Raw genomic sequence first — 104,436 nt, 5'->3', positions numbered from 1 at the left:
TATGACAAGAACAAACACTTGCTGTATTAATAAAAACTGCTGAGACACAAAGAATGACTAGAGCTATATACCCACATACATTGTAGATTCTCTTTGTCACGTAAAGTCTTCAAATCAAGGCTGAAAGTCTTTTTAAGAGATGATCTACAACTCATCTAGAAGCTATTGGCCTGATGTAGAAATTATTTGGTCAAATTTTGTAGCCTACTTTATGTTGAAGTTCAGGCTAGAAGGTTGTAATGCTCCCTTTAGGCCCTAAAATCTTGGACTCCATGGAGCTCACATTGTTAAATATATTCTTTCTAAAAAAAAAAAAAAAATAAATGTCTTCACATACAAGAAGCTTCTGATGGCTACTCCAGTGTCTCATTGAACATGTCTTTCTCTTTACATATCAGTATATTGATTTCTAAACAATCACTGGAGATACAATGTACACGATGACAAGGAGGTTATGGAACCTGTCATGCCCATTGCTAAATGCTTTCATCTGGCAGCTGCTGGCTGAGTTACTGCAGCCCTGAGCAGACCTCTCTGTTTCTGTCTGCTTTGTATAACACTGGTAGTGTTGAGCTGCACCTCTTAACCCCAGGGTAAAATCCTCACCTTACTGAAGTCAGCAGGCCCTTGATCACTGACACTTAGCAGAGTTGGGATTTCACTTTGTGTAACATTTCTTGTGGTGTTTTGCTTTTTTCCAATTATACATCATCTTCTCTCCTGACGCAGACACATCCATATCTCTCCTGTGGTTGAGCACCTCCATTCACGCCATGTGGAGCATCCAGCTGCTAGGACGCAACCACACCGCATCAGAGGCCGTTCCTCTGTCCTGCAGTTTTTCTGTGATGAGGACAGGGCATCTCATGACATGTCTCCTCTGGTATCTTTCACCTTGAGGCACTGGGCAGCTCTGCCCTGCTCAGGACAAGGGCTTAGACTACATCTTTTCTGCATGGGGCTGCTGAGGGGTAAGGGCTGGCACCAAGGCTTTCTGTTAGCTGAATATGTTGGCTACTCTCAGTTTCCTGTGAATCAGAGGGAAAAAAAATTGACCCTCGGGCAAATCTGGAGTGGCTACTTCATGTCAGTGCTCCATCACGTCTGATCCCACATCCTGTCTCTGAGGGTGGGCAGTGCTGGTTGGAGCAACACCAGAGGTTCCTTGCCACTCTTTTCCATTCCCTAAAACAGAAGAGAAACACAGAAACGTTTCTATCTCCTTCTGGAGGGAGCTTACTAAAAGTGATTTTTCTACCGAGCTAGACCCATAGTGTAGACATGCTTTTAACTGTTCTGGAGCAACCCAGCTTGTTTTTTCTCAACCAGTTTCAAGTGCTCAGGGTATTGATTCATTAGAAAGTAACAAAGTGACCAGACGTGGGCTATACCAGGGTACAAGCAAGGAGACTAAAATTTCAGCAAGGGTAATTGTAAAGCCAGCTAAAATGTGGCATAGGAAATTAATGATGCTTGACCTGGACATCCTAAACAAAGCAGCCATAAATGTATATATTCGCTTGATCCACTGTGACTGTTGGCCACCTCATTAGCCATTTAATTTTAATACTAATTTTTGGGTGAGGATGTCCTGCTCAGTTCTAAATAAAGTTTTGACATATAAGTACTACAGGTAAATCATACACTGTGCCAAAATATTTTCTCTGATGCATTGTCCTTTAATTGTACTAAGTGTTCCCTTTTCTTGGTTTGTGAAGAAGAGGAAATTTGGGAATCAATTTGATGTCCCTTCCATCATAAGGTGACAAAATAGTCTGCCTTGTTTAAAGAAAAATGTGGGGGGAGTTTGGGGAGCAATGTGGGGAGATCTAGATTTGTTCCAGGTCATGGACCCTTTAAGGAAAATAAATATAAAGGAAAGTATTACTAGACCCAACTTCTGCCCATAGGTGAGTGTCCGTACTGGGGACCGTCCCCAAGTATCTAAAGCAACTTTCTAGCCAGTCCATGGCCTGGATTGTATCCTTGTATACTCATTCTGGATACTGAGCTTCAGGACAGATCTGGGCTAATTGGCGAGGGACCACAGAAAAATAATGAGATATCCAGAAAGCATGGGTTTCTTCCATCTGCAGAGAATTTAACTGAGGTGAGATACCACCAAATCTTCAAATACATTTTAAAAATGTAGCAGTGGTGAGCTTCCAAAATTGTCCACTGTATCTACTGAGTATAGTAGATACTGTGGACAATTATGGGAGATGGCTCAGTCTGTAGCAAGACGGTAGGAGAAACTCTCAACAGTAAGGAGAGTGTTAGGACAGGGTGCTTATCCTCTATAAGACAGACATTAGGATAGTACGCCTGTCTTGGAGAAACTTCATCGAGTAGGTTGAAGGACAGGTTACACAAACATCTGGAACGGTTGGTTTGTGGATAGTGGATCCCACTTACAGGTGGGGGAAGGACTGGAGGGCCTGCCGAGGTCCTTGTGAGTTGTAGTTGCTATGTTTCTACCAATAAGAAGTCGAGATGCCAAGAACATCTCTTAGTCCATTGCCATTCAAAAGACAGAAGCCTTCTACCAAGGGTGAAGTCTAACGATCAAATTTGGGAAGATGAGTGACTTTTTTTTTTTTTTCCCAGAGAAAGCAATCTTGTTTTCCAGACTCTGAGCATTAACTAAAGAAAAAAAATATCTTGCCTATAAAATTATATCAATTATTTTAAAACTACAAAGTGAACATAAAATGATGTGGGAAGATCTAAGCAGCCTGAAGCTCCAGCAGAGAGAAGTGCTCTTATTCATGTCACATAGTGCTAATGGGGACAGTTCAAACTTCGCTGTCTCACCTTCTCATCTTGGAAACAAGTTTGTGTTTCATACTGTAAGGAGAAGTCTGAGCAGGGAAAGGCTCGTTCTTATGGATTTACCAGATGTCTTTCATGAAGTCGCTGTGAGGGAGCTCAGCATCTTCCCAGCTTTGGCAAAGGTGCTTGGCTGTAATCCATTGCAAACGACACCTTGCATGGGAGTATGCTGTGGGCTGGGTTTAACTTGTGGCTGTAGTGTTGGGAAGAAGTATCCTGGTGGGATTTTTCTCTCCAGTGCACCACAAAGAGGTTGATGCTTCCAAAGCTGTTGGCACACAAACAATCTCAGAATGATCTAATGAGGTGATGGGACCAGTTGCATCCTTCCTCGCTGCACCTGGTGCCTATGGGGAGCACATTTGAGGAGGCAGGACGCTGCAGCAGCCCCCACCACAGCACCTGCCAGTGGCTGCGGTGCTGCCCTTGCCCACACCCATGCCCCTGCCATGGGGTCTTGCCCTGTCCCAGTTTCAGCTGGGACAGAGTTAGTTCTTTTTAGCAGCTAGAAGAGCTCCGTGTTTTGGTTTTAGTCCGAGACTTGCTCTGAGAAGAATGTGCACTGATGTTTATACTTGGCACTGAGGTCTCAAGGACTTTTCAGCTTGTCATGTTCCTGCCAGTGTGCAGGAGCACAACACGCTGGGGGGAGGATAACCGGGATAGAGAGTCCATGACTCTCCTTATGATTTATACTTAGATTTAGGATTAAGGGCCAAATTAGCCAATGAAGTATTCCATATCATGCAGCGTCGTTCCCACTATAAAAGTGAGGGTCAGCCAAAAAGAAGGGCCTTTGCTCTTCCGGGGCTCTCACTCTCAGAGTGCTCTCTCTCTATATATATATATTTTTGGGCCTCTCGCTCGTCTGGGATTGCGGTGTTGGGACTTACCTGTTTCAGGATTGTTAGCTTGGAACGAGATGGGCCTTGGTCAAGGGGTGGTGAGCAATTACACTGTGCATCATTCATTTGTATATATTTATCCTTGTACATATCCATACATACATATATTGGTAGCAGTAGTAGTAAATTGTTCTTATCTCAACCCACGGGTCTCTTTTCCTTTTCTCCTTTAATTCCCTTCCTCATCCCTGGGGAAGGGGGAGGGTGAGCGAGCGGCTGTGTGGAGTTTAGCTGCTGGAGTGGCCTAAACCATGACATGCCCCCTCCTGCAGGTCCAGAGCACAGGTCATGCCTGGAAGATGCTTTCCTGTGTGCAGGGTGTGAGGCCGTGGGCAGGGGCATGGTGGCTGGAACATTGGTTCCATCCAGGCAGGGGGCTTGGGAAGGCAGCAGGCCTCAGCAGTGGGGATGGGTTTCCTCTCTGCCTTGCCTCACTCCTTTTGAGCTACCCAGGTAGCAGGAAAGGAGAGGATGCTCACAGCTCACAGCCCTCTGCTCAGGGTTTCTGTGCTCGACATAACCACCCTGGGTCCATCTCCTCCTTCCAGCATGCAGCAAGCTGGGTTTCCAGGTCCCAGCAATGACTTTGCCCACAGAGGCAAGCTGTGTGAGCTCCCTGGGGGACCCTTTCCCTTCAACAAGGTGTTCCCATAGACAGAGATGGCCCAGGTCCCAAGCTGGGCACCCTGCCGTGCCCAGAATGAGCACAGGGTTACGCTGGGAGCTGCCATGACATATTACAAGTCCTGGAGCACCAAGGAATCCCACATCCAAACTGAAGACCGTGGGTGGAACAGACATATCCTGGGCCCATGGCATCAGATGGGGCAGAGATGCCAGGGCCAGAGCCAATTATCTGGAAGACGTGGGCTGGTATAATCTCAGATGTGCGTGGGTTGGGAGTTGCAGTGCAGGGACATGGTAAGACATGGGTGAAAACTACCTCTGGGAGGTGGGGGTCAAGAGCAAAACTTCTTCCCCACAGCTACTCCACATCACATCCTGCCTTCCCATGTGTTCACAGAGGCTGCGTAAACCCCTGTGTGCCAAGAAGGACCAAGACCATCCAGTGGCCTCCTTACTCAGAACCCTTTTAGGAGGGATTTTAATTCGTGTAAATGAGTGTTTTTAATTTGTTATACTGGCCTTTATCTCTATTACCATCTCATTTGCTTTTAAACCTAGTTTTTCCATCCTGACTGAATTCCATTTGATGCATTAGGAGTAATTCTCTTCCCAAAGGGTTAGACATTTTCTCTCCACATAAAAGTCGCTTATTTTGGATAAAGAGACGATTAGATTTATCTTTAATATTTTAATGGCAGCCAGGATTATTGGGTGGGCAGCCCCGGTTTCGGTTGTTGTTGGGGGATTAGACTCTAATAAACTCTTCAGATTGGGATTTTTTTTTCTGTTTTGCACAAAGTACTTGTATTTATTTAAAAAAATTCACTTCTTTTTGAGTCATAAATTCCATTTGCTGTTTCCTATTAGTATTAAATCAAGTTGATTAAATTCGTAGTGACTATTTGCACATATATCTTTTTAATTTTAACATCCACAACATAAAATCTTTAATGGTGCAATTTGAAATACCTGCAACATGCATTGCTGTTGCTGTTTAAACAGATGGAAATGAGGATCCAGAGGGAAGTGGGAGGGAGAGAGGAAGGGATGGAGAGACGGACAGACAAACGGATGTTGAAAAAGGGATGAACTGGTTCTCTCCATCGCATGTAACGTGATTTAAAGATTTGGGGTTTTAAATAGAGCTAGAATTTGGAACAAGCTCTCTTCCTCCTCCTAAATCACCAGCATCTCTGGTGAGCAAAAGGAGCCTGCAGCCCTCCCAAGGCCACAAGTCCGGCTCGCCTCAGCCCTTCCAGTGCCAGGAGCCCCTGGAAGGCGGCATTTGCTCAGAGCAGATGCTTGCGGGGCTGGGCGGGTGTAAAGCCAAAGAGCGGGCGCCCCTCGCCCCCCGGGGCTCCGCACCCTGCTTTGGCTGTCACGGATCCTAGTTTAGGCTAATCGGAAACTTGGTAATAGAATAAAATGTCAGCAAAGTAGAAATCAATAAGTGTTAATGCTCCAGGACTTTCACTGCTGGGCTCCCCTCTCGGGCTGCCCCCTCCCGCACCATCCTGTCCCTTTGATTTCAGTCCCTTCTCTAATCCCCACCTCATCAGCTCCGGGAAGGGCTGATCTGCAGCAGAAAATCCCTCATTCGGGGCAAAATCAGCTTAATTTGCAGCAATTTGTAGCAGGTCTTTGCTGGGATTTGAGTCTCAAAATTATCCCGCGGGTGGGGGCGGCAGCCCCTCGCAATATGGGCAGAGATTTCCCCGCTCCTCCGTCCGCAGAGATTTGTCTGGGGAGTAATTACAGCCGGGGCCGCAGCCCGGCCCCCGGCCCCCGGCCCGCCGCTGCCGGCCCCTCCGCCCGCGGGGCCTGGCACCGGGCGAGCGGCCGAACACGCAGCCGCCCGGATTAGCAGCATTAGCAGCCAGCGCCGAGCAACAATTAATCATTTGCTGGTAAATACAAGCGGGAGCCGCCCCGGCTGGCGGGGAGGCGAGGGGAGAAGGGAAGGAAGGGGAGAAGGGAAGGAAGGGGAGAAGAGAAGGAAGGGGAGAAGAGAAGGAAGGGGAGAAGAGAAGGAAGGGGAGAAGAGAAGGAAGGGGAGAAGAGAAGGAAGGGGAGAAGAGAAGGAAGGGGAGAAGAGAAGGAAGGGGAGAAGAGAAGGAAGGGGAGAAGAGAAGGAAGGGGAGAAGAGAAGGAAGGGGAGAAGAGAAGGAAGGGGAGAAGAGAAGGAAGGGGAGAAGAGAAGGAAGGGGAGAAGGGGGTGGCCGCCCGCCCCGGCGTGCGCTAGAACGGTGAGGAGAGGGCAGGGCTGGAGGCACCCGCGGGCCTTGTGTCCTCAGGACGGGAGATCAGAGCAGCCGACTTTCCTTCCGCTAATGCCGCTAATTATAGGCGGCAGCTCGGGCGTGGGCGGAGGAGGGATCCCAGGGCCGGGGACCCCCTGGTTCCCCCGGGGCAAGGTGCTGCCAGCCGGCTGCAGCTCCGCCCGCCTCTGCCCACCCCCCCGAGAGCGCCTTCCCGCGGGGGCTGCCCCCGGCGAGCCCCGGTGGAGCCGCCCCTGCTCCACGCCGCTGCGGTGCCGCTTCGCAGGGCAGGGTGAAGGTGCCCAAATCCACAGTTCCAATAATCCCGGGGGATGGGTGCCCGAAGGGGGAAATTATTTCGAGTGGGACTTGTTTCGCAGGAGAGGGACGCAGCTGTTGTCACGGGGTGTTCGGGTGTGGGGTTAGCACTTCGCTTGGCACCTCGTGGCCGCCTTGTTAAAAAGGGGTGAAATCGGAATTACGTACGTTAAATGAATTAAAAGCCGACTAATTAGCGGTTCTGAAAAATTCAGCAGGGAATCGTCCGCTGGCGGAGAAGTTTTGAAGCTGGGCTGCCTAGTGATCCGTTCTTGGTCCATACTGTGTGGTACCTTTGTGGTGGCTGGGAAGAAAATACGAAATCAATGCTGATAATGATTTCTACTTGACATAAAAATTGGTGGAGTGATAAATAATGATGGGAGCAGGTCAGTTATACCGAGCAATCTGGATCGCTTGGCAGGCTTTGCTCATTTGAACAATATGTGATTTTAATATAGCCAAATGCGAGATCATATATCTCGGAACAGAAAATGAAGGTCACAGGATGGGGGATGCTGTCATGGGAAGCAGTGGCTCTGAGGAGGATGGAGGAGATGTGACAGATAATAAAAACTAAACGTGGATTTTTGTTGTAATCTGCTCTGTCAGAGCTCTGCAATTTTTGATGCATCGGCAAGAAAATATCACCTAGCAGGATGAGGATGGTCTTGGCATCCCAAGACCATAACAGATTCCTATTGTGTCCACTTCTGGTGTCTGCATTTCCAAAAAATAATACCGAAGAACTGGAAACTATTCAGACAGGAGCTTCAGGAACAACCTTTTAGCAGAAAAACCTGCCATACAGTGAGAAATAAGAAGCTCAATCTATTCAGCTTGTTAGGGAGAAAATTAGGAGGTGACTTGTTCACCCTCTGTAAGTAGTTAGGATAGATGCTTTTGGAGGGTGGAAAGTTCTTTAATTTATTAGACAAAGGCATAACAGGATTCAGCACCGGAAGATCAAGCTAACTAATTCATAATTAAATTAATTAATTTAATTAAATATAAGTATTAATATAAGGCCTGGATTTTTCACAGTGAGGATAATTAGTAGAGTAGGCGAGACATTTTTAAAAGAGCTTCTTGTTGGAAAAAAGCTGTTTTGATGGAATGTTTGGGGTTTTGGCAGAAAAGTAGTTGCTTACAGAAATTCCTCCAGCAATATATTTTGAAATAGTTTGTTATACAAGATTGTTCTGAAATGTATTTTCTCATGTTAATTTATGCATTTTCATTTTATATTATTGTACTATTATCACATTATATCATGAAAAATCATTGAAATCTATTTTCATTTTAATTTTCAAACTGTTAAGTACATTTGCTACATAGTACTGAGTGAATACTAAATTGATGGAAAATTCTTTCATTATAACACAACAGAGAATCTTCACACTGCCAAAAGTGCGAAATACTTCATGTGCCATGAAGTTTCTGATGACCTTAATGATTTTAAAACATATAATAGGAATCACTATCTCCATTGTCAGTGTGTTGCCAGCGATAGGTGTGTGTATACTGCAGGCAGCACTTGCTGTCAGCTGTTGCTGATGACCTATAAGACTAGTAGAAAAAAAAGTTACAAAACAGCATTTTAAAATTACAACGTTAATTCTCCATGGAAAGAAAATGCTTTAAAATATTAGAATTTCCCACAGTAAAACCTGATTTACAGCCACCTCTAATATTCCAGCATTAAAACTGTTTACCTGAGGAATGGTCTTTTCCGCTTAGACCTTCTAAAATTTGTGCTCCAGCACAAAGCTTACAGCCTTGGCACCGGTCAAACTTGGAAACTAATGAGCCTGTCTACGTTGAACATAGCTTTGGGATCCAGAGTGCACTCCGGATGCGACAATCCCGATCACCTCCATTGCTGTACTTCGTGTTGCACAGTGGTCACAGGAGATGCAACCTGGTGTCCTTGCAGATGGAACGGGATGGGAAGATTATGTGGTACAAGCCCTCCTCTCCCAGCACCCTTCAGCTGCTAATGGGTCTGCAGTCCATAGCACCAGAAAAGAGCTAATTCAAAGAAATCATGGAATCATAGAATGGTCTGGGTTGGAAGGTACCTTAAAGATCATCTAGTTCCAACATCCCTGCCATGGGCAAGGACATCTTCCACTACATCAGGTTGCTCAAAACCTCACCCAACCTGGCCTTCAACACTTCCAAGGATGAGGCATCCGGAGCTTCTCTGGGCCACCTGTTCGAGTGCTTCACCACCCTCAGAGCGAAGAATTTCTTCCTTAGATCTAACCTAAATCTACCTTCTTTGAGTTTAAATCCATTGCCCCTTGTCCTATCACTACATGCCCTTGTAAAAAATCCCTCTCCAGCTTTCTCGTAGACCCCCTTTAGGTACTGGAAGGCAGCTAGAAGGTCTCCCCAGAGCCCTCTCTTCTCTAGGCTGATCAACTCCAACTCTTTCAGCGTGTCTTCATAGGAGAGGTGCTCCAGCCCTCTGATCATCATCATGGCCCTCCTCTGGACTTGTTCCAACAGGCCAACATCCTTCTTGTGTTGGGAGCCTCAAAGCTGGACGCAGTAGTGCAGGTGGGGTCTCACAAGAGCAGAGTAGAGGGGCAGAATCACCTCCCTCGACCTGTTGACCGATACGGTTGGCTTTCTGGGCTGCAAGCACATGTCACCCCAAACGAGGTGCCAAGCTTCAGCACCAACTGTCATTAGTGCCTCCTGGCCTTCCCTAATGAATTAATAACCTGCAGGGCAGATGGAGCCACAAAATGTCTAACCAAAGCCATGGCCCCAACAGAGAACGCCATCTTGGGGAATCAGAGTGGAGGGATGGAGTCAAAAAATCCCTCATCTGGGAAACCCCAGGAGGGTTTAAATAGGTGGTATTCCTGAATCAGGGCTGTACGAAGGTTCACCATGACCCCACAGTACCCTTGCTCCTGCAGCAGTGAGGAAGGTTGTGGTCCGGCTGCCCAGGCACCTAGTAGCAGGTGTCACTTATATCACTTTGATTTGATGGAGTCCCATCAGCCCTTTGCTTCTCCTGCAGTGACCCAAAGGACTGAGATGGCAAAATGAGCTTTTTTGTTTCCTCGGACTCTGTATTAGCAGCTAGGATATCTCATATCTATCCCAACTTTGGCTTGCCTGGGATAGGTCCATGGTGTATGAACATTCCTTGGCCTTTTTCTTATCTTACATCCTTGCATAATATCTTCGAATATGCATCCCATTTGTTGGAAAACATGTCCCATTCTGTTGGAAAATAGCCTCTCTTTAGCAACACGTCTCTGCCTTCATCCTTGCGTGGAGCTGAGCAGCACCGCTGCATCAGCACTGCATGGCATCCCTCCTTCCCATCAGCAGGGATTTCTGAAAACACCAGTCTCACTCTCCAGGCTCTTTATAACCAAATCTAGAAGAGTTGAAAGAGCATTTTGACATCTAGGGTAAGGGAAGCCTCTACCCATGCTGCTGCTCTGATGTGGTAGAGCACGGGTGTGCTGGGTTTATGTGTTGGGGTTTTGGTAGCAGGGGACAGGCTACAGGGATAGCCCCTGTAAGGAGCTGCCAGAAGCTTCTCTGGATCCAAGTCGGATGGGTCTCTGGCCTGGTCGGACCCACCTCTGGTGAGGACTGAGCCAATCAACACCTCTGTGAATAACATATTTAAGAAGGGACAAAGAAACCTGTGCCATGTGAGACCTACAGCGAAGAGAGAGGGGAAATGAGGAATCTGGCCCCTGGCCTCCCGTGTGGGCAGCTGCCCACCCTAGGCCACCACTACTTGACTGGTGGCAGCCACAGTAGTGTGTAGCTCAAAGAGCTCCAAAGTGCCCCACTCCCAGGGCACCTGCTGGGCAGGCTCATCCTGCCAGGACTGTCGACGTTCGTTGGGCCCAATGCGGCTGCAGTGGAGAGAGGACTGAGATCTGAGAGAAAATGGCTACGCAGACACCAAGGTCAATGAAGATGGAGTGAGAGGAGGTGTGCCAGAGCTGAGATTCCCCTGCAGCCTGTGGTGAGGTGGCAGGCGGCCCCCCTGCAGCCCATGAGAGAAAAGGTGGAGCACAGATCCACCTGCAGCCTGTGGAGAACCCCACGTTGGGTCAGGTGGCTGCACTCTAAGAAGTTGTGACTCTGTGTGAAAAGCCCATGCTGGAGCAATCTGACGGGTGAGGACTGGATTCCGCAGGAAGTACTCACGTCACAGAAGTTCATGGAGAACTGTCTCTCATGGGAAGGGACCTCACATTGGAGCAGGGGAAGAGTGTGAGGAGTCGTCCCCCTGAGGAGGAAGAAACAGTGCGTGATGAACTGACCTTCAGCCCCCACTTGCCATCTCCCTGTGCTGCTGGGGGAAGAGGTAGAGCCAAGAAGAAGGGAGGGGTGGGGGAAGGTGTTTTTAAGATCTGGCTTTGTTTCTGGTTATGCTCTCAAGTAACTGATAACGAATTAAATTGATTTGTTTACCACCAAGGGAGGAGGAGTGAGCAAGCGGTTGCGTGGTGCTTAGTTGCTGGCTGGACTAAACCATGACAATGGGCAAAGCTGGCTCACAGCTACCTGCCAGGGGTTTGGTTTTTGAGGCAGAGGTGGAACCGAGATGAATGAGCCAAGACATAGGTGTGTGCGTGAGATGGGAGTGGGTTAAAGAGAGAAGGAAGTACTTTGAACCAAACTAGAGTGTTTGGAGGTCCTGGAAGGAAAGCAGTGCTTGCTCCTCAGGGCTGAGGCTGGGCGAAGCTGATGGCACAGCATGGTGCCATCGCCTCTCCTGGGTGGCGTGCAGGAACATTGGCTGGAGCAGCCTGGAGAAGTCACCTGGCTTCGATGAGCTCAAAGCCACTATCTTCTGACAAAGTTAGGGTAGGACTGGACTGTAGTGCTGCTGGTCCCTCTGCTCATGCCATGGCACTGCTCTTCGTCGTCAGATTCCTAACAAAACCTATGCTGAAAAATAAAGCGAAACATCACTCAGGGCATTGCAATATGTTCTTAGATTTGTTGTAATTGAACATCCTTTCCCTGAAAATCTCCATAAGAACCATCAACAAAAAGAGTCAAACTGAGGTTCCTCCAGAGGTTAATAACCATTAGAAAAGCAGATACCAAAACCCTGATGGAAACAATGGAAAAGAAAAGAGAATGAGAAGGTAACGTAACGTGTGTTAAGGGTTTGATTATGCTTTCAGTTCGCACATCCTCTAACATAAATCTAAACCTGGGAAAATTAAGGGTAGAGAAACATTTCAGCAATCCCTTTAACTTTGCAGCTCTGCAACAGAAATACCAAGGTGCATAACACTTTCATGTGGGCTGCAGAGACGGATTTATAAAACAGAACAAAACACTTTTTTCAAAACATAAAGCATTAATATACCTTCGGTAACTATGGCTTGTCTGGCATTAAACTAGGGGGCCGATTTGCTACCTTTCCTCATATTATCATATTGAATAATACTCACAGAAGCCAATGGAACTACTTGTGAGTAAAATATTACTTAAAAAGGTAAGACTATCAAAGTGAAATTGTATGTGAATAATATCCTTCAAAGTCTGCTGAACACATCTTCCAGCTACAGAGTGCTAACATTTTAATTATTGAAATATAAAAATGCTCACTGCAAAAGCCCAAGAGTCCAAAGTTTTTGAATTAAGTCCATAAAAAATAAATATATTAGGTTGAAAATTATGGAAGGCTTTAAATAATGTATTAGGCTTCTTTTTTGAGCATTTAGAATGGCTGCAGTTGGTGGTGGAGACACTTTTTAATAAAAGCTGAAATTTTCTTGTCATCTCTTGATTCTTAGAGGTCTTTGTGAAAACCACAAATACAATGAGATGCAATCATCAAATTTGACAACAACATAGAAATTGCATTTAATGAATTATTGTTGTTAAGGAGACATGTTACCATAGCAAGATCTTGATCAGCTTCCTTCGGAACTGACAGCCCACCTTGGAGTTACCGGCTAAACAGGGAATAAATATGGGCCCTCTGCTTCCAGCACTTACACAGGCTAGCTCACCAGAATAAACCTTCATAAATATTTTTGAAGAGCAGGGTGGGCTTTCCACAGGAAAAACAAGATAATTGACCTAGCCTGCATGTTACTGGAATGACACAGTAAATCTTCACATTTACGTTTGTGCTAATGAAAGGGTATGAATGACAGGGTAATCAAAACTCCACACATTTTGTAATTTATTTCCATTACTTTTTAAATAGTTGGGGATTTTTTGTTGGTAACATTCTCAAAACTTATTTTGTGAAATGTTTTCTGGTTGTTGGTGCAGGTGTATCTTTAACTAAACTCTAACAATAAATTCCTTTATGTCTAAAAATAGCTTTCTACTTTAAAGAAATAAAAGGTGCATTAAATAACTTCCAACTGCCATTACAACGTCATCAGTGGCCTCAGCAAAATGGTCTGCAGCCCATTAAATCATACGTTAAGTTTTCTCTCTGGGCTTTAGACTTTTGATCTCTCTGGCATTTGCTCCTCCTCGGTAGAGCCACCCGGAGTTACGGTCTCCAGCCACGCAGAGCTGGGCTGGATACCTCAAAATGCCACAGCTCCTGTGAAGGTGGCAGCAGAGTCTTTACCTAAGCTAAGGAAGTCTGTAGTAATTAAAAAGGAAGAGAACTGATCACCATACCACTAAAAGAAACTCCTCCTGAAAGTTTTCTTTGACTAAGCAGTGTAGAAGATAACAAAAGCGCCGACATACAAAGTGTGATTTATGCTGAACGATTTGTACTGAATTACATTCCTAGATGCTCAGATGTCATGCTAATGAACACAGCATAAAAGCCTAGATTAGACACTTCAAATAGATGTTTGTGAATAATATCATATGCAAATACTTCCACGCACAACACTGCTGCACCTGAAACTTTTGGAGCCTGAGCCATGGCTCAGTCCTTCTCCTCTCCCTGTTAACTCGGACCACTCTGCAGGAGAGCCAAGATTTCCACCTGGAACTCCTGTACCAGTGCTGATCCTGAGCCAACCTCACCCCTGTTACAAGATAGTGTCTCTGCCCATGACAGGGTGGTTGGAACTAGATGATCTTTGAGGTCCTTTCCAACCCAAACCATTCTATGATAGATCTTAGTACAGTCTGGGAGCATGGATTTAAATTGATGCTGGAGGAATGCGGTAACTCATTCAGTTGACTTTCCAAAAGTTGCAGCTGTCCCTGAGAGATGGAGCAGCCATTTATGGACTAGTTTTGGGGGAAGGGGTATGGACTGCAGATGGCTTAGTGATAAGAAGAAGGAAAGGTGGACCTGCTGCTGTGAGCAGTGTTCTTAAAGGTGACGTCTGAAGGAGGAGCACAGCTTTTATCTCAGGGACAGGGTGGCAGGAAGAGAGCATTCACATAGTAAGCCAAGACATTGAAGGTTTTAAATATCTAGTATCTTAGTACAGGTAGATGAGTCTATGGCTGAATATGTTTGGGTTTTCAGCTTAATTTTTCCTGTAAAAAGAGTGTTTCTCTAAGCCATATCCCTAGTCATGTCTGCCCACATCTGACAATCTCCATGTTGAACTAGGGAGTAAATTTGACTTAGGTTGTTCACTGATAGTTTCCAAATCATGTTATGAAATTACCTGAAATAAACTGTCCGTTCCAGTTCAGCAGGGAACATCAACAAATGACTTTTTTTTCCTTGTTCTAATTTACAAAAGGAGCAAAACCACACTAATAATAGTGTTTAGTTATTCAGCTTCATGCCATTGCAAATCACAGCAAGTGATGGAGGTTTGCACAAGGAGCCCCAGCTGATACAAGTAGGAGACAGCTAGGAGGGAGGGAGAGAGGGAGCTCTGTTAGACAAGGTGGAGGACAGCAGAGGAGACCGGAAGACCCCCACGGAGCATTCAGGTAACAATGTTGTATTTTTTCTCTCTGCAATCTTTTCTGCCTCCAATACCTAGGCAAGTGCTGCACTCTCTCTTTCAGCCTGGCTCTGGGGTATTGTGGCGGTATGCTTGGGAAAGAAGAAAATATCACTGAAAAAATAAATCCGTGACAAGTTTCCTGGAAAAGTCTGAGCAGGCTTCTCCAGGGACCCCACACTGACACCATGGCGGCTCGGGGACTTGCTGCTGGTTCTTCCTGGTGCAAGAGGAGGAGCCAGAGCCTCTGCACTGCTTATGATTTTATTACATCCAGCACAATGAAGAAATTGCTCTGCATGACTCTGAAAGACACAGAGGGGGAAACCTGAAAAGAGTCTGGCTTAGGAACCCAGGGAAAAGTCAGCAATTCCAGAATTGTTTAACAGAAAAGTGAGAGTATAAAGACTCATCATTAACATGGCTTGAAAGGCAGGACATTAATGCAGCTGAAAGCTCTTGCTGGTCAGACCTGCCAGAACATCCCCAGCTACACGGGTGTATCAGCAGCCAGAGAGGCTTTGGCTCTCTGGACATAGGTACGTATAATCAGGAGGAGAAAGTGGAGAGAAGGCACAGGAGGGCCAGAGACCAAGAAATGAGAAAGAAAGAAAAAAGAGGGGAGGGGGGGAGGAGGGAGAGGAAAGAAAGGACAGAGAGAAAAGGGAAAAGAAGAAAAAGAGAAAATGAGGGGGAGAAGAAGAGAAATGGGGAAGGCGAGCAAGCGAGACTGTGTTTCTATAATTACTGTGGATTGGCTCGGATTAAGGGCAACTAGCTATCTCTTGGTTTTTCCTTTTTATATAACAACTAATCTCCTTCTAATCAGTTATTATTAAATTATATTCCATTTTTAATTCATTCACAGATCATTGGTGGCACAATTCGGACATCTGGACAGATAATTGAATAGAGATAATTTATGTAAATGAGGAACAGTTGTGTACAGAGGTGGGGGAGGGGAGATTTCGGCTCCTGAGGCCGGTGACCTAATGAGGAGTCTCCAAAAGCTGCCCTTGCTCCCTGCGAGGACTCAGCTGTGAGGGGGGGATGCTGGGGGCATGTGGGTATTGTGTGCTGGATATTAACACACGTACATGAGGCCATCAAGCCCGAGCTGTCTCACTCGACTCAAGGGACCAACCTGTACTGAACGTCATTTCTCCCAAGGCTGAAGACACTGGCCAAACAACATCTGAAGACACTCCTTGCCTCCCAGGAAGAGGTTCTTTCTAACCCTCATCTTCTCACCACCCCGATTTACACCATGATGCACTGACCCATCTGTGGGGCTGAGGCAGCAACACGGGAGATACCTCATCCCAGTTATCCCAGGTGGAGCCAAGCAGCCTGGGGGAAGGCCCTGGGCAATGATGGTTTCTCACCCCCAGCTCAGCCCACTCAGGGGAGCAGGGTGCCCTGACCCAGGGCTGAGGGATGGAGCCAGCTTGGCTCAGTCACAGGCACACCAGACTTCACAAGCGACTGGGTGTAATTTCCCTGTGACTAGGGGCTGCTATCCTGGAAAATTAAAATTTCTGAACAGCCAGCCACCCACCACCAGCACTGCTGGGTGGATGGACGGACACCAGTCAGGTGCCAAGCCTACTACCTTGTGCAGGCTCGATCTTGGCCCTGGGGACTATTTCTCACTCCTCAAAAATGTCTATGCTCTTTGGTAGACATGGTCTAATCCCTCATTGCTTGTCCCAAACCCTGAATTTGTGAATCAGTACAAACTCTTGTAGGTAGCTTCAAAGAGAGCTTTCGTGATCGAAGGCAATAGCCGAGCACCGCAGAGGATCTGGACTAAGGCATTGTGTTAGCAGCAATAGGAAAAAGCTTCTCCAAAATTCCTGCTTATTGTCATCTATATGGGAACTATCAGAATGAGTGAACGGGCATTTGGAGTCAAATAATGTTGAGAGAGAGAACACAATATGGCAATGGGATTCACCAGACCCAGCATGAACACCTACAGCGTAGGGAGTCTACATTGAGCACGTTCCCATTCTAGCCAGAGGGATCTGGTCCGTAGCACAATAGAGCCTTGGGCACAGTTCATCTTATCTTGAAACTGTTGTCTAGAGTGGAGTGGAGGAATTGCATCTCCACTGACTTTATCAACAAGACTGATATTGACTACAAAAGTAGCCCGTGATTAGCTCAGGTGTAGGCATCTAAGGCTAGGCGAGATGAATCCCATTCTAAGGGAGACAAGATATTATTCTGCTTTTGCAGTAATGGAACAGCTCAAATGCATATTCCTCTGCCTCAGAACAAGGGCAAAGATTAAAAAGAAATTCTTGTTCTGGGCTGTGGTTGTATTATTTTTCTGCCACATTTGGATGCCACAGAGCTAGGTGCTGGAGAAAGAAGCAGACAGATAAATTTATCTTCCAAAGGGGGAAAGAATGCTAGACTCAATTGCTATGGCAAAAATCTAATCTCCATCACTCTATCATAACAGGGGGAATTTTGCTGTGCATACTGAATTGTCGTAGCATTATGGAACTGTTAGAGGAAGGGGACACCACAGATGCATTCAACATGTGGGAAAACTCACAAGATTTGTTTGTCAAAATAAATTCAGGTTGAATTGCCAAGGACACAATCCAAATGAAATTAAACTGGTCCAAGTGACCTTCTTGCCCAGTGTCGGAAATACACTGGGTTGTGTTCAGCCCTGTAGTTTATTTTGTTGATTCAAAAATTCCCTTTTCAGGTCTATTCTTGAGGTTCTAACTAGTAAAATGCAAAATTGCCTCTGGGAAAATTATTGTGAATTTTCAGATAGGAGTTACCAATGAGAACAAGAATGCCACCAGATGACTGTAAATAATAGGCTCTGAGTATAACTGTCAGGCTGGGACAGAAGTTCTCCAGCAAGGAGAGTTTAAATCTCCCCTTCTTCAAGTCTTCATAAATGATGGAGAAAGCAGACCAAGCCATTTGCAAATGATAGTGAGTTGGAAGAATTTTTGCCTATTGAGGAAGAACCAAGAGTTGGGGCTGTTCAGTCTGGAGAAGAGGAGGCTCCGGGGTGACCTTATAGCGGTCTTCCAGTACCTCAAGGGGGCCTACAGGAAAGATGGGGAGAGGCTGTTCAGGAGGGCCAGTTATGATAGGACAAGGGGTAATGGTTTTAAAATAGAGGGAGGTAGGTTCAGGTTGGATATTAGGAAAAAATTTTTTACTATGAGAGTGGTAGAACACTGGAACAGGTTGCCCAGAGAGGTGGTGGATGCTCCATCCCTGGAGACGTTCAAGGCCAGGCTGGACAAGGCCCTGAGCAACCTGATCTAGTTGGAGATATCCCTGTTCCTTGCAGGGGGGTTGGACTAGATGACCTTTGAAGGTCCCTTCCAGCCCTAACCATTCTATGATTCTATGATTCTATGATAACCAAAATGCTGCAGCGAAGAGAACATAGGTGGGAGTCAACTCAGCAAACTGTTGTAGGGGGAAAATCCCAGAGCCAGAAATATGCCTGAGAGACAGACAGCTGGATAGTGAGAACAGCTGGAAGTAATAGTTTGATGTGATCACAATGTACATGTGCAATACGACAAAGCTCTAAAAAGGATTGAGACAGCTCCACATTCAGAAGCATGACATTGTGGAGCACCCATTAATGCTATATTGCTCTATCGTTGAGTTAAGATTCAAACATTCTGTGCAGTTTTGTGCATTTGTTTTCTAAGGAAATACTGACAAACTGAACAGAGTCTAGAGAGGAGGAAGGAAAAATGACTGGGAAGTTGTGGTTTCGGTCTGTGAGCCCTGCATAGGTGCACCTGACTTACTTAAGTGATAACTAAAGGGAGGGGGGAGAGTAGGAATCCCTCAGCTACCAGAAAGGTACAAAATCTCATGAGGAAGACTGAAGATTTGGGCTAGCACCAGCAACTGGAGTGGTAGTTACTAAATGAAATGCAGCTCACGGATCACCTACACACAGGGAAAAGGTGAGCACTGAGAGTAGAGGGATGACATTAGGCTGTAGACGTTTCCCCAGAGTAACTGGTAGGACTGTGAGAGTTCTGTCATGGGGAACATTTACTAGATTAAATGTTTTCACTCTCACACACTTGCCCTTGTACTGGTGGTGGCCACCAGTGCCAGGCAGAGGAGCTGTGCAATGCTGCCGAGCCCTTGCATCCTGCACGCTTGGCTTGTACCAGTCCCGGTGAAGGCATCTGCATTGCAGGAAACTCCTACACCATGTACCACATCCTGTCCCAACCCTCCTCACCTCCCTCCCCAACCTCTTTGACATGTTTTCCTGCAATCTCCTGTACAGTAGGTGTCTTTCCCGATACTGCTCTTCCTTAAGCATACTGGGGGGGCTGCTGAATGTCTTAGGGTCTTAAGCCATTTTTCCTTATGACCATTAAACTATTTTGGTAACTGCTCATATAGTCTGTTAAGAAGACACTATTGTGTTTTTTTAAATTTTTTTAAATCATACTTTATGATATTAAGCCCTCTTTTCTGTTATAGTTGAAAAGCTTCTTAAGAAAGGGAGCATCGCTGTGTGTCCTAAAAGTATCCGGTTTGGAGTAGTGTATTTCCTCTGCAAACTTATTCAGTAGCCAAACCTCCTTGACATTTATCTCTATTTCATCTCCAGTTTCTCTCACTTTATCATGGACTTAGTCAACTGCATTTTCCCAACGGAGCAGGGGGCCATGAGGAAAATGCAGACTCAGACATAATTGACTCTCAGAGAGCTTTGAAGACCAGAACTAATATCCTGGCTTGGCAGATAGCGCAACGTGAGAATCGACAAATCAGTGGAACACAGCGGTGAGTTGCTCATAGAGGCCTGAAGAAAGATGGAGCCTGGGAATGTGTCCATCTTTAATCCCAGATATAGCGATTTTAAGTGCAAGGCCCATCTGGCCAAGGGACCATGATTCTCTCATGGTCTGTCTCTGCTCTCAAAAGAAAGCATGAAAGGCTTTGTGCTCCTCAGACAGACAAGGTTGTGTGGCACATCAAGCGTGATACAAGGGTGTGATACAAGCATCCTGGTTTGTAATAGAAGTAGTGTGGCCAGCAGGACTAGGGAAGTGATCATCCCCCTGTACTCGGCACTGGCGAGGCTGCATCTCAAATACTGTGTCCAGTTTTGGGCCCACCATTACAAGAAAGGCATTGAGGTGCTGGAGCGCATCTAGAGAAGGCCAACAAAGCTGGTGAAGGGTCTAGAGCACAAGTGTTATGTGCAGCAGCTGAAGGAACTGGAGTTGTTTAGCCTGGAGAAAAGGAGGCTGAGGAGAAACCTTATTGCTCTCTACAACTACCTGAAAGGAGGTTGTAGTGAGGTGCATGTCAGTCCCTTCTCCCGAGTAACAACTGATGGGACAAGAGGAAATGGCCTCAAGTTGCACCAGGGGAGGTTTAGATTGGATATCAAGAAAAATTTCTTCACTGAAAGGGTTGTCAAGCACTGGATCATGCTGCCCAGGGAAGTGGTTGAGTCACCATCGTTGCAGGTATATAAAAGACATGTAGGTGTGGTGCTTAGGGACATGGTTTAGTGATGGACTTGGAAGTGTTAGGTTTATGGTTGGACTCAATGATTTTCAAGGTCTTTTCCAACATAAAGATTCTATGATTCTATTCTATGAACAGGAATGCATGGGGCCAAGGAAAGAGGGTGACAAAAGACGAACACACAGACTGAAAATAGCTAGGAACAGAGAGAAAGGGGCAAGGAAAACGTTTCCAACCCTTACTTGAAACTCCATTACTTGAAGTGGATACTTATTCCAGCCTGGTACATTTCCAACCTCCCAAGATTTCCCCAAGGAAATGTTGCAAAAATAGATACTTCTATTAAGGTACATAGACAGTTTATAGTAAGTCTTCAAGCCATGGCTTGATTTAGATTTCCTAGCAGAGAGGGGCAGTACCAGCAATCAGATTGGTTATCTGGTGGTGACAGGGAGGCAGATGCTCACACCACTGTTTTAACTCTAGCAGCAGTGCTCACTCGGTCATGGACTGGCATGGCAGTGACCTGGGTGGCATGTCCCTGCCCTTTTCTTTTGGCCAGATCCCAGAAGATGGTCCATCTCAAAGGTTTTGTCGTCGCTCAGGTCTCCATCATCACTCAGGTCTCCATCCCGTCATCATTCCTGGTTAGTAAGCGTACGCTGGGGTGTGAGTGAGCAGTGATGTGCTCAGTGAACCAGTGGCACTTTCTTACGCCTCATCCCTCTCTGTGTACTTCCATCTTCAATATTGCTGAAAGTTAGATGGTGGATGTCAGATATGAGGAGATGGACTCCCAGGAAACTAGAACTGGAAGGGACTCAGAGAGGCTGTTTCTTCCTCCTCTCTGCCTCATGCTTTGACCAGCTATACCTGTCTCATTCTTGACAAATGGACAAGCAACCAAATGATATCTTCCAGAGTCTCCCCTGCAGTCTCTCTCTCTCTCTACACCCCACCCCCTCCCTCATTTTTCTTAATTTGCTCCTAATGTCCAACATGGACCTTTCTTGCTATAATTTCCTGTGGACTTACCTGCCTGCCATGGGCACAGAGGACGGATTTTTCCCTCTCCCTTTACAACTTTTGTGCCTGGGGATTTTCCTTTATCTTCTCTCAGTCTTCCCTCTTTGAGTTATACAACACCACTTCTTTCCATTTTTCCTTGCCGGACATGTCTCAGATCTGTGATCGTTCTCGTTGCCCTCCTTTAGACACCTTCCAAAGGGTCCACATAGAAAGACAATGTGAAAACTGGGCTCAAAACACCAACTAAAGTCTCACCAATGCTGATTAGAAGGAAAGACAATTTCCAGAGGTCTGGACAGTTGTAGCCTTATTTATTCTTTGCGGTAGGAGGTTTGCTTTTTTGCAACAGCATACTATTTTTGACAGGGCTTGTAATCCATTCTAACCTCTAGTGCTTTTTTGGAAGAATTGCTGCCTAACAAGTTGTTTTCCAACTTGTTTATGCATTTCATTTTTTCTGCATCACCGACATTCTTTGCATGGTTTCTTACTGACTTTCATCTATACTTTTTTCAACCACTTTCCCAGTTTGCCAAGATGATTTTGAATGCTAATCCTGTCCTCCAGTGCACTTAAAGCATCTTCCAGGTTTGTGTCTTCCTGATGCGCCCATTCTCTCTTTTGTCATCCATGTTGTTAATTAAATCTGTGAGCAGAACCAGACCCAGAATAGATCTTTGTGGAGCTATTCTCAATACATCCTTTATTTTGATAGTAAACCACTGAGGACTATTCGCTAAGCAGAGTTTTTCAACTAATTTTTTATCTGTCTAACAGTAGGGTCTGCTAATTTATATTTCCCTAGCTTGCTCATAAGGATAGTTTTTGAAATGGAGCCTAAACAGCTTATTGAAGTAAAGATACACAACATCTTCTGTTCCTTCCTTATCTACAAGACCTGCTGCCTTGCAACAGCAAGAAATTAGAGTGACTGGAAGGGACTGATCCTTGACAAATCCTCACTGAATGCAATTGATTGCCTCATTTTGCCTTTGATATTTAGAGACAACTTGGTGATTTATCCCAGAATTTTAATGGAAATGAGAATTAAACTGATTGGTCCATAATTACCCATCACCCTGTGGTTTTCCTGTACTCCATCACATCTCTACAGGTTCTGGAAGATGGCCACTACTGACTCTGAGACTGCTGTAGCCAAATCTCTAAATACCTACAATGACGCTTATTACATCAAACAAATCTGAATGCATCTAACTCAATAACATTACCTCTACCAGATTCTTCCCTTATTCCATGCCAAGATCTTACCTCTTTATCACTGTTATTAGTTTCTCTAATATTATCCTCTGTCAATAATTTTACTCCCTGTTGAGCAGTGATGCAATGTTTTGCTTAGTCTTCCTCTTGCTACTAATGAATTTAAAGAATGATTTTGTGTTCCCTGATTATCCTGCTACTTGCAAACTTATTTTATGCTTGGCCTTTTTGATTATGTTCCTGCATGCCTCTGCAGTTCTTCTACACTTATCTTTTGTGCTCCAACCTACTGCTTATCTTGCACATCCTTCCTTCACAGGTGTGAGGTGAATGGAGAATTTGTGAACTAACCAGGTTGTTTTTAAAATATTTTTTCCTATTTTACCAGGAGACTGGAGCAGAGGAAGACAAGGTGGCTCAGATAAATGAGGCTGGTACTGCACAACCTTACTGTCCTCCCACCTTGTTCCAGTGGAAGAAGAAAGTTAAGGATCAGGTCATAGATTGGCTATTGGATTAGGAGATGCCAGAGGTAGGGAAATGCAGGAGAGCTCTTTTTCCCATAGTTATGTTTGTTGTAAAAGCAACTGTTTTGAACATTATTAAAGACCATAACCACAGCTATAATGACATTTGTTTGAATCATAGAATCATAGAATCATAGAATCATAGAATGGTTTGGGTTGGAAGGGAACTCAAAGATCATCTAGTTCCAACACCCCTGCCATGGGCAGGGAAACCCTCCACTACACCAGGTTGCCCAAAGCCTCATCCAACATGGCCTTGGACACTTCCAGGGATGGGACATCTACAATTTCTCTGGGCAACCTGTTCCAGTGGCTCACCACCCTCAGAGTGAAAAATTTCTTCCTTATATCTAATCTAAATCTGCCCTCTTTCAGCTTAAAGCCATTGCCCCTTGTCCTATCACTACATGTCCTTGTAAAAAGTCCCTCTCCAGCTTTCCTGTAGGCCCCCTTTAAGTACTGGAAGGCTGCGATAAGATCATCCCGGAGCCTTCTCTTCTCCAGGCTGAACAGCCCCAACTCTCTCAGCCTGGCTTCATCGCAGAGGTGCTCCAGCCCTCTGATCATCTTTGTGGCCCTCCTCTGGACTCGCTCCAGTAGCTCCATGTCCTTCTTGTGTTGGGGACTCCAGAGCTGAACACAGTATTCCAGGTGGGGTCTCACGAGTGCAGAGTAGAGGGGCAAAATCACCTCCCTCAACCTGGTGGCCATGCTTGTTTGGATGCAGCCCAGGATACGGTTGGCTTTCTGGGCTGCCAGTGCACATTGCCGGCTCATGTTGAAGGCAGTGTAGGCTGCGTCCTTGGACTCTGCAGCCAGAGGTGCCAGCCTGCTTCTCCAGCCTGGGTGAAGCTGAATGATTGATCTGACCCTCCATCCCTTGACTAACAGTGCCGGGAGTGGGCAGGTTGAGAAGGGGTGGGAGACCAAGGTGCTCTGCTGCAAGGAGGCCCTGCACTGTAAGGCACCCGGAGACAATGCCAGTGCCCCAGCGTGCCCCTGCAGTGTGGCCCTGTCACCTCTCGCTATGCCACCACCAAGCCCTCCTCTACACCCATCAAGCCCTCCTCCAGCACCCTACCATGACAAAGCTGGGGGCTGAGTGGGCGGGCAGAGAGCTTGGGGGATGCCAGGGTGTGGTCCTCCTCAGTGCCCCGTCCCATCACCTTGCCAATGCTGGCCCACACCCGTGTCTTCTCCAGCGTCGCAGTGCCCATGTCCTTGCCCCTGACAACAGGTCCTCTTCTTCCTCCTCCCCCTCCTGGTGCTCTGGGGGTCTGTGCAGACAGCCCCCCTCCCTGCGCTCCTCATTAACACCCCTCCGAACCGAACCCAAACCGACTGGCACAGACACCACCAGCAGCTCCTTTCCCCTCCAATCCCTCCCCTTCCCTTCCATAATCTATCTACATATTAAAATGAGTTTGTCCCTGATTTACATGCGTAAGAAGGGATGTAATAATGAGGACGTAGATTAGAAGATTTAGCACAATCGTTTGTGTAGATTGTGTCCCATCAAAGGGCAGCTCTGACGAGCCGAGATTAAGGAGCAAACAGCTGCCGCTGGAATTCAGTCCATTTGTTTGTTTGCTGTTTTCTCTCTTGACTCCAGCAAACAGTCTCATTAACATGCGAGTGATTTGCCCCTTAAGCCTTTTCCTGTTTATTATTGGGGGAGTTGCTGACGGGGGCTTTGTAGAGTCCCTGGCCCAGTTCTGAGAGATCGACGTGCAAATCAAGATTAAAATGGGAAGTAATTAAAAACAAAGAAAGGGCCGCTGGACACCTTGGTCTCCTCTTCCCTTTGAGGGGTCTTAAAGTTAAGGCACCAGGAGAAGGTGTGGGGTGGGGGAAAGGGAGCGCTGCCCACCACGCTTGTGTGCCCCGGTGGGTCCCTCTCGGATGCGACGCCAGGCTCTCCCTTTCTCCTGCTCTCCTCCACTCCCCCCCTCGGCCTCCCCCCTCCTCAAAATGTCTGGCTGTCTACTAAACTCATTTGCAGCCTTTGCTTCAACGGCCTCATTTGGCGGCACCTTCCATATGGTCCCTGCTCACTCCCCGCCATGGCTTCAGGAGCCGGGCAGCGCACCCTGCACCGGCTTCTGCCTTCATATGCATGGCCTCCAGCCCAGGGCCATCTTCTGCCCCCTTAGCAGTGGTGTCCCCATCCAGCATCATGACCCCACCAACAGACTCTGCAGCCTTCAGCATCCACAGTGGGTGAGGGGTCGAGACATACCCAGATCGTGTAGCGGCCCCACTGACAAACACAGGTGGTGATGCACCAAGGGCTCTTCATGCAAGGGCCTCCCCGATTGTGAAGGGTAGCTCAGGTCACTGGAGCAACACTGGGAACAAACCAGCACAATGTTTGTCTTTCAGTAGTCCTCAGATCCAGCTGGGTAACTGCCGTGGTCCCAGGCGAACACCACTGATGCCCTCAGCACCTCCAAGGTGGCACAGCACCAACCACCGCCACCCCCTGGGCTGTTCTGCCTCTTTGGGTCTGGGCTTTTAGCTGCCTGGGGACAGTCAGAGTCTGCGTGGAGGTGACTTTGTGCCGACCCACTGCTGCAGGGAGTGCAGGGACAGCGATGGTGTGCTCATCTGTTGGCCCCCTAGGTTCAGTGCACCTTATCATCTGCAGCTGGCTAGAGATGCCAACCATGAGGAATGGCACGAAGGATTTCCTGGGCTGAGAGAGAGACTGTCACATAAATCCCCTGCAAAGCAAGCAACCCTTTTTATTTATCAGAGCGCCTGCTGTATTCCCTGCAAGACAAGTAAAATTATAACGAAGCCTAGAAAGTTGCTCTGGGAAGCAGTAATGGTTATTAAGTGTGCGTCTACACAGACATGGAGGGATGGATTCAGGTTTGCTCTGGCTGGCAGCTGGCTCCAGCCTGGCAGTGTGGAGCTGTGCTGGAGCACCTCCACACCCAGCCTCATGTCTTGGTCACCCTCAAGGCTCCTGGCTCTAGTATAGCTGCTCCTGGACCCAAGGTGGCTCCTGCCCAGGAGCGCAGCATGCTTGCACATTGCTCAGCAGATTTGTACACGTGCATGTGTGTACTCTCAGTGCCAGGATGAGGCTGTTCATCATGTGCTACTACACAATGCTGAATGGTCATGAAATTTGCGATCTTCTTGCATGGTTTTCTTAGGTGTCTGATGTTGACAGGCTGCTGTGCATCTTTCCACGGGGCCCAGGGCCAGCAGGAGCTCAGGACAGGCAGCCTGCTCTAGGCTAGCCCAAAATCCCTGGCACGGGGGGCCTGGCCGTTGTTTTTGGTGAGGTTACCCAGTTATCACTGAAGTTAGTTTCATGCATGACTGAGGAGAGACTGCAGCACTGCAGATGTGTGGTTGCAGATTGCATTGTAATGAACAGGTGTAGGGAAATCATGGTGCATGTTGTAAGTACTTTCTAACCTGAGTGCTTTATTTGTATAGTCTTGGAGCAGAGTTGCACAGAGGGTTGGTCAGGAAGAGCTCACTCTCCACCTTGCTGCAGTTAGCTGTCAAGTCCAGAGAAGCTCACAGCTTCCGTAGGATCAGCTGTTTAGAGCAGCAGTGCCTTCCCCTCAAACCACTTCTGCTACTCGCCAAGGCCATGAGCAAGGACCAACCAAACCAAAACGTGGCTGGCCTCAATGTTACGGCATTTCGCAAAGTAAATGAGGTCGTGGCCATGATCCTTCCAAACACCCGGGATTGCATTCAGACAGAATGACAGGCAGGTTGTTGTGAATGCCCTGCTGTTGTTTCTAACTCATTCACCAAAACAATTAATGAAATAGTTATAGCGTTCACTTTTTCAGACTCAGAAAATGGCACAGCTTCATTGTTCACTAGCTTTCTTTTTTGTGTTTGTTATGAGGGTGCCAAGGGGGAGAAGAGCATTTCCCCTGCAGGACAGCAGAGTCTGGTACAGCTGGAGTGGCCAGTAAGGTTCAAACAATAGTGATAGGAATAAATATCTTTCTTTTTCTGTGTCATACCTGAATAGCTGCTGGATTCCTCTGATCCACTCTGGAGCTGCCCCCATACTCTTCCTCCTTCTCTCCAGGAGGTATCTCCCCAGCCAGTGGCTGGGCTCCAGAGGTGCTCCCCTAAGAGGTGGCCATGTGTGGTCCCAGCCAGGCCCTTGGCTTCCCCAGCAAGACAGTGCTCGGCCGTACAGCGCCTTGCATGCACACACCCACCATGCAGCCCCATCGACAGGGAGGTCTCCAAGAAGCAGCAGCAGCAGCAGCCATGCCCCACCAGCCATAATGCCGCCTCTCTCAGCACGATTTTTCGACCTGTAACAACTCAGCCCTGTTGCAATTGATTTTCAGTGGATCATTGAAAGCTGCTCCATCAGTCTAGCCCTAATAGATTTCTACTGCCTGCTTCTCTGTTGTTTTTTTCTTTTTGATTACCACAAAGATAGAGTTTTGGTTTATAATGGGATAAGGGTTCTGTGGCTTGGGCACTTACCCGCATAAACACCTGAGCCCTTTTTGCTCAAACACAGCACAGTCAAAGCAACCGCTGCTTCCTCGGATGGAGATCAGATCTGGAGAACTTCACGTTCCCAGACAGAAAGAGTTATGAGTGATTAAGAAGGCTGCTGATAATAGAAATGCTTAGTCAACCTTGATGTAACTCATTTGAGTGCTCCAGTTCTAAATGGGAATGAGCCAGTGAAATCAATGCACATCTGCAGCACGCCCGTAAATAAACAAGGAGCTGCAGGAGAACACTGCTTGCCCGCAGCTCATGTCACCACCTGCAACACCATCACACAGAGTATCCTCCCAAGCTGGTCCTTGGGAATGTGCTGATGGACCCCAAAGAGCAGGGCCACTGCTTCAGCCAAAGGAAGACACATGGGGAGGGCTGGAAGAAAAACACTTAGAAACTGAGAAACGTGAGGATACTAGGGTGGTTCTTGACTCCCAAAAAAAGAGCTTGTCCCCCCAGGAGGGTCTAGAGATTCATCCTGAAACAGCAGGTGCAGGGGAAGCTCCGGGAAATGGTGGCTTTGCCAAGGGGACAGAGGGGACCCTGAGTCCCCCAGCATCTCATGGGCTCCTCCCGCATTTATGTGCACAGAGGGGTCCCTGCCCAAACCTCTTGCTGCGGGAATAAGCAATCGACTGAGAAGAGGGCAGGCAGAAAAGAAGAGAAGGGCCTCGTGGGCCCGGCAGCAGCGTATGCCACTGCGTGAGCCAGGAAGGTGAGGGCGTCTCTAATCCCCCAGGGCCAGGCCAGCTGCCAGGATCTGGCTGGTTCCCCAGCATGGCAGCGCTGCAGCCCCTCTCTCGTCACCCGATGACACCCTTTGCAGGGCAGGGGCTGCCTGCAGCCACTTCTCGGGGCTTGTGCTCCAAATAGCTGGAGGCACAGAAATGCCACATTTGAGGTACACCTTCTCGTGAGAGGTCCAGGGGGCTTTTGGGACCTGCATAGACACTTAGCAGGGCCAAGGGGGCAGGTTGCATCTCCTCACTTGCCCCTCTAGTTGCTGGTTGTTTCATGCACCAACTTTGCCAGAGCTGTGCTGGGCTGTTGCTTTCCTCTCTGTCAGGAAAAAAAAAAGTATAAAATCATCCCTCTGGACAGAACTGAGGGATTTTTAATCAAAGCCACTCCAATGCAGGCAGCTTCCCTCTTCAGAGCAGAGTGATCTGACTCACCGTCCGCCGCATCCTCCTTCCATTGAATATGATTATTGTTGCATTACTATTGCTATTATGTCATAAATTGACGTCTTGTGTTCCTGTTTGTTATCCGGGGATTCTGCTGTAATCTTGACGATCTCTAATGCAGTGCAAATCCAGCCCGCCGGGTGATAATCTGGCTACATAAAAAAAAAAAAAAAAAAAAAAAAGGACTTTCTAGGTATGATCAAAACCTTTCGCTTTAATATTGCGCACAATACTTTTACCACGAAATTACGTTTCCCTCAGTCCTTCTTCTCCGTGGCTCGGGGAGACACCGTACCCTGCGTTGAAGCAAAGCCGGTGCCTGCTGGGACCGAGCGCGCCGGGCGCAGGATCCGGCCCCCGGCGCCGCAGGGAGCGGGGCGCGTCCTGCGCTCCGCTGACATCCGAAAGTTGGCAGGAGCCCTGCTCCCTCCCTGGCCCTGGCAGAGCTCCGGAGGATAGTGGGGTTTTTTTGGGGTAAGGTTGTTTTGGGAGGTCAATTCCACGAAAAAAAAAAATGCAATACGACTCATTTTTATAGGTAGTAATTAATAGATGTTGAAACTCCGTTTTCCATATATATATGCCCACGCCGTTAAGTAGATGTGCTTATGACTGAGGCGGGCCTGGGTCAGTGAGCACGGGGTGTGTTTCAGTCCCCCTTCCCAGAGAGGCATTAAAGGCGTCGGAGTGCAGAAAGCCCGGCAGAGACAGCGGGGAGGACGCGGTGACACAAATACGAAGCAAGAGAAGCCTCCGCTCCTCACCCACGCCACGGCTTTTTGCAGGCCGGGCCCCCGAAGCAGCGTCCGGGGGCCGTCCGACGCTGTCGGGGGCAGGAAAGCCGCCCCCGCCCCTGCCGCCCCGCCAGCGCGCTGCCCCGCCGCGGCGGGCCCGGGCCCGGGGGCCGGCGGGGGCCCGGGCGCTCGCAAGCGGGGCGGGCGCCCGGGTGTCGGTGGCGCGGCGTCCGGGAATGCGCCGCTGATCCTAACCAAGCTTGCCAGCCATGCTTTTCTCATGGCTCCCGCACAATGGCCCGTTTTCTGCCCACCTGCCGATTATGCTTAATTAGGCGAGGAGTTGATTAATTTGAGGTAATTGACAGCTAATTACAGGCCTGAGGACTCATTAACTTGACGTCCCGTCTGAGGGAAGCGGCTGGAGGGGGTCAGGTGATGTGCAGACCCCCTGTGGCGCCCGCTCACCTGGGCGGCCCGGGGATGGGGACGGAGATGGGCACGGGGACACGTAAGGCCGCCCCGTGGGAGCCGCGGGCACCCCGGGAGGGCCGGCACCCCCGGAGGGGTCGTGGCGGGAGGGATGCGGCGGGGCGGGAGGGCTCCCCGCGGGTTAAAGTCGGCTCCCGGTGGAGAGGGGTGTGGGGGGCTCGGGGAGAAAACGGCGAACACACGGGTAGAGGGGAGGGGGTCGTGGATGGGGTGAGGGCTCCCAAAGGTGCGGCTCCCCGTAGGCTCATCCAACAGTCCCCACCATGCCTGTGGCCCCGGTGGGGGTCCGTGGTGGCAGAGGGGTGCCGCAGGTCCGTCACCCCAACAGGAGCCCACGGCGGCTGCTGGCAGGCTGCAAACAGTCATGCTTGCTGTACGGCAGGTCATTGCAAGGCATCATTAGTCACTTCATATCTACATCAGAAAACGCAACTACTGATTGAAAACGGGATTTTTTTTTTTTCAGTAAGGCTTTTCTCAGTTTCTCCTTACTGCGTGCAAATCATGAGACAGCAAGAGAGCTGTTTACCCAACATTCTGTATGATCTCCCTCACCAGAGAACTTGGCATGTCCTCTGGATTTACAAATTTATCCCTGCCTCACCCTTCTGGAGCAGGTGGGATCCCTGCATAGAGAGAGGCTAAGTGACATAACCAAGGTCACATTGAAAGTCTAACAGCTGAATCCAGCTTTTTGAGCCCTAAACCCAGGGCCCTGACCATAAAACCAGCTTCAACATATTCTTCAAGCACAAGGCTGGTTACCTGAACCTGACTGACACCTGCCAGAGGCCTGGCCTTGCGGCCACTCTTCTCCTGAGGGACAGGCAGCTGCAGTGGAATGCCCAGGTGTGGGATGCTCTTGGCAATGCTGAGGAGAGTGGCAGAGGAAGCCTTTTTAAACTATACACCTTGCTGCTCTCTAATTATGCCAGGCAGGATGTGTCTGAAGATACGTACTTGAAAGGTCACAAAGGGATGGCCAAGGTTTGTGATGGCTTCTTGTTGCTGTGGAAGTGCTCACCGCCCTTCGGCTGCATCTCATCTTTTGGAAGTCTTGCCCCAGACATGGTACATCATGGATGTTAACAACTGATTATTAAGCTTGGTTCAGGATTGAGAGGTAAGCCAGTACAGAAAGTGGCAGAGAGGCTCAATTAAAAGTCAGCCATGCCTGTGAGCAGAGCAACTACAGGACACATAAGCTACAGCTGGACTGTCCCAGCAGCCACAGGCTTCATACCAAGGTACGTTGCACTGCTGCTGGCAATGCAGGCTTGGATAACTGAAGTGGAAGGATTGGGACCTCCTGGCAAAATTGCAGACAGCTCTTCCTGGGTGCCATTTGGAAGTCTGGTGAAGAATCCCGAAAATCATCATAAACCACAGTCTGACCTGAGCACTGAGGCTCTTCAGCCAAAGGAAGCTGCATCGCAACTGCAGCTGTCTCGGATGCTTCCCTTCACCCATTGGTATGATCCCTCTGCCTTGCTTCTGCCTGTGGCTCCTCTGAAAGCACTGCACCTCCTCTGAAAGCTCTGCGCCGTACTCACATTCTTGGTGTGATCAAAAGGGATGAAAAATAGTTAAGAGGTGTCTCATCTGCATATTGCTGACAGTGGATTTTAGAAACCTGACTAAACAAGTTACTTCGGTATCCTGCTATTGCATTCCACAGCTAACTTATACACTGCCCTTTATCCTTTTGAAATGCACTGGGGTTTCATTTTCTAAACTCTCTTGTTTAAATTTCATGCAGTTGGGTAAAGCTGACTGGTCTCTATGGCGATCATTATTTAAAACCCTTCTCCCATTTGTTGTTCCTTCTTTCTACTCTAAAGACACCCAGACTTGGGGATGATTCATGGTACAGAGGCCAAATGGACCCACGTGACGAATAAATTTTGCTCACCTGCCCAGAACCTCTCCCGTGCTTGCCTCTTTCAGGAGAAGGTGTCCATAATTTAAGTTGTATTTGAGAGGAGAACACCCCAACAACTTTTATTGTGCCATTTATCACTTAGAACCGGGGAGAGGAGTTATTTGGAGGAGCCCAGACAGGTAGTTTCCTCTTTTTCTCTCTAGAGCCATTGTTGAAATTGGCTAAACCTTGGTTGTTTCTCATCTTGACTATTACAAGGCTGTTGCCTTCTAGTGTAAATACAAAGACTATACATTGGTGCAACGATATCAAGCATTAGATATAGCACTGAGCTACCTAGTAGTGAATTTCTTCCTGTCTTCTGTGTTGACACAGATTCCATCCATAGTGCATGAGAGTGTCATAAACAGGGAAACGTTTAACCATATAAATTTTCTATGAGATCGCTTAATGTTATCGTCAGTTTACAGATGGAGCACTAGGACCCAGGTAGACTGAGTGGTTGTCCACATTTAACAGGATGTCTGGGGTAGATCCAGATAGGAAAAGTGCGTTCTCTGTGTTTTAACTCACTGAACCTTTAGAGCTCTCTCTTGCTATAGAAAGCCTCACCCACCAAGCACCACACTGTGACTCTGAATGCCTTTCTGAAGAAGAAATGTTTTATGGGGACCGTGACTCTTCCAAGGCCAAAGCTTTAGCAAGACTTCCTTTTCGATACTGAATATTTGCCTGAATTCCCAAGTCATCACTAGAAGCCAGAATTCCCACTCAACTGAGTCAAGAACTCCTTCTGTCTATAAGGAAATTGCTGAGTCTGGGTTTAGGGGGTTATTTCTAGTAGCAGGAAACCTTACAGATTTGTAAAGAAACAGATACAGGGCAGGCAGAAACAGATAAAATCCTTGAGAGAGTGGTAAGTAGCCTCGCTAGGATCATTATATCAGATCTGTGGATCAGGATAGCGTAGAGTCATTCATTTGAGAGGTGGTTCTTCAGAGCAACCCACCCTATAGCTGTGTATTTTGACTTCAACTGATGCCACTTCAGCTGGGGAGACTCATTGTTGGTGTATGTTCATGGCAACTTATTGGTATTTGAATACGGGTCTCTTGGACATCCAGATTTTCATTAAATCTAGGTCATCTATCTCCTTTCTGTACTAAGTGTGTGGATGCTGGAGAAAAAGAGATTGGAGAAGACATCGGTACTCAAAAAGAAGTGTGTAATACCAGTAGTCTGTTTTACAGTCCGTATCTTCATTTAATTTGGGTACCTCTGTGGTGTGAGATGAGAATAGGCCAAGAGGACTGCTCTGAGCCTGAGGAGTATGAATGACTGGAGGGAGGGTTTCTTAGGTCTGAGTCTTCTGAAATACTTCCAGCTCTTTTTCTTACCTAAGATAATTTCTTCTGTAACATATGGAGGGAGCGGTCACCAAAAATAAGCTCTTGCTATTGAGTCTGGCTCCAGAAGTAATTTTTTTCAAGATACACAGGGTCTGTGTGAATTAACACAAGGCTGTGATGCCAAAAACAGCAACTTGATGAAATGTTGCTTTAAAATCCAGGTCATAACTACGGTATATGTGTATATGCCCATGTTTGTACACATGTATGTTGGCATCTACTCTGCAGAGGCTGGAATGACAACTCTCCGACATCGATGAGAAGGCTGGTAGTGGCATTGCTGAATTTCAGGTCAAGATGCTGGTAAATAGCTTCAAAAACTGGCACACATATCCTTAGCCCGTGGTTACACCAATTAGGTCAACTTCCCAGTTCTGAAGTCCAAAGATATTTTTCAGGTGCTGCCTGTGTAAGTGACATAGCTCCCAATCACCAGCAAACCAGCCCATATTTTAAGTTTAAATGAGACCTCAGGATCGAAATTCTACACTTCCAACCCAAATGCAGTACATGGTGCACAAATTACCGATACACGTGCTTAACTTACTGCGCCTGAGAAGCCAGTTAGCAGAAGAGTGTACACAGGTGCACAGGCTTTTTAGATCATTTTGAACATATTTCATCTTGAAGAGCTTTTAAGTAACTATTCTCTATCAATATCCCAGTTTCAGAAAAGAAGCTGCTTGATCGATTGCCTTGCTCAGGAGTAAGAGGGTTACTGTAATTATCTTCTTTGCAAGAAAAATAAGAACATTTATCTCATTTTAGGCTAGTAGAAGAAATAACAATTGTGAAATTTATCACTAGCCCGAATGTATTTTTATTTTGCCAATGACTAAATGTTGAATCATTGTGCCAGTATTTTTCCCGTTATTTCTGTAGAAATTTTATATTAAATTTTCTGTAAAATGTTGGAATTTTTCAAGACATTCGACCCAAATAACAACAAACCACCTTATTCTCACGTGTCCTGCATTTTAACATTTTGAGGTGAGAAGGAAACTGAAAGCCATCAGGTTCCAGGCTGTAAAAAATAAAAGAATGTTTCTGAACACTTAGCTTACATGAGACTTTCCAGTGCTGACCTGTTGCAAACTTGTTTGAATTAAACTGAAGGGTCTCAAGGGGGACCTCATATCTAATTTGTTTGAAAGTGCTGCAAGACAGTGTGAACCACAAGAATCAAAGAGAAGGAAACTTTTCTTTTTAGGTCGGCAAGTCACCAGGAGAACTAGTCTCCTGGAGTCCCCGAGAGTGGTTGGTTACCTTGGAAAGAGTAAGCCACCAAGTGAGTTTCTTCCTCCTAGGATCCACCTCTGTACATCCGAGCGAGGACTGTGAGTCCAGAGTGACGAGGGCACTTTGGTAAATGGGGGACTGGCATGAGGATATCAAATGATCTGCCACCCAACAGCAGAAGTCTGGCACAAGCAGTAAAAGGTTTGCCTGTGCACTGCCTCTGGACTAATGCACTAGCAGTACCTCCTGCAGGTCTGGAGAAGTGATTCTGAGGAAAGGAGTACGGGGACAGCTGATTCAGAGTATCTATCCACACCTTCTCCCAGATAAAGAATTTTGAAGTTGTGGAGGTGCTAGACATTAGAAGTCATCAGGTACTCGCCCCTTCAAAGTACAGATTCTGTTTACTTTGGTATAACTCTGAGCTGGGATTTATAACCAATTTAGCAGGACAGCTTCTCAGAATTTAGAGAGGTTGATTATTTTGGCATTAGTTTGATGACTGATCTCCAATCCAATGCTGAGACTAAATTAATTTACTGATCTGATAAGATAGTTTTCTTTTTGTTAGCTTCCCTCAATAATACTTATAGCTTACATATGTATATAAATATGTATGTAGCTTATTTGGATGCTATTTTTATTTCATTGCCGTTTAAGACTTTTACGAACATTGTAATAAAAACCATATTCAAATACCCTCCTGATACTTCTTCAGAAAGCAATAACAATTGCCCAGAATGGATATTACCAGCCAAAAAGCCTGACTGGATTCACTTAAGAAGGTAATGATTTCCACGCGTTTGTTTTCACTGACAACACGTTTGGCTCGTTGAATGCGTAGCACTGCCTGTACATTCAAGTTTTCAGGACAGGGGCCTGTGACAAAGTGATATCTGTCCACCCGCTACAAGGAAAATGACAAACATTACTTTTTTTACCATGGACAATAATTTTGTTAAGTTACAAAAACTAGGAAGTTGCCTATAGATTACAGAAAAAGAATTGTACCATTGATCATAAAAAAAGAAAAAGGCAAACTTAGAGTTCTCAGGAATATCTATTGCCAGTAAAATAACAGAATAAAAAAATGGAGGGGGGGGGGAATCACTAACCACCTAGGGATAAGAAAACAAATACCAGCACTAGGGATTTATAAAGAACAAATTGTGCTGGAGAAACCTGATTGCTTTTTTTAATAGAATTATAAAATTAGTGGCTGAAGGGAATGTGATGGATTTGATACATTTGGATTTTCGTAAAGATTTGATACATAAATCCTACTGAAAATTAATTCAAATTGACTTGGCTACACCACCACATGGAATGAAAAATTGGCCGGAGACCCGCAAATAAAGGATAATGATGCATAAAAAGGTATTGTGTTGGAGGGAGAGGTCTGTCTCCCTCCCAGAGATCAGCAGTTAGTTCTGTCCTATTTAACACCTCTTGACATGACACCTTCTGCCTGGAAATCAGGAAATTTTTGTTAAGTGAGTGAAGTGGGATAGACCAGCTGAAAATAAAATGGGATCCCAGTAAAAATTCAAGTATTATCCAAATCACAGTATCCAGTTCTGAGGAGGTCTCTAGAAAACACCAAATGAGAATCACCGCAGCAGAAATCGATGAGATGGGAATTTGCAGTGAAGGACAGCAGAAAAAGAGCTGGAGTGTCTGAGTAACAGAGCTGCAATTCATCCCAGTATGGAAAGCTCAGAAGGCTTTTGCAGTGTGGGCCCCCCACATATGCTCTCAGGCAGGTTTTGGTGGTGTAGCTGGCAGGGGATTTTTCTCCCCAGAAACAACCAGTGCAGACACTCATGGTGAAGTTAGCTTGATTTGAGAGGAGGGCTTTAAATAGATCCTCATTACTCTTATTTTTTAAATTTAAAACCAGGAAAGAAAATGGTAGTAAAGCAAATGAAATGCATTGATAGCAGACATAAATCCTCGTTGTCCTAATGTTTTCCCCTTCTCTATCACTCACTCAGTCCATTTGCAGTTTCAGCTATTCATCTTATCTTACCATCCATCCACAGGTGTATGTGGGTCTTGCAATGACTTTGGAACCTGTAGGCCAATTTCAGACAACTTTGTGGAGGGTAAGCAATACATTTCTGTACGTTTTGTCTAACGAAAGAAATTCAATGACTGCCCTCACTGAAGTGTGAGCACACCCTCTGTTACACATCAGAGAATCCACACATGATGCAATCTTGAAAGACACATCCACAAGGAAAACCATGTTTCCCTGCCTAGTTCCACTGTTCGTGAAACTTCTGCTTTTCTCTGACCTCCTTCTTGCTGAAAACCACTATCTGTTCCTATTTGCTCCCCTTCTGTTTTGCTTTTTTCGCTGTTTTTCTTCTTAAACTGCAACTGTAACAGTCTGCCTTCTTTGCTCTTTTGCAATCTCCTCAACCTCCTGCCCATGCCTTGCTGTCTTCCAAACTGAGCTTGCTTACCTTTATTGGTCTCCTCTCCTCAGTTTTTAAGTCCCTATTTTTAAATTCTTCTCGCTTCCCTGTATTTTTCTTTCAGCCTTCTGTATCACTCCATTTCCACAGTCCTCTCCCACCAAAATAGCTTGCTAATGGTATTTTGGTACTTGCTAGTGAAAGTCCTGTAAACCTTATCCAGATGCATGACACTAATGGGGTACACTAACATTTATTGTAGCAAGTTCCTCCTTTTCCAAACTATTGAAGTGAATGAGAGAAGCGATTTCTCTTTTGCTAGAGCAAATAGTTTTAAGCTCCCTAGAGAGCTGCAGTGATCGTTTTAATAATGTTCTCATTTAAGGCAGGATCAGACCCACAGAGCATCAGAGCAAGAGCAAGGATTTCAACATGGTAGAAATAGGAAAATTACATTTTTCCTGCCTTGGTGTGTCGGCAAACATTTGGACTGAGCTAATGCAGAATTACGTGAAACCTGGAAAGTCGCACTTACAGCCTCTCTGCATGAGTGTGAAAGGCTCGGGAAGGTAGAATGTGTTCTACATCAGTGAAGATGTTGTAATTACTATTAGGATCTGTGTAATGCTCATAGCTCTCCTAAATGCATGCGAACACCGTGCACACTGTGGCAGTTAATAGCACTGTGAGAAACCTTCATTTTTAGTGTTCTGTTTTTAAATTCTCTGTCTTTAACACTACATTAAAGTGACTTTCAAAAAAATTTAATTCTCTGAATAGTTCTTAGAGGTCTTTAAAAAAAGATTAAAATGTCTGGTATTGCACTGTAATTTATTATTATTTAAATCACTAATGCCTGTCAGTTGCTTAGGCGTTGGCATTTTTATTCATTTATTTTTTTAAAAGCCACATCTATTTAATGAAACAACAAGGCAGATGGCAAGCAGTGGAAGGGCCACTGGACTGTGGTTAAGAAGTTACAGGGTTTGAACCATGTTTGCTGGATAACTTCTAACAATTCTCTTTACATTTTGGTGTCTCCTTTTCTGCTACCACTCTTTTACTGCTTCATCTGCTCATAAGCTCTTAAGGATGGAGACCTTCACCTAATTACGTGTTTCAATGATTCACAGCTCAATAAAGTTTTGCTACTTGCTGAGGTCATTGTGACTTGAATGACTACTGTAACAAAATTGGTAAGTCAAACTGCTAAAGAGATGTTCTCCAAACACCACTCCAGCCCACAGGCCAGTTACCGTACAATTAGTAAGTGGTACATGAATGCCAGAAGGTCTTAGTGAAGGACACAAGAAGCCATTACCCTCTTTCCCTCTATCTGCATATCTTTCACCTGCCTTCACAATATTCTCGAGCGCTGCTAAACTGTATGAAGGATGTTCTTCACCAGAATGTCCTCCTCACAAGGACATAAACCCAACACTTTTTTATACTCAGTCAATCCTTATCTGCATTTGGAAGTCAAAAATTTGGCATGGTATTATTAATACAGCAAGATGACAGGCCAGTAAAATAGAGGTGTAACAAGCAAGGACCCTAATACTTCCTTGGGCAGAGAAACTGAGATAAAGTGGGAAACCCACCAATGTGTCTTCTTGGAGACTTTTCTCCTGGTGTCTGCCAGTGAGGTCCAGTTTCTCGAGGGGGGCTTGACATGGGAAGTGTTGCCAGCCCTTACTCAAGGAGGTCACTTGACTCCTGAGCTTCCAGAGCATGAAAATGGAGTTGGGTATGATGGTCTTTAGTTTTCTGCCATTGATCTGGGACTCCTCCTTAGACCAAGACTGAAGTATCTGGAAGTCAAGGTAAACAGCCACTCGGTGTAACAGGCAGTAACAGTAGTTTTTCCTCTTCAGAAACTGGTGTTAAGGATCAGTTCTGCTGGGACTCTTGAAAGCAGTGGTGATGTGGGTTTCAGTGAGCATCCACCAGAGAGCCTCAGGTGAGGTGCAGCAATTGCATTCAGATGTTCCTCTCTTCGCCTCTTTCTATTCATGAGGCAGCATAAAAACTGCCAGCTCATTGGGGTAAAGCAGGAGCAATAAAGCTTTTTGCCTTTCCTCTCTGGGTTTTAGTAAGAGGATTACGTATCTCCTCCTTTTAGAATAAACCTCTTTGCAGGGAAGATACTTCTCAAGTCCTCTTTGGAGATCAGTCCCTGCATCAAGACTCCTAAGATTCAAGCCATCACAGCAGCCAGTGGGAAATTAAGCCCTGTTAAAAGCGAAAGGCTTTTACAGTTCTGCAGGGCTAGGACATAGTACACATGCTGCCATGGGGAAAGGGTCCTTGCTGGGTTCACAGCTATTGAAGACAGAAAAATAAGGAGGCACAAGCACTGAGCAGAGTTCAAGCTCCATCCAAGATGACAAAAGACTGTTGCTGAAGCCTTGGAAAGACACAGCTAAACCTCTTGCTGGAACAGCTTCACCATCAGGGACAAATAAGAAAGAAAAGAGGAATCTCTTGTAACTTTAACACTTGACCAAGTATGTCTGAAAACAGTACCTGAGCATGCATGAGTGCATGCAAGGAGTACATTGTTAAAACAGAGAAAGCAAATTGAAAGCTTATGTTTTACTACATCTAGCCCAAAGACACTGATTAATTAAGGACCTTTAGAAGGAACATAACATCCAAATCAGACTTAATCACTAATACATTCCCATAACTTTGGAAACATCAACCAGCAATTACTTCTGCAAGTTACTACGTTCCTTTACAAAAACATCTATGCGTTAAAATGAAAGTCTGTGTGACAAGTAAATAAAACTACTCATTTCCACTGACTGTCCTCAGCACCCACTTTTCTTCCCTTCTGCTGAGGCTGTCTCAGCCGCTGTGACACTACGGACCTGCTCTGGCTGCTGTTTTGTCTTCCATCTCTCCCGTCACTCTACTCTCACTGTAGCCCCTTTACACTAATAGTATGAAAGTGCACGTATTCTTTTTTTAGCATTTCTCATGGCTCCTTTGATTATTGTCTTCACCTTCCTTAACCTATGTGAATCACTTCAGTTTCACCTAGCTGCCTTTCTGGGGCAAAAGAAACATCCTGATGCATACGTATATCTTGCTTCTCACCTCAGACCACAGGTGTCCCACCATCAGCGTAGAGAGGGATAGTCTGATTCACCTCTATGTCACCTCTCATCTTTCCAGCTTTCCCCTTCCTGGTCACACTGGGACTTGTGGTGATCACAACAACTCACAGGAGATAGATTTCCTGACGGTACCTGGAGGCCCTGACGATTCCTCAGGTCTCTCTCCACTGCCCACTTCCCACCTCTGTAGGGCAGAAGACAACACTTTGCGCTCTATGTGAAGGACCACTGGGAAGAAGGGATTGCTGGAGCTCGACCTGCTGCTGCTGCAGTGATACGCCCTTTCCCTCTCTCTGTCAACCATTTTAAAAGTTCTTCTGCACTTTTGGATGGCTGGTAGATGAGTCATATGTAAACCCCCTTCCTCTCACACACACAGCGTTTGCCTGGCTTACTCAGCGAGATGGTTGGGTTTTGGAAGCACCAGGTGCAGCTGCTGGGACCGCTGGTTGGAGAAACATTTGCCTCCTGAGCCCGTTAATTAGCACAGTAACGGTAACTGTGCTCCATTAGCCAACCCATGTGGTCGAGTCCCCTCCCCGTCCACCAACCTTGCCCTTAATGAGAGCTGGAAGAGGGACACACACAAAACACTGCCTCAGAATAATATTCGGCTTTGTCCGCGCCGGTAACGAGAGCTGACAGGATCACTACGTCCATTTCTCTTCTAATTAGCACACTTCCAGCTCGGCCTGAGCCAGCAGCCAGAGAAAAGCGATCGGACAACCGTACCGAATCACAAACACAAAGAGGCCCATTCCCCGTAATTAGGTGAGACAATCCCTCAGTCTTTTCTCGGCTGGAGCTTGCCGGTAAGACTCTCGCTGTTTTGGTAAGTCCCAGCAACACAAGTTACACGTCTCCCCAGGACACTAATAAGCCCCTAATTGTCTTCCGCTTCACACGGCTTGTACCATAGGTCTGACTTGGGGGAATTCTTCTAACGAGCGGCAGCCAGCGCTCCCTGCGCCGCAGACGGATGGGGAACCGCCTCTCAGGCACCGGGAGGAGAAGGGGGACGGAGAGAAGCAGCCAGAAAAGCAGCCCAAGCGCAGGGGCCCAGCTACGTGGCATGGGGCTGGTGGCTGGGCAGCAGCCACACGCTGCTGGGGACACGGACCTTCTCTACCCTCTCTCCATTGCCACCGTCCACCTGTGTGATGGAAACCCGAGTTCAACTCTCTGGCCTGCCTTCTCCTTTCTTGTCTCCAGCTGTACACGGGTACCCCTGCTTCCACGCAGAAACACACTATCAAAACCAAACATTTGATTGCAAAGATTTGCCTTAAATCTCTGCTAAGGCTTGCTGAGGTCTGCCCTTAGAGAAACGCAGTGCCTGGCGTGTGCTTTTCTCCAGTGAGGCCATGCCACAGGTCTGCCTCAGAGTTCAGGCTGGGAAGGAGCATGGGTGTAAAAGAGACCCTGTCAGTTCCCGTGGAAGGGAACACATGCTGGGTCTCACAGGACAAGTTTCTAAAGATGGCCACAAAATGAATAAAAACATGAGAACCTCCAGAAGAAGTTGTGAGGTTGGTAGGAGACCCCAGCTCAAACTCCCTGACCAAAACAAGGCAAAGGAAGGACACACAATCTCTCTGATTTTCAACCCAACACTTTCTTGAGAAACCATCATCAACCAAATATTTTTCAGCAAAACATTTTGCCCAGAACCCCATGGCAATTTTTGACAACAAGCCCATTTTGAGCAAAGTATCTCAGCTGATCCCATTAAGAATATTCAGGGCCTATGGATCCCTTTGCCTCCCGTGCAGCTGATTACAAACCGATCACTCCAGCAAACAAGACCAACTGGCCTCACCAGAAGTGCTTTGTCCCCCAGTTTTACATGTGCGGTTTGGCTTTGGTGTGCTAAGCAGGGGAGGAGAAACCTAAGACAGGGTGACCAGGGCGATAAAACAGATCCATGCAGACTACACGGGAAAGACAGGTGCTGGTGATTACCTTGAAAGGCAGTTTAGGATAATCAATATACATATACATATATATAAAAATAAATAAATTAAAACTAACTGTAACTTTTAAGTTATTTTAATACAGGGCGAAGAAAACAAAATAAAGGCCACAGAACCAGGCAGCCTGAGCATCCATGCCCACTTGAGTCACTCTGCTGGTTTCTCGTCCCTCGTTCTCACGTGCCTGATGAGCCCTCTTCCTCCCTTTTGCTACATAACCTGCTGTGTTTTGGGCTATTGTAGTAAGCGGAAGATGGCAAATTTCTGCTACTTCAGAATTAGCTTTAAAATTCTGTGATTATGAGGAAAGTTGTAAGATGTGCCTGGTATTCTGAGGAGGCGAATCCTCCCTGGCATCCCAGGGCCTGCAAGTACAAAATTTAATTACCCGATATTATTACATCTGCTCATCAGCTGTTGGCCACAGAGCCAGCCTTTCAAGTGATACAGAACCAAGTCAAGTACTTTGTCCCTCCAGAGATCTGGTCAATAAATAAGGTGCAAGGTCATTCTTATTACCCATTTTTTCTACTAGCAATTAAGTAAGGGCTTTCAAGCTCACCCCTCTTCCTCTTTTCTGTTCCTTACTGAGGTGTCTATAACGGAGACAGGCAGGGAGCGTTCTGGCTTCACTGGTCACTGATCTGTATTATAGGAATCAGCAGGCAGGCCAGAGGTCAACCACACAAACCCAACAAGAAAACGCCTGTTCTGTACACGCATCAGCTGCCTGGAGTCAGTCATTCTGCTCAAAGGGACATGACAGAAAAGGTCAAGTCTAAAAATCGGCAGTTTCAGTGGATGATGAAGTCAAAATGTGAAAAGATCCTGCCATGCTGAAAATCTAGCACGATCTAAATAAAAAGGGCATTATTGCACATATTCTATGCAGAATATGAATTAGGCTCTTTAGAAACTGAATCAGTCCATACTTCTCTGTCCACTTTAGCTTTTAAATATCTTCAGGTGGACTTCAAATGATGGGTATTTCACATCCTCCTGAAAGAAACTCAAAGCACTGATGTAAGGACTGGTTTGCAGAGATAACACATCTCTAGAATAGCTTTGATTCCAAGAATCTCAGTATCGCATGAAAACAAAAGGATCCAGTCTTTTTCTTTTCCTTTTCCACTTCCTTGCTTTACTTTTTCTGTCCTTTTTTTCCCCCTTTTCTTAACTTCCAAAAAAATATTCAATTCCTCCTCTTACCAGGGCAATGCGTATTTGACATCACACATACAGTATCTTTAGAAGTATCTGGCACACTGGCAGCTGTATATGCTGGGATGTTCATGTAGGAACGACAGTTTTTGATATTTCTGTGGTGGGGCATTTTTACTATCATGATTACAGAAATGCTTTTACAACATGTAACATTTGTTGTTCTCATCACATTGATTCAGTTCAGAGTTTGCTGGTCCATTGGAAGTTTCTGTCCAACCGTGATTTTGCTGGGCTGAAGATACAGAGAAGATCTTCTGGAAAATTTTCTTTCAATGAATTATCTTTTTCTTCTATAGACTGATAATATCATGGCTTTTTAAAAAGTGTCAGTAAGTGTCAGTACTGAATGGTAGCTGAAAATGGGGGTACAACATTAAAGAGTAAGGATCATTTTCATGTTTCAAGATTGCGTGCCATATTCAGATAGCTCACTCAAAGACGTGACGCGTTTCCCTGTTAAGAGTTGTCTTTTTCTTTTGATTGCGTATGTCCAAAAGTTGATATTAGTTGAGAAGTATTACAGAAATGTTTATGCAATGTTACTGAACTTGTGGTAGGATATAAGTCCCGTGTTTCAGACCACATGTCAAAGATGTAATTTATCTTTTTTACACACTGCACAGGTTGATGACGGAATTACCCAATATCACTTCTCAACATGAAGTGGCTGGCATAACTGTCACTGTGATTTGGAAAAAGTGTTGCCTAAGTCACTGCCGATGAAGATGAAGTGGATGAAATCAGCTGCATGCACAGACTGCAAATCTAAGTGATGATCCTGTTCTTATAGGTACTCAAAACAGGATTTAGCCCATGATGATGAGGGAGAAAACAGCAGCAGAACAAAATATAAGCTGCAATTAGGACTTACACGCCTCCACAGTATGCTCGCACTCTGAATACTCTGCAATTTTGATTATGCCATCTCAGGCTGTAATAGAAGACAGACAATTGAACACTGTGAGCATAAAGAAGGTGAACACAACCATGGAACCAAAAACAACAGGAGCTGAAAAATCATGAGCCATGCACAGATAGCAAAGAAGAAAAAAAACCAAACAATTGTTTCTGACAATGAAAGAAATGAAAGGTTCAAAATGGAATTATCAGGTAAGCAGGTTTAAAATAACGACTTTCCCCCTTCCCGCCCCCAGCTTTTTTTTAAAAAAACACCCTTTTCTTTGTATAACTGAATTATGGAACTCTCTGTCCAGAAGCATTTTAGAGGACAGACGCACAGATAAATTAGGACTAAGACAAATTTATGGAGGGTAGGGTCTACTGTGGACGAGATACAACTAAAACAGATTGCTGGATGCTGGGTAAGCTACCCTAAAGCAAAACCACTCTGTGGAAGCCTTTTGTTTACACCCTTCCCTGTGAGTTTACAACTGTTTATAATCAAAGAGAAGATTACAGATAAAATGAGCTTATGATTTGACTTGTAACAGCACCTTACATTTTTATGTAACATAAAACCCAATAAGATAAACCAGAGTAAGGTTCAAACACTACCTCTGAGTTGGGTTAGTCGGTTTTCACTAATGTGTTATTTCTAGGTGACTTGTTGAGGGAAACATAAAGCAAAGTTGAGAACTGTTGTTATAGTAATGTTCCAAAATTGTTATTTTTGTAATGGCAAAACACTGAGTTAAATTGAATATTACGCTCTTCAATTGCCAGTGCAACTAGGCTTTTATTTTGATAATAATTAATACAACAAACAAGAATTTATTCTCAATTAGATTAAACAGCAAAGCATTTGATACTCTAAGACTGAAGTGAATAGCCTTTACACCTTTACAACTGAATATATGTAATGCTGGCATTCAAAAGGAACTAAATACATACTGGGTTTATTTCCAAGAACCTCACAGTAACATTTAACATACCAACACATGAAAACACTTTATAAAGCAATGCATTAGCTTGATTAATATTACCAAATCTTTATCTACTTACTCTCTTAATTCCCAACAATTAATTTATCACAACTTTTTTTTTTTTTGGTTGCTTCAATATACAGGTGGTTATGAGCAACAAAGTCACTCAGATTTTCTTGTATAGATAGATACTGCAGAGATGTCAGGAAGGACATCATTGATGGGAAAAAATAGGGTTCAAAAGGGTATGAAAATCCCTAGTACCATTTGGATATTGCCAAATATTTATTTACTGATGGGTATGGAGCACCACAGGCCAAACCCTGAGGTGGTAGCATGCAGAAGTGTGAAGAAAAGCCTGAGGAAGAGTATTGCCTACGTGGCTAGGCAAAAGCTTTTGCATCTCAGAGGGCTATTTTGGAAACCTAGATGAATCTTTGAGCTTTGAATTTTTTTATTATCAAACCACAAAGCAATAACAGACATTTAACAGACATTACAATTCTCCGGCTAACAAACAAAAATACATATAAATAGTAGCAATAAAAAAATACATCACTGACTCATCTCTACAGATGACAAGTAGAAAGCCAATAAATATCACAGTTCTAAAGCATACATTACTGGCTGCCCTACAGAAGATAAGTACTGCATATGGTAAAAGGCTTTTTTTTTTTTAAACACATGTATGCTACTAAAAACTACCTACGGTTTGAAATCCCTTACTGAACATAACAGAAAAAAAAAATATATACATACATATACACTTCCATGCCAGGCTTTCATATCTTCTCCTATATTCCTCCTTTCAGCTCTCAATTTCTTCATGTATTGGATCAACGAACCTCCATAAAATGCACAAATCCATATTGGTCATACAGATAAAGTATCCCATTATGTCATATATTGTACATATCTTACGTATATAGCATACAAACTTAAAAATGCATTCAAAATGTAAAATTTAATACTTAAAGCTACATCAGCATGGGTTTGCACCAACAGGTTTTTTCTCTGTTTCTGAATTACCACTTTTAGCTTCTCTTCCCATTCATCTGCCTTAACTCTTGTGTTCTCAAGGGACGGAGATCCTATTAAGCTCAGCCCTGCATAAACTCTGAAGTACAGATATAAATCTGTTAAGTTTAAAATCAGACTCCTGACATTCCTAAATATTCAGCATTTGTGCCAGGTCTTTCTGGGATGTGGGTTTTAACTGCTTAAATTTGGTTAACAGGAATTGTCCAAAACGGTTAAATGTTTACTACTGGTCAGAACTAGGCTCAAGACCACAGTCTGCAAACCGAAAGGCCACTAGCAGTTCAGTAAAAATTCAGAGAAGTCTATTTGATTAAAAAAAAATAATCTCCTCTTTATTGCACATGCACCTGAAAAGAGTCTCCTCTCTCTGCAAAGACAGAAAAGGGCAATGCTCTAAGAACAGCCTATTTCCAAGTCATTTCCCCTCTCACATGTGACTGCAGCCTGGGAAACGACTAAAAATAACATTTCTAAATGTTCACTATTATGTTGTAACCTAGAAAGAACATATTTACTAATGCTTAAATGTTGTTTTCTAGGAAAAGGAAAGAGGATGAAACGAAAAAAAATCTTCTCTTAAATAAAATAAGTCTGAACATGCTCCTTACCTCTTCTCAGGGGCGAACATGCACAAGTGCATTAACAGAAGGAAACGACATTAAACTGTAAGATGAATAAAGCCCAAAACTGTGTGCTGAAACAGACCAGGTCACAGAAAATTGTCTTAAAAATTGTGGGTTTGTAGGGGAGGAAAATGTTGAGATTGCTGTTTTATAAGTAATTAAAAATCACAAAATGTTATTTTCAGAAGTGTTAAGATTCTGTAGAAGCAGACCATCCTTGCAGTGTGGCTAACAATCCTGTTGCCCCTTCTTGGAGTGCTAACTGAAAATATTACTGCCTTTCAGCTTTACAACTTTCTTCAGTTTCTAGCTCTATAAGGAGCAGAGAATTGCAGTGGACTGCACTGGCCGAGGCTTCTCTAGGGGTATTTTCCTTCGTGATACAGTAACACCTCTGACTCCCTGTGGTCTGTCAGTCTCGATTTCACTAGAGAACCGTTCAGCGGTGAGATGAAGCTCCTGGTACACCAGTGGTCTGGAGGTCCTCCTTGGAGTACCAGACATGCTTGTCTGAAGGCAGTGAGTAACTGGAATCTAACGCGCAGACTGCGCTCAACTTCTGCACTAAAAGCATACGCTCCTGCGGAACCAGTGCTGTTGGTCAATCCACACCCCAAACTCTGCTCAAATCATTCGGCGTGGAAGTTGCACAGAGGACATCAGTGCATCTAAGGCAAAAGACACACAAAAGGGTCAACGCCTCATGATGTGCACTGGCCAGTGTTAGATCTGCTGCGTGCTTCAAACAGGTGCTGCCACCGAGAGCAACTGAATAAGGACACTATGGCTGTTCACTCTGAATAGCTGATTAAAACAGGTAACTTCCACAGCACATCAAGGCCAAGTCCTCCTGTTGGACATCTTATGGTCAGATGAAGTCCGAATTCCAAGGCAACCAACTGCAGTCCTTGTGAGCTGTGCATGCAATACGTGTCCCCTGTAAAGAGATGAGCTGTGGAAGCAAAAAGAGACGTTTGCTTCTGAAAGTCTAGGGCAAGAGTTCTCTACTTCTTAAAAGTTCTGGGGTTCATCTGGATCTGCAGTACGTAAAATGATCTAGTTGGGGTATTTTTGTCCAAACTCCAGATGCGGCAGCTACTTTTTGGGTTTCTCTAGGATGTTCAGGAATTTCCCTCGAGTCATTTCTCTAGCTGAAATCACAAAGGAGGAAAAAGAGATTAATATTTTTTAAAAAGCCAAGAAACCCAAACAATTGTGTAATTTATGTATTTTAACCATAGGATAAGAAATTCATTATATTTGTGCTTATACCAAGAGTGAGTAAGGATTATTTTATTTATTGCTTTTTTTTTTAAGCGGAAAATAAATAAAACTGCATTCCAGCTTGAATTCCTGACCTCCGAGAAATGCAAACTGGGCCTGGAATCTTCTAAACTCAGCAATAATTTCCACAGGCTGTCTCATCACGTACAATCTATGCTTTCTATTCCTACCACATTATGCTCTCGCAGCATCTCCTTTTCTCTGTACTATCCATCTCTGAGTGGCATAATCCAGATCTCCATCACTCTATCTCAGAGCAATTGTTCCGGGATGTTATAATCCGTCAGAGATTATGGAACTCTCTCTTTCTCCATTTCAGGATTATTGGTCCCTGGATGCTATGATCTTCAACAGAAATTAGACAGCATTTTCTCTCCCTCAGCACTGTCAGTCCCTGGATGCTGTAACATAATGGGGTTTATATTCCTTCAATGCAGTTCATCTATGGATGGTGTAATAAAGTAAACTTTATAGAGCTTTGGTCTTCTCTCTCTCTCTGCATTGTCAGTCCTTCGATGTTTAATACAGCAAGGCAAGGTTTATATGTCTCTCTCTCACTCTTGGCACCATCAATCTCTGGTAGCTGTATTACAGCAGGGTTTACACAGCCACTTTCCTCCACGAGACATTTCTGACTTGTGAGCCCATAAGCTCACAAGCTGGCAGAGCAGCCCTAATACTATCTTCGTCTTGCAATAACAATACAATGCATCAAAGACAACGCAATTAGCAATTGAGTCCTGGAGAAAGACAATCTTCCCACCAGTGCTTCCCTTCATTTCTTTTAAATAAAGGTGTAAGCTTTGTGCCGGACTGACAGGCATCAAAATATGGAAGTTTTTATTCACAGGACTGATGAAAGCATGCATGTTTCCCACACCTAGACTACAGAGACTCTGGAAGGAGATGGGAATTCATTTTCTGTTTTATCCATTTGATTCCTGACCTCTCTACTGAGAGGAACAACAGAAATTACAATTAGCATAAAAACTGGAGGTGGGTTTGGTGCTGATGTTGGGTTTTCTTTTGATATTACTGATTATCTGTTAGAACAGAACTAAAATGGAATAAAAATGTTCATCTTAAAATACTCAATATGCACCCTCAAGTAAAGACATTTTGTTATTCTTTACCTAAAAGTTAGAATATGTGCCTTAAAGCCTCTTCTTTAAATTATTACATTCTAATTTGTCTACTCAAAATGGTACCACAAGGTATCTTCATCCACAAGATCCCTGTAAAACAATTAGTGGCATTACGAACTATCTGGTACGTATTGATATTCATAGGCTGCAGAGTCCACTACTGTGAGTGGAACATGCTTCAGACTGGCTGCAGATTCAAGCAGATCACTGCATTATTCACTTAGTTCATGCCTCCAGCTGTGAGTTATATCATCTGGGATCCATTCCCAACTCTGTTTCTGATTCACAGCGTGAACTACCACAAAAGTACTCATTTGTACCTCTACTTCCCCATCCGCAAGATAGCTTGTGTCTTTTAAGCGCTGCTGAAGTGACACATGGATAGAAGGTGCTGCAGAAGGGCAGAGTGGATTGTTATTTTGTCAGGAACTAAGTTGTTATGCAGAAAGAACATGATTCAAGAAAAACACAAGTTTTTAAAAATCTCAGCTAGGAATAGATTTTCAGCACTAGTTCTTTGACACCTCCCAGCCTTGCACCATCAACAGTGCATGGTTTTGAAACACTCTTAATGGAGAAAGCAAAAAGCCAAACTGTAGTTGATAGAGTGGAAAGTTTTCCGGAGTGCAAGTCCCATATAGGAGATATACGAATGCATGACAATTCTGTTCCCCCGAAGAGGGCTGCACCCTATAAATCAGGCAGAGAGCATAGACTCCTTCTGTGCACCGAGTGAAATTACTGTGGGTTGGGGGTTGCTCCAGAGCACGTGCCCTCCTGTTCACTTGTCATCGGAGATGTTAACATTTCTGATTAATTCACAGACCTCTCATTTTATTCTTCATTCCTTTATCCTTGCTATCCTGTTCTGCTGCAGCTTAAAGATTCTTACCGAACTGCTACAATAATCACCGCCCGCTTCCCCCCCCAACCTGGTGAAATTGTTTAGTGATGCCAACCGCGCTTTTAATTTGCAAGACATCAGACACAGAGGTAATTTATACCAACATCTGTTCATTTCTGACTTCTGAAACAAACTCGCACATGCTGCTACAAAATCCCATTAGGAGCAGGAGACAGCCTTCTGCTATTCTGTATTCCTCTTCTCCTCACATACTCAGGCTTGCATCGGGGCTTCGTTTTTACAGATATGATGCCAAACTGAAAGAAAGGACCTTACATCTTTGTATATGTATGAAAATGGCCAGGAAAAAACATCCTCATTATCACAAAGAAAAAAAAATCACAGCCAAACTAAGGGCAAGTTTCCACAAACATTAACAATCTTGTTTTCCCTGCTTCAGCTGCTTCTCTTATCTGCCCAAGAACCACAGTTCAGTATTCTTGGTAAATACAGGCCAAATACATTTTACATGGTACTCTGTTCAAACGTCTTGGCTATTCCTTCCCCTTTGTTCCTCTTTAATCTGCGCTAGAGTATGATTTGAACTTGGGTTTTGCACAGAAAAGCCTCCAATATTAAACTGACTCCTCTGCTCAGTATTGCTTCTGATAAATGAATTCTTAATAATGGGAATATCATTTCCAATGGGGCCTTTTGGAGCTTGCTGAAGTGAGGGAAGAGCTTGTGAATGAAGAAACCATCACCCACATTCTAAATATGACTGCAGTCTGAGAGAGACGGTAAAACCTGCCTTAAGCAACTACCCAAGGGACCAGCAGAAGCCAGTTGCATAGTAGATAGAGGTGGATTTTTTAATTAAAAGGTTGGACAAAACCCTAGTGAAAACCTTAGGGATTTTTTCTTTAAAACAGTTGCTTAAACCACGGACTTCAAGTGAAGAGAGGGCTTGAGTGCAGGTTTCATTGTACGAGCAAACAGACACTACAGAGGCTGTGCAGCAGGAAACAGAAACATGAATCTCCATGTCAAGTCACGATTTACAACCTTGCCTACGCTGTGCATCTACTACAATAGAAAAATCTACAAAGGATACGATCGCAATAGCTTGGATAAAAATTAATCTCACCTACTAGGGAGGAGGAAGAGGATACAGAAGACCATAGAAAAAACACTGTAAGATGTTATCAGCACTGGTTACAATGGAAGTTGAGTGCTTGAATAGACTCTTTCAGAGAAATGTATTGAAAAATGGTATCAAGCTATTATAATTAACAGAGAATGCTGAACTGTATGAATTAAGTTTGCTGTCTGGCAAGATCTGCCAAGCAGATCTCAAGAACAGGTATTAGGTAGGAAAGTCTGGGGCTGAAAGGAGAAGGAGAGATTTCTACTTGATAGGGAAACAGAATAAGGTTTAATATAATCTCCTCTTTAGAACTTCAATCCCTCAATCCCGCATTTAGCCTTGTTGCCTGGGGCTCTTTTTCTACTACAATTGTCCCCAAGCTGCCTCTCTGCAGTAAATTTTGTGGTTGCTAGTTGAAAAGATTCAGTAGTACAGATTGATTTCCTACAAGTGAAGAGATGAGGGATTACCAAAAGCAGTCCTGGTTAACAAGATTGGGTGCAGAATCTCCTGCTAGAGCAGCCCACTCTGCCAGTGCTTTGCATCCTTTCACTATGACATATGGGTTTCATTACACAAAGATTTTCCTGATTTTAACTTGGAGGCGATTACATTGGAAACTCAGAGCTATCCTTACGTCTGTAGCAATTTAAAGGTTAAGTAACTTTTAATCAAATGACAAAGACTCATAATGTTTTTTCCTCGATTGAAAATGAAAACTGCTGTTCCGGATATTCCTTCGGTGACAATTTAACTAGAAAAAAAACACTACACTGGAGATTGGGGTCCAGCCTGATTGCTCCCCGTAAAAAGCCTTCTCACACACATGACAGCACAGGACGTACTGTGTCATAAGGTCTGGAGAGCCAGGAAATAATGGAAGGATTTACTGCTATAAAATCAGCAATGAAAACAGTGATTTACACTTACATAAGCAACTTTCATCCAGGAGAATCCCTAAGCAACACACATATGTACACACTTTTTAAACATAATATACACTTAAATGCAAAAGCGCAACACATTTGGTGATAAAGTCTATGTACAAGATATATGTGACAAACTGTATTTATCACACATGCGTGACCATTATTACACCTTCCACTGCTTACTACTTCTGGGCTTATCTAAAAATCTCAAAACAAAGCCTGTGAGCATCTTCAAATCACAGATATTTTAAAATAAAGTCACCCACTAAAGAAGCGCTTCCCTGCTTCTTCCCCAGATGTATGATTTAAGGGACAAATTTGACTGTGCTCCTCCTCTGACCTGAAAACATAGCTGTGTTGAAATCTTGCTACTGAAAAGAACTGGAAATACAATTAATGCCCTGTGAACAGAACATGTTTTTAGCCCTGAAATGTCTTGTAGTATCACACTTTGAATGCTAGATTCTTGGCTACAAAAGGATTATTTTAGGCACTGTCATACTCTGTTAGCTTATCAGTTATTTTTCCCATTCAGTTGTATTTACGGTAACCAAAGGACTTGTTTTTCAACATGGAAGGCTTCCTTTAAAGTACTAATCATGCACTCTCAAAATACTGCTGTGTCTTAGGACGACACAGAAAAGGGTTTCAGAAACTAAAGAAAGTATACAGAAAACTAAAAGGGTTTCTTTCTGACTAACTATCAGTGGAAATGACCAGTTCAGCGCAAAGAATATGAACTGCCAGGAGACAGTAGAACACTCCTCTGGTTTTTAACCCTTCTATGACAAGGGCCTGTTACATCAGAAATGATTTCTTTTGTCCTGAGACACAGTGTTAGGATAAGACAACACAATCTTTTTTTTTTTCCTAGTTGGCAGGACATAAAAAAGGCCTAGAGGAATCTGACTGTAACTGCAGGAGTCTTGCTTGACTTGTGAAAGCCAATGGCAAAGCCACATCTTTTGGCTGGGCTCAACTAGTATTGCATTTGGAAGAAAAATTAAAAAATCAGTCATGGGGGTGGGAAGGAGCGAAGGCAAAAAGGCAATCTAAAACCAGCAAAAATTTTTAAGAGTGATATTATTACTAAACATCCCTCAAAGAAAAAAGAGGCTTATTTCAGACAAGACCAACAGAACATTATTACCCAGCCGACATAATCTGAACTTCTATCAGAGAGCGAGATCTGTATAGATCACTGTCTATCTTGAGACTAGATCCTCAAAATCGTACCACCACCTGGATGCCTGGTGGCACCAGCTCACTCCTCTTCCTTCATAAAAAGAGCTCCAATCACTCTGCTAACTGCGTACTTCCTTCACGTAATTGTCAAATGAGCTGCTACTTGATGACTGTGGACCTTTGACAAATACTTATCAGTGAATGCTACACCAAACCCAACCCCATAAAGAGCTGGAACTGCCATCTCAGGAGCGCAGCAGTTAGTGAAAGCAATGTCAGCTGCCCGTACTGAAGGTAGAACTGGCACATGCAGATACTCAGACCTGTGCTTCAGGAACTGTTACATTTACATTGAAGACCAGCGTAATCATTTAGCACTCCTGAAACACATTTTTCAGGTAAGACGACGGAATCAGCATAAACCTCCAGGTGGAATAAGCTTGCATTACCATGGCATCTTTCAATAATCAATATGAAAGCACTTGCAAAGTTTATCAAGCTTCACAATATTCTTGAGACATACAGTGATTTAATTCCCATCTTACAGATGGGGTCACAGCCTCAGTAAGGAGTGATGTACAGATGTATAGTAAAGGAGTCAGCAACTGTGCTAGAATTCAGGCTCTGAAAGATGAGCTCTGTCAAATCTTGCAGCAGCATTTTAAAATATGAACACCACCCTTGGTACAAAACATCACCATCCTTCCCTTGGTCAATGAGGCAGCAGATTCTGCCCTTACTTCAGCTGTAGTTCATAGTCCGGCATGGCTGGTTTTGAAATGCCAAAGAAGGTAGGGGCTTAGACAAAGCCAGGCAGTGAACCGGAGCAGGTGAGGCACATGGATCACTCCTCCCAGTGTGCTATGAAAACAGTCATCTCTGACACTGAAGTGGTAAAGAGCTGAGACTGTTACAGTGGTTTAAAACTTTACCAGTCTAGTAGTGAGTGCTAGCTAGAGCCCTAAGAATTGGAATCAAATACCTAATGCTTTCCTGAATCATGAAATCCTCATGTGACCTCTTTCCACCTCGTTTTTCTCCACCCACAGCAGTAGTGTTTTATCATATACCTGATAAGAGATCTCAGAGATCATTCAGGATTATCCAGAATGGTGATAACAGATCTGCTGCAGAGTAAGACATCCTAAAAAATGTTATTGTTGCTATCAATAAATACTAAAATTATATCAGCTCTAAAAGAAATTAGATTCCTTCTCTTGCAGAATAATTTATCTTGTTTTCCTAATCAGATCTCCCTACCTTGCAAGGCAGCACCATTCTGTTTGCATTCAGTTGCAAACAGTTATGTTCACAGAGCTTCGAATGCAAAAAACTACAACAGTATTTGTTCACACACAGATGGGCAAAGCCAGTCAATGAAAACACTCAAAGCAAGGGGCAATGACATCCCTGCCAGTGCCCAGGGAGCTACTAAACTTACATTCCAGGTCATAGATATTAGGATGTACAGATATTTTGCCCTGAGTGACCCCCATATTAAAGGAAAACTCTTACAGTACCTCCCAGTTCTATGAACTGCCTGTGGTCAACATTCTGTGGGGCCAAAGACCTGATCCCTTTGACCCTCAAAGCAGGGAAAGAGTTACATCTCTCTGTGAAGCCAATAAAAACCTCTCTTGATTATAATTTAGATAAGAGCCACTGGATTGAATAATAATGTCTGAAACTCCCCTGGCTGTTTCACCTTGAGACGTCCATCACTGGGTTAAACATGATGCTAATTGCATTTGGATTGATTAATTTCTCTCACTCCTGTCTATTCGAATAATGCTTAACAAAATAATCACAGCACCCAGAGCCAAATCTTCTCCGTCAAAGGAATGAAGCCATCAGAACTAGCAGAGATGAAAGAAATGAAGATGACCCGTAATTACTGCTACGGTGATATCATTACCATATTATAGAAAATGAGTGTACGTGGGGGGAGCGGGGGCTGCGATTATTATTTATTTTTTAATGGAACCTCACATCCCAAGAATACAGATCTGACACAGCGGAGCACACAGCAATACAGAACTAAAAAATTATTGTGCATTAAATTGCAAAATACAGTGAACGCTGGGACTCTAGATGCATTGAATGTCTTGTACTGTGAGCTGCTGTTTATTCACTTCACTATTTTTTCATTGCAATAATACTTTATATATGACTAGCATCGAAATTTAAGATGCCTACCTTCCCCAAAAGATCCTCAAGTATCTGCAACAGAACTCACCCATAACCCTGATGCTAAAGCCATTCTCCTTTAATATCATTACAAGACATCTTACTTTGAACATTGGCATTCAGATTTTTAAACCACAAAACCTAACTTGATGCTCAAAGAAAAGCTCACATGCAAGAAATTTTTATTCTTAAATGCTGATTCCTATCTGAAGGCCATTACAAATTCCATCACCAGCCACAGTAGAACACTTTCAGCCATTCATTATGGTGGTTCTGTAAAGATACCAAATGTATCAAGTCTGGAATAATTTAAACTAGGATTTAAAAAAAAAAAAAAACAAACAACAACCAACCAACCAAAACCACAACCCTAACATTCAAAAGGAAGGCCTTCTGCTCTCTTTATTCTCCAAAATACACTCCCAAAGCCCCTCTCATTTGAGAAACAAATAGCTTGGCAATTGTGTAAGATCTTCAGACACCTGTGCACTGCAATTCTAATTGTGGTTTATACAGTTCACTTCTCTCAGCACTGCTTATGTCTGCCCTCTAGTCTCAGACCCAAGACAAAAAACCACACACAACTAGCAGCTTAAAATATTTATTCTGGAATAAAGCCAAGGTCAAATACACAAAAAATTTCACATGCCAAAAACGTCAAGATCTAAGACCAGGCGCTGACTCATGAAGCTAATTAAACACAGAAAAATGATGCTTAAGTATTTTATAAGGCTTAAAGAAAGAAAGTCAAGTTACACTTCTAATATTAAAGCAATATGAAAGGTAATTTTATACCAAAGTTGAGGATGTTTTCAAGTATACCTGAAAGGAACTTCACTAACATATGGTATCACTGGAACAGCTACAGCTTAGGAGAACTTTGACCACTACATCCCACAGATATTGGAGGCAAATAGTAGGATAGAAACGTGGCATGTTTTAACAAGAAGCACTCTAAAGGGTTTTTTTCTACTTGCTTGTACCAAAAGGAAAATAATCTCTTCCTGGCCTCCCAACCCCTGCGGAGGACAAGGAGTTTGTGATGATTTAGGTTTTCTCACCACAGTATCTCAAAAAGGAATCTTCTTTGTTGAGCAACATGCAGAAACAAGATCAAATTTGTTTGCTCAACAACTCTTGAGCATAAAACACGTGAAGAAGCTAGGCGGAGAGGTCTGCACTGAAAATACAGACACAGCCGGGTAGGAAAGGTTTCTGGAGGTGAACGGCGCCTTCTCAGCAGGCACGCTGGCTGAAGTGCTGTCCAAGCTCCTACAAAACAGTCCACCATCATGTGGTGCCCCTGTCTACAGTAGGGAGCAGGTATCTACTGGTTGGGAGCAAAGCACGTGAACCTTCAAAACAACATTTTTTTTAAAGTCTTATCAGTGGCTGGGGCATGCAGGCCGTGGCAAATCTGAGCCCAGAAGCCAATAGCAACAAAGGGATTAAGAGTTATTAGGAGTAGAGAGAATTACATATTTACAGTACTGTTACTGAAAAATAATCATGTAATGATTATGTAAGTCCCTATACTCCTTTTGGCTAATAATGTTGGGATACAAGCTGTATGGTTATGCAATCCAGGGCACACTAATCCAATCAGAAGACATCAAGGCGTGTTTACAGGGAGGCTTGCAGCTCTGGTTCAAGACCGGTATGGCTTCCTTGACCTCCAGTGGGCAGACATAAGCCTCTGTCAGTAGGTTGGCTAATGGCCTGAGCTGCGAAACAGAACTGAATTATTAAATTTAACTTCTGTCAACAAGCTTCATGGGAAGAGATATCTGGATGAACGACGCTCATACTATGGTAGTGTGTATTTATTTGTCCAGAGGTATGTTTTTACTTTAAAGAGCAGACTAAATTTTTAAAATGTTTTCTAATCCCAAGATTCCTATTGAAACATCTTTCCATGCAGATAGAAAGGGCCCTGACATGCCAATGAATTATCAATATTGAAGGTCTCTATGAAAAGAAGATTCATGCTTTTTATGACTGAACAATATTATTTGATTTACACATGAAGTAAACCAAGATTCTTTTTGCCTGAGCTGAGGAATATTTGAAAGTCTAGAAGTGGGTTCAGGAAATTCAAAATGATCTTTACCAACTCCCAGTTGGTCACAAGACAGCTGAGGAAATGCACTGATTTAGAAATGTTACTGTTTTTACAGCATCTAAATGCAACTAGAGTCAAGTTCAAATGAATAGAGAAAAATATGTGTATTTGGAAGAGTTACAAATCACAAGAAAATTTTTATTACTCAGAGAAACTATCACTAGTTTTAATTTGACCCACTTGATAACAAAATTGTAATACCACTCATGGCTGTCTGAAATAGATACCAAAATATAAACAATACAGGCTCTGCTACAATTATTACAATTTAGCTGTTAATCTGCTCAAAGGCACCTAGGCAAGGACCAACTGTAAAAGCAGATGTAAAAGATGCATCCAAAAATAAACCCTCCCAGACCCATGAAGAAATGTGAGAACATTTTTCATAAACACCCTCACACTTCTAGTACCCATGGTTTTGAAGAAAAGCTTAAAGACATGATTCAAATACAAGAAATACAGAGGTATTGGAGTCCACAGATACACGCTGAGAGTAGCAGTCAGAAAAAAATCCAGTTTCTTGAAACCCAGAAATAAAGCACACTAGTCAACAGTCATTCCTAAAAAACCTAGCCAAAACAAACAAAACAACATAATTTTTCATTCCAGAAGGTCTACTGAGAGCAGCCCAGCAAGCTTTGGTACTCCTTTGCTTCCAAAAATCTCTTTGTGATTATTCGCAGTCCATGCATACCACTGGTCTGAGGCCATGTCTACTATTATTTTCTTCTTATGAAAGCTGAAAATGGTGCCATAGCTATCTTTTAATGAGCAGACTAGTGTTCTTCATCCATCATTGGAAATGAAGAACAGAGGCACTGCAGCAAAGCAGATGGCAAACTATCTACAAGACAGCTCAGAAAGTAAAGCAGAAGGTGGTGATGGCCATGAGGAGTCTACTAGTGAGATTGCTCTGAGGGTTGAGGGCATTGAAGAAACTTAGGAAGCCAGGAGAACTCAGAAGACTCCATGATACAGTGACAATGGGACTATCAGACATATTTAGAGGCAGAAAGTCAGCAGAGTATAAGAGGCAGAAGTAAAAAGAGGATATAAGAAAAAAGTGATAAGCGAAGAAAATTTAACCTATGAGAACATCAAATTACAAGGTATATAGTACAATATCATATGAAGAAAATTGTACGGAATCAGAGCTTTGAAAAGACCTGGTCAGTCAACCTTCTCTTCAGAACACACAGGCTGCTCAGGGCTTTAGCCAGTCAAGTCTCAAAAACATTCATGGATGGAGACTGCACAACCTCTCTTGGTAATGCTTTCAATACTTGACTGCTCCTTTTCTCTTGAATCCAGTCAGAAACCTTCTTGCTTCAATTTACAACTGTTGTCTCTTGTCCTCCCACCATGCAGCACTGTGCAGAGCCTGACTCAACCTCCTCGCAGGTACAAACAGGCAGCTATCAGGTCCCTGTGAAGTCACCTCTTCTCCCTGCTGAACAAGCCCCATTCCCTCAGCTTCTGTTCACAGGGCAAGTGCTCCAGCCCCCCGACCATCTTGATGGCCCTCTATTGAACTCTCTCATTTACCAATGTCTTCCTTATGCTGGGGCATGGAAGACACCACCGGATGTATCATTGGAGATGCAGTCTAATGACTGCTGAGTAGAGGTGGACAATCACTTCCCTTGATCTACTGGCCATGCTCCTATCAACAGATGTATATGCAATCCTATGTTCTTCTCCCAAATATTACCTACTTGCTATATTCCTGTTCAACACTGTTTCCTAGCCCTTAACCCTCCACCTAGCCACTGCTTTGCTTATTGTTCCAGGAAACCAGAGCACCATAGTCAAGAGTCAGTGCCTTTCGTGCCCTGAGATGGGAGGAACTGTTTGCTCCTCCAAGTTTTACATGCATATATTAGTAAACAGAAATTGTAAGCATTTTCTTAAATTAATACACTCTCCATTTTCAAGTAAGTCAGGTACTAGGTGTGCAAATCTTGAGGCAACCCAGAGAACTATCTGTTGAAAGCCGAATGACAGCTTGGCCTGCTACCCAGAAACATCCATCACCCAGCCCTTTTCTGTTGGGATTTGCGTTGAATGACGTCTTCTGCAGGTTAACAATTAGTTTTTAGCATAAGAGCCCTGTGTCATCGTTGTCATCTCCCCAGGAGAGAGAAATAGGCTGAGTGATTTTTAGATTATATGCTCTGATAAGACACAGGCTCCTGGCTCCCTGTGTGCTTGTGCCATGCAGGCCACCTGCTCTATGGAGCTGCCACTGGGGACGCCCTCAGAAAGGTTTAATAATAATGTTCTCTCTAGAGATGCAACTCAGAGCATGCTCTGAATTCACATTCTATATCACTGACTAAAATCTTGTATATAAAATCCTATCAATAGGTAGGATCTAAGACTAGTTGCTAAAAAAGATTGCAGGAATGTTATTTCCTATTAAACAAGAATCTGCCAGGGCTGTAGTCATAAAAATTGTAAATGAACACAGGAATTGATAGAGCAGGGCAGATCAGTGATCTACCCAGTCAGGTATCCCATCTGACTGCACTGAATATCAGAAGCATCACAGAAAAAAAAAAGAAAAGCAAGAAACTCCATTATGAAGACATATGGAATAATTGTCTCTGAAAGATTCCTCCTCTTCCTAAGTGCTTGTTTTATATCCTGAAGCAGTTGATATTTCCTAATTCATTTTATATTTTAGTCTGCTATAACTAGAAATGTTCTCATCATCCATTTAATTGCCTGATTCAAAAGCTGCTAAGTATTGGTCTGAAAAAAAAAAAAAACCCAGTGTGGCAGAAAGTTCCACATCAAATTATTCATTGTGTAAAAAGTATTTCTTCTTGCTACTTTTAATCTGACTAGCTTCCATTACTTTTTTCTGAATTCCCCCCCCCCACCCCCCCCACCTTAGTCTTTTCAGGGTTGGGATTCAATAGGAATTTTCAATTTATCTTTTCAATTGTAGAGATGTAAAATAACAACTGCACCACCTTTCAAAATCAGAGATCCACTTTTTTTTTTTCCCCACATTCTCATGAAGAAATCTCTTGATTTATATGCAGCTCTCTAGAAGTGAACGGTGTATTTCACACTATCTTGAAATTATTCCTACCAAAAGACCAGCTGAAGTGACAGTATCTGCAGTTCGAAGAGAGAATGAGACGTACTTCCTTTCTGGGAAAAGATTATGAAACCTTATTAAAGTCAAGCAGAAGAGGTGGGAAACAGCACAATAATTTGCTGTGTCTTGGAACTTCACTCAAGCCTGAAGACATACAGGAGTAGAGCAGTACATTCTGCATCATCATTGTGGGGACTGTGCTTCCACCTGGCTGTTCTGGACCATCCCAGGATCTCAGGACGCTTGAGAGGTACATGCAAAACATGGTTAAATGCTGTCACATTCTCCAGCTGCACACAAACTCCAACTAGTTTGTGTAACTAAATTCTTTGGTAAGTTCAGATAGATTTGTCACGAAAATTCTGCCAAACAGCAAGTTTTTAGTTCAGAAACAACAAAATCCTATTAAAAACCCCAACATACAGAACATCAGAACAACCTAGCATAACTATTCTTATCAGTCCAAGTATAAAGAGCTATCAAGTGAAGCTGGCCCAAGACAGATCCTTGTGTCACCACCTTCTATCCAACTCAACTTACACCAAACATTTTGAAACCTACTATTTACAAACCTACCGAAATGACAAATCTTTTTTAAGAAAATAAACCTACATTGGCAGTTTAAATAAAACTTTGTGACTACAAAGGCATACGAAGATCATACTTAATTTTTTAACTTTCTCAGACTTACCTAACCAGAAGTAACAGCAAATTACAATTGCTTTACAACTTCTTGAAAAAAAGTACACGACATAAAACATTTACAGATATTATGGCCCTCCAAGCAGCCTGCAATTTATACAGAAAGAGAAGGTCCACAGAATAAATTTTACTTCACTCTCTCTTCTATTTTATAATAGAAGAAAAAGCAAGGCTGTGACTAGTTGTTGCCTCGTTTGAACTTCAAGTATGTCCTCTTCTGTTTCTGGTAATAGTTCTGAACAACATTATTTTGGTGTCAGAAAGCATTACCTCAAATACAACACGAGTTGTGTTAGTTATAGGTAAAGTTTTCTTTGATAGATACAATTATTGGGCTGGAATGACAGCATGCCCCAGCGGACAGCACTTTAGCTTGCAAACGGAAACCCAGTTTCTATTCCTGATGCAGTCACTCCTGCTATGTAGCTTCTCCATCCATCTCTCAGGTTCCCTTGCCCATGAATTGCTATGTATCTTTCTCTGTCAATTTCCAAGATTGAGGGTGTAGAATTATTACTAAACAAGGAAATGCCATTTTAATCTCATGAATAGCGTTTTAGATCCAAGGCTTAGATCCATTCCAACTAAATGAAGGTTCCAGACTGAAGTGTCCAAGCTGAGAACCTCATATAAATCTACAGAAAGATACAAATGCCTCCAAAACAACAGTTCAACTTATTTAAGATCCGACTGCATGTACACCTTAGAGTTATTCCTGATTTGGAGGGTCCAGGTAGGTGTCAAAAGGTAACAGCCGTTGACACTGGTCTCAAATGTCAAGCATATCTTTTTGTGGCATTTCCTAGAACTGTTTTCTTAAGCAATTGGTCAAAAGAGCCTAGAACACTCCTGCAGAAGACTGGTTTTATGTCTCAAAGCCCTTCAAGGAATACTCCACAAAGTTTATTCCATACATATCTGCTATTAGGTCATGTAATGCCAAAGCAGAGGAAGTCAACATGTTCAACAAAATGTCAACAAAAAGAGAAGAAAAGATGTTAGCTTGACAAATACTTTTAAATAAATACAGCTACCTAGCAATGCTGATGTACATCTTGAATAATTATTTTGATGGCTGGTAGTACCCAATCTGCTACATGGTGTTCAAATAAAGGACAAGTTATTTCTGCCCTAAGAAGCTTAAGAGAGACACTATACAAATATAGAGATACAACAGAAGTACAGAATTAAGTGAGATAACACCAAAAAGTATCACACTCACAACACATCATCTTAACAGTTACCAAGATTTCTATACGTACTGCACAGCAACTGGAAGGAGGATGAGCTAGCTCCCTGGATGTTTACAGAGTATGCCTCCAAAGCGTAGAGAGAAACCAGTTTCTTAGAAAACAGAGCAATAGTTCATAGTAATTTGCATTCTTGACAGAGTGGATGTCTGTTGTCTTTCTGTTACTGTATGCAGTATATTAGATAAAGCACCAGAAAATACATGAAGGGAAAGATAAGTGGTTTGATACAATACTGAAGCATGTGGAGAAGTGTCTGGAGATCTTGATCACAGCCAAAACGATGAGCTTATCTTTGCGAGTGGAACAAGATTTGTTAAGATCAGAGTAAAAGATTCTGAAGAAGGTGTAATGTTATAAGAACTTGGATAAGAGCTACGTGGCTAGATTGGGAAGGTTTTATTCCCTAGGTGTTATACAGAAAAATGGAAGATGATTTAGATTACAGTTTGGATGCCTGGACTTACTGGAGAGCCAAGGATGATACTTGGTCACAAGGCTAAATGAAGGACAGAACAGCAGCAGTATTCACAGTCATCAAAGGAGGGATCATAAGTAATTTGTTTGGAATAGGAGGTGGAGAGAGTAAAAAGCTTCAGTTTCCACATCTACTCAGATCCTCAGCTCTAAAGGAGATAAAGGGGCTGGCATTTTTAATCCAATAGGTTCTGGAAAGGTAGCGATGTTCATTAGCTCCCCATGTGGTCTAAATACTCTGAAATGGGTATGTTGCTAACTTACAGTCACAATACAGAACAATATATAAACAATATGAGCCAAATGAAGCCATGCTACATGGTTCTGATGTGGGCATTCATGGTAACTCCACATGATAGCTCTGTTTCACGTACATCAATTTTAGCATTTCAAATTATTTGGCTGCTCAGGAGCAATAAAATGCTATCTTGCATGAGTATAGTAATGCTTGTACAGAAATTACATTAAACAGCATATTTACTGAAAAGAAAGAATAAAGATAAAAGAATACAGAAAAGACAGGAAACAAAGTACTACAGAACTGACATTCTCTTCATGCATAGTAAAGATTTTTCAATTCTCAGCTTCGTTGCCATAGCCAGTTACGATATGAATCATTACACCACATCTACATTCCACTGTCCTCATAATTTAATTAGAAATTAAGCAATACTCGCTATCATCAACACCCACAATCTCTCCTTCTCCCAGTGACCCACATGCAAAGGGCCTACAAACTCCTACTGTCACCAGCCTAAGAGATGCCCTTCACCAGGACAGATACTGCCACTGGCTTGAAGAACTTGTGCCTTCTCTGGGAATCCAGCAGCAGGTCTGAGCTAGCGAGTACTGCGGGACTACTCCAAAGGATGAGTGCTTAACATTGCCTTTGGTGCTGAGCTTAGTGAAAGATCACTGCTTATTTGCCTGCATGACACAAATACCAAGATGACTGGCAGACAAGCAGATGGACAGACAAACAGTGTAAGTCAGGACAAAGAAGACTACTAATAGGGTTTGCTCAAATGCTAAAAATCCTGAAAATGGATTTTGCTGCAGAGTACAGCACACCAGCCTTAAACTCCTTTCTCCTTAACTCATGGATGTGTTGGTTTTTATTTTACCCACTAAGCAGGGGCATTCAAAATCCTCACTAGGAAGTGATCTGCAGCTATGCACCAGAGAAAAGGGAAGAGTACAGCCTATAGAATTTAAGATTTCAGTTAAGGCACTGCTTAGCAAGACGACAGAGCAGCAGGTACATTTTCAATGCCATCTGCTGGATAAGATGGACAATTCTAATAAAGGTGAGAAACCACTGTTTTCCATCTATCATCATCAACACTTACCAACAGTTCCCTCCTTTTCGTACCTTATCTAAACAGAGATCAAAATTGAAGTTGTCTTAATAAGCATCTTATTCCCCCCACTCTGTCAATGCACCCAAGAAAGCAAATAAGCCAATAGTTATGAAAATGTTTAGATGTATGTTTAGACTGCATGTTACTCCTGCTGAGAATTCAGAGGGTTCTGACAGCGGAAAATATCTTAAATTAGATTTGATGAGAAGAGCCTGATGCCTAGGTTGCAAAACATAGTTCTGCACTAGGCCCATCTCATCTCCCATCCTAGAACGGCTAATACTTCTTTCTGAAGACAGCAATGAAAAAGTCACAAGACAGGAAGGTTTTTCCCTCTTGCCTGAGAAGTATTTTTCCCATTGGAGAGACCAACAACTGGCAGTGCTTACTGAGCTAAAGGAGCAGAAACAGACTTATGTGTCACAATAAAATGGAACAGACCACTACTCTGAAGAGACAGATAACTTCTATTGATAAGGAAGTCAAACACAAAAAACATCTTAGAATCTCAGGACAGGTATTTATTAATACAGAGTGACTAAAAGGTCAGCTACTTCTCGAAGATGAGGAACAACTTTCTGACTATTGTGAATTGTAACTTATATTCCGGTTGTTCAAATTGCAAAGTTTCATTAAATGTGTCTCAACTGTTTGTAGAAACCACTGCTGCTAGAGATACCTATAATGTCTCATAAAGGACATCTGGACGTATTCCTCTTGTGACAGTGTAACCGAAGAACTTCTGGAGACTCTGCTGGAATGACCCTCTGGGTCTATCACACCATTTAGACAGCTGACTGCATCACCCGGATTCAGAAAAAAAAGAGGGATAGGCATGAAATGGGGTCTGGCATGAAGTTGACGTAATTCGTGTAAGAGACGCAGCAACAGATTGCACTCCCAGGTCCTCAAATACAAAAATCATACTTGCTGACGTGAAAAAACAACAATTGTTAATAAACAGATATTCTGCTCTTCAACACTCCATATGGCAGTCTGATGGATTAAACACCAGCAGAGTGTTGATCACTCTAAAAGCTCATATTGAGATGATCTGGAAAATCTGTCTATCTACAATTTACGAATTCTGGTTAATTTAATTAAAATGCTGCATCACTAAGTGCCTTAATATGTGGAAAGCCATAAGCTTGTGAGGTTCCTGGCACATGCCTGCTTTCAGAAGAAGCTACAGAATAAACTAGCAAGAGTCTCCTTTTTAATTTGGGATACACAAAGGAAGACTCCTGAGCTACAAAAACCAGTGTAAGTTTACATGCAGGTAGAAGAGAGCAGAAAAACGTCCAAAACAGGCAGAGGGACAGGTGATCCAGTAAGGGTAAAGATGCCAATAGTGTGAGAAAAACAAGGACATAGGTTGTCAAGGTTCTGGTGACTTCTTTGACAGGGGCCAGCCAAGGTTAAAGAAAACTAGATGGGTTATAAATCGTCAGCAGACTGAGAAATGGAGTGAGAGGAGTGAGGTTCAGGAGAGGCACTGTCTCCTTGCAAGGGGGCAAAGGCCAGGAAGTCCCAAGAGAGAAGAACCCGTGATCAACATGCTTGGCCAAAGGTAAACCCAATGCTACAATCTACTTTTACCAAGTGAGGCTTGAGATCTCGCTTCTTCTTAAATTGAGACAGGCTACAGTACATATACGATCAATTACTGCAATTTAGCTAAGCCGTGGTACCTGTTCATTTTCAATTTGGTGCCAACACCACGAAAGAGAATCCTTGAAGCTAAGCCAGCTCAGAAATTTTTTTCCTTGCTAGAAGCATGGCTGGATGAAAGAATACAGATACTCCCAACCCGAAAACCCTCTCACAAAAGACAAGTGAGTAAGCTGCTGAGATGTGGAAGAAGATGATAAACCTTTTTCCATGTCTATAGCAGCTCTGAATTAAAGGAAGCCAAGGCATTCCCGGTACGCTCATTATTGTCTCTGGAATGGACCCATGTATATTAATACTTCTCTTACACTTAATAATAGCTACTTTTGTTCTTTCTAAACCAAAGATGACAATGTTGGGTTCAGTTCTTACCAGCTGAAGCTGAGAATGCAGTATCAAGGGTTTTCCAGGAATGACTGCTAAAATTTGAGAGGAGTCTGAAAATAGGAAAACGGTATTCACGGAGATGTCATGGAAGAATAGACAGAAGTCCTGGTGTTACTACTGTCTCAGTCCACTGTAATTCAGCAAAGCATAAGTCCTTTTCATCTCTTTGCATTTTCAAAACTACCTAGAGTAAAGAGAAAAATTTCTCGAAGGAAGGAATAGCAATTTTCCCCAGGAATGCATTAGTTTAAGCTCATTTCTTGTTAAGAAATATTGAACAGAAACAATTTTTTATTCTGTTCTGCAGAATGATCACCTTATTTGGAAAAAGAGCAGCAGTCTCTCTAGTATGGCAATTGGTCTCCTACTTGTACAGGCAGATGAGGTTCTGCCTGCAAAACTCAGGAGGATCTGCTAACTTTCTGCAACAGAGGATAGGGCATGTGAAGTCGCGAAGAAGGCCTGACCACGTTCTACATCTAGCATAGTATTATAAAGCAAGACTGTCACCCATTAAAGGCCACTTCAGCTCTGTTTCTATGATTCATTGCATGACAAGAACGAACACTGATATTTTACAATGCACATCCCTACACTAATCTTTCCCATAGTGGTAGAACTCAGGAAAAAATGATAAGGAGTAAATAAACAAAGCTATGTGCTTAGAAAATAAAACCTATTTTAAAAAAGCCCGATCACATTTACATTTTGCCCTCTAATATCATCTCTATGCTTCCTCTAGACTATTTCCAACTACTTTCCAGGACATGTCACTGAGCATGCTGGAGTCCATTATTTCCATATTCAAATAAAAAAAGTGCTTATCTTCTATGTTATTACAAGCATAAGAGTCACCAAAGTGCCTAAGACAGAAAGCAAGGTGGGAAAAAACCTCTTCCTTCCCCTAAGTCTTCTCTGCTTCAGAGAGACCAAGCAGGCGGGTTTCAAAACAAGAGCAAGTGATATAACTAAACAAAAGCAGATCTGAAAGGTGAGCAAACCCCACAAGCCACCCAGTCATTATTACTGTGTCGACAGCACACTTGTTAAAAATGTATATTTTAATTTTCTGTATTGCTAAAGGTCCCAATTTGCCCAGGGATCTAGCTAAGCTGCCATTTTCTACCACGACAGAGTCTAATCTTTATTTAATGGATTTAGCATCTATCTTCACTAGAGTGGTCTCTAAGGGAAAGGGGAGGGGAGTATGGAGGGGCATGAAGAGATGATCAGAGCCCCCCTCTCCTTCATCCATCCGGCGCTCATGTTTGTGTTCAAAATTCAATTACCTCCTTATTGATACTTCACAGAGATATTTAAGCTGCAAACATGAAGCCCTGATTTCCCAGGGGGCCATGCCCCTCTCTATTTCACTGCTCTGCTTCCCCCAGGGTGAATTCCTGAGGCGTCCATATTAATAGGTAATCAGTCACAATTCATTTATTAAACAGCTAGCAAGGTTTATCAGCCTGCCCTGATTAGCCGGAAGAAGCCACTGAATTCCTAATTTATTTATGGAAATGTAAGTGTCTTTTTGAATTCCACTCATGAAAGACAGGGGTGCCGTGGGTCTGGCATGCTGAATTCTAACAGGGAAGCAGCAGGCAACCCGGAGACCAGGGACTTTGCAACCTCAGCCCAGGAAATGCGCTACGGTGACCCTGGCGCGATCAATAGATTCAGGGCCAGAACCTCATACGAGCATTCACAAGCCAGCTCTTCAGAGAGTAGGCATTGCCACCCACTGCAACTAGAGAACTACCGTCCTGATGGCTCAGGGTGCGGACTGGCTGAACAAAGTTCCCTGAATAGAGCAGGTGATATGGTCAAAATGGGTGGTGGTAATAATAATAATAATAAAAAAGCATTTTTTGAAGTTCCAATAAAACTTCAGAAATAAATTCAGAACAGTGCTGAAAACAACTGCCAGGTAGCACTAATATACGCATTGACATATAAAGTTCAGCTTTTTGAAAACTGCAGACTGTTACAACCTTTAAATTATTTTTGCTATAATCACTTCAACTGAACCGGTTTTAAAACGCAACCAACACTGCTGCTGTTCTTTCAAACTAAGACACAGAAGCTCCATGATGCTGCCGGATTACCAGGAAGTGAAAACAGCTAACAACAACAAGAAGTCACTTCTCTGTTGTTTTAAACAGAGAAATGGAAGAATTCGGTAAAAAGCAGATCTTGAAGTGATGCATTTAATACATCTTAAGGCAATTAGGATACAGCTTCAGATAACATAAAGCTCATATACGGGCCTCTGAAGGTTCAAGGCCACCACTGGTGAAAACACTTTCTTTTTATCCCTTTCAGGTGTGTAGTGATCTCTGAAATTCGTATTCACCTGAATTTTACCCACCATAATTACTTAACCATAAAACAACTAAGAATGGAAGCCTATAGAAAGTGTTTATTTCCTTTTTCTTCTCCATACAAATTTGTGCCAGATAAGTTTCACTGTATTCCCCTCTGCGTTTAGTGACTTTTCTAAACTGCTCAACTGAGAAGTAAATACAGGGATCGTATTTTTAAATCCTCCGAACAAGGAGGATGTCCTTCAGGCAGATGCAATAGTCAAAAGGGTATTTTAAATTCATTTTTTCCTAAATGACTTAGTTCTCAAAACTGACAGCGTTTAACAATGTACAGTGTTACATGGAATATAGACAGAAGCATGTTTAAACATAATGAAAGCATTTCTGTACACTAATTTTGAGACACTTTTCAGACATTTTGTTTAGTGACTTCAGTACTCTCATCTGATTATTAACTGGCTAGGAAAGTATTTAAAACTAACAAGTCAAAGCATAAATAATGGCAGATGCACATGCCACTCCACAATATTGTATCCCACAGAAATTATTTCAGTTCAATCACAATACTTGAAAATATATTTTAAATAACAATCCAAAATCCTCTGTAGTTTGAAATTGGCTACACTTATGTTTACCCTCTTAATTTACAAGCACAAGCTCAATAGTTGCATACAAGGTTTTAATTTGGCTAATACCCCATTATGCAAAAATTTCACTGGTGTATGAAAACCGATATAAAATCCCCACTTCAACTAAACGTACAACCAATACCCTTAAATAAAAAAGATATGATTTCCTCTCAAACTGCAGTGGTCAGACATGAAAAGATGTAGTACATGCAATAAATACATCCAAAATGCTAGGAGGAATGAACATTTGAATTCATCTACAACCAGAAGTTGTGTTGCAGGTGTTTGAAGTCAGGGATGGCATGGGGAAACGAATTCTAGAAGCAGCATCATTTCACTGCCTGAAAAAGTAATCAATAGCTTAATTGTTATTAGTTTGTATTTTATGCAGCCAAGGGTAATTTGGTTTTTCCTACTACGAAAAGTAGCTCCTAGAGGAAGGGAAAAAACAGAATTTACAGGAAAGATTTCTCAATACCTTTCCTCCACTGTACAAGGAGGATTTCCATACTGGCACAGCCAGCAGACATTACAGGATTTTACAACAGGCCCAAACATCTAATCAAGATGTGGCTCTCAACAGTGAGTTTTTCCAGCCCTCATTGCTTGGGCAACTGCAAATGCTAACAATGAAAATAAAACAACCTGATCCCTTCCTGAACCTAGCCATACTTCACCTTTTCCCCCTACAGCAGTAAATTCACAATGGTGATTTCAAGCAAGGGCTTTGCAGAGTACACAAGACAGAACTCACTGTGGAGCAGGTAAAGCAGGACACTCACACATGGTCTTCCTGGGGAGCTCACTGAGCATCAAATGCAACATTATTTTCACTCCCTCAACATATATGCTCCTTATCATACAGCGAACTGCAGCACTATCCGTAAGGGACGTTTAACCCATGCTGCCCAAACGTGTTGGAGAATATGAGTTGTAACCACAATGCAGCTATTTCTAGTCTTTGCAGATGTTATTTCTAGTTATTTCTAGTCTTCATAGCTTTTGAAACACAACCGAGTGAAAGCAATGCAGCACTGGCTTTCTGAAACCAAAGACAATTGCTCCAGGAGATGCAAACTGCTGTCATTCATGTCAGTAAATGTTTCTTCCTCGGCTTTGTCTAAGACACCAGCGTTAGCACTGAAATTATTACACACCACTGCTAATGTTAGTGCATACACCCAACAAAAGGGCTTACCTACCCAACTGCCTTGCATTCTTACGTGCAGGTCAACCCCCCCAAATGTCACCAGCTAGCTTCCTGAGCCATCAGCTTCCCTTATGCAATGCACTGTCAGCACAAAAACATGTATATGGAAAAGCAAACCTGCAAAACTATAAGAGAATAGAATTTAGTATTATAACAGAGAACACAGCATTATAATCTTTAATTGCTTGACTCATTTCAAACTAGCTATTTTAAAGTCCACTTTAATGTAACGAAGTCTGATACAGAATACTTAGTGAAACCCAGCACCATACTTCACATCCACCAAGGCAGAACCGGGATTCATGACCCTATATAACACCCAAAGCAAGGGTTTGGAAATAAAACTCAAAAGTATTACATAGGTATTCCTTCTTTTCTAAATGCCCCTTGATACAACTTGATGACAAATGCCTATTACTCTGCTGAAAATTACTGTCCATACTTTCATCCTGTCTCATCTAGTCATCCATCTTATACATTTATTTCTAACTCTCCCATAACAATGCCCATATACTTCTAAGGTCACTACAGTAAGGAACTGTATGGTTACAATAAAGGCTGGGATAATTATTTCCTGTCTGTCTTGCACATATAGTCAGTGCTGATAACATCATATTTCTAGTGACTTACACAAGGAACTTTGCAAACCACATACACAAAAACTATTTCCTACACTACTTAAATGCTGTAACTTAAGTGACAGCCATTTACACTCAGAGCAGAACGCAGTTCAGAATAAAAATGAGAATCTCTAACTGACACTGAAGAAAATTAGATTCTAATTGTATATGCTGTATTTTACTAATGACAATGAGGTTAGCATCTGCAAAAAAAAAAAAAGTGTTATGAGTTCTTTAATGACCAACAGGTTATTAAGACCTTTGTCATATAACTCATTGGAAATGCAACATTCCCAACAGCGGGGAGCCCTCTAGAGCTACCACAGGATAACAGTTCAACAGTCCACCGGGAGAAGGGCACCAACGCTGCTTATTGCAACACCTGCGCTCTTCATGGATTCCCCGCCAGCTACTGACCAACCTGATTTTACCTGATTCAGCAGAACAGAGGTTAAACTCTAGGGTGAGAAAACAGAAGTCACACTTTAATTTGAAGAAAAAGTTGAAGAAAATGGGAGTTAGTATTTGTCAAATTGCCACTGAACTTAGAAAGCTTTAATATGTAACAATAAGTTTTGGAGACGTCATGCAAGGACTTAAAGAGAGACTTATATTATTTATAATACAGATGTTTGCAAAACATCACCAAATATCTGGAAAGCCAGATTTTACATGACAGTATATACTGTATACTAAAATAATTGGCACTTTGTACAATTTAAACAACATGTGGATATACGCCTCATAGCACAGAACACTCTCCATATGGAAACATCCTATCAATGTAAAACAGTTTCTACACAGAAAATGTATTTTGCTAAACTTTATAATAATAAGCTTCACTAGCTTTCACTAAAACAGTGCTCAAAACAACACACAAGTGAGATCTGCTTAATCAGTTATTAGTTACCTTTCCATTACCTCCATTCTTGTGCTTGTGCTGTAGCAACCAATCAGTAAAAATATCTCCTCAAAACTAAATTACGAACTGAAAATCTCTACTTACGCAGCATGGAGTTTCCTGTTCCCATCTCCCCAATTACAGTAAAAAGTTGTACAATAAATCACAGGAAAATAATTGAACTATATCCTTTAGTGTTACTGTCAAGACTTACAACTGTGAAAAGCAGTAAACACAACTTTATTCTCTCCTCATTGTGACCAAAAATTTCTGCAAGAATAAAATTTCTGCAAGAATAAACCCAGCCATTTTCTCAGAACCAAAACCCATCAATACGTAACATTTGGGACTGACAACTGAAGTACAGCACACCAACCACAGGTTTGGTTCCACATTTTACGAGCCAAATTTAACCACTGGAAGTTATGAGCTTATCTTTCTGTGTGTTAATTCATCAGGCTTAATTACGATATGAGTTTGCAGTGTGCTCAGGGAACAACAATCTCTTGGACACTTTAAAGAATCCACAAACAGCCTTCAAACATGCTTTCATGGGCAAGTATAAAGTAATGTTTTATTACCAAAATAAATTTCTAAGAGCCAGCACTTCACTGGAGGGGGGAGGTGAAGAACAAACTTGCAATGAATATGATGAGAAGAGGTAGTATGTTTACTCTTGCTGGCAATGGCATTAAGCACCCTTTTTTGATCTCCAGCTAGAACTCAAAAAGCTACACCAAAACTCTCCTGCACAGATGGAGACAATTCAAAATGTCTCAGCACCCAGACAAATTCACATTAGGATCAAGAGTGGGATTTTTAATAGAGAAGTAAGCAATAAGTATGTAGTAAATTCTCCATCAATATTAATTTGGTTTAGTGATACAAGATTTTTTTTTTTCCTTAAAAATACAGTTTTTAAACAAGGGAATTCAGGCAAGAAATTAATTCAAAGAAGCCTTCTAGCCACATGATCAAAATTTTTCTCATGACCTTCTAAACTCTACTTCTTTCCCACAGCTCAGGCTGGGTCTCATTTATAAGCTCTGTTTCCTAGAGAGGCCTTTAAGGATGCTACGGAAGAGCTGAAGAGAAGTGCTCTTTAAATTCTGCTTTTCTTAGAAGATTGCCCTTAAGCCTGAGACCAGATAGACCTGCACTTACAGAGTAACATACGAGCAAAAGCAACAAAACATGGTTTTCAACACTTAAATCCATGAAGTGGCTGGAACAAATTATTATGACATATTTTAACTCATCCTGAATTTACTAAGATACTTCACATTGACTTCAGAGTGGGCTGAATTGAGTCACCTAAAACCAGAGATGAAACAAAACTAAGATTTACTATCAAAAAATTAGGTTCTTTCCCTTCCCCTCCCTGCACATTTCTGTCTTATTGTGTGACCTTGTACATCTATCTGTTCCATAGTCTTATGATCAATCTAGTATTAAAAACCCTACCTTCAGCCAGTCTATCCTTTTCTCTCTCAGTATCATGGAATTGGTAGGTATCTGGTGAATATATACTTCCAAGCACCCTCAACAACTAGGACGAAGAAAGTGTTTCCCATATGGCAAGGTCTCCCCTTTCCTACCCCTTTTCCAAGCTCCCCCTCTTGGTCACTCGGCTTTGTGAATAAATCCATTCTCGCCTCACAGCCTCCTCAAGTAGTAGCAACATGAATGTCATTCTTCCTCCGCCTAAGCCAGCACCAAGACAGAGGAGACCTGTTGTTTTCACTCTACAGACTCTCAGAAAAGACCAGCCTTATAAGCGGCAAAGTAAGCCACAAGAGCTCTCACTCCGGCACAACAATATCACACCAGATCAAATTAATTCGTACATGAGAAGTCCTTTTATAGCCATTAAAGTTAGATATGCTTAATGAAAACAAACTGTGGAGAAACAAATACAAAAACTCAGAGGGACAACAATGAAATGGGTCTAAAGAAATCCATAAGAGGAAATAAAGGCAAAGCAAAATTTGCAAGGACATAAAGTCTTACGTTGTTAGACTAATGCATATAGCTGGGGGAGAAACATAAGCTTGCATGCACGCAAGTTATTAGCTCTTTAATTAAAAATCATATGACATTATATCATCAAAGATCCCGAACAAGTATTACATAAAAAAGTAGAAGTAGGTAAATTTTCAGTAGATAATGCTATGGAAGTTTCAGATCTCAGGGAATACACCAACTTATGTTGGGAAGGGCTGTCAAGAAACCTCCCTTTGCCTGCTCCTCTGTAATTGTGCAGAACAGTGAGTAACAATTCACACTGACGCAGCCTGCTGTCAGGGGGCAAGACACTGAAAGAGTACTGCTCTGAGTATGGCAATTCTCATGGTCCTGTTCAAAGTTGTTTCCCAAACTGATATAATTTTGTGATCTATGCTATTTCTGACAGAAAACAATCATTTAACCCAATGGGCTTCATCTTCCAATCCCAACACAGCACTTAAAAAAAACCCTCAAACAAACAAACAAATCCCACCCCATGCACAAAAAGGCTATCCAGGAAGTCAGAAGTACGATTCTCCGTTCCAGCCATTTTTATCTCAAGTTCACTGCTACATTCAATAATGCATTTCTAAACGAGAAAATTATCAGAAAAAAAAAAATCACACTGTTTTATATTAATTGCTCAGTTCTCTGGCTTAAACCCCAAAAAGCTCATGTCCTGTTGGGACACATGGATATGACAGGGTTTTGTTTTTTTTTTTTACAAGATTTTTATTCTATCTTGCATCCAGTTTTCAATGCCTAACAAAATGCAGATCGCTATCATTACTTCCACACTTAATACTGGTGATTCTTTGATATTCCAAAATAAAGTTACTGTGTTCCTTTATAATAATGTACAATCTCCATGCATCAAGGATTGGCAACACAGAAGACAAGGCTTAGATGTAAAACAAAAGGTACGTTCAGGTGAAATCAGTTGGACACACCTGAGCAGAGACACCGAGCAGATCCACACCGAGATCTGACGTGACCAAGAACACACAGCCACCCTCATTAGAAACACGTTAGGGCAGTAAACTAGATGTGTAAACCAAGGGTCATAGCAGAGTCCTCGGCTTCTTTTCCCTCCCCCCATAAAATGTCTATTTCTGCAGGAGATATATGGGAACTAGTTATGAAAGTCAAGCAATTAAAAAGCATTTCTGAGGTATTCATGGGACTGTACCAGCCACAAGTGCCTGACAGCTCTACGCGTGTGCAAGTCCCTGGAGAGCCATCGCACTTCAATTACTATCACTAACATTAGTCATTATCAGCCTGGCTTCAGTCCCTGGGGAAGGCAGCTTGTGATGACAATATCCAGCCTCTCCTTGTAAAACAATTCATTAGGCAAAGCAGAACAGCTGGGGCAACCACGTGGAGGTCTGCAGAGTGGCCGCCCCACTGGGACCTCCAGTCCCCCTTTTCCTCTTGGAGAGGGGCAGCCACCACCCCCCATGACAGCTGTAAAAGCCTCTGGGGACAGTTCAGGTTTAATCAGTGCTCCGTATACTCAGGGGAAGCATTTGATTGCAAACTTAAACTAATGGCACTCAGAAGGTTACAACAATCATCAGATAAGAGGCTTTAGGGCATTTTTATCTTGTTCTAATGCTCACAAGTTAATGAGGCAATAAGAGACAGATACGATCAGACTTGGTCTAGCAACATTACACAGACGGGATGTTCAGAGCTGCCTTTACTGGAGATGCAAGAGGTAAGGTGGCAAGCCCATTATTGATCTTACAGAAGACTTCATGCTCAGAACAACTGAAACCACTCAATAAAGCAACAAAATGCTAGGAGATTTTTCACACAGCCTTGTATGCGTTATCACCTGATCCAAAACAGAGAAAACTGAAAAAGAAAATAGCAATACCCCACCCACCAACATATGTTCAGTCTGTTTGGCAAATAGACTGTATTTCCTTCCTCAAAGCACAAATGCTGGCTGAACGGAACAGTGAGAATGATCCTTATGTACTGAGTAACTCCACTGCCTCTGAGCTACCAGGGCAAACGTGCCACCAAAGAGGTGAATAATCCCTGGTATTAGTATGAATACATACTAATGACTTCTAACCTTTATGCTGCTTGCAAATAGAAATATTTTTTTATATAATATCTGTAAACGACTGAGAATAGCCTTGCTTTTCTTAGTTACCTTGCTTGGGTCTCAGGCTGAAGAGCACTTGATAATAGGATCTGTTTCATCACCACATTCACATTTTACTGCTACTGACAACATACACAACATTCTAATGATGCCTTCCTGTGGTATATAATAGCAGCAAGCAGCAGACAACAACAAACAGCATACAGGAGAGGACACTTAACAATAAAGACTTTATATGCTGGTTTTAAAAACTGTGATTTTTCCAATTTCTTGCAAAAGCAAGTTAACACAAGCTCCACCCTACAGTTGGGGAAATAGGGAGGGACACGTGCAAAGGCAAATAAACTGACCAAGTAGAACAGTGGTAGTGCCAGAAACTTAATCAAGGTCTCTAAAGTCACACTCTGGTGCCATTTTCACTAGGATCAGCTCCTGCTCTGCAAATAGGTCCAGCTACCCATACTGAGGAAGAAAATTCTCTCTTCACTCCTGCCAGAAGCCAAAATTTACAGGAAAATAATTTCAGATAGAGGTGATACAGGAATAATCTTTCCAGTATTTGTAAATACAGATGAAATGTTCTATTAACACGGAAGAAGTAGAAAAGTTTTAATTGGATAAAGGTATAGACAGCAAAAGAATTTTAAATAATAAATACAGATCAGTTGCAAAGGTTTGAGATTCGCTGCCAGAGCATCTCCTGAGATTTGTTTGGCATTTTTGTGTTTTTAAAACGTAATGGAAAAATGCACATAACCTTATGCTTGATCAAACTTTTCCCCATCCTCAATTCCTCCACTGACAGTAGTCTACAAGTTATCCTGTCAGAATGAGAGTAGCAAAAAATAGGCTTCTGACAGTATAATGTAAGAACATTTTGTTTGTAGTCATGTTTCTTTCTGTGCCAAGCATGTGGCAGGTAGAAATGCTTTAATGTGACAGCCCATTCCTTTACTTTCGTGGCTGAAAGCTCTTCAGTCGAGCCCCATTGACCCCCGGCTTGTCTAGACAGATGATGGTGGTTTCACTGTTCATTCAAGCCAAGACACACAAGAACCTCTGTGTATGTTGAGGACCATACTCTTCCTCTGATTAAAGAATTATACTGAATGGACTGTATCTCTCTACATAGAAAACCAGGTTCCCCAGCCCAAGCTGCATCCTCTGTGGATGGAAGCATTTGGAAGTCCATTCATCATCCCTAAAAAGCATGAAAGCCATATCTGTGACACAAGAATCCTTAAGTGTCTTGTTCCTAATCAGGCTGCTCACATGGAGGCACACCATGGAGTCGCACCTGAAATCTCCTGCTCAGAGCTCTTGAGTTGAACCAACTGTCTGGTGCTATGTTCAGCTGAGATTCGGGAATGCAGGCTTTGATTTAGCTTACTTCTAGAAAGGATCTTAGATCAGAGAATCATCGGATCACTGGATGATCTGGGTTACAAGGGCTCAGGAGGTCTCCTACTCAAAGTAGGGCCAACTATGGGGTCAGATCATGTTGCTTAAGGCTTTATTCAGTCAAGTCTGGAAAACCTGTAAGAACAGAGACTGCACAACCACTCCTGTGGTTGCACATGTTCCACTTCTTGACTGACCAACACCAATACTCCAGATGTCCTCACAAAGCACAAATTACTGCTTTGAGCACCACACCAAAGATCTTGCAAAAGCTAATCGTGATGCATCAGATGAGTGATTTCACAGTCTTCAAAGTAGTTTGGTCAGTTAGTCTCCAGATTAATCAGATCTCTTCCTCCCCACTAACACTGTAAAGGCTTCCTTCTCTTAACCACAGCAAGTATTTAAAGTGACCTTCACTCTATTGACATCAACTCAACAGTTATTTTCCAGAAAGGATCAGACTATTGTAGCACTTATTCCTACTATCAAACAAACTACAGGAGCCAAAGAGGACTTTCAGAGAGACATTTTTAGAAAGGAATACCAGGGTATAACAGAAAGTTTTGTGTGGTTGTTTGTTTTGGTTTTGTTTGTTTGTTTGGGGGTTGTTTGTTTCGGTTTTTGTTTTCTTTTTTTTTTTTAATAAAACAAGCAACACATCCTGGTTGAAGTACCTTTCAGAGGTGACCTTCTTTGTTTTAACAAAACCAGATAGACAAACTAGGTATAGGGATGTAGATAAGGAGAGGAGGAGAAAAAAGGAAAAATCAGACATTCCAATAAAGATCAAGTAAAAAGCATCTTATAGTAACTCAGCTTTGATTTAGCATGTTGCTGTTGCATTGAGCATCACTCATTAAGATCAACAGCAGTTTTAAGAGCACAGTGATCTGCCAGCTATTGGGCCACTTAGCACGTGGTCCTTATACATAACTTTGGAAACTCAGTTACCAGAGCTAGATGGACACTGTCTTGAAAAGCTCTTTGTATTTCCAACATTAGGCTCCAAAATTAGCAATCATGCAATGGCAGATGCCATCGTAACAGTTCTAACACTCCTATGTCTATGCACATTTAAAAGCTGTCTATGCAATCACAGAATTTACATTGTTTATGATAACTTCCCTTCTGTAAAAGGTGTCCAGCAGACTTAGAAAAATTCAATCAGCTGCATTTGGGGGTCTCAATGCATACCTGACATAATCGAAATTTGGGGTTTTACAGTCACTTTGAATATTTAAAAATAATACTGAGAGAAAACAATTACCTTCTTACTGTGACAAAAAGTAAGTTAGACAACAAAAAAAATCCAACCCAAACTATATAATCTAAGAAAAGAAGATTCTACATACAGAAATATCAACAGGCATCAAACAGAAAATAAAAGCAAAGAGAAATTGCAGGAGTTTGAACTTTTGACACATTTAGGAGAGCTTTAGAGATTTTTCCCCTTTTCTCAAACTCCAACAGTATACACCTCCTTCTGCAGCAAGCAGAGTAATCAACACCTGGAGAGTAGGATGCTGTATTAGTACTCACCACTGAAATCCACAATAGCTCTCCCCTCAGAATAAGGGAGGGGGAAGAAGGCGAAGATGCAGAAATTTCTTGAAGCTTAGAGAAATATTTATTCTACTTCACAGAGAACACCCTAAGGATCCATGCAGTATTTTTTCCATATATGACAGTTACCTAGATACAGCATTTGTTTTATGGTAAGAATGCACAACTTATGCATATGGGTAGTATCACATTTGATATCATCAGCAGACTTTATCTCCCTGATTTTGTATTTAAGAACAGTCTAGACTTGCCTTTTTTTTTTTCCTACACATAGAGGGCAACTCAACCACACACCCACTTATTTAAAAAAAACAATAGCAGCCAAGGTCCAGACTCAATTTCCATTCTCACCACTGCAACCTAATCTCCTGGTAAGTTAATGCAAATCAAAGCGAACACTTTTCTGACACTAGTAGCAAAGCGTGTTCCTCTCCCAAGAGAGACCTGTAAAACAGGACAGTCACTGACAGCAGTACAATTACTGACACAGATACAGACTTTATGGACATGTTTATCTCTGCTGTAAATCCACACTCTCTCTCCACTCCGATTCATGAGTCATAAAGAAATTGCAGATAATGAAAAAGTTGGAGAAATTTACAGCGTGTCGGAAACCTCAGACAGCCAGAAGAAATTAAAGAGCTGACTGAGAATAAATCACACAGGTACAATTAAAACTTCCTATACCTTCTTCACTTCCAAACTGGGGCACAAGCCAATGGAGATGATGAAAAGTTGAGGTCATGACTCCTCTGACTGTAATCATTTCTTAACTACCTACATGTCAAAATTAGCCAATTCACACATCATGTATGAACCGCAATTTCAAGTCGACATTCTGATGTCTCGTTCTTCCAACAGGAGCTGCCCCAGAAGAATCCTGCCTGTAAATAAGCCACCCAGAGAGCAGTATAAGGAAAGGTGATTTCCTCGTCCCTCTGCAGATGCAGAGTATCTCTTACCATAGAGCTGTGCATTAAAACGAAGAAGGAGATCTACAGTATGGGAGGAGGGGAATAAAGAGAATCAGGAGAAAGGCCAAGGTTTCACATGAAAATCATAGCAGCTTGGACATCAGAGTGACAGGACCATATAAACATCCTAAATGACAATGCAAGTGTTCTTTTCACCTTTCTGAAACCATCAAATAAAGATCAAGAATTACTATGAATGTAAATTGAAAACAGCATCCATATTTTTTCCTAGTAAGGAAACAAAAAACAGCCATTTCTACTGATTGCTTAGTTCCTGAAAAGTTCTGTAATTTTTTCTTAACCTACAAACGAATCATTCAATACGTGAGACATTTTCTGAGAGAAGTCTACTAACTCTGCTAAGTAAATCCTTAAGCTAACTGCATATTACAGAAATCCAGTGTCCAAAGAGCATAATTTTGTTGTCCAGCTATAAAACTCTGCCTTCAAGCTTTGAGGCACATGAAGTATACTATTTCACATAAAGTCCTTGCAAACACAGTACTAAATAACAAAATAAGGGAGAAATATGCTTTCAGGCAAAACTGAAACACGATGAAGATTCATTCAGCAAGGCAGGGAATGTAGAAACTAACCAAGAAAAAAAACAGTTGCTACAAAGAAAATTCTAAGCAGAGCAGAAATAACTCAAGTACATGCACCTCAAACTCCTTCCTCCTACACAGGACAGCCCACCTTGCAAGAGTAAGTAAACTGTATATTAAGTTTAAGGACATAATGAGCACTAGACTTGGCACACAATGTTCTCTTCCAAGTCCAACACATTTAGAACAATGTAGGCAATTTCAAAACAAATTTTCTTCCTTCTTGTTTCAGATCAACACAGATAGTCTAGTGCTAGAAGCACTATACTTCTGGAGGTGTCAGCTTTTACCAAAGAAAAAGTGAGCATCCTCCTTATTGTCACCAGTCAAGATGTTAAGAACATTGCTATATCTTTCTAATAACTGGCACTGAGATTCCTGCTGCGCGATCTAGATTTGGATCCGCATCGCTTGATCTTCTTTCACTTTAATTCCTTCTTCCTTCTCCAATAGTCAGCTCTCTTCTCCAGCTCCACCACAACACCTTACCTTAGGTAGTCTATTTCTTCAAGGAAATAAGGAAAGAGTGCACGTTCAGGAAAGAGTCTGCTCTTCGACATAGGTTCCAAAACCTCATTTTGGTTAACAAGAAACCATAGTCACTTTTTCATGCAACTTCCCAGACTGCAGAGTGGACCTATAGCTTTTACTAAAATGGATCAACAAGAGATTTCAGAAGACACCATGAAACGGGCATCCCACTGACACTCTGAATATTAAAACTCTTTTTACTTACATGTACCTGTTGATATGTTGATTTCCTACAAATATAGGAGTAGCCTGCAAGGATCACGGGCAGAGCTAAGTATACAAAGAATCACAGAATGGTTCAGGTTGGAAGGGACCTTAAAGATCATCTAGTTTCAACCTACCTGCCATGGGTAGGGACACTTTCCGCTAGATCAGGTTGTTCAAAGCCTTGTTCAGCCTGGCCTTGAACACTGCCAGGGATGAGGCATCCACAACTCCTCTGGGCAACCTGTTCCAATGCTTCAAAATGTTTCAAAATATGCTAGTAGAATCCTGCTGAAGTAAAAGATGGAACTGCTCTACAACTCCAAACCTACAAAAAAGCTGAACTTGCAGGCAAGAGATCATGATAAGACAGCATTTATCTAAGAGTAATGAAAAACCAAAGGCTACCAATCTGTAGTGGCGAAAAGAGTGGCGATCTGTAAATAGCTTGGAGTTCAGGACTCCTTTATGATTTTCCAGAAATTTCAGAGCTGCTGAGGACTACAATTCACAACCAAGGACAGCTTAAGTTGGGAGCAAGGTAGCTGTTCCTCATTCATGTGCCCATCTGTCTCTTGCTGTCTCTAGAAGGGTCTCTCCATTACAGGGACACATGAGTGATTTCTGGTAGCAGTTGGTTAACTACACTGCAGCCTAGCCTATTACTAAAATAAATAAACAACAACAAAAAAACACACCCACCATCAAACAAAAGGTCCTTCCAACCCACCACCCTGACTCTGACGTGCCGATGGCAAAAGCTACAGAGGTGTGTAAGAGCACGGAAGCACATAGCTGTATCTGCCTAGTATTGTCTCCCAGCTTTCTGCATCTCCAAGATTTCCAAGCCACTGGTGACTTCTCTGTGGTCAGACACCCTTGATGGATTTATCTTCTAACAGTTTGTCTCATTTATTGAGTGTGATAAACTCCATGCCCACAACCTCCAGCAGCGATGAGTTCTGACTTTAATGCGCAGCACAAGTATCTCCTCATGTCTGTCCTGACACACTATTTTATACTCTCTGGCTCTTGTACTATGAGAAACAGTGAAGAGTCATTCCCTATTCACACGTTCTCTGCATTAATCAGTTTTACAAATCTTTTTCACATACCGCACCAGTTTTCTCTCTCCCAGCTAAAAACTCCTAGTCATTTACTCATTCTTCATATTAAGGAAAACGATCACTGACCGACTAAAGCCTGGCTGACTTTTCCTTTATCAGTCTGTGGTGTTACAAGACAGCCAACTTTTTGCAGGTCATTCAGGTCTAATTCTTGAGCCCTTGGTACCTAGCACCAAATAGCTCTTCCACTGTACCCTTGGTATTTAATTTGCTTGAACAGATATGGAAAATAAATCAGCGTTACAAAGAAAACAAGAGCAAAGTTGCTAGAACCCAGTGAAAGCCAGCGCACGCAAAACCACAGGGCACTATAAACAGGAAGACTTGGCTGACTGTATTCAGTGTCTCATTGCTCTTGAAAGAGTGCGAGGATTGGCGTTGGATAATACAGCCATTAGCCGCTCCTGATTTTACAGGAAGAAAAGCACAAAATAGCTTCACCTCCAAACAAAATTAAATCTAACGTAAGAGAGCAGACTACGAAAAATCACTGACAGGGAAATTTTAAATGGTATTCACATCTGTGGGGTCAGTTATCCCACACTTTCTAATATTTGAGGCAGATACTGCACAAAAGTACCATTACCTCCACAAACATATTAGGGCTTAAAAAGAATAGGCTTTTTCAGGAAGTCTTGTGATATCCCAAAGCTATGCTGTGATAGCATAGCAGCCAGATAATCTCTCTGGCATCAGTGAGATTTTATAATCATGGATGTGACACACACATTTTAGGACTTCTGAACCAGTGTAGCCGGTGTCACCCAAAAAATATCAGATTCACAGGGAAGCAATAGCAGGACCTTCAGAAAGTCCTTGGACAATCACATTCATTCAGTGACATGGTGCTTTTCCTGCTTTCCCATCCTACCTATCTGTTACTTTACACATATGTTTGTTCCAAAGTTTGGGAAAAATTTTTTTTTTTTTTTTTTTTAGAAAAATATCTTTTTCTCTGTATATGTGTTTCTCAGATACGCCTCTCTGTATATGTATATTCAAAAGGATGACAGGGCAGATCTTCAAAAATAACTGCAATCAAGGATAACAAAAATCTCTTAACACCAAGTTAAGAGCAATGTGTGCACTTCCCAGAGCTGCTAGCTCATGAAACCAAGACTTAAAAAAATCTTCTGAAGTCAACTATGACTCAGTTGCTCTGAAAGCTGTAATGGGTCACACAGCAGAAAAGCAGAGCTAGTTATCTACATTTGCAGCTGTTTACACAAACAGTTTTGGATCTTGCTGCTTTGTGGGCCACAAACATTGAGTCAGGATCTGTGACTGGGTTCCCAGATAGAGAACTACCTGCCTCTTGCTTTCCACACCAGCTGAGGTCTCCTCATTCTGTGGTGCTCACTACCCCACTTCAAGCAAAGCTGAAGGAAAACGGGGCTGGGAAAAGCCCATAACGAGGCAATATGCCTATACTTTTTTTTTCCTCAGACTTCTGCCAGCAGCAGAAACGAGACTCACTGACTGGCTGAAGCTCACATTCTGCAGTGATACTATGCCTCCCAAAGTCACCCTAACTGCATGAACAATTAGAAGTAGGTGTGTTCATTGAGCCCTATTCCTCCTCCCACCTTTACAATATCCATATTAACAAGGACAGCAAAATCCACACAGAGTAGGATTTTTAATATTAAAATTGGTTTCAATGTATTCTAACAATAAAACAACTCTTTAACAGAAGGAAAACGGAAGCACTAATGGGAAAGCTGAAGCAAAAAGAGAAAAGCACTAACAAGCAAGACAAAAACGTAGTATTATACACAGCTTAAAGAGGAGGCAAGGAAACACAAGCTGATACCTCAGAACAGGTGTTGAAAAATAATTTATTTTTACAAGATTTTAGTATTACTGATACCAGGTCCTGAGCCTGGAAGCTGCTGGAAAACTCAGAACCACCCTGCAGCAAAGAATAAATACACAAACCAGAGACTTAAGGATAGCCTATCCTTTAAGAGAAGAGTAAAAATAACAAAACAAATCATTCATTCACACTACAAAAATCTTGCTTCATTCAAGGAAGGCTATCCTTCAGGTGAATTCTATGCTAAGGAAGGGAAGAATATTCTGCAAGGAACAGACATGAGTGAGCAAGAATCTACCTACTAGCATGCTAGGAAGAGAGCTGAAGAAGAGATTCCCCCTGATCGCCTTGGAGATCCTTTATGATCCACCAGAAAGATCTTCAACGTAAGTCATCAGCAAATTAAATGGTGCAAATAAGAAATTCTGACTTATGAAGGACAGCCCATCTTTTATTGGCAGCTTATCGGCCTGCATTTTAGGAATAGGGAAATGAAAACACAGGAGATCATGCAGCCAGCAGCCAGAAATATATTTTTAAAAAAGCAAGGTGCTCACTTGTCCATTTGGTTAAAAAAAAAAGATTACAAAGTTGCAAAATATCCGTCAAACAGAAGTCTTTTTAAAATACAAAGGTAAAAACCCACAAAAATAAGCAACTTCTCTTGTCTGAGTAGAAACCAAACAAACCAAACATATTAGGTACTGCTAAAGCTAGAAGAATCGGATACATGGCTAGACAGATGAACTGTTACCTTATTCAGAAAGAAGTAACTGAACCCTCAGACAAGGAGGAGCAAACCAGCATTATCAAGTATTAACCATTTCAGTTATCAAAGGAGACTTTAGACACCACCATCCCACACGCTTAGAGACTCATGTGTTATCAGATCAAGCTACTGCAGTCTAAACGTGCTATACTGCACAGAAATCATAACAGAGGGTAAGAAGCATGACTCCTCCCATGCCCATATAAAACACCAGAGGAAGCTCTGTTAGCATCATTCCAGCCTGAATGACATTCACTGTATCTTGGACCTCTATCAGTAAAAGTTTCTAGTCGACTGTTTCTTGAACTTACTGTTACAGTCCAAGCAGAGCAAGTCTATTCAGTTCCATCTGATGAGGAAACTTTCACAGAACTATGTACTAATTAAGATATAATTATTTAAATCACATAAGAATACACAGCTTAAAGTGCAGACCAGTGAAACAGCAGTGACTGTAAAACTGGCGTCTTTACAAAGTGGAGGACAACTGTAAATCTAACCAGATGTCAAACAAGCTGGAAAGAAAAGATAAGTTATAAGCTAACAATTTAATTTGATTCACAGAAGCCATGGGGAATTCAACAAAATAGCCAGGATTACAGAAAGAAAAGGTAAGCCTACGGGAAAAAGAAGGGAGAAGTCAGCTGCAAAGAACAGAGATGTGTGAGAAGCAAGCAACTAGAAGACGAACTGAGAAATCCATGGCTGAAAAGTTAGGGACAGCAGGAATTATATATAATAAGAATGTGAAACCCAGATAATGATAAAAGTATTCAGCCATTCTTAGAAGAAATCAGTGCAGATGGACAAAGCATTCCTGACATTTGTTTTAAATTTGTCAAGAAGGCCTGCTTATATAGACAAAACAGGAAGACATTCATACAGATTTAAGAAACAAGGCATGTAATTCTGTAATGATTAATTTATCAAAATACATCATGTCAAATAAATTGCTTTGATTTCAATTTTACTGTTGCAATAATGCTTTGATGAATAAACTTTTCAAAAGGTACTCAGTCGCACATGTCACTTTGCCTAACGAATTCTAATGCAAAATTAAGATGAAGCGTGCTGTGAACTGGTTCACTAAGAGACCTCACGACGTAAGTACCAAGTCACTCAATAGTTACATTTGTCATGGAGTGCTGCAGGAATCACTCTGGTCCAGCACAGCACTTTATCAATAACTTAGACGAAAACAGAAGTCTTTGAAAACACAAACGATTTGAGATGGGGTATAGGAGAGGAGAGCTGGAAGGAAGAGTGAGTCGCTAACACAATGAAACCGAATTGTTTCTCACAGTCAATACAGATAAAATGCTTGAAAATACCGTAAAAAAAAGGCAATGAACATTCAGAACAGGAAATATGTCACCAAAAAAATCAATCTTGGGAAGAACAACTTCAAATCATGTACAGTTTCATAAAAAATGCAGCAAGACTTCTCTGGGAAGCCTCATGGTGCCATCTAGAGGAGACGGGTCCACAGCAGTTTTAATGCTGGTTTTGACAGTCAGTTTCAACTAACAGTCAAGTCAAAAGGGGTTGTTAAGTTTCAATAGACAAAGATACAATCAAACCCAATACCTCTGGACCAGAACTATAAGTCCCTTAACTTTAATGAACAGATCTTTTGGATTTTTCTTCTTGTTCTCTCCCTGATCTAAGCCTATAAGAGGAAAGAACTTAAAGACAGTATTGGGAAAAACAGCCCTAAGAAATTGTTCAAATTCTGCATCTAATTTTCTGTCAAAATTTTCCTAAGATAAATGTATATTATGACACACAAAGCATTCGAGGTATCGTAGCCTAGAGGAAAATAGACTTCAGTGACAAGAATTTACAAACATGGAGAGGTTTCATAGAGAAATCTTGAAAATTCAAGATTTCAGTTACCATAGGCTAAAGGTCATAACTCTTGGACCTCAGATATTTCATTGTTCACTCACTTTGTCTTCTTTCTGTATGTATTTGTTCGCAGCAAAAATAAATGGAAATACACGTAACAAATATTGCTAAGGAAACAACGACCTTGTTAGCTTTTTCAAGCTCTGCTTAAACTCCGTTTAGCAGGACAAAGCTGTCTGACATTGAAGCCTACAGCTTAATTGGGAAAGCCAATCATCAGCCAATCTTTGTATCTGACTCAGTTTTGCATTAGATTACTTTAACTTCTACTCCACCGAATGCTTTACACAATCTTAACAGACGTCAGCACGGAAAGTAAAATAAATTTGCAGGAAGCGTGTTAAAATAGGCTTAATGATCTGTTAATAAGAAAGCATTAGGATATCCTAGGCTTACAGTCAAGAAGATTCTAAAGGTCTATTACTGGGTTTTGTCATCCACTGAAAGGAAGGTGAAAGACTTTTGGCACTTTGTGTAGCCCGAGAGCAACTGCAACCAAGGTCTATATTAGAGCAAAATTAAGCTGAAAAAAATAAATGCATCAGTATGTACGGGCAGCTTTTAAAGAAACACAATCCTCAGAGCTGGATCAACCTGTTGACAAGATTCATAAATGTGAAGATGAAAGCAGCTTCTTCTTCAAAAAACTGATAAAAATTGGCTGTTTGTAAGTGGGATGGAAGTTAACTTTAGTACTCAATGACATCTCACCTCCTGCCACAATTAAGAACAGAAAAAAAAAACAACTACAGAAGCAGAAAAAAGTATGAACACTAAGTGACAGGAGAGCCCTATGCACAAGTGAAAGTTTCACTGTGGAGTCAGTACATTAAGTTTGACAGAAGTACTGCCACAAGTATTCTGAGAAACAGCTTCAGTGTCTTGAGTGGGAAATTAAGTGAAGTAACCTGATTTATCTAAGGCAAAGTTAAGTCAGGAACACAAGTCTACGTGTCACCAGACAACACCAAGCACACGACCTCTTGTTACTTCTGCTGTTTGCCCCATGCAGGTAGGCTGTCAGTTGGAGACGCAAGCCCTCTCATCCTGTTTTGGAAAGTCACTAACTGTGACTGTCAGACACCTACCTGCCTATCTACTAATACACTTTTCCAGCTACAAACACACCATGAGCACACATTTTAGTGGGAAGATTGGCAATACAGTCGGTCACACCTGCATACAGCACTTACATTCATCCAGTCCCAGCTGATAAGCCAGGTTCTGCAGGCCACGAACCTTCTCCATCAGGTTAGCTGTAGTGAGACTCCCCAACTCTAAGAAGAGAGAAAAGTGTGAATTTTACCACTGGCTATAGTCCTCTAGTAACAGTTTAGCTGCTTCCTACTTTACAGAGCACTTTCAAGTCATACTTCTGACAAGATCTATTTCTGGTAAATGGAGCATATTCAAAATTCAAGCTGATGCCACCCCTGATTTTAACATACTGAGAAAAGACCAGCTTTCTCTACTGAAAAAGACAGCCACGGATCTGCTCCATACTGTAATCTGCCACCACTGCAATGAGCAACACGCCATATTTTAGAAGTTCTTTTAAGTTCACATTGCTACGTGAACAAGCTACAAAGAGTATGCAAGGGAATGGACTTACTATACACCAATAACGTGTGTTTAAGCACACTTCTGGCAGCAAGTCAAAGTTATTTTGTCCCACTTTCACTCTGGAACAGTTTATCTGGAAGTCACACAGAGGCAGAGCATGCTCAAGGATGTTTACTGCAAACTAATAGCTGTAACACGCAGCGTATCTACATGCTAGCTAGCCCTTCTGTAACTTGCTCATATAGCCTTACTGTTTGATTAGAGATCTTGGACCTATGAGTGAAGCATAAAGTATCTACGAAAAAGTCAATCAACAAGTCTAAGCTGCTCATGAAGCCTGATCAGCTGAGGCCCATCAAAAGATTCGTGCCACTTCTCAAACTGCAGGAGACACCCGCTATACCTATGCAGTGATAGACTGGCAAGCGAGGTAAGTGAAATACCTCTAACGTTTCACTGCTTCAACCAGTTCTTGCATGCTTGTTTTGAAAAATGAGCTTGCCACTAACATCTGGATATTCTCTTAGAGACAATTGGATTAACGAAAAATGTGTATCGTTAACAAGATAAAGAGACTCCTGAGCTGGAGATTCTGCAAATGTGAGGGCTAGAAATCTAAGACAACAGGGCTTACTAATGCAAGACTCTTGCTTTCCAAAATAAGACAAATGAACAGTACAATCAACAACAACAACAAAAAAAACAACACACAAGCATTTGGACATCCAGGACAAAAAAAATCTCTGAGAGAAGTACTGAAGAACATAAAAGGACTACTCCCCATTCCTTCACCCCCAGAACATTTAAAGAACAAGTGTTTTAACTCTCTTAAGTACTGAATTCCCACCTGCTTTGGCAATCTTATTTCCTAGCCACAATATCCATACTCACCCTTTAACATATCGATATCATCGTTTTCTAATTCAGCCATCCACTTGGGAGGAGAACTTGTAATAGGCTGTTTTGAAAAACACAAAAGTTCACACTCAGACAAGTGCATTTTTAAAATCACAGAAAAACATCTGATCTCATAGTAAAAACTAGTTACAGCAAGAGCAAAAATATGAGAGTTCCAGGTGCTCTACAGAGATATTTTTATGTTTAATCTTGTTTTCTAGTTTTCCCTGGACTTTTTAGAGTTAAAACCAGCACACTACCACCTGCAAGCCAAAGTCAGTACGAAAAGCAAGATCTCCTAAAGTTTGAAGTCTTTTATTTTTCCCAAGGTGTAATCCTCATTCACAGTAAGTTGCACGAGGTATTAAAAAATACGTATAGAAGATATATTAAAACCAAAACGATTATACACTGAAGCTTTAATCGAGACACGTTTTACAGCACAAAGACAAAAAGCCCACAAGAGGAAGCAGCAAATCTACCACCACGAGGAAGGGGGAGAGGCGAAAGGCAAAAGGGCGCTCACTCACGCTCTTGAAGGAGGCGGCGAACTCGGCAACCCCGGGCACTGCGAAGAGAAAACGACGGGCGGCGGCGGGTGAGTGCCTCTGGCGGCGGCAGCACCCCGCACCCCCCGCGCCCGGCCCCTGCGGGTCCAGCCCGGTCCGCGCAGCTGCCCGAGGAAGGGCCGCGCCACGGCGGGGCGAGGGGAGGCCCCTCCCGCTATCAGACGGCCGCGGGCCCGCCGGACTTACGCTGCTCGGGCCACAGGTCTGGGGAGGCGCGGTCCAGCTTCTCCAAACTCAGCAGCGAGGTCTCCAGGTCAGCGCCTGCAACAGAGCGAGAGGGTGAGGCCCCGCCCGGGCCCCGCTGGCGGGACAGAGAACGCAACGGCGGCGGCGCCGCCCGGTCCTCGCGCCTTACCGTCAGACGGAGCCGCCATCTTGCCCGCCTCACGTGACGCGCCGCCGCTGCTCGCGGGACGCCCTCCCCCGGCACGTGACTCCGCCCTCGCGGCCGAGCCCGGGCGGGAGCGGAAAAACAAACCGCCCTCCGGCCCCCACGTGCCGCTCCCGCCGCCAGGAGGCGTCGCCGCGGGGCGGTGCTCGGCCAATCCCGGCTCCGACGGCGAGCGGGCGGCTGAGCTCGCGCGGCCAATCCACGGCGCGGTACTGGGGGCGGGGTCCGGGGGGGCGGGGCGACAGGCTCGCTGACGGCGATTGGCTGCCAGCCGCGAGGGTCCGTTCAGGGCGGGGGCGCGGAGGGGGCGAGGCCAGGGCGCGGAGGGCCAATGAGCGCGCGGGGGCGGTGCCGCGGGCGGGGCGAGGGGCGCCGCCGGGGCCGCGGCGGTGCGACCCTCGGCCGGGATGGCGGCGGCGGCGGCGCGCGGTGCCTGGGGCGGGCGACGGCGTGTGGCGCTGAGGGTGAGGCGGCGGCGGTCCCCGGTCCCGCAGCGGCTCCCACGGCTCGGCGGGGGGGCCGTGAGGCGGGCGGCGGAGGAGGGTCGCGGCCCACCCGGCCCCGGAGCACCGTGGGTGGGGCTGTCCCGAGTGGGGAGTAGCTGATGGCGCCCCGGCGGGAGGTGGGCGGGTGCCAGCCGGGCCCGCGGAGGGGGGCTGGGGGCGGTCGGGAGCCCTGCGGGACTGGACTGGTCTGTGCTTCCCCTCCTGTCCAGCTGCCGCGGAGAGTCGGTGCCCCGTGGATCGCCTCGGCGTCCGCCTCCTTCTCCTCCTCGGTGGTGAGTGCCCGTCCCGCAGAGCGGAGCCGGTGGGCGGGCGGGGGAGGCGGCCGCCGTGCCTGGAGGGCGGCCCCGCGGGGGGCCGCGAGCGGGGGGAGGGCGAGGGGAAGCCCCGGGCGCCGGCGCTGCCCTCCGGGGCCGGCCAAAGTCTTCCCTCGGGCCTCCTCTCGTGAGGTGGTTCGTGTCAGCTCAGCCCCCTCCCGTGGCTCCGGGTTGGTATTTCTGAACAAGCGTTTGGGGCCGCCCGCGCCTGGGGCACGGAGGTTCCCCGTACTCAACGGGACGGAAGGGGAAATGTCCCATGTCTGTTTGGCTTGACCCCGGAGCTGAGCAGTGCCCGCCGGGGCTGCTCCCTTCGCAGGTCGCGGTGGAGCCGCTGAGGGATCCTGCGGCGAGCCCTGCCCGGCTCAGCAGGCGCACACACAACTAAGGACGATACCTTAGTGCAGTTAATCGCATCCTCTTTTGTTTTGTTTTGTTTTCTCTATGTGTGTGATTTTCTAGGTATCGCTTTTAAGCGATTTGGAAAACACATAAATTCCGTTTCACTGAAGTCCACATGGGTCATAAAGCTCTGGAGCCTGTAGGTCCACAGCAGATACATGGCACTTGGGCTAATGGAGTGACTGATAGCAGCAGGAATCTGTCATTCTTTAGTTGAGCGCTAGAAGACCTTTTCTGACAGCCAAGAAACCAGAGACTTACATTTCCTGTGCTTCCTTCCAGGTTTTAGAGGGGATTGTGTATTTGTAGGCAATTGTTCTGCCTCTTTCCCAATTGTAATTCCAGCTACATAATCATCTGTAACTTTTTTTTTTGACCCACTCCTGGTGTTACCTCGTAAATCAGTAGGTCTTGCTAATCCATTAACAGTCTTACTTTACACTTCTCATCCTAGTCTTGCTTTCTCAGTTTGTCCCAATCCTCATTCCTATTCACTTTTTCACTGTCATCACTTGTCCAGCCATCCCCATTTGTTTTCCTTATTCTTCCTATGATGTCCCTTCATTACACCTTGGATAGCATCTCAATCTTCATCTCCCTCTCATAATTCCACATCCTACTGTATTCACACTGCTCCCTGATACATTTGTTTTTATAGTGCAGTTTTTTTTTATCTGTGGTGTCCCATTTCTGTTCTTCACGCAGCAGATGTTTCCCCTTCATCTTATGTGTTCTCCCCAAGCTGCTGTCTTGGGGCATGATTAACTATTTCTCACTTTCTTCTAGTTCTCCCCTTACCTCCCGATATCAACTCTTAGTTTCCAATCTCGTTATTTACACGGTCCCAATCTGTTTTCCTGCATGGTACAGTTTTGTTGCTTATCTAGTGCTAGTTACAGCTTCTACCCCTGCTTTTCCTTTGGCCCTAAGTTTACCTCCTTATTCCAAACTTTCCTTTTCTCTCCTCTGCGTCTGAGTTGGAAGGTTCTGTTCTCCATGCTGCTTGCCAGGACAATCACTGTGAACTCAGGAGATGCAGATTCCTTGCTCTTAGTTGCAGGGAATGAGGAAAGTCTAATTTAATGCCTGTAGCTATGAGCTGGAGAGATGAACCTACTTTGTGGCTTGATGGGAAGGAAACATATAGTACAGTGTGCACTGGGTGCATGGAATGATCACAAGGTCAATTACTGTTTCTTTTGAACATTTATGAATTGCAGTTTCTCAGTTTTCTGACTTAGTAAACATTGGATGATTAAGTAGATTGAAATAGTTCTGAACATAAGCATAGCCATGTATTTTTCTGTAACTGCTTTTAGAAATAATTTTGGTCATTTTGGTGTAAAGTGAGAGAAAAATGGGGCAAAGAGCATGAAAAATTTCAGCCTAAGCAGTTAGCTGGACCTTGCTTTAAATACTCGATCTAGACTCTCTAATGGGCAGCATAGCAGTAAATGATGAAGGCTTGCATGTAATAAAGTATACTGGTATTTGGGCATCTTGAGACAAAGATCACTCACTGGCCAGTGTGTGTCCTCCACAGCCAACAACCAAACTCTTCATTGATGGGAAGTTTGTTGAGTCCAAAACAGCTGAATGGATTGATATCCACAACCCGGTAAGTAACATGTCCTCAGCTTATATATTAGCCATCACTGTGCAACAAGAGTCTGTGCATCTGTTCAAGCATTTGACAAAAGGGGAAAGTACCTACATTTCTTGAGGAAGGCTTAGACTTGGATCTTAATATGGATTTAGCACTGTGTCATTGCTTCTCAATTTCTTTTTCATATGAAATGTCAGTCTTAGGAAAGTGATGACCTCTTTTATCTCCCCTGTGTTGTAAAACCCTGATTGCCGGAAAGGAAGCTTAAACCCTGCCTACTTTTTTTTTTTTTTTGCTCATAGAAAGGCTCTGTGATTAGTATGTCAAATTTCTGAACCATTTTTTTCACGCTGTGCGTGAAATCAGCTGGCTGTGATTTGATGCTAGCTGAATGTGAAGTCCTGATAGAGACTGATTTCACTCTCAGACCAAGGTAGAAAATTCTGACAGCTGCAGCTCCCCTCCTTTTGGAGAGCTTCTATCTGTGAGCCACAATATTTACAGTGAATTTAGAGGTTGGATGCTGTGCAGTGCAAAATAATCTTAGTTTAGTAGCACTTGTAGTTTGAGTCCTCCATTAAAGACAAACGGAAATGAGGTTGCACTCAGAATTCTGACCCCCCTAGTAAGCATTTGGGCAGTTTCTAAAACTTTTCTATGTAAAACCCTATTTTGATTTGCTTTGTGGAAGTGATCAAAGCAGCAAACCATGTTCATGAAGTTCATTTGGTCTCTATATGGTGACCAATGTTCTTGTTTAATTTTCTTTCTCTTGAGTAGTTTCTTTCTTAGTGATGTACCTGATGTTTTTGTCATGTCAAAGCAAACTTAATTTTCAAGAGTGCCTTAGAAGGAAGTTAAACTGGCAAATAAAACTTTTGAAGTTAATATACTGTAGAACTAAGGTTGCTTGTAAAAATCTTACTTTGGCCTAGTGGTCTAGGTAAACTAACATCAGTGCCAATTGCACAGTCATGTACTGCTTTTTCCAAAGGAACCTTGCCTCAGTTAATGCACAAGAGGGACAGCGGATGAGCCAAGATGATGCAGAGGGCAAAGACCACTCCACAGAAGCCTTTGGCTTATACTCTGTAGAAGCTGCGAGATAGACAAGTCACTTCAACTCCAGCTTGGAAATCTGCACTGCATTTGCAGCTTTCTGGGTGCCTAATTTGAGATGTGTAGAGTGCAGGTTTTCAGAACTATTGCCAGTTGTAGCCCAGGCCTTTTGTGTGCACCAAGGAAGGAGTCTGTTTTGTGCTCTCTCCTCAGAAGTACAGCTCCTTGTAGAACGAGGATGCTAGGTGCGTGGTGTGAAAGAACCATTGACTAGTTGGCAGGGACAGCTGGAAAAAGTTGAGTTTTGATGCAGTTTTTTTTCCTTCAGGCCACAAATGAAGTGGTTAGCCGCGTACCGAAAGCCACAGCCAGTGAGATGGAGGCAGCTGTGGCTTCTTGCAAAAAGGCCTTTTGGGACTGGTCAGAAACATCTGTTTTGAGTCGCCAGCAAATCTTCCTGCGTTATCAACAACTCATCAAAGACAATCTGGTGAGACATCATGGCTGTGTGTGATGGCTGTTACCGAATGCCTTGCCATTGACTTTAGGAATTAAATTGAGAGACTCAAGGTTTGCTGTGATTGAGGAGCCAACTGAGACGGTGTCATTGAGGGATGTAGTGAAGCACTCTCCAAGCAAATGGAGACAGAGGCAGTGCTTCTTAGGGAATATTATTCTGCATTTTTTCCTTTACCAAAAGACCATGAGACGAACTTTCAGCCTTGATGGAGAATGCGCCAGTTGACAAAGACTATGTCTTTGGACTCCCCAGGTTGCTTTTTCTGTGTGCCTGTGGTGTGACACATGAAAGCTATAGAATATAAGCCAACCCACAGTTGATTTTTTTTAAATGTCACCTGTGTGCCTTATTGGCTTCTTGTCTACAAGGAGCAAATCAATCACACAGGCTTTCCAAGATTCTACTCAGTCTTCCTTGTGATATTCAACTCTCTGTTAAACTCTCTTTATCTCTGCACTCTGTTTCATGGGCAGGCACTTTTCTAATGTTCATAAACTTCATCTTTTCTATTTTCAGAAAGAAATTTCAAAACTCATCACCTATGAGCAAGGGAAGACCCTGGCTGACGCAGAAGGAGATGTGTTCCGAGGCCTCCGTAAGCTGCTGGCTCCTCCTGTTAAAAAAGGGGCTTTGAGAACCTGTAGGAAGGGAGGAGGTCTCCTGAGCAACTGGTTGCTCTTGGAGTCTACGTGTAGCTCCCTTCACAGCCTCCTTCTGAAGGAGAAGAGGCAATTGTAACTCTAACCTGAAAAGTTCCCTTAGATTGAGTTACCTTAAGTAGTTTGCAAGTTGTTAGATCCTTCCTTTTCCTAGGAGTGACTACAAATTGCTGTAAAGGGATAAGAACTTCTCGCTTGTGCTCAGATGTCTAAGGTTGAGTCCCAGGTGTTACACTAATACTGTACTTGTGCTTCTTTTACTGGGCCTGTTGTGTCTGTGCTCCTATCACAATTACATAAAACGCACTCAAGAAAGAATCGATTCACGTTGAGCTCACAGCACTTGGCAGAGCAAAGGTATTTTCTGGAGCACAATGAATTTTAAGTTGTGGGAAAAGAGACTGGAAGAAGACATAGGTCAAGGCAGTGGTGAGAAGGGAGTTTGGGGGCTGATTGTTAACAGATCATCCAGTGGTGTATTGCCCTTTCTGCTGCAGAGGTGGTTGAACATGCTTGCAGTGTGACATCCCTCATACTGGGAGAGACCATGCCCTCCATCACTAAAGACATGGACACTTACACCTACCGTCTGCCTCTTGGTGTGTGTGCTGGAATTGCACCGTTCAATTTCCCAGCCATGATTCCACTTTGGATGTTCCCCATGGCTATGGTTTGTGGAAACACCTTCTTGATGAAACCATCTGAGCGTGTACCAGGAGCACTCATGTTCCTTGCCAAGCTGTTTCAGGATGCTGGTGCCCCTGATGGAACCCTGAATATCATCCATGGACAGCATGAAGGTAATAGCAGCCCTTGGGAGATGGCTGAGGTGTGTAAGTGTTGTGATGGATGTTCAGTGGAGGTATTAACGAAGTTGGAGAGTCTGATACTGCTGCTGTTAGAGAGGTTTGTAGGTTTGGACAGACACTTCAGCCCTCTAGATGGAGGGGAGGTGACTGGGAGATTCTCTGCCATCTTGCACCAAATCTTTCAGGACTTACGGTGGAAAAAACTTCGGGGGCTGAGGTCAGAGTTCCCAAGGCATGTAAGTGCTCAAGTTCTATTTAGCAACCTGAAGACTAACTTAAATAAGTAGATAAATCATCTTGATTTCACAAGGAAGCCTAAACAAGAATTAAATGCCTCACTGAATATAGAGTGGATGCCAGTATTTTAGCTCCTAATGTGATGTTTTCCACAGCACTCAATTATTTTCAGAAGACAAGGATACAAATAGACAACACTAACATCACTTCAGGATTGCTTGGGCACCTTGGGAAATGCCCAGATCCTGAAGAGATGGCAGAGAGCCGGGTGTATGAGCACAGAGGCAGGAGTGCACATGCTGAGAAATTAGTAGAGAGATGCACGTACAAACAGCAGGGGAACTCAAATGTAGGGAACACAGAGGTGGGAATTTTGGTTAGAAGAAAGATGCGTAGATTTAGCAGTGTGGGGATGGGGACAGCGGGAAGCATTTGTGCACCACAGTATATAATATGTTATTTCCTATTTGAAGCTGTGAATTTCATTTGTGACCATCCGGATATCAGAGCGATCAGCTTTGTGGGATCTAATCAGGCTGGCGAGTACATCTATGAGAGAGGATCCCGGAATGGCAAGAGAGTCCAGGCCAACATGGTAATGCCTCTGAATGGAGCACCCTTCAGCACATAGACTGCCTCTGTCTCCTGTAAACGTTAGGACCGTGCCACTCAGCAACAGAAGCTGACTTTGCTACTGATATAGTTAAGTGAATAGGCTGCCCTTCTTGCCAGCCTGTCAGTAGCAGAGTCATAGCTACTATATGAAGATATTGCCAGAGAACTAGAGAAGACATGGACTAGGGTGGTTAATAATGGGAGGCTGCGTATTTGTTATATTTCAGGGAGCCAAGAACCATGGCGTGGTGATGCCTGATGCAAATAAAGAGAACACCTTGAACCAGCTGGTTGGAGCTGCTTTTGGAGCAGCTGGCCAACGCTGCATGGCCCTGTCTACAGCAGTTCTGGTGGGAGAAGCTCAGAAATGGCTGCCAGAGCTTGTGGACAGAGCCAAAAATCTACGTGTAAATGCAGGTACAGACACTGATAATTTCTTACGAAAATCCCTTCTGTACAACTACAGCTTTTTAGGTCAGTATATCTGCCATACTATGGTGTGTCCTTTGGAGCTATTGGCACCATAGGTTTGATGTGTAGGGGTAGGAGCTAGCGGAGCATCCAGATTGGGAAACACAGCCCTAGACTTGGAGTTGGGAATATGTAGGAAGGCTTGGCAATGTGACTGTGATGCAAGGTTTACAGGATTGGTCTTGTTTTAACTGGAGCTTTGAGGTTATGTCTTGTGTTTAACCTGAGATTACCATTTCTATAGCAACGTCATGCAGAGATCCTTCCAATTTGTAGTAAGCCTGCAATAAAATAGAAAAATGGAAACAAGTACTTTGGAAAAACTAGACTGTTGTTAATTCTAGGAGAATTATATTTTGTTTATGTTCAATAAAGTCCTACAAAGGAGAAACATTTCCTTTCTGAGAAGAATCGTTGTTGAATTTTGGCTTCCCAGGGTTCTAAAATTATGCTTATGCTTAATCTTACTTGTTGATGAGAGTTGCAGGCTATTTATTCCTGTTCATGAATGTCTCAAATCTTTGTTCTGTGTCTTAGAAACATCAGGATTTTCAGATTTTTTCCTGCCAGTGTAGTTATCTCCATGATGCCTATGAAGAGGAAGCTGTCAGGGTTAAAAACTTGCTGTCTCTGCCTCTTCACAGGAGACCAGCCTGGAGCAGATCTAGGGCCTCTAATCAGTCCCCAAGCTAAGGAACGGGTTTGCCATCTGATTGAGAAAGGAGTAAAAGAAGGTGCCAGCCTTCTTCTGGATGGACGTACAGTCAAAGTGAAGGGCTATGAAAATGGCAATTTTGTTGGACCAACGATCCTTGCCAAAGTCAAGGTAAGATGACCAAAACCAGTGCTTGATGCTGTATATTGCAGGGTCAGTTGAAATATGGATTACTCAAATCTGTCACTAATCGCCAGGTAGAAAGCCCATAAATGGCTCAGCTTTCCCTTGCACAATTCCAATGAAGTGTGCATAGTGCTGTTGTGGATTGCCGTAGTGCAGCATACTCGGAATGAGTTTAATGGCCTTCACCTGAGCAGAGTGCAGCCGTTTAAAAGAAGATGTGGGCAGTTTGTGCTGTGTTAAACTAAACGTCCGTCGAGCATAGTGTCCTACCTGTAGTAATGGCCAGCAGCAGATGCCTACAGAGGAGTATGATTAACAGCCAAGCTTGCAATTTTCCGTCCTGTTTGCAATCTAAGGACTTGCAAAAACAAAAGTTAAATTACTTGTGGAAATCTTCATGAGACTATTATAGGATAAGGCACAAAATCTCTTTGTTGTTGAATCTATTCACAACTTCATTACATCAGTCTCTCAGTGTAATGCGTGGTGTGCAACAGATGGACACTACTATGGGGGAATATTCTTTACCAGGTACACATCCATATCAGTTTTCGTACTTAAATCTGTTCTTTTATGTTTATGCAATTAGCTGGTGTGATTTCCGTAATATTTAAGTATTCAATTCTTTATGAGCCTTTTGGTGAGCGATTCCATGATAGCAAACCAATTTTTATAATTCTGCTATTGTACTTTGTATTCTTAGGATTTTATTGATTTTGTGTGATTATGTAATTCAGGCTTTTAATTTATCTCAGCGTTTTCTTGCCTTATTTTCATTAAACGTCTTAAAATACTTCACTTCCCTGTGATGTGTTGTAAATATTGCTAGGTATTCAAAAGTAGAAGCTTCACTGAGATTTTGTGATTTTTAGTTTCCTTATACAGTAGTTAATAATATAGTAAGGCACGTAAAACTTACAACTTGTCAAGTGAATATTTTGTAATTTGCTGTATTAGCTATTAGTGATTAAAGTACTCTCCAACTGTTGTTTTTGTATTTGTCAGATGTTGCCAATTATCAGACAATTATAAGATTATAAATCCTGGACACTGAGTTGAAAAGGATAGCAGGTTTTGGTCACTTTGTCAAGAAGAACTGAAGTAAGCTATCCTGAATTAATCCTGATTTTAATCAGCTTTGGTCAGATTAGACCTGTAAGTGAGGTTAGGCAGGCAGTAAAAGCAGAAAGCGCTCTGGAGATGAAAAGTGGTAGCCTCTTTAGTGGACTAGATAGATGGCAGGGCATGGGAAATGGTGGAAAGGCAAGGAGGACTGAAGGATGGCCTGTGGCAATGCAGTATGATGGGTGATCCTAGGAATATCATGAGAATTGGCAGCATGTGTGTTTATTATATCTTATTTCCTAGGATAATTTTATTATATCGTGTTTATTATATCCTATATACAAGCTTCTTTTTCTGCCATTTGTCTTGGCAGCCAAACATGACTTGCTACAAGGAGGAAATCTTTGGGCCTGTCTTAGTGGTTCTAGAAGCAGACACTTTGGATGATGCCATCAAGATGGTGAACAATAACCCTTATGGAAATGGAACTGCAATCTTCACCACCAATGGAGCCACAGCTCGGAAATACGCTCACTTAGTAGATGTGGGGCAGGTATGATCAAGCTAGAATTGTTGCTCACCATTTACAGTGGGTAGCCATCCAGCTGTAGTTACTAATCACTGACTACTCAGCCAACAGTATCCAGTCTTAGATTTAAGGAAATAAAATGTGGTAGCTTTTGGAGAGTGCTCTGCAATCTGCTACTTCCTGTGATTAATATGGCAGCTTTCCTTTGGTTTAGGTGGGTGTCAATGTTCCCATCCCAGTACCTCTGCCCATGTTCTCTTTCACTGGCTCTCGTGCTTCTTTCAGAGGAGACAGCAACTTCTATGGCAAGCAGGTAACTTAGTGATTCAGAGTACTCTACTGGGTTGAATTGTGATAAATCACATTATCAATGGCAATGGAGTCACAAACATCATTAGTAAGCAGACTTTGAAGTCGTCTCAACCAGGAAACTGAAGACCAGCCAGTGATCACAGCTACCATAATGCATGTTACAATAGCCAATTCCCCTTTTTAAAAAAAAAAAAAATGTAAAAAAGCAAGGGTTTTTTAGGAGATTTGAGAAGGGAGCAAGAACTAAGTAGCAAGCTTTCTCACAGAATCAGAATCTTTGGGGAACTGGTAAAAAGAAGAGGCTGACAGGAATTGTTCCCACAGAGGAGAACCCAACCCTCTGTAGATAAAGCAAGAACTGTTTAATACAGCACTAGTGCAGGCCTGAAGAATTCATAAGGCCAAGCATCTGATCCTTGTGTCTCTCCTTTCCTCCAGGGAGTGCAGTTCTACACACAGCTGAAAACTATCATTTCTCAGTGGAAAGAGGAAGATGCCACCGTTACCAAGCCTGCTGTGGTTATGCCAACTATGGGAAACTAAATTAACCTTTGCAGATGATGTTGCTGGTGCCCTCCTTCTATGCTGCACTTTCCAGCTTTGTCCTGACTATCATCGTTTCCTTGGGACTGAACAGAAAGCTCCATTTTCTCAAGGGCCTCTGTTTCTGTGCAGATCAGGCAGGCTCTTGTAACACACAGTCTCGGTTTTCTGTTGCTGTCAGTGTTTTTTGGCTAGCTGAACTCAAATTTTTTTCCTACAGCCTATTACAGATCAAACAACCTTATCTAATTGAAAGGGCAGACAGTGAGATTGGTCTTAATTTGTTTTTCTTTCCAGACACTCTGATCTTGAACATTACTCTGGTTTCCACTTCAATATCTTTATCTTAGTGACTCACTCCTGGCTACATCTAGTGGCAGTTTTCTTCACCTCTTTATCTTGTGTGTCAAGGTTTTGAGTTCACCTTACTCAAAGATGAGGACTCATTTTGAGTGACATAACTGGGACACCTTGGGTGTCTCATCGAAGTGACTTTACATACAAAGAAGACAGCCCATTTGAGAGTTGAAAATGTCAGTCTTTCATCTGTTGAGCAGTTTCCAAAACTCTTGGGAAATAGCTTTCTAAGGATTTTTCAGGAAAGCATATTTGATTGCTTGTCTGAGGATGAAAGAAACTCCTGTATGGTACAGTGACCTTCACCATGCCTCTGACAGCTTGAAAACTTCTGTTCCTGTTGTGCATGTGGCTTCTATTCTCCAGCTTGCTGTCAATTCTGTTACACCTGGAAGTTGTGCCTTTTACTGTGCTAACAGATGTGTGCCTACAGGTCCTGTGACACAGTGAAACTGTAGAAGCGGAAACATAAGTGCATATATAGAACCATAGAATGGTTAGGGTTGGAAGGGACCTCAAAGATCATAGGTATGTTCATGTCACAGCATCATATGGGTCTGGGTGGAAGGGAGAGTAAGTCGACAGGTCAGTAGGAAGAAAGAACACTTTTTTAATCACAAAGCAGCCAGGCCTGTTCTGCTGGTTTCTTTTCCTGACTATAGCGGTATTTCTTGTGTTGATTGATTGCCTCCTTGTCACATCTGCTCTGGTCACATTGTCTAGGGACTGCAGGTCTCATTACTGGAGAAGGATAAGACTTGGTATAACCTGTGCTTAAGAATCTGTGCATTTGGAGCTGGAGAGCTTGTGATTTTACTCCTGGTTCCTGGAAGATGATGCAGCCATGAAGGATCTGCAGGGAACTTATTCAAGCACCCACGGAAAATAATATTATTCTAACTATTGTAACCATTACTTGTTCTAATTAAAGAACTTGAATGTGAACACTTTGTATCCTGCCTTCAGGTAAAGATGCCTTGTAACTGACAGTTATGTATTAGTGTACTTGCTGTGGACTCACTGATGTTTGTATCTTACTTTATTCCTCTGCTATAGCCTAGAGGGAAATTCTTACCTTGCAATTTTATTACAAATTAAAAACATGCTAATACACTTCTGCAGATATGACTGCTCCTTGGTAAGATGTTATGTAGGTGTGATGTTGACTTTATTCCTCTCTTTGCAGAGGCTGGTCTGTGACTCCTGTAACCTGTGTATACATCTTCCTTTTACAGTATTTCAAGGACCTCTGTACCCATTTCCTCATACAGCATTTCAAGGAATGCCTTGTTTCTGTTTCCACATACACATAATTTGATCACAAAAACTCTTAAGCTTCACTTAAATTACTTTATTACAAATTGAAAATATATCTTCATCAAATTATAGTAACACATATATACAGAGTTCTAACCACTAATCCAAATCCTACTGCTGTGTATGGGGTCATCTGAGCTCCTGGCTTGAGAAAGAATGAAATCTTTAAGAAGGAGAAAGTTACTGTATTTGAGATAGATTTCAAACATGTAGTCAAAGCAGCAGCGTAGCAGAGGATTTAGAATTTGCAGCTTTGCTCACAAGGTAACTTCCAAAATGAAAAGTGCAGATGAGTTGGTAATTGCTGTGGCTGTTGTTCATGCTAAGTGTGCAGCTGCCTTACTCCGTGGTGTTAACATCGGAATATGCAGTAGGATTACTGCAGAAGATGAATCTGATAATTCAGCCTGCTGTGTAATGAGTATTAGGTTGAGAGAAGTATCTTCTGTGCTGCAAAGGTAAAATATTCTAGGTAAATCACCACTAAGACATTGCCATTCATTCCTGCACCTGGGAAATGAGTACCCACCTTTCTTTCTCCTCCGTAATTAAGACAGAATAAGAGCTCTTCTTCAGACAGCTCTGAATTCAGTAACTGTGGAGGTGTCTGACCAGGGAGAAGCTTGTCTCAGTAAATTTACATCTGATCCAGATGTATCCCTTCCTGAAAGAGAATGAAACAGAATTAATACCAGAGCAGAAACCTTCTCCTGTAACAGAAGAGTTTTGTCCTCTTCTAACTTCTGTTTGAGTTTCTGCAATTCCATTGTCCCCTTCAGGGTGTAAGCAACTGCACCATGAAAATAAACATTCTCCTTAAACACCTCTCTCCCAGTGGCGTTCAGCTGCCTGGACATCGGCAAACAAAATCCAAGAGCTTTAATCACAACCTTTCTTGCTTTTTTTAATATTAAAATAATTTGAGCGTCCTAATTTCAGAGCTAAGCTCTAAAATTCTTACAGGTCTGCACCAAGTTTTCATAGCTTTGCTTCTAGTCCTACATCTGGACTGGGAGAATGAAGAAAACAGTGGTACCATTGTGATAATATTACCTCCAGCTCTCTCCCGGAACCAGCATGAGTCTTACCATTTAAAAGTTAAGTGCTGACATCATCTTGACGTTTAAAATATAAAAACAGTCTAGGTCATCACTGATTTTGCCCTTCAAAGCCCATGTAGTAACATGGGCAACTTGTTATTTAGAACACAGTGTTAAGATGGTTTTGTAAAGTAGAAAACAGGAAAAGCAAGTGTTTCTTACAAAACAGCCTCATGCTGAGTGGTCTCCGCCATCATTATTTGCTTTTTCTCAAACACCTCCTCCCAATCTTTTCTGAAAGAGGGAAAAGACTGTTTAAATTTTGCATGAGACCTGTGGCGCCAAAGCTAAAATCTGAAACAGTGTCAATTCTAAAATTTCACCCACAGTTTTTAGCTCACTCAACTTCTTGCTAGAGAAAGAATGAACTCCTGAGGGCACCAAAGTT

At 43.1% G+C, this 104,436-nt stretch overlaps 2 protein-coding genes across 8 annotated transcripts; one reads left to right on the top strand and one right to left on the bottom strand.

Annotated features, from left to right (window-relative positions):
- Nucleotides 1-28,878: 28,878 nt before the first annotated feature.
- Nucleotides 28,879-90,769, bottom strand: LIN52 (lin-52 DREAM MuvB core complex component). Of its 6 annotated transcripts, XR_015222213.1 has the most exons (7): nucleotides 90,751-90,769; nucleotides 90,582-90,656; nucleotides 90,357-90,394; nucleotides 89,821-89,887; nucleotides 88,560-88,643; nucleotides 81,884-82,034; nucleotides 47,970-48,003 (listed from the first exon to the last, which is right to left on the bottom strand). XR_015222213.1 is itself a non-coding variant. In XM_086613723.1 (6 exons), exons 1-6 carry the CDS (start codon nucleotides 90,767-90,769, stop codon nucleotides 28,889-28,891), a joined length of 357 nt encoding a protein of 118 aa, XP_086469849.1. In that variant the 3' UTR covers nucleotides 28,879-28,888. The 6 variants fall into 6 exon arrangements, 5 of the variants coding, with proteins under 5 accessions (XP_086469849.1, XP_086469852.1, XP_086469848.1 ...); XM_086613723.1 differs by lacking the exons at nucleotides 47,970-48,003; nucleotides 81,884-82,034 and adding an exon at nucleotides 28,879-28,962; XM_086613726.1 differs by lacking the exons at nucleotides 47,970-48,003; nucleotides 81,884-82,034 and adding an exon at nucleotides 36,134-36,155.
- A 424-nt stretch (nucleotides 90,770-91,193) lies between these two features.
- ALDH6A1 (aldehyde dehydrogenase 6 family member A1) lies at nucleotides 91,194-102,727 on the top strand. Of its 2 annotated transcripts, XM_086612893.1 has the most exons (12): nucleotides 91,194-91,250; nucleotides 91,502-91,564; nucleotides 93,552-93,626; nucleotides 95,002-95,163; nucleotides 95,710-95,788; nucleotides 96,350-96,652; nucleotides 97,372-97,493; nucleotides 97,741-97,930; nucleotides 98,629-98,810; nucleotides 100,264-100,443; nucleotides 100,634-100,732; nucleotides 101,170-102,727. In XM_086612893.1, exons 1-12 carry the CDS (start codon nucleotides 91,194-91,196, stop codon nucleotides 101,272-101,274), a joined length of 1,617 nt encoding a protein of 538 aa, XP_086469019.1. In that variant the 3' UTR covers nucleotides 101,275-102,727. The 2 variants fall into 2 exon arrangements, with proteins under 2 accessions (XP_086469019.1, XP_086469020.1); XM_086612894.1 differs by lacking the exons at nucleotides 91,194-91,250; nucleotides 91,502-91,564; nucleotides 93,552-93,626 and adding an exon at nucleotides 94,036-94,047.
- The last annotated feature ends 1,709 nt before the right edge of the window (nucleotides 102,728-104,436 follow it).

The sequence above is a fragment of the Tauraco erythrolophus genome, chromosome 6, assembly GCF_009769465.1.
Source record: "Tauraco erythrolophus isolate bTauEry1 chromosome 6, bTauEry1.pri, whole genome shotgun sequence".
Taxonomy (NCBI): Eukaryota; Metazoa; Chordata; class Aves; order Musophagiformes; family Musophagidae; genus Tauraco; species Tauraco erythrolophus.
The sequence above is the reverse complement of the archived record's forward strand: the minus strand, read 5'-3'. Positions and strand labels throughout refer to the sequence as shown.

Bases quoted from the DNA above. Each gene is read 5' to 3' on its own strand.
- LIN52 (XM_086613722.1), bottom strand. The intron at 90,395-90,581 runs GTAAGTCCGGCG...TTCTCTTCGCAG, and splicing joins AGACCTGTGGCCCGAGCAGC to TGCCCGGGGTTGCCGAGTTC. The intron at 88,644-89,820 runs GTGAGTATGGAT...CTCTCTTCTTAG, and splicing joins TGATATCGATATGTTAAAGG to AGTTGGGGAGTCTCACTACA.
- ALDH6A1 (XM_086612893.1), top strand. From the start codon at position 91,194: ATGGCGGCGGCGGCGGCGCGCGGTGCCTGGGGCGGGCGACGGCGTGTG. The intron at 91,565-93,551 runs GTGAGTGCCCGT...TGTCCTCCACAG, and splicing joins CCTCCTTCTCCTCCTCGGTG to CCAACAACCAAACTCTTCAT. The intron at 97,494-97,740 runs GTAATGCCTCTG...GTTATATTTCAG, and splicing joins AGAGAGTCCAGGCCAACATG to GGAGCCAAGAACCATGGCGT.